Genomic DNA, 140190 nt, shown 5'->3' on the forward strand with positions numbered 1-140190 from the left:
TTTAATAAGTTCCTACTACTGATTGCACTATAAATGGGCTGAGGTGATTATACTGTCATTAGTTCATGAAAATCTCCCATTAGATTTTGCATGAACAGAATAGGCATATATATATATATATATATATATATATATATATATATATATATATGTGTGTGTGTGTGTGTGTGTGTGTGTGTGTGTGTGTGTGTGTGTGTGTGTGTAATTGGTTGTTAGCGATTAATCTTACCTACTGATTTGCTTATTTTCACATTAAAAAAAAAAAGAATGTGGAAGGATGCATTTTTTCCGTGTCGATCTCATTTAAAAAAGAGGGGAAACTGATGACAATCTTAAAGATTTGTATGAGCTCGTGATATCATTACTTTATTTAATTTGCTTGCAATATGTCATTTAAAATTATGATAATAATAAGTAGAACTTTAGAATGATTCCATGACTTGAATCAGGTGTGGAATAATTATTATTGACAGGTCTATAATGGACAGCTGGTCGTCAGACGTCAAGTCATTTAGCGTAAGAGGGCGCTATGAAGAATGGGCTCTGTTGCCAACCAGAGCTGTATAACCGGCTCTGTTGCTTATATGGCAATGACCTGTATGCATTACGAGAAGTTCTATAGCACATAAATTATATCCAATTCTCCAGATCGCCGGTAAAACAAGTGAGTGAATGAAAAAAAAAATGTCGTGATTATCATTCATTTTAAACAACTGAAATATAAACATTGCCTATATAGGATAAGACTCTATTGAGGCTTTTAACTTGCCGTCCCTATTCGAATTCTGCTCCCTGCTTGCGTTGCAGTAAGCATCATAATGTCTTTACCTGCAATGTCTTGTTCCTCATGCTCAAAGTCTGAAAAACTTACTTGGCTATATATGCTAGCTCAAAATCTGAAAATAGTTGGCCTATTATACAGGGCTCTCTGAGAGAACAATGCCAGACGGACTGGTAATAAAATGAAGACAATGACGACGATGATAAATAAATAGTCATAATTATTATCAATTATGTCATTATAAAGATTTTTATCTAAATAACGATTAGAATTATTTTCATCAAAATGAACAGAAATCAAAAGGTAGAAAAAAACTATGTAATGGCACATGAAAAGGAGAAGAAAGTAGGCTCTACAAATCTAATGATAAATAATCTTCACCTCTACGAAAACTATTGTAGGCCTAACATTTCTACAATAATTATTGTTGACAGTAATCGGCATAAGACCAAATAGGGGTATAAACACGTGGGGCCTATATGTGACGGAAAAAACCCCAAAACACGGAACAGAACAAAATCAACATGATGTCGTATTATGTGGATACATGTATCCGTCGTTAATGTAAGGGCTATACGTCATAATCATATGCCACTGTATACATTATAAGGAAATTGAGAGGCGTGGCGTGTGGGGTCAAAAGGAAAGAAGGAGAAGAGAAGAAGCAAACAGAAAAATATGAAGTCGTGATGGCGCCATTATACGTGCATGAAAGGGAATTCAATAGAAAAAGAATGTGGATTGACTCAGCAATATTGATCAAAAACAAAAACATTTGTGAAGCTTGAGAAAAATCGAAAAAAAATTATATATCAAAATTCGTTTTGTTTTTAAATGAAAAGGACACGTTCCGTAATCCGTACACCTTAGAGGTAAGCCAAATATCCCCCCTCCCCCTTTCTGAAGAGGCAGAACATGTAGGCACGAGCTACTCTTCATCATTATGAAATAGTTTATAGATGGCGCTGTTCATCCTGTCGGTCTCGTGGGCCTTCTTTGCCGAATGCCAGGCTCGTGATTTTTTTTTTTCCGTATGTAGTGTCGTACTCATGCCCTGTATACAACTCGTGGGCCTATTTTACTTGATGTCGAACTCGTGGGCTGCATGACTAGTGAGTTGCTGTCTGGCTCGTGGGCCGTAAGGACTTGTGGGCTGTATGACTCGTGGGTGTCGGTCTCGTGACGTGCATCTACAGCCAGAAATTTTGTTCAAAATTTCGTAGGAAGCATAAATCAGTTTTTATCCTAGATCTGTGCTGAATGAGAGCAGACTGCAAAAAGAAAAAAAAATGAATAAACATTGACCTAAACCTTGACTATGATGGTCCTCTTTTATAATATACAGTATCTCAGATTTTCCACCTCCCTCCTTCCTTTTCCCATTTATTTTATCTTTTCTAATATATGTATTCAATTATTCACGTTTTCATCAAATCGTTCATTATATTATTTAGCTGTTTATTCGTTTTGAATTTTTGAAGGGACTTATCATCAATGAAATGTCCAGAAGTAGATACAGTAGTCCATTCTGCCTTGTGTTGGCTGACTCTATTGTATATAGGCTGGCTTCATCAAAGACTGTAGTCTTTGGCTTCATGCACGGCGAAAGGATTGCATTTCTATAGCGTTGCTTAGAGTCCCTTAAAGAGGAATCCATCCAAACAATAAATAAACCTCTAAAGAAAGAGAGAAACAAAATCGCTATAGAACCTTCCAAAATGACAAAAATCGGATGATAAATAAAGAAGTTATAGCATTTTAAAATTGCATAAAATGTATTACTATAAGAGTTTGTTTGCAAAAACCGATAAGTCCATTTTGCCAAATGGAGATATTTGCGATTAAAGGTCAAGAAAAATAAAGAGAATAACAAAAAATTTTTTGCTTCTTTTGACCATAACTTCAAAAGTGTACCTTTATATTATGTAGTGACCAATATGTCATTTAAAAGGTATTATTTTGTACTTTATGACAGAGAGCTACTTCAAAATCTCCAAAAATGGACTTATCGGTTTTTGCGAACAAACTCTTATATATATATGAAGAGCTTGTTTGCAAAAACCGATAAGTCCATTTTTGAAGATTTTGAAGTACGGTCTCTGTCATAGAGTACAAAATAATACCTTTTACACGATATATTGGTCATACATATAAAGGTATATTTTTGACGTTATGGTCAAAAGAAGCCAGAATTTTCTCATTATTCTCATTATTTTTCTTGACCTTTAATCGCAAATATCTCCATTTGACAAATATGGACTTATTGGTTTTTGCAAACAAACTCTTCATATATATATACAGGGCTCGACACTAACTTTATTTTTCGGTGGCCCAATGGGGCCACCAAAATCATCAATTTCAAATTTTTGGTGGCCCGAGAGAAAAATTTGGTGGCCCGAAAAAAAAAAACATTGATAAAAGTCCATTTTTTTTTTTTTTGATAAGTCGCACACTCACTGCATGCATTTATGCATTTCCGGCGCAAAAAGTTACGAATTTATTGACACACTTTAAAAAAAAAATTGGTGGTCCGAGGTGGGCCACCAAATTTGCCCTTTTCTGAAATTTGGTGGCCCGACTTTCATTTTTGGTGGCCCCGGGCCACCGGGCCACCGTTAGTGTCGAGCCCTGATATATATATATATATATATATATATTGACAAAACCTTCATTAACTTGACCAGTCCTTATGAACATTCAAATGAGCGAGTTGATTCATGTCCTCACAATTTGGCAGGTATGTTATATATGGAATTTGGAAAAAATGGTTGTTTTTAGCTATAATACAGGTAAAAATACATTCCCATACCAAAATATATCAGAAATAATACAGTATATGTTCTTTGTATTCTTGGTGGTTTTAAGGCAAGTTTTCTATTCATGCAGCGGAAATAATATTGGGTCGTATGAGATTTTTGTAATTTCTGTAAATGAAAATGAATAAGAAATTGTGAGAGCATAACGTCATCAACTTGCTGATTTGAATATACATCACGACTGGTCAAGAAGTGTCTTCCGAAAATGTTGAAATTTCAGAATGTCATAACTTCTTTATTACTTATCCGATTTTGATCATTTTTGCACTATGATGAAATCGTTGAGGGCTTCCGTGGCGATGGGAATACATGTAATCATATAATTATACTGGTATATCTCTCGACTTGAAAACGGCAAGAACATGCTTGCCGATACTTCGGTAGGGAGTAGGTCCTTTTCAGGGCCACATACTGAGATACATACCCAAGAAAAATACGTGGTGTACTGTTAAGCCCTCTTCCATCCAACATTTTCTGCAGGGATTTAAAAAAAAATCTTTCTTATGAATTTGACAAAATTTTGGAGTGGATTTCTTTATAATGCTAAGGAGCGTCCCTGCAAGGACACTGTCAGGTCTGGAATGCTAAGAAGCTGCAGAGCCTTCTTCTATTACAAGGGTTAGTAAGTTTGATTACAAGGCTCTGCTAAGAAGAAAATGTAAGCGCCCTCTATAGTTTGACTGTGACCTAAGGTTCATGCGCTTTTCGCTGCTCTTGCCTCCGGCTGGTTTTGCATGTTCCCCACAATATAAGAAGTGCATTAGTATGTGGTTAGCGAATGGTCTCTAATGGTATTCGGCGTGAAACCGGCGAGATATCGAAGTGCCGGTGAGAGGGGTAAGAAAAGAGCTTGTTTCTTATTTGATGTGTAATGTAAGTGTGTGTAACAAACATTGAATGAGTTTTCAGATTCTCAAGAAGGTGCAAATCCTAATTTTGATTGCATAGGAAGCTTAGAAGTATGGTAAAAGGTAGTGGTAAAAGGTAAGTAGTCTGGCTGCGGACTGTCGACTGTACAGTGCAGTATGCAGGCTATGCATGCCCAGTTGAAGTGACCATGTCCATGTTTTTACATTGTTAGAGTCAAAACTCCCAGTTTTCGGTCAGCCTCCAGAATCCGGACACTTATCCTTACTTGACTATATAGATGGTCTATCGCAAGCCAGCAAATTCTGCTGTCACAACACATGCATATCGCATAATTTCACATGATTTACTTTACAGGCACTCTCATTCACAACAGGAAAGTGCCAGAGTCACCTCCAAAATTAAAAATCCATCTAACGTCAATTGAATTTACCGATAGGGAATTGCCACTTGCGCGTAACGTTAAGAACTCTATTTCCTATTTATACACACACTTCAATGTAGGATGCATTGTGCATCATCGCGTTTGAAAAACTTTGTTGATCTGCCACGTGAAATCCATTCAAAATTTTAAAAAAATTCTTGCATTGAAAATGGTTTTTTGTCACCTGTTACATGTAACCCTGCTAAAGTTAGGCCTAACGACAACGTTACGTGGTAAAATACATTTGGATTACAATTATTTGTGTTTTTAAAATTTATGGAGGAAAAAGGTGAATTAGGAATGTCTTTTGAGAGCGATGAAAATCCGTCGCCCCAGCTGATCTCTGATACTGATAGTGGCGCGCGTTACATGCGATGTGAATGTCTGGCGACGTTTAGGTAGTGGTGACTTACATTTGTAATGGTAATCGATGTTAAAATCCTGAATTTTGCCGTCAAAAACGCAGAATCAGCGCAATTTTTCCAGAGTGCGTGCGAATTAGCTTGCATGTTAAGAATCTGGGTCGTCGAAAAAGCGCTAAAAATTGAAAAATAACGCCATTCTGCAGGGCTGCCAACCTTGAGTGAGAGTTTGGCGTGAGACACTACGAGGGAGCGGAGCGACCTCGCTGGCTAGCACCTGGCGGCCTGCTGTGCCGCCGTACGTACGTACGTACGTACTACGTACACAGTCAGTGTATGTAAAGCGATGTAAAGCACACGTCATAGCCATACAATATGTACTGTAATTTGCCAAAAGTACACGCTACGCTCACGTGGTATAGGTAGAAGCCAATCGTAATCCAATAGCTCGTCTTTGCGCGCGAACCGAAAACGATTATTATTGGTTAAGCTTTACACCCGCGCTGGAAAATCTCGACATTTTGGGCTTGGGCATATCGATATTTGGAATATCAGAGAATTTAGAGATATATTTATTTTTGTAGTCATGTACAGTCCATTTAGGGGGTTTAGCGTGAGATTTCGTTTATCAGAGTGAGACAGTCAAAATTGGTTGAATTGCGTGAGTCTCGCGCTCAATGCGTGAGAGTTGGCAGCCCTGATTCTGTTGCGAGATTTTTTGCTTATCGCAAGCTCAGAGTGTGATGGTATCCTCAAAAACACAAAAGAAAAAACAAAATCTCCGTACTTGCCAAGCGAAGCAGTGAATAAATGTCCTACAGACAGGGGCTGAATGCAATTGCCAAGTCACCAGAATTTGGACATGAATGGGCGCTGCAACGTCCCCGATGCAACCATGCGCCAACAAGGTAAGGTGCAGCGCATTTTTCAGCGGCCTTGTACATGCATTGATATTGAACGCGCATGAAAAGTACATTGTTAAAAAGCTAAAATATGATTATGATATTCTATGGCCTGAAATATCACTTTGCATAACCCTTAGTTGTATTTCAAGATCATACCTGTGCATACTGCCGTAGCCCCTTATTAAAAATCCATGTTTTAGTAAGTCGTTCAAGGCTACACTTAAATGCTTTTTGTAAATTACATATTCACTTAATGAAAAAAAGAAGAGTTAAAAAAGAATTGACACTTGTCTGACATGAACCCCTTTTGATACCAAAAAATGTAACATTTTCCTTATTTCTCTTCCCCTCACAGAAAGCAATCAACCATGGCAACCCTCAAACTTTGTAAGTAAAGCTTCATGAAGAGCCTCTTGTTGCCTTTTGTGTGATGGTTACTAGATTTCCATGATCTATTTCTTTGGAGACTAACATGGTAGCTGAACTGTTTTCTGTATCATTAATTCTAATCTACTGAAGTACATGAGCACATTTGTACCCATTTTTATAGTGCTGTACAAGATAATGATCATTATGCAAGCCTTCATGAGAGGTACAGGTGTAATTGTTTTAATTGTTCTTACAAATTGCATTATTGTGACATGATATTTACAAGTGTATATCTGATGATAACTTGCATCCAGTGACTAAAGTACAGCTGTACATCAGAATGGGATTGAAGTAGTCATTTGTCAGCTATTTCCTTGCCAGTCATGTGAAACAAAATTTTAGTTTAGCTGTGTGTCTAGTGTATTTGATAACTTTGAGACACATGTCGGATGGTATGGCTTACATATTGTCTCTTCATGTTCTCTCAATTCAGGTACTTTCATTTTATCACTATATATTGCATTCAGTGACATCACTGATGTGGCGCAATTTCTGTTCCTGGGGTTTGATTTCATTATGTGAGGAAAAAAGGTTAGGAACACATTGTATTTAACGTGTAGGTAGGTAGGTAGGTAGTGTAGACTCACTTTTGTTTGTTGTGTCTAAAAGTAAAGTGTGTATTAACCCATTGAGGATGGACTGATTTTGCTACAATATGCATTTTCCATAGACCCTGCCTGAGTATACTCGGGACTCGTCCTCAACGGGTTAATTTGCTGGAATGGAAAACTTTTTTTCACCATGAAGCCATTGACTTAATCGTAACTTGTCAACATGTTAACTCCACAGTGGCAAACCGACTAAAGTCGGTCAAAAATATCCAGAAGATCACACAGTCCATGAAAATGATTGCGGCAGCTAGGTACACCAAAGCAGAGAGAGAGCTGAAACCTGCAAGGGCGTATGGAATGGGAGCAACCGGTAAGTTTGTAACTTCAATCCTTCTAGCACTTCAGCACAAAATCTCTGGTCAAGAAAGTTTAATATCCCAAGAATCCTGTCTGTATGGGACACTGAAAAGACCTCAATGTTAGTTGAGTGAAATCTACAAGGTATATATATGTTGGAATGAGGCTTCCAATGCAGGGGGAAAGTCCTTTCCATTTGCTTGATGGAAAAACTATTGGAATGATTTTAAAATGACTGGTGTGCATAATCTTGTACACCACATTTTTTAGCAAAAATGTTCCAATAGACGCTAGACCTCAGCACCTTCACCATAATTTGTGCTTTTGAACCACGGCCGTACCTGTAAACCTACAGACATGTACCCATTTCAACCTAGATTTAAAGCGATCTGTAGCTTTCAGCACCTATCTGGTAACCAGGTACATAAACCGGCACTATTCTATCCACAAGCCTGACTTTGGTGTGCGTTTTTGTGTGTGTGTGTGTGTATTTGGAGCAAAGTGCAGTTTATACAGACCATCCCCATAAAGTTACAAAATGAGGACTGGAAAGTTGGATAAATTTTCTACCCTTTGCCTCTCTGGTGTCCACAGCTCTCTACGAGAAGGCAGAGATTGAGCCGGAGGTCGAAAAGGAGAACCACCTGCTGCTTGCTCTCTCAAGTGACAGGGGCCTGTGTGGAGGTATCCACTCTAACGTCACGAAAGCGGTCAAAGCCTACATCGCAGAGAAGGGCGACAATATCAATGTCAAGGTCGTGACAGTAGGGGACAAAGTTCGAATGCAGTTACAGAGGTATGTTTTGTTTTCACGTGAAGGGAGAAAAACAATTACATGCTCTATAAAGTGACACTGAGAAAGATGTACAGTTGAACCTCTATTATCCGGCCTCCCTTTATCCGGATCTCTCTATTATCCGGACGCAATCTCGCCGTTATTTATTTTTTTTTTTTAATAATTACGGGAAGAACGGGGGATTCCCAACTCCTGGAGAACTCCTACCCAAACACACATGAATTACATATTACTTCCAATATGATTAACATACATTGCATCAAATTTCCTTCCAAATTGCTTACCTTCAGACATTTCAACATCCCGAAACATCTCCAAAAGTAACAATGAAAAGGTTGCAGTATACACATTACTACATGTGGCACTACAATGGGCTACATCAGTACATGTGTATGTATATGTACATGTATAAAGCATTGAGTCTCCCGTATGCGGCCAAATCCCTTATCCGGATGAGCCCCGGTCCCGACTTGTCCGGATACGAGAGGTTCAACTGTACTTGTGATGAGGGATAGTATGAAAGAATAATGATCACTGTGGAATGGGAACATCAAGAGTGATTTCTATTTGTGTGTGTGTGTGTGTGTGTGTGTGTGTGTGTGTGTGTGTGTGTGTGTGTGTGTGTGTGTGTGTGTGTGTGTTTGTGTGCACATAGATTTACAGGAATATCTTGAAGACAGTTTTGTGAAAGTAACAGTCATGTTAACTTGTTTTGGGGATTGCACATAGGTCCGTCATTCATGTTACTGACACATTATATATTTATGAAAATGTTCATGTTTATTCCTTTTTTTTTCTCGATTTGGTGAAAGATTGAGACATTTTGCTTATAAAACAGGATGAAATACTTCTTTTAAGTCATAAAGTATGTACTGTAACCGTTATATTCTTTATGACCTCCAAATAATCAAGTCAGTTAAGACAAATCGCCCCCAAAAGTTGTCTACCACATTAGATGTTACGGCATAATCACTAGATGAGTTGCTTCAAGCCACATTGAGCAGGCTTTTTTTTTTCTTTTCCAAAACTAATTATGGTCTTGTTCAAATGATGGCTGCCACCTTTGACGAAACCAGTATTCGAATGCCAACGAGAAATATTTTGCTCATTGTTTCTTTCAGGACTCATGCAGACAACATAGCATTGGCAGTGAACGAGTACGGAAGGAAACCGCCCACATTCACAGAGGCATCGAATATTGCCAGCAGCATCCTAGATCTTGGCTATGAGTTTGACACTGCAGAGATTGTCTTCAACACCTTCAGGTCTGTGGTCTCCTTTATAAGTGCCTTAATGCTAGATTGTCAAGCTATATGTTAAGCAAAAAAGTAACATATAAACAAACTGAACATGCCCTTTGCAACCCCTCCCTCCAAAAAAAGGGACAACCATAAACAAAATATCCAAAATTTGAGAAACAAAATTGACTTTATGTCTTTCGTAGAAGTCATGAAGGCAATGAAAGAAAAGAGAGAAAAAAAAGTGGAAAAAAGAGCCTGAATGTAGTCAATGTAGATAGTTTTCTGGTCAAGAGATTTCAATGTTAGTATGCATCGTGAATATTTTACAGTGTTCACTAGTAAGTATCTATCTTATTCCAGAAGTTGAGGTCACATAATTGTTCCTTGTTAAGGAGCAGTTGCTGAAGTGATTCAACATAATGTTCTATGGTATGTAAAGTATTAGATTGGGTAGTGGCCAGGTGGATGCATTTGTTGGTACATGTAGTGGATCATGAAACCTGTCAAATGTGTGGAAGTAAATAAACTTCTACTATGCACATTAATTTCCCTGTAATGTCAAGACAAATCCGTCACAAGATAAACAATGCTGTAGATTATTTGTTCATGTGATTAGGTGTTCTGATCTAGTACAACTGACTAGGCGTGTAGAAATTGCAGTTGTCGAGACAGGGGTCGCACTTAACTTTTTTTTTAACTAGCCAGGCGGACTACTTAGAATCAATTTTGATACTGAAGCGATTTTTTGGCTAGCCAGACGGACTAGTAACTTCAGAATTTTATGATTTTTAGCTAGTCCGACGTGATTTTGGGTGGCCAATGGCCAGCGGACCATCGCCAATTTCAAACCCTGTCGAGAGCTGATTGATTGGAATGAAAGGATGCATTGTTATGTCATGTTTGACAGTCACAGAAATATTGATTTGTTCTGTGTAAGTGTCAAAAGCTTTGTTCACATTTAGGAAGTTTCTGTCATGTGGTGTTCTTGTATGTACAGGACGGTAGTATCCTACAGGACCACATTGCAGCCAGTGATTCCCTTTGAGACGTTGAATGCATCAGGTGAGTTCTTGGACAGTGATCATCATTGGAGGGTACACTGATGACTCTTGAAGAGAAATGGGTTCACTCTAACTTTAAGTATAAAACGCCACCCACTGCATTAATATTTAATACATCAAGTAATATCAAAAGTGGGTGCATAGACATGGGTAATTATTTTTTTTTCTTCCCCCTTCAGACATGAACATGCAGCCAATTGCTCAAATGGAAAAGGCTAAGCGAATTTACGATCCATTAACACTACAAAAAAAGTATCAGTTGAACATAGAACAATGTCCAAGACATGTACTGTCCACTCAGGATGTCATTACTCTCTGTCTTACTTTCCTTGATCAAGGAAAAAAAGAAACCAATGTGTTGTGTGATCTTGAAAAAATAACTGTGTGATAATTTTTATTTTGTGTAGGTTGTGTGTGGTAGCATGATAGTTAGTGTCAGGGAGTGCTAGTACTGTTTTGCTGGTTTCATTGAGCAAGAATAGATCTTGCCTGAAAGCAAGTCACTTGCTCTCACTTGAAGTCCAAGGCATCACAAATATAATGCACCATGATAAACTTTACATTTATGTGGGTCAGGAATGTATCTTAAAAGACCCTGTAGCATGGGGATTCATTGAGTTGGAGGGCTGGCCTGGTTTGGGTATATTTGAGAATCCTTGTAATGAATTGTGTACACCTTTATCACTGATCCCTGAGTAATTACCCTCATAGCCGCCAAATCTTGACTTGAATCAGCCCTTACCAGTGAGCGTACGGTTTGATGCACCGATGTGCTGACTGGTGCTCTCCGTAGTTTTCATTGTAGCCTGTCGGGCAGGGAATGAAATGGACCATCCATGAACCCCCATGCTACTGGACCTCTAATCTACTGTATATGCAATATATTTAGCGAGTCTAAATTTGCGTGTATCAGGAATTCCCGACAATTTCGCAAGTATTTAGATTTGCGATCGTGGAGTCCTGTACTAAATGGAGAAATGTATACGTGCACGTCACATTAATATCGGGATCAGAGTGAATATTTTCCGCCTGGCTTTAGTTTCGCGAATAGCACCTGACTTGCGAAATTCACAAAAATAAAAACCATGGGAAATATACAGTAAGTTGGGCTCAATTATACATCATGCATATTTCCCATGAAAGCGTAAATCTGATCATGAATGCACATCCTCCTCTCCTGTAATACATCCATTCACAACAGAGAATCTGAGTGTGTATGACGACATTGACGCGGACATCCTGCGCAACTACAGTGAGTTCCAGCTGGCCAGCATCATCTACACCTGCATGATGGAGGGTGCCTGCAGCGAGCAGAGCTCCAGGATGACTGCCATGGACAATGCCACCAAGAACGCTGGTCAGTACAGGCAGATACAGTGAAACCCCGTTATAACGAGTTCGGTTATAACGAGGAACCGCTTATAACGAGGTGACGGCGTCGGTCCTGTTTTCCTTCGCGTGTAAACCTATGGCGGAACTAATCGGTTATAACGAGTTCGGTTATAATGAGATTCCGGTTATAACGAGGACAATTTCGGTGCATCATGATAAAGAAAAACGTAAGCAATTTGATCGGATATAACGAGGTTCCATTTTCTTGACTTGCTGCTTTCAAACACGCGACAAACGAAACATTGAAAACCAAATTCACGCTATCCAAGTCTCTTTCCCGTTTTGCAGAGTACCGTTCAGTCCGTGTTTTCTTCTAAACCACGCAATAAAATACAGAAATACCTTCCGATGTTCCTATTATACTAAGTTATTGAATAAAATAATTCGATTTCCTTTTTCGCGAGATACGCGTCCTGTGGCAGTAGCGTAAAATAATTGAATAACGCTTGTTAATCTACTTTCAATTGCGTCGGTGTTCGGAAAAGAAAAAACGCGTTTAACAGTTCTAGGTTTGTTCATTATCGATAACTCTAGTAACACTGCAATTCACTATGAAGATTTTTCTTTCTTTCAGAATGGTCTATGAGGTACAGATTTGTGTAAAAAGGATCACGACCTTCCAAATTCAATCCTGTCGCGTATTTTTCAAGAACGGATGTACAAAACACGAAGAGATATTCGGAAGAAAATAAAGAATGCATTTTAAATCCCTTCGGGCGCAACGATCATTATTATACTGTATAAGACTACAGCCATGACGGCCGAAATGATTCATGAAATCATGGCATTCCCGCTGGGCACAAACAGGTACAGATTTGTGTAAAAAGGATCACAACCTTTCAAATTCAATCCTGTCAAATATTTTTCAAGAATGGATGTACAAAACGCGAAGAGATTCTCGGAAGAAAGTAAAAGAGGTTCGGGCGCAACGATCATACTACCTATAGGTTTACAGCCGAAATGATTCATGAAATCAGCGCATTCCTGCTGGGCACCAACTGGTACAGATTTGCGTAAAAAGGATCACAACCTTCCACATTTAATCCTGGCCCACATTTTTCAAGAACGGAAGTACAAAACGCGAAGAGATTTTCGGAAGAAAACAAAGAACGTATATTTTTTAATCCCTTCGGGCGCAACGATCATGCAGCCAAAATAACGCATGAAATCATCGCATTTCCGCTGGGCACTAACAGGTACAGCTGTGCGTAAAAAAAGAATCAATTCCAAATTCGATCCCGCCGCATATTTTTCAAGAACGGAAGTACAAAACGCGAAAAGATTTTCGGAAGAAAATAAAGAATGCATTTTTGATCCCTTCGGGCGCAACGATCATACATTGTATATGATTACAGCCGAAATGATTCATGAAATCATCGCATTCCCGTTGGGCACCATCAGCGTAAAATACGTCGCAAGTTACGGTAAACAACGTATGTGTGTTTCTACTGTTTTTGCGCTTGAAAAAACGTAACAAGCGCATTTTATAGAATGTGATTTTTTGTTCATTGTCAGTTCACACTGCATTTCACAAACGAAAAGACATCATTCTTTCAGAATGGTTCAATACAAGAGGAAGAGATAGGTGTAGAAAGAATCATGAATATGATCCTGCCGAGTAGGCCTACTTCTCAAGATGGTATGAACAACTATTATGCAATGAGACATTTGGAAGAAAAATAAAGAATTAACGCATTTCAACCCCTACTTTGTTCGTCTTTTTTTTCAATTCACAAATAATTTCCCTTCAATTCTCTCAATAAAAGTGATCCATAATTGTGTAATAGCAACGCAAAGGACGTTCTTAAGTTTGATTGATGGGCATATGACGTCATGCTTATGTTTTTCTTTGTTTTTGATGCATACGGTTATAACGAGGTACCGGTTATAACGAGGTAATATCGCCGGTCCCACGGACCTCGTTATAACGGGGTTTCACTGTATAAGCCTTAATATAGTGGCATTGATAGGCATAGACATAGTAACCAACAACAAAAGCGACAGAGGATTTTTTTTTTTTTTTGACACAATTTGTGACACTACTATGCTCCTGTTACATTGAACTTGGTTATAATGAAATTTTGTTGCAACAAAGTAAAAATTCAGGTCTGAAAGTCAATGTTGCAAAGTTTCTTTGTTGGTAATAAAATGTTGATATAATGAAACAAAACTGCAGGTCCCGAGGACTGCGATATTTAACAAGAGTCACCTGTATAATGCACGTAACCTTGTAGTGTTACCTTAAAACTCGATCTACTGAACACTCACCACGGAAAGCTGCAGGAATCACAACATCCTGATCCAATGCGTTTCTGAGGTGACATGTAAAGTAAAAGCAGCAATCAGAGATTGGGCACTATTTGAAGTATGCGAATGCCTGAACATCTTCCAGCTTCCTCTGCCGGAGATAAATGCGTAATATTTATAGGGTATATCAAGTGTGACCATGAATACATCATTGTTGTCAACTACCTCACAGGCTTTGATGGGTTTGTTCTTTTGTCCATTGAGCGTATTTATCCTGGAGTGTGAGGCATTTTGCAAAAGACAAGCATTTCTCCACTGCAATTAATTTTCTTATTGCGTGGCTATGCTGTGTAGAATTCATGGTATTCCTTATTGAGTGTTCAAAAGTAGCCCTCTTATGTAAATAATATTTACGTGCATTTGTGTGTGTGTGTTTGGTATTTGTGTCGTGGGGAAGGTCTGCAAAACATGAAAGAGTAACACAGACCAGTGCTTCAAGGAAGTTTGCTGTGAAGAAACAGAAATGACAGGACATCATAAGACTTTTTAGGACTTTAGACTGCATGCTGTTCATTACCTACAGAAGAAGCTACATTGTATAATGTGGTATTATTTGGGCTAGCTCTTACTTGCAGGTCAGATTGTTGATTGATCGTTTGTGTTGAAATTCAACTTAAAATGTGAAATTGATGACTGAAAATTTCTGCAGAATGGTCACATTTTGTTGATTTTTTTTCCTTTTCATGTCCCTGAATTGAATACAGGTGAAATGATTGACAAGCTGACCCTCAAGTACAACCGTACCAGGCAAGCTGTCATCACCAGGGAACTGGTGGAGATTATCTCGGGAGCCGCCGCCATCGAATGATGACTGCCCGCCGTGTAATCTTTGCCCTCCTGTCTACTTCTTAGTCACAGAATATTTGTATAGATGTGTCATCTTCATATCTAGATCTATGTTTGATTTGAAAGAAAAAGATAAAATGTCCATAGTTCTGAGATGCCCGACTTGATATCAGGGTGGATGGATGGATGGAGTATTTGTACAAACATGGGTTTGTCCATCCACAAGTTGTTCCACTAGGATTGAAAAGAAATGATAGGTTAATTTGGTCCCAAAGGGAATTGATGTGTACCTTGCAGGGTATTGCAACAAAGAATGAGTGTTGTGTTCAAAATGGGATTAAGGCATCTGTCATCGAAGAGAATGCTTTGCCCTTTAGAGGGCCTTTGTACAGTCTCAAAATGGCCAAAAGTGGGATCTGCTTATGTCGTAGCAAGAATACAAAATCAATAACTACATACAGAAGTTTGTTTTCTTGTCCGGTTCACTTCCAGAGACTGCCGTATGCCTCAAATATTTCCAAAATTTCCAGAAGTGCAGAACCAATGTTTTTGATGTTGGTGATACTTCTTTTCAGTTGTTCACTTACAACCTGTGGTATTAATATCTGGTTTAGTTTATTTATCCAATGATCCCGATGACATTACTGGATTGCCAACCCGATGGAATTTGATCATCTTGGAAAGAGTCTGTGTTTGTTTCAGGATGAACTGTATTCCTGTTGTCGTGCAGAGACTGAAAAATTGAAATTTTATTAAAACCAGAGGACCTAACTACTACTATAGTTCATCCATGTCATGTCTCGTTCATTGGGTGTCATGTTTGTATGAAAGGTACTGTGCGTAAACTTCAGGGTGGTGAAGATTAGGAAGTTGTGACTATGTGAGCATGAGAAGACATGTAATGTGAGGGAGATGTGTGTAAAAGGGAGGGGGGGGGGGGGGGGGGCAAGAAGGGAGATGAGCTTGAGGGAGTGATAGAATAGAAACAAAGTCATTAGGGCAAAAAATAAAACAGCAACTGTAAAGAAACCCCACCATACCCCAATTAAATATACAGTGCACTCCCGTTATAAGGGGAAATTAAATGAATGAATACTGTTTAACCCGTTGAGGACGGTTTGATTTTGCTACAACACGCATTTCCCATAGACGCTTGCCCGAGTATACTCGGGACTCGTCCTCAACGGGTTAAGTGGAAATTTTTGCAGTGGTGATATTTTTGCACGTTTCGCGCAACCAGAAACTAGAACGAAATTAAAAGCACACGGCTTGCCATGTTCCAGTATTTTGTGTCTTGATACCATAGAATTAAAAAACACACAAAACTTTTCTTGGCTGAGCACAAAAAATTACTCGCGCAAAAGTATCCACGTCGACGGTACACAAAATACAAATATATAAGACTTTATGTATGTATGTTTGTGTATATATGTATATACAATGTATATTATATACATATATATATACACTAACACATACAACATCAATGGCTTATATAAAATATGTGACATTGTCCAGTGATAAACAGGACGCCTAATTTTGATAAACACAAATAAGTTTATTCGTGACTAGAATAAATCGCTATGTACACATCTGTGACAGTACGTACTATGGAAAACAAATTATTCAATAATAATGTACATTATATTACAGCACAACGAGGCATCATAATATACAACTTGCATTTGAATTATTTAGGGTGATGCAATATCATCTCAAGTGTTAAAATTAATTTGACCAGCAGGCCGACATATCTCGGTCGTCTTAAATCAAGACATACCGACTCCTTACTGCACATCCATTGCCAAAGAGAAAATATCTATCGTTTTGCCACTCCAGAACATTGCTGTAGAGTCAAATCTTCTGTTGCTTTGCTCAAACATATCAATATTTGACCGAGAGTATAAGCAAGTAGCATTGGGATATAAACCAAATTCTCGTTCTGGACAAACAAAATGTGTTGTATCACTCGCTTGAAATCTCATCACATGTGTGATGTCTATGTGGACTATACACTGTACTGTAAAATGAGGAATGTTTGCATGCTTTTGAACTTTGCGAATTTGCCGAGAGCCAAGATTAGCAAAATCATAATGCACGCGAAAGTTCTTGTCCACTCTGTATGTGTTGAATTCCAGTGTCAATTGGCAAAAATTTCAAGTGGCAAAAAAGGCTATGGCTCCAATTCGGAAAGATTTCATGCAGCGAAAATATCTTGCTTTACAGAATAGGAAACTGGTACTAGGTTGTTGAAAATCCCCAACATAATAAATTGTATTCTTTTCTTCGAATCCCTTTGATGATTCAGCATTAATCCACATAATTACCATACATACTCCTATATTCATACATATTTGATCGTACGTAATTATCTCATACCACGACAGCACTGAAGAGAGTGGGGCCTACTAGTATTTGCAGCACACAATATTAAAGGCAATCCTGCTACTGTACTCTGTAACTGGTGCCGCCATGCCGACGCCAGCAACACAAGAGTGCACGGTTTTTCCACAGTATATGCAGTGAAACACCGAGATCATACATAGATACATGAACTGACACTTTCTTGTGTGATAATCACAAACCCAGGTCTAGATACACGCATACCTCTACTCCAGTTGTGTTCATATGTGAGGAGTTTCTTGCACAATGTAGTTTTTTTTTTTTTTTTACCTCGCCATGCATTGCAAAACAGTTTCTACATCTACCTGCATCACCAATCAGGCACCTTGGGATCAATATAATTCATATTTTGTGCAAGTACTGGTATTGACAGGTGCCTAGATGGTACTCGAATATATCTGGGTTTGAAGATCGGTATTATGGGTTGGATGAGCTCATCAAAGTATAATGCAATGTACACGTACCACATTGGCTGAAGCTTGGAGTCTGTACAATATGGCTCAAACAGCTACCAATTCATGTGAATCGTAAGCAAAAGATGGATAATGCCCTCGAAAGGAATTAGTATGTGCAAGTATCAGGCTTTCAAGTGGCCCTACTTTTCTTACTTTTTCCTACTTTTTTACTGCTGTCCCTACTTTTCCTACTTTTTCCTACTTTTTTGGTGAAAAACCCCGCAAAAAAAAAAATGTGCAAGGCTACTTGAATAATTTATATTCAGAAATGATGAGTAGACTCTAGTTGCAGATTCTTACTGGTGGGGAGAGCCTCTTCAGCATGAAAGAGGGATCTCACACCAATCAACCACAAGACTGCTGCCAGCCTCAGCTTTTGCTCCAGTGCAGATGTGATTGATCCCACTGATATTGCAGCGTAGAGCTTGAAGCAGTGCTCAACCAGCTCTCATCATCGCTCAAAATTACCAGGCTTGCCCAGGAGCAAAAGTGAGGCTGAGGCAGCAGGGTTGTGAGTACAATAAGATTTACATGTAACATCAAGAGTTCTGGTGAGTATCGACGAAATCTACTACAAAAAGCCTGCACATGTCCTGACTTATTCCTACTTTTTTTTCTTTAATGCCCTACTTTTTCCCTCTTATGTCCTACTTTTTCCTACTTTTTTAGAGATTTTGTTCCTACTTTATTCCTACTTTTTTACATTATCCCGCTTGAAAGCCTGAAGTATGCAATTTAATCATGTCACAATAACTGTTGTGTTTACATTGTGCTTTGTCAGAATGCTTTCTTCTATCATGCATTACTTTGACGGAGAGCTCAAATGTTTTTCAAAGCAAACACAGTTTGACATTTCGCATGAATAATATTGCCAGTGTACGTAATTCAAGAAAACTCTTGATATCTTTGTTCTTCCGCTTCAAGTCAACAATTATCTTTAAGAGACAAAGAACCAATATAATTCTTGTGACAACAGGCACGCAAATACATGCACATACCCACACACATACACACACACATACACGAGCAGACGCTACCACATGTACGGTACTGCTTGTAACCTCATAAGCCAATCTAGACCACAAAAATTTCCTCTTAATATTCAATATCTCATTATATCAGTGTTTCTCGTAACAAAAACCTGTATACCCTCTGTCCCATATCAGATGGGTCAACATAATGTATACGTTCAAAGCTAACAATGGTATTAAACAGAGTTAATCTGGCACAGCAATGTGCAAAGAAGATTTAACATTTCTCCTCCCCATTCCACCCCCCTCCCCCCAAAAAAAGCTGTTATCTTCTCAATGACAATAATACACACTGTCAGGAGTACCACAGCTTTCCAACTGAGAGGTGAACAACAATGTATTGCACATTAAAATCTCTCTCAATGTGGAATACTGGTAGCTCCGTTCTCCTTCAAGGTCCTGACATTGCAATATAACCTCATGTCACACAACTCTTTGGAAAACAAGCAAACACTAGCTGGTTGCAGAGTGAGGCACTATCTTTACCAAGCTTCCACACACCCTCACAATCTTCGGATCACGTCAGATCTGGCTGTCAGATATGTGGACTAAATTCTCTCTCTGACTCAAATGTCTATCAATTACACACCCCCTACTGAATCAGTGTGACTATTTTCAAGTTTATAAAGAGAATGTCTACAAGCATGGAGGAGATTATTGTTATTTCATCAAACATTGGCTCATTTTCCATTGGATATCTCTTTTAAGAGACACAAAGTGGTTTGTATGACATTGTGTTAGTGATACTCATCAGTAGCATATGACATGTCAGTAAGGCATTAAAACACATCACATTACCTTCATATTCAATCTACCTATGCATTCAAGGTGCTGTTACCTAAGATGCTACAGTGCAGGATTAAGACATCAAACAGACGTGTCCACACATGACACATAGATACAAAGACACTCAACTTTTCAGTGCATCCATGAATATCAGGATCAGGCACTGAATTCGGTGGATTCCATACTGGTATCAATATTTCAACAAGATCATGCAGTGTAGTCAATGACTTGCATGAGACCCAGTGACACATTCAGATTCCATATAAGAAAGACAGTATGAAATTATCCTCGACACTTTCATCGATCAATAAATACTAAACTACTATTATGAAATTTTTGAATGTTTGTCAAAGGAAGAATACCTTAGTACATGCTGCTTGGGTCAATTAAATAAGCCCATTACAAAAAAAAAGTAATTGCAGCTATTGAGAAAATTATGGAACTACCAGAAAAATGCATACATATGCGAAACAAATTGGATTTGAAAGTCAACGCCATTCCATCTTTAATTTGACTTTAATAAACAAGGTGAAACCAATCAAATACATATCACAAAATTCAACTGAGTCAAACAAACAATATGAAAATTTGGGAATTTCAAATTCTCATGTTTTCACAAAAAAATTGATATTGGTCGTGACCCGACGGAACAACTGGGATATAATGGTGTTATCACCTCATAAGTCTCTCACAGGTTTGAACACAAGAATATATGGACAATCACGTTTATTGGTCGATAATTCAACAGGATGAACCGATGCCCCCTAAAAATCACCGGTAGCTGAAAATGTTGCCCTGTTATACAACCGACGATATTCTTCTTGATTTAACTTTGACAAAAAGGAAATATACAATTGACAAATTGCCTTTCATCGAATTGAAATAATAAACATGAATTATTCAGTACTTGAGCAATAGTCATGATAAAAATCATGAGCTTACATACCTAGGAGGGATTCGAACCCACAACCTCCTGGTTGCTAGACAAGCATCATATTCACTAGAATATAAAGCTTCTGCACACAGCATGTGATGGTTCTGATCGGAGTCCCCTTATTTATGCCACTCGATGAAGGACAGTTTGTCAATCAGTTGCATTAAAAATAACTTGATGCAAAAATCATTCATTTGAGGAAATTTAGGGTAGATCTGTGTGTAGGTTCATGGGAAACTTGCAAGGCCATGCCATTATCACTTCAGGGAATTTACATATGTGTCTGCGACCACTTTCATTTTTTCATGAAAACAGGTAATATTTCAATATCCCATAACTTTCGTATTTTGCATCTAATCTTAATGAAACCCTCCCAACCTGTATGTTTGATTTCATGCGACTAATTAAAGTTATCTTACAATGTATTCACAGAGTGGCAATGCAAAATAAGTTTTGTATAAAAGTATGATGTTTTCACATCAATTGTCAAACATATCCAGTAGTATACGTACATCTCAATATTTTTCCCTACACAATGACTGTAGTGCGGAGTTATTTTCTGGGATACTAAATCAAGGTGGTAAAATGTCCATTCATGTTCACATGTAATTACCATCAACTCAACCAGCTATTAAAACTTGCACTAAAGTACTGTAATGCACAAGTAGAAGTACTGGTTACTACAAAGTCTCTAAATTCTTTGATAAAGATATTGCGGGGGTGTGTTATACCCAAGTGCCATACACAAAGAGAGTCTGGCGAACTTGGTTTTTGGGCTTATGAGCTTTGAAGCCCTCGATTGATCAATAGCTGGTCTTGTGATCTACATACTGCCATGTGGTTACCAAACAGAGTGCATATGCAATGCCTATTTTTAACTACAATACTCTCCTTTGCCTGCTTTCATTATGACATCTGAGCGTACATGCTAACTCTCCTTTGCGTAATATGCTGAATAACGACACGGCGCACATAGTAAACAGTTGGCCAGGCTCTCTTTATATATACGGAACAGGGGCCCGTTTCATAAAACTTGTCATCAGTGACAAGTTGTCATAGATGTGACAAGCTACTGAAATCCTTACATCTGATTGGCTGAGAGAAAATTTGTCATAGAAATGTGGCAGTTGTCACTGATAAAAAGTTTTATGAAACGGGCTCCTGGTGTACCCTATCAAAGCAGCAACTGGTTTCTCCATCACAATACAGGTGAGGAATAAGCACTTCTGTCTGGTGGTTACATATTTTAGACTTCTTCACCCAATTTTTTTTTTCCTGTATCTTTTTAACAAAGCTGTCAATATCACATGCTCACATACCAATGCACATGTCAACATTTTGTAACATCATACACACTTGAGACACCGACAATTCACAGAAACACACACACACACATGCACATGCACACATATTTGATGCTCTTTCTGCTTCCATTTGCCCCCAGTTTGGGGGGATGCATGTGGCATCCTCCCGCAGTTAGGCCACGGCTGCACCCTACTTCCAGGGCGATTCGTGGGACACAACGTTTGTCATGGAAGTTGCTGATCGGGATGACACGATTTTCGCATTGGGGTCTGGGTTGCGCGGGGTGGCACGGCTCAGTCGACCTTTGTGAGAAACACACAACACAACTTACGCACCATCACTATGATATATATCTAATGCTTTAGTCAATGACGGTCGTCCTTAGTGAAAAAATCTGGACCCAAAATGATAAGTTCTGCTTTAATCTTGATCAATGAGGTCTGCTGAATATCATACTAGAATCTCTATGATGTCATCACTAAAAAAGGAAAAAAAGGTAGAAGAAAAAAGTACAGAACAAAACAAGACTAAGGGAAATATATTATGTTATCATACATGAACTGATCATGTGACATATGTGATGACTGAAGTGTAACAGTTGTTATTGTTTTTTTGGCTTTGTTACACAAGGCGCAGTCAGCAAGGACTGTTCAGTCTTGAGTAACACAAGCATAACAGTAAGATGCTTACATTCATAACTCATTCCATAATTTGAAAATGAAGATGATATTCAATGAAAGGCATAATGAGATAATATAACATGTGTACTCTCCTTATTTCAAGATTCCCCTTACTTAGGTATCTGACTTACTCTAGTAAAAAAAAAAAAGACAAAATAAAACTGTTACATAATCAAGGAAGATTTTTGGCAGTTGGGGTAACCAAAGCATTTTGAACGGCCAAAGACTTTCATGGCCATTACTAAACCAAACTATTTGGTTTTCCTTAACGCTTTTTTCCCCCTTTATGCTATGCCTCATTTTTGTGTTTTCAATGCACATAACCTTCTTGTGTGCATTCACTTGAATTCAACAATTCTTGGTAACATATACAAATGCACTCTGATTTGGCTGTATGGTGATGAAACCTTTTTATGCTCATTCATAATTATATCTACAGTCAAAACAATGATGAAAATGAGCCAGGAGCAAAAAGGTCACTTGAAATACTTACTTCCAGTGTCCTTTGGAACCAAACTCTCATCCAGCTGATGGGACAGCTTTTCAAGATGTAGCGACAGCCAAGAGATATAAAGTCAAGGAGAGTATCGGCATTTTGTGATACAAATCCCCATTCTTGATACTTCTTTTTTTTTATATTAAAGATAACCTTTCTGCTTCTTCCTATGATTATTCCATCTTCACATAGAAATGGCACATGCTTATTACTGAATTTGCCTTTATCAGGTGGTGATTTTTTTTTCTTTTTTTTTTTTGCAGAACCTATCGAATGCCAGGGATATTCAATAGAACAAATAATAATGTTTTCATCCTCCCATTGGCACCTCTAAACTTAACAGCATATCTGATATTGCAGAAAGATTAGAAAGAATTGATTTAATTAAAAAAGAATTGATTTAATTAATTCAGTTTGCACAAACTCAAACGATATAAACAAAATTAGCAAATTGGTTAGAGAAACAGTAACTTTATTCTACTAAGATGAGTTGCCAACTTATTAATCAGTTATAAAGTCAGCAACAAAAAGTCTTTGAAAACCTAAAGGAGTTATGTACTATAAGAAATCTGAAGTAGTTATATAATATATGGAAAATAATGGGGTCAAATGAAAGAGAGTTTACTTAATGAAGCACAATGAGTAGTGAAACTCAAATGACAATATATAGCACAAAACCACAAATACATTGTATATGGCTTCTAGGGCTTAATGGCTCAATGCATCCAAACTTCATATACAAAGTGTATTACAAGTCAACCTCCTGCAAGAAAGATGCTTATCAGGGTTCTCAAGCTCAACAAGTCATGACTTACTCAAAATTTATGTTTGATCTTCAAATTAGTGAAATAGTGTGCGAGTTAAAGGTCCTGTTTACCTTTGGGAACAGATATTTAAAATATTTTTAAGATATCACTTTTGATGAATGTGTAGGTCAGTTGTATCACAAAACATCCTACCATATATTTTTTTTTTTGCAATAAAGCTTGAAATATAAGGAGATATCAATATCATTCCCATCAAACCATAGCTGTAGACAGTTTAGTGTGGGAGCATCTTCATTACAACTATTGTTCACATTTTGTATATTTAACAATACTTAACATTGATTATACGGGTTAAAATTTTTACATCGGTTGTCTCTATCCCTAACTCACATTTTAGAACTATTTTGAAGCACTAAAGCTGGGTTTTTGTTTCATCTGCAAATGGCCTTTAAAGTCTTGTCTTTTGACCCTTGACAAACTGTGCTTGCAGGAGGCCATCATGGGCAGTGGACAGAAGACGGTCTATTAAAAAGGATATCATCACCGGTGAAATCCATCTTGTCTGCAGGCACTTTGGGTGGGGTCTTGATCTTGACCTTCTTGTGTGATGGTGGGGGCGGGGGCCGGCATGCCTTGGGCAGCGTGCCGGTGATGAGACCCCCTGGAAACTTCTCGGCCGCCACCTTCAGACCTGAGAAGATAAATTGGGGAAGAGAGAAAGCGTAAAGGAGCGGGAAGGGAAGGGGGAGAGATGGGGGAACATAACATGAGACAACATGTTCTATATGCATGTATACACATGTATGTCATACAGAAATATGTCTTTCAATGAAACGACTAGAAGTAGATTATCACCTGCATATCGTTGGTTGAGAATGAGAAGGGCGTTTACTTGTCTTGAACACTATGGGTTTAAGAATAGTGGCAACTTAATGCTCTTCTTATTCTCACTCCACGATATGAACATAGCACTAGTATATATATTCAAACAAACATAGATTTACACTAACAGTAAATAGCAGCCCCTAGAAATTTAAATAAAAACAATTCTGCCAGCATCATGGTCTTCTGATATATTGTCAGTTGTCATCCATGATATTTGCAAAATATATATGGGCCGTGAAGCGAGAAAAGGGCCCTTAGGGCATTACACACCGAAAATGAGTTTTCACCTCCATATTATGGAAGAAACTCTGACGAATTTGGATATGCAAACCTTTGTCTGAAATTTCACTCCTAAATGCTCCAATTACGACATTCAAAACAGCATGTTTTGTCCAAATCCTGTCACTTTTTGATGCGTCTATGCATTTCCGCGTAGTTAGCTAGTTGATCTTTTTTGCGCGTATTGCTTTGTTAAACTTCCGCGCCGTTTTCTGGCGTTTGCGCGCAGCGGCGCTAAGGGCCCTTTTCTAGCGTCACGGCCCACGTATAAGAACTAGGTCTGAAAAAAAAAAAATCTATCTTCTTTAGCAGATTTCACACTACAAATCTTCTTTCCCCCTACTTCTAACCATCTCTGAATTACAGACAGAACAAAGATGTTATGCATTCCATAAATGATGACAACCTAATCTGTGCGAAGAGATACACACCACCAGACAGTAGAAAGATATTTTCCACTCCTCGTTCAACAAACGTCCGTGCTGCCGCCGTGGCTATTCTCTCATCCTCATCATAGATGACAATAATCTTGCCGGGTTTGTTGTGCTGACAGCATGTGGGTTAAGGAAACTTCCTAGGCAGGGCTATAGCATTCCAAACATCATGATCTAGATTTGATCTTTCTGAGTCTCTATACTGTACTTTGATCACTCTAACTTTTGAGAAGAGTTTTCATAATGTAGTCCATTTATGTTGATCTTAATCATAGCTGTCCACTTTGTGTATGATATTAAACCAATCTCTATTCAAACATTGCAAGGGCAATGTTGACAATGAGTGTGGTTTGAAGAAAATGTTTTTTTTTTTTTCAAAATATCTTCATTTCCAACTACTACCTCAAGTGAAGAGCTTTGTAATGAATCATTCCATACTGAGCTTCCCAAAGACTTATTTACATCCACAGGTTGTACGCTGAATATCTCCAAAGGCTATTTTCCAGTCTTAAAAAAAAAGAAAGAAGATGATTAAAAAATCAAATATTCCTCAATGACCTTCTTTTTTTTTTTTCCTGGCCATCAAGTAGCGAAAGTGTACAGTCTAGTGGCTGCTTCAGCATCAAGTGTAGTGATAAGAATTGCAAAGGATACATAATCTAGAATGTTCTTGGTGAAGTTGTTGACTGCCCTTGATAGCATTGCTGACGGGTATGACTGGGCTGGAAAGTGAGAAAGAAAATTAAAGATTAAATGAAAATAAAAAACAAAAAAACAACAACAAAGAAACAATATTAGGATATACATTGCATATATCTCATGCAGTCAATAACAGATAAGCCCTAAACAGCATGTCTGCACAGGGAAGTAAAAGAAAGAAGGTACTGGTAAAAATGACACATTGTTTGAAGAAAATCTGAAGTGATTACATTTAAATTATTTATCATATTTTTAACCACATTCTGTGATCTATCAATATATATCGGTGATCTATCAATGACAGGTGCCTGATTTGAAGTAAAAATGCTTTGAACAAACAAACAACTCTTTTATGTGGCTGCCATGGTGGAAACCCCCTGTGTGCCACATTACTCTGAGACACCAATATACTAATGCTTTGAGAAAACATTCTGTTTATTCAAATCTGTGTAACTTTTATAGATTTCTGTGAGATAAAGTCATATCAAAAGTGCCAAGCTTTGCTTGATGTAAATTGTATAACAAATCTATGATTGTTTTACTTTCACAATGATGCCCAGTAGCTACATTACTGCATTTGCACACAGGACAGTGACAGAAACTAAGAATTTACACGCAATTCCAATATAGAACATCGCTTGTTAGTTAATCACCTCACAACATTCAAGCTCTATGTGAGAGGAACAGAATCGCAAATATATGCTTTCATTGTACTGTGGCATTTGGAGATCTGTCAATTGGTTTGGGCTGGTAAGTGTGTTTGAGCAGAATGTGCGTTTGAGCAGAATGTGCGTTTGAGCAGAATATGCGAAGTTGGCACGCTGTCGACAGAGTCGGGAGTGCAAACATATAAAGAGTTAAGAAGTCAAGTAAAAGCACCTGAGGACAGTCTCTCTTCCTAGCCCAGCAAGCAAACTTTTTGCAGAAGCGCAGTGCCAAAAGACGCTGACTCCCACCCACCTGTGATAATATGGCACTCATTGTACAGGTCCGGATCCCTCAGGTCCAGAAGGAGGTATGGGCAGTCTTCTACCGGCTCGGGGGCCTCCAGACTCGGGGTGGGGTCATCTACGTACTCCCCCGACAGGTCAAACTCTCCCACACCCGCAATCACACTACAGGATGGTCAGCGACAGGGACAGAGAAAAACAGCACTACATTAATATTAGGTTGTCAGAAGTCTTGCTACACTGATGTAATAGATATCACAATGGTTATTTCAAATGTGTGTAATTTGTCATATTTGTTTGTTGGTTAATTGCTTCTTCAACTCATCTTAATATTCTATTGTAATTACTATATGTGACCCTGCACCTCAAAACAAACAAAAAGTCGCCAGATATGAATTTTTAGTTAAGACCATATTCTGAAAGAGCAGACTTTAAGCTTTAAAATGATGTATAACTCAAATCAAATGGACTCTCCTAACCTATCAAGATATTGGAAAGAAAACACAAACTCAGGAAAAGTGTGAACTGAGAAAAGAGGCTCTGAAGTACAGTGTCTATTCAAGCACTTAATCTTTACCAAACCGTGCTGGCTGTGCGATGAATGGGACAAAAAACGGGAAGTAAACCACCAGAGTAACAACAATGAAGGGATTATCAGATTGAACTGAAATTAAGCATGCCTCATTAACACATTCTGTCCATAATTAATGCCAACTTTCAAAGCAGTAGCCCTATCCTTTCAAAAGTTATTAGAGTTGAAAGTGAAGAGTGTGGACAAGGTTTTTCAGAAATGAAAAAGGGATTCTAAAGACACACCTAATCACACTATTCTACCAAAAATGTTCGAGATAAACTGCCAAAAAAACACACTTTCTTGCCCGTTTTATGATACCAAATTTTAGCATAATGTAAAAGAAGACCCGCTCTTTCAGAAAATATGAAAAAGTCAAATTCGGCTAGGTTGACCCATTTCATTTATTTTCAGTCCTCACGCAAAATCAGTGTGTGCGACTTTATGTTCCTTTTGAGGTGCACGGTCACATATTATCGCTATTCCTGAAATCTCCACATTATATCAGATATGAGTGTACATGTGTGTGTTTTCCAGTGGACATAAACTGGATATTTGGAATCAGAATGACTATTCAACTCTATGATTCCCCTTGGTATCTCTTTTCTTCTTTCAATATGGAACAGATTTCATCTCAGTTTGAAGCTATCACAACTGCAAATGTACTACGCTCGTGTTCAGGTCACTATAGTATTCACTGTTTAATAGTATAGCCTGCTATAAATCACACATACACATGTACGAACTTCTGTATATAACAATTTCAGGTTTCAATCCGTAGATGTTGCAAGCATAACCAATGGGCACAAAACTGTCACAGATTATACACCACGAGATGGAAAGAACAAAAATGGAAGAGATCAGATTATGTGGCTAATTTAGTTTCCTGGTCAAAATACAGTTTCCATAGCTAAAATGCAATTTTATATGTCTTGAGGAGGAACTATCAGTGAAATGTAAAACAACAGTACTACCAATTTTATATTCCTCTAAAACTTTGCCAGTTTCAGTTAATACACAACAATTGACAGAGAGAATGGTATGGCATGGGGGGGGGGGTAGTATTGAGTGAAGCAAGCTTAGCATTACCTCTGCAGGGTTGACCTCGGGGAAAGAATGGGCTCAGACAGATGGGCCCCAAAGTCCCCTTCTGTCAGGGCCAGGGAGGGGACAGGACTCCTGCCATCCCCATACCCACCATTAATGGGTACATCCGTGGTCTCTGGCCTGCCTGCTTCAGCGATAGACACAAATACGAGAGAAGATGGTCACTCTGCTGAGCTCTTTGAACAAACTCTTTGGAGGATCAAGTTAACTGATCACAAATACTCTTATTTTAAAGGGAGGGTACAGTTTCAGTTTAGATGGGGCTGCAGGTTTCCAACTATTCTTGTGCTTGTCTGTTTGTGAGATGTGAAACCTCTTATGAAATATGCCAGAACACATAATTCTTAGAGAAATTCACAGTTTATTTCATGAAAATAGGTCTTCAAATGGCCAAGATATCCAAAAAAGCGATCGTAATAAAGATGCCACAGGCCACAACTTTTATTAGGTTCTCTTTGTTTTACCTTGTTTTTGGATATTTCAGTCATTTCAAAACCGATTTTCATCAAATATTCTTTCAATTCCCCTTAGAATGGTATGCTCTTTAACATTTCATAGAGAGGTTTCTAAATATCTCGCAAAGAGTTGAAAAGCTGAATCTTTACCTCAACCAAAACTGTACCACCCCTTTAACATGTAAGAAATTATGGGAAATGTTCTGTAGACCTGTGATATATCTGTCTGATATTAGCAATGATCAACTGTTCGTAGGAGCACAATTTTCTGCAAAGAGAAAACTGAGTTGCATGGAATGTCATTGGTAAAAATGGATTGGTGAAAGCTTTGCACCCAATTGGACAAACATTGATAATTCAATAAACATTTGAATGCTGCTATATCATTACAAGGTTGTCTCATTATAGCTCTCATTGTCACATGGTTGTGATTGTAATTGTGAAATTCACTCCTAAAATGTTCTGCGCATGGATTCTCATTTACAGAACATGTGGGTTTGAGGAACATTTTGTTTTTCTTCATGGTTCCCATCACATATTTCTGAAAATCACATCAAATATCATTTTCCATGATGAACATGCTGAAAGGATTTAAAAGAAAAATGAGAAAATTACAGTTGTTCCCTTTTGTGTACGTATGTGGCATGAGAGATATGTTTTGGAAAAGCAAATTTTGTTTTACATGGGAATGAGTGACAGGCCAATGTTTATAATCTATTTTCCTTAAAATTATCATAATCATCACCACCACACTATTAAATCTTCAGTATAATTGATAAGATAATAAAAGAATAGCAGTAGTAAATATAGCAGTAATAATAATAATAATAATAATAATAATAATGATAATACTAATAGTAATAATAATAGTAATAATGATAATAGTAATAAATAATTACTATAATTATTATTATCATTATCACTGCTACCATTATATCATTAGCAATACTACTATCATGATCATTATCATTCTTATATGAATAATTCAAATGAAATTCCCAATATCATCCAGCATTTTCATTGTATGCATCCTAATCATTCTGGAAGTTTGAAAGGGTGTTGTCCATTAATTTGAAAATGAAAAAAAATCTTCTCACCTGATACACTGCGTAATTGCTCTCTTCGCTCTGCTTGCTTCAGTGTGTGCACCTGAATTATCTGGAATAGTGACAGGATATAAAAGGGCGTGCGTGATTAAGTGAAGCAGGCTTGGAAATGCCTGAAACCAACCACAAGCATCACCTAGCAACCGAGCAATGAAGAACTGATCAAAGGGCACGCTGCGGCAGGCTGGCTGGCTGCATCAAAAAAGTTCAATGCCTGACAAATTGATATTGACTTTGAAACAGGCCTGATATCAAGGGAAATTGATGCATTCCCTTTTACAGTACAGCGCTGCATTGTGATAAATGAACAGCAGAACAGACATCATGTGAAGGCAAATATGAAGACGATGTGTATTCAACATTTGATGAATGTACCACTTTCAAGGAGGAAATGCACAACAAGTCTCATAATAGTACACTGGGAGCAAAATAGTAGTTATGCTGAACTTTACAGCATTGTTTACATAAATGTCTCGGGCAACCAAACAATCTTTCATTTCAAACACTCTGACATGAAAGCCAATGCTTCAAGTTGAATTAATGAATGTTTCATCACTATTTCAATTATTAAAACATATCCAAACTTATGAGATAAACAGATAGGAAGTATGGATATCGTCGCTGGAGTGACAAGACCTCGTATCTACAAAATGTCAAATGTTCAGGAGAGCAAAAAACATGGCAGCCAAAGCACTATATCAAATGGGATAGCCTTTCCTTTGACATGCCATGGTGGCCTCATTTTTTAGGTAAGAAAGCTAGGATTTGGACAGATCATTGCTGAACTGATTATCTGGCCATTAATCAAAGAAAGTCATTTTCACCAAAATTTGAGATATATCTGGCAACCCAGTGACGATATGCTGCAATGTTGTGAATGACTCTTTTGACATAATTGAGGATGACTTGCAACAATCTCAAAATTACACCAACCATTCTCACAGGAATATTGTAGGTCACACCTAAAAAGAAGGATAATACAGCAAATATTGTTGGACAAGTTCTTGAATATTTGATGAGGCAATGATAATGTGTGAATTGGACAGTTGTTGTTTTCATGGATATCTGCAGGTCACATACAGGATACACACCTCGTAACAGAAACAACCAAAGCCAAACACCGCACAATTATTCACAGGTACTTGCATCAATGGCAGAGAGGCTGCCATAATTTGTCATCGAGTCAAATTACTTATGGCAGTGGACTGGCAAGTCATTGAATATGATTGATTTATTATGCCCTTGCCGAAGGCCTGATGTTTGGAAGTTGACAAATGAAGTACGATTTTGTAGATATGGTAACCATGCCAACAGAGTCAATTAGGCAAAATGCCCCTGGCACAAGAAACACAAGTACCTCACCATGCTCCTCAACACAAAATCACTGAAGCTCAACAGTACTTGATACAAAATAATAATGCCATCCTTAAGACATGAGTGTGATGTGTTCTTTAATGATCTTGTTTTGTCATAGCATGATTAATACAAACAAGGACAGTGATGGAAGTGGTAGTGGGGGCAAGGGAGTTAAGTAGGGATCCTCATTTCCACCATCTTTTCTTTTAATTACTGACTTCATATCAGAGAATTTAATCACTCTGTAAAAAGGAAAGTGATATGTACAAAAGGAACTTGAAACCTTAGTTGATAATAGCTTTGAACCTTCAGAATTCAAGTACAACCTCATCTAAGCCCTGTACTCCAATCAGATTGGCATGGCCTGGTTTGATGCATTCATGTTCAATGTTGCTAGGAAACCTGTTACAGCAGACAGTTATACAATAAGGGTATCAAAGCATGCTTTTAACATCCTCTGCAACTTCTGCATCCTGAGTTGGTTTCCATGGCGATATCACGAGTATGTGCCTGGATTTGCTCTCAGAGTATTACAGGGAGTTTGAAAGAATACTGTGACAACAATAACATGCTCACTGAGCAGCTGTATGGAAACAAAGGAACATATCCCTCTTTACACAGTTGGGATACAAAATGTGACATATGTACAGATTTGTACCATTCTCTACTTTGAAGGTGATTATGTTAATTTATGGCTATAAAATAGTGATCTGGAGTGATTCAAGTTTGTAATAACACAGTGAGTTACTGGTTGTTGCTGTCGTGAAAGCAAGGTATTACACAGACTTTCTCTTCTATTGATGAAATTTAACTGTCTTTAATGACACTTTCATGTTTAATAAAGGATTATGTGTAAGACATGTTGACAAATCTATCACGGTCTGGTTTGTAAATGACTTTCATTGGCTAAGGCTTTTTCCAATAACGCAGTTCAAATATTTGTGGAGGATTTACCAGCTGAAAGTCTGCACAGTAAATACTGCTAGAACAATGCAAACCCTACTCAGAGAGACTTTCTCTGTATTTACTTTTAAACCGCCGCACCATTTCCAGCAGTCTGCTATACCACACTGCTTGGTCTGCAGCAGCAAAGCTACATCAACATTTTATTTGTTCACAAATGTTTGATGAAGTCTGTTCTGATTTTAGTATTAGAAGTTTGTTGAGGGTCTGCTCACGACAGCCTGGGAAATGCACCAGGTGCTTGAGCACTGCATGCCAATGTGTTGAATTTCCTCTGCGTAATACAAATAATAATGATGACTCACAGAATGATACTAAGTCATAAAAGGTTCATGTGCTGGAAGACATATAGTACTGATGATGTATTATGTGTTCATTTCAAAGTGCCTTTTGCGTGGATTGACCAAAATGTTACACATGCTATAAACAACTTAGTGGCATATTTGCTGTTTACGAGGGAAGGAGATCATCTGATCTTTCAATAGCAATTAACATCTATTCAACAGGACAGGTATTCATTACTCAGGGTTCATACGCTTCCACATTTTCAAAATTCCCTGACTTTCCATGACTTTCCAGAGCAGAAAATGTAAATTTCCATGACCATTTTACACGATGTACACATCTTATTCTAAAGTGTGTAAAAATACATCATCATAATACTAGGAAGCAAAACACAAAACAAGTGTGTATATTCGGTTATACACACTTATGCTTTGTTCTGAAAGAAGCACCTTAAAGGGGAATTTTCCCCAAACAACAACGTGGATTAGGTGAGTAGAAAACAATTTTAGAAACCGAACAGTAAAATGTTGAGCAAATTTTGATAACCTGTTAACAAGAATTATGCAAAATTGTGTATGTTGCCCTCTTTGGACGGAACTATGCCAGAATATGTGATATCACAAGAGGACAACTCTCCTTTGAATTTGTACATAGAATTTCACAATTTTAGTTTTTTTCTTGGATATCGATAATGCAGTTGATCAAGTTCAATAATAAATGTACGCACAATTATCTAAGCCCTAACATCCTCAAGTATAAAGGAGAGGGAAGATGATTATTATTTACATTGAAATGATTGTGTTGTCAATATTCTGTGGCAAAATGCTTTAATTCAAATTCTATATCAAAATCAAAGCACTATCTCAATCCAAAAGTAATCATACATTCGTGTTATTAGACAGGGCGCCACACTAACTTCTATTTTTGGCGGCCCGATCCGGCCACCGAAATCATTGATTTCTATTTTTTGGTGGCCCGAAAGTAAAATCTGGTGGCCCCCCAAAAAAATCAAGAAAAACATAAGAAAAACGAAATCGGTCCTACTAAACATAGAAAAATAAATATTAAGTATTACTGACGTGATACAGGTACCCATGTCTAAAATAAATGAATAGAGTTATCATAAAAGTTGATGCCTATTTACATGTAGGTGGTCAAAACTTACGTTTGAAATGATAAAGTGGGAGCATTTACAGACATTTGTAAACATCCGACATTTGTTTTGGCATTGTAAAGAGTCGAAAGTTACCGTTATTCATTTCTGATTGTGAAAGCAATCATTTAACATTTACTAGTATTTTAACACCTTACGGAGCCGAATGTTACCGTTAATCATTTTCAAAAGTAAAAGCAAACAACTGACATTCATTTTAGCATCTTACGGAGCTGAATGTTATCCTTATTCATTTCCAAACGTGAAAGCAAGCATCCGCTATTTATTCTAGCATCTAACTGAGCCGATTGATACCGTTAATCATTTCCAAATGTAAAAGCAACAATCTGTTATTTATTTTAGCATCGTACGGAGCCGAATGTTATTGCTGCCCACTTCCGAAAGTGAAATGAATCATCTGACAATTATTTTAGCATCGTACGGAGCCGAATGTTACTGTTTTTCATTTTTGAACGTCAAGGCAGACATCAGACATTTACTTTACCATCAAACGCAGATGAAAGTTACTGTTATTAATTTCGAAATATAATAGCAAATATCCGACATTTATTTTAGCATCGTATGAAGCAGAATATTACTGCTATTCACTTCCGAACGTAAAAGCAATCATCTGACAGTTATTTTAGCATCTTCCGGAGCCGAATGTTATTGCTATTTACTTTTGAAAGTAAAAGCAAACATCCGACATTTATTCAATCATCGTATAGGGAGTTGAATATTATTGTTATTCATTTCCGAACGTCAAAGGGATCATTCGACATTTACTTTAGCATCTTCCGGAGCTGAATTCTATTGCTATTTACTTTCGAACGTAAAAGCAAACATCCGACATTTATTTAATCATCGTAGGGAGTTGAATATTATTGTTATTCATTTCCGAACGTCAAAGGGATCATTCGACATTTATTTTAGCATCTTCCGGAACTGAATGTTATTGCTATTTACTTTCGAACATGAAAGCGAACATCCGGCATTTATTTTATCATCGTACGGAGTTGAATATTATTTTAATTCATTTCCGAATGTCAAAGCAAATATCCGACATTTATTTTAGCATCTTCCGGAGCTGAATGTTATTGCTATTTACATTCGAACATTATAAAAGCAAACATCAGACATAATCATCGTACGGAGTTGAATATTATTGTTATTCGTTTCCGAACGTCAAAGGGATCATTCGACATTTACTTTAGCATCTTCCGGAGCTGAATTTTAGTGCTATTTACTTTCGAACGCAAAAGCAAACATCCGGCATTTATTCTATCATCGTACGGAGTTGAATATTATTAGTATTCATTTCCGAACGTCAAAGCAAACATTCGACATTTATTTCAGCATCTTCCGGAGCCGAATGTTATCCTTATCCATTTCCGAACGCAAAATCAAATATCTGACATTAATTTTAGCTCCCCATACGGAGCTGAATATTACCGTTATTCATTTCCAAAAGTATAAGCAGACATCCGACGTTTATTTAAGTATCATACGGAGTCGAATATTACCGTTATTAATTTCCAAAATTAAAAGCAAACAACTGACATTCATTTCAGCATCTTACGGAGATGAATGTTATCCTTATTCATTTCCGAACGTGAGAGCAAGCATCCGCTATTTATTCTAGCATCTAACTGAGCCGATTGATACCGTTAATCATTTCCAAATGTAAAAGCAACAATCTGTTATTTATTTTAGCATCGTACGGAGCAGAATATTACCGTTATTCATTTCCAAATTTGAAAGCAAACATCTGACATTTATTTCATTATCGTACGGAGCCGAATGTTATTGCTGTCCACTTCCGAAAGTGAAATGAATCATCTGACAATTATTTCAGCATCGTACGGAGCCGAATGTTACTGTTTTTCATTTTAGAACGTCAAGGCAGACATCAGACATTTACTTTACCATCAAACGCAGCTGAATATTACTGTTATTAATTTCGAAATATAATAGCAAATATCCGACATTTATTTAATCATCGTATGAAGCAGAATATTACTGCTATTCACCTCCTAACGTAAAAGCAATCATCTGACAGTTATTTTAGCATCTTCCGGAGCCGAATGTTATTGCTATTTACTTTTGAAAGTAAAAGCAAACATCCAACATTTATTTAATCATCGTACGGAGTTGAATATTATTGTTATTCATTTCCGAACGTCAAAGGGATCATTCGACATTTACTTTAGCATCTTCCGGAGCTGAATTCTATTGCTATTTACTTTCGAACGGATAAAAGCAAACATCCGGCATTTATTCTATCATCGTACGGAGTTGAATATTATTAGTATTCATTTCCGAACGTCAAAGCAAACAGTCGACATTTATTTCAGCTTCTTCCGGAGCCGAACGTTATCCGTATTCATTTCCGAACGCAAAATCAAATATCTGACATTAATTTTAGCTCCCTACGGAGCTGAATATTTCCGTTATTCATTTCCAAAAGTGTAAGCAGACATCTGACGTTTATTTAAGTATCATACCGAGTCGAATATTACCGTTATTCATTCCAAAATTAAAAGCAAACATCTGACATTTATTTTAGCATCTTACGGAGCCGATTGTTACCGCTGTCCATTTCCAAAAGTAAAGGCAATCATCCAACTTTTTTTTTGGTGGCCCGACGTGCGTTTTTTGTGGCCACGGGCTACCGGGCCACCGTTAGGGTGGGATTTCACGGAGCACGCGAACGATTTGCGAACGACGCGAATGACAAAATCCAACATTCGGAAAAGTTTTTCTCCGAATGCGTTCCGACAATGAAGCCGAAAACTATTCTTGCGCAATTTGTGCGAAGTTTCCACGACGTTTGTGCGAATGTCGTGTGTATCATTGCTTAAGTACAGCATGTTACGTTGACGAAGAACAACGAAAATTTTTCAATAATCATGGGATAAAATGTACCCAAGGAGAGGTGGAAGCTGTCTTGAGTTGATTTTTTTTCTTTCCTCTATTTCTCCTTTCTTTTTCTCTCATTTTTCTATCCTGTGCTTGCCTACATTTTTTTCCCTAGGACCTATCTCCACTACTAGTAGTAAAGCATTTGATTTTTTTTTTGTGCAATTCCTCCAACACATAATCTCTATAGTTTAAAGGAAATTTTGCATACTTTAGATTAATATTAAGTGTATTCTGCGATTTGTTTTGTATATCAAACATTTCTTTCTCTTTGCTAGTCTTTAATTTCTTTTGTTACTGTAGTTGTTAATAATTGTTTGATGTTTAGATGTATGCTACGACTTTTATTTGTAGAAAACGTATAGGTAATACATCCCCCAAACGTGCGCTAAACGTTCGCGAGAATATCTCAAAAGGTATGCGAACAGTTTGCGATTACGTCGTAAAATGATCGGAAAAACTTCGCAGGCAGATTTGTAGACATTCTCCAAAGTTTCGGAGTCTGTTTGGGGTTTCACGAACATTTTGCGAACATCGCGCGTGTCTTGCGAAGATCTTGCGCATATGACGAGGCTTTAAAGACACTTTCGAGAACAATTCACGAGCAAATCACGACCAAGTGTGTGGAAAAGGTTTGCAAAAAATTTCAAACTTTTTTGAAATTCTCGCCGAAGTAAAAACGACATTCGCGAACAATTGACGACGCTTCCGAACCCTCAAGTTCGTTTGGCGATCTTTTGCAGACTAAAATACGAATGCTGGATTTTGCCATTCGCGTCCTTCGCAAATCGTTCGCGTGCTCCGTGAAATCCCACCCTTAGTGTCGAGCCCTGTATTAGATGACTGACGCTTCGATCATGCACGCAATTTAAAATAATGCCAATCACATCATCAGCAGCGCTCATGTCACGTATGTACATATGTGTACACAAAGGCACCACGGCACCTTACATCACTGCCAGTCGGTAGTCATACACACAAGTACACGTGCACATGCCCATGAAAGACGCAATTAGACACAATCTGCGTGGAGTTTGTTACGAAAACGGTCTTGATACGAGAAACCACAAATTTGACAAACTATTCTTCCTTTGTTGATAAGAGAAATCAAATATCATTTGAACAAATATCTTGAAAAAATGATTTTCCCTGACTTTCCAGAAGAAATAGATGGATTCCCTGACTTTCCCTGACTTTTTGCTTCTGGAAAAAGTATTTTGAAATTCCCTGACTTTCCAGAAATTCCATGACGCGTACGAGCCCTGTTACTGGTCTCCATGTCCTGAAACAATTCTGCGCGCATCTTTCATTATGTAAGAGATTTTCTTGAGTCAAAATGGCAGAAAATCACTGACCATCAATGTACTGATTCTTAAAAACTTTGTGAGGCTTTTTTTTTGCCTTGTCCCAGTTTTCCCTCCTCTATACATTGTCCCATACTACACTCACATGGGTGATCCGTAGAAAAAAAGTTAAGTTTCCTCTCTTGAAAAAGAAGCACAGTCTGCAAACATGGATACAGTGCCACAAAAGATTCTCACTCAGGGCCGATTTGTCTTGATTCTTTTGCAACCTCCAACTGCCCAAGGAAATGCAAACACACACTGGGAGTCTTCCAGCAATCAACTGCTGAGGGGGAGAAACAATGGGCCGTCGCACAGAAAACAACATACTGCTCACTGCAAAACAGGCTTTGGTGTTGATGACGTAAAAAGCTACCGTGAACAGTGCATAAACTGAGCACAAGCAAAGGGGCGAGTATGGATGATGAAGGAACGGCAAGCCAGGGGCTGAATGGTTGCAAGTGCTGAATCACTTGGACTGTCTGTTCAATTTACTGTAACCTTCTGAATGTTTCTCAATGAAATATCCCACATTATTACGGTCTTCCCTCTCGGTTCCACGGTGGTTGCTCAGGGAGTCCACGCAGAAATGTATCAGAGTATGACGAAAAAGCATAACCAGAATGACTGAGCACACACTTAACAGATTGTCCTGAAGTTGTGTGATCTCTCAGATATATTACTCACTAGTTTCTTTGACTTATCAAAGTTACACTCATTTTCTCATTTTGCATATCTTGCCACCCTATGATTATGTATCTATCTATTAGTTATTAGTTATTCATCTACTCATACTTTTTTTGAAGGGGCCCCATCCACTAGTACTACTTCCTATGGGTCCCAAACCTCTCACTGAAAGTATCATATTTATTATTTTACTATATTTTGTCATTATTTTGTATGTTTGATTGACATGAATAAATCTCTAAAACAACAGTGGCAAATATCAACATCCTCCAACATACAATTCCATTTTCACACTCTGATATAACAACTGACTCGGAAGGAAAAGACTAATTCTATTAATTGCTATTACTCTTTCATATAACAGCAGAGGTACTTTGAACTTCATTCCATCACCCCTACACACGTTAGCCACATTCTGCATCACATGTTTAATATTTCTTTGCTTTGTATATTTTTCTCTGTCTACATGGCAAATTTTTGCCTGTAGATAAGAGTGCTACCTATCATACAATGACTTAGGATCAGACTCACCAGTTGGACAAATGTTGTGACTTTCATGCGTTTGAAGATCTCATTGGGCCGGTATCTGTAATCTGAAGAAACAAAAATTGTAAAATGACAGGGTTACTTCCTATAATGATCACAAAACAACTCGGAAATCTTACTCACACTTTGACTTGACTATTCTTGTCTCTGAAAAAAAAAACCAAACAGGTTCATTTTTCCGAAAGGCAAAGGTATTTGATATCATTTGCTATCAAATCCAATTTAGTATTTCCTGACAAGAAGCTGGTTTCCACATTCATTTTCTTCACTGCACCAAGAACCACCACACACAACCATTCACAATCCACCAGAGTGCAGTATAAATCATCTGTGAAGAATAAAAGGAAAGAAATAAAAAAAAGAAGGGAAACAAGCAACAAATCTGTCACTCCACATGATAAATACAATTCACAATTTTATGTCCAGTCACTACTTCCTTCATCAATTCATCTCTAAGTACATACTACCAATATTTCTTTCTTGTTCTGTATAAGTTAGATTCAAACTTCAGCAAAGCCTGAACAGCGAGTTGTAATTGCCCAACCTTCACCAATCAAGCCATTTGTATTGACGTCATTAATCAAGACAAATGACAGCAGGAAGGCTGAATGATCATGGATTCTTTATTTACACACCGCACAATAGAATGTGTAAGTGGCATTTTCCTCTTTCGTGCCAGCGTACACCTGCTATTCATCCCCTTCGCATTGACATGCTGTCAGCTATGAACAATTTTAACATCAAAGGACCATACTACCATTACTACTCTGCATCAATTAAGAACCCGTCATGTGTCACCTGCTTATCTATTCATCACATTTAAATGTCTCCTGTTTCCGCAAACGATGTCTATAACATGGAAACTTTGCGTGCAACAATTGCCACTCAAGCAATTTATAGTGTCCTATTGTGCAGATGAATAGGGCATCATATTGAACAAGCCTGGGTTTGAGTATCATGCTAAATTAATGTACAGTGATGAGGGGAATGGTATAGTCCTGAAGAGATTCCACAGCTAAATGTGATTTTTTTTTTTTTTTTGGCTTGTTCTATGTTTGTCAGAGAGGCTGTATCTATTGTAGAAAGCTGATGTAAGTTGAAGTCAAACATATTACATGTCACCAAAGGTATAAGCAACTTAAATCCCTACCTGATGAAGAACTGCCGCAAGATAATTACTGGAGCACTTTGAATATTTGTTTACAGACTCAGTCAAACCTTACTACAGTGACCACTAAGGGAAAATGTGATGGTCTCTTTAAATGGGTTGCCACAATGCACTGGCTGGCAGTCAAGTGATTTCTTTAACATCTTCAATAGATGTCACAACCATCATAACAAATGCCTCCTACACACATATGCAACAGTCCATTAAAAAAAAAAATCACTGATAACTTATCACCTCACCTAAGAAACATACAGTATATTATGGGTTAAAAAAAATTCCTATTGCAGCATTTCCTCCTCAGTTTTCTCTTCAGAGTGATTATTACAACTTCAACAAAAAAGGTCATTATGTGCAATGCAGAACCTCTAGAAGAAAGGGCAGCTTGCAACTAATTAGTATGATGGTAGATGGGCCACAGTCTGGAGTCTGTGGCTGCAATGTTCAAAGGAGACACATTCATTAGGTGACCACTGGCTGCATTTGACAGGTGGCCACTCTATGCAACTGGGATGCAATTCTCCAAAGAGGAGTTGAAGAGGCCACATATAAAACTGGCAACTGCTGTACACAGCGAACTGCCATGTATACACAGGTGACTGCCACACCCAGGCTTGCCGAGACAGGTTTGACTTTACTGCTGTAAGTGAAATTATGTACATGACGTTGTTTGACCAAATGTCAATGACGGTAGCTTGTTGCACAGGGCTGTTAGATATTTTCTTGTCATACCTCACTTCACACATCATCCCTTCCCTGTGGAAGCTTATGACTGCCATTGAGAAGATGATAAAAATCTTCCCCTTTTAAATCTCTGCTGGTCCAAGGAGGTGTGAGAATGACATCCGAGGTCTCGTCTTCTCAACTTCTAGCACCTGAGAAGACTAGGGGTGGTATTCTGGAAATCTTCCTAAGTTTCTTCCTAAGTCAGAAACTTAGGAAGTGCCTAGGAAAGACAGAATTGGTATTCTGAAATTTCTTCCTAGGCACTTAATGCAAATTAGGCCATCCTTATCCCCGCCCACGTCCTTTCTTAAGCCAATATGGAATGCCGTATCATAAGGAACCAACCATATGACAATCGCATATTACTATGACGTAGGGTCAAATACACGTGTGCGCGGCATGTCCCCTTTCTCATGCTCATTTCGCGCATCAAAGTACATGTGCGCACAGTGAATGACAAGCGCACCTATCACGATGTCTGCAGCTTGCTATTCTTAACAATGTACATAGGACAGGGGTGGAGCTTTCCTAAATATCTTCCTAAACTTCTTTCCTAAGTGCATTCTAGAATACCAACTTCTTCCTAAGTCAGAAATTTGCTTACTCCCGCCCCCACTTCTAAGTTTCCTCCAAAGTTTAGGAAAAAAATGAGGAACAGACTAAGAAGATTTTCAGAATACCACATAGGAAAATATCCTGACTTAGGAAGAAATTTCTTCCTGAAGGATTTCAGAATACCACCCTAGAAGTAGAAAAGATGAACTCTCATATCATCTCACCTTTTTGTCTTCTCTGACCCAGAAACTACAGTGCATCTCATTTTCTCTTTGCCAATCAAAAGCTTCTGTATCCTTCCTAGGAAGGTCATATCATCATGCTGTCCGATTTTCATGAACCCACTACATATCTCTACATTTTGTATTGTGAAAGACATGCATATTGCAGTATAAAACTGATTGAATGGTTTTAAAGTGCAATGTACCAGCACTGCATACTGATCATTTCACCTTGGGCTACAGTGTTGCAGTGAAGCATTGAAACCAAGCCTCTGTGTCACATGAATTTATCCATGGCAAAAAAGACCTGAATTACGCAGGATCTGCACATTGCGCATCATCATTCCGTTTGCGACAGAAAACTGTCTGTGAATATTGTGCATTTGCCACAATCTCAGGAGATATATATTGCTGTAGTGGCATCATTATAGCAAATGTTGGCATCTTTCAAGCATGTGCTTGATATTTTCCCTATGAACCTGGTGAAAAATTCTTTACAACATGCCTTTATGAATTTAAAAACCTATCTCATCATCATTAAAGTCTGTGTCACATACACCAACATTTGCAACAGGCCACTGCTTCTATTCAAGTTTGTGTCACTTTAGCTAGTTAATGAGTACTGCCAACAGGAAAACACTTGTTCCACCAATATTTCCTTTGACTACCTTGTTTGCGTTCTACCTCGCTTTAACAACATGACAGACAACAAAAGCATCACTCATGACATCCTCAGCTACAATGGACAAGATTCTGGTCACTTTTCCTCCATGTTTTATTTTGTTCTTGTTGTATACTTTTCCTTAATTAGAGTTTGCCAGCATTTGAACACGGTTTCTCCATCCCATCCCAAAATATTGATCCAACGTGGCTCCAGTGGGCAACTTGTGTCCCCATTAAAAAGTGCAAAATAACCACCCCCCCCCAAAAAAAAAGAACTCCACTACACACAGCCAACTACAACAGAATCATGCACAATAATACACAATAGCAATACCATTTTGAGACAGTGGTTGTGAAAAGATTAAGGGTAAGCTATCAATCCTGCCCATCACTGAGGTTACTACTCACCTGGTTTGTTACCGAAAATGATTTTCAATCTGAGTCTGGTATTTTCCTTTCTTGTTTTGACATCCTTCTGCACCAAGGGATGCGTCAGGTCTCCAGCACCAATGTAGTATCCCCTTGGACTCCTTGGACTTATCATTGACATGGTGTGATCTTTAATACGTGTTCTCTTCCGCGACTGAAAAATATGTTTTTTATCCACGTAATCCACTCATGGATATTCATGCGCTCAGTGTTTTGGCAATGTCCTCAAAATAGCAAATTCTACAAGCAATGAGCAGATGAAATGTCTTGCAGATAACCCTGGTATAACTTGTCCAAATGCCGATCAAAATGATATTTGAATTTCATTGAATTTGAAAAAATGGCATTGATTAAGAACTGATGGTTTGCAGCTTTTGCTTCATTCCTCTTGAAGCCGTTCAGACCATGATGAAGTGCTACATCAGAAACAATACAATAATCCACCACTCAAAATCAAAACAATCTAAAATCCACCATAATCAATATCATCGAGGTAATATTCACTCCTCAAAATAAGAAATAATTCAAGCTGAAGCACTGCAATTAAAAAACCATCGATGAAAAAGAGCAACTCTCTATGGTCAAGCAGCTTGTGTAAATGGAGTGTCTGTTCCCGAGAGATCCCGTAGATGACAAAGTGATAATGACAGTGATAACGGTGACTCAGGTGTGAAAAAAAAAAATATTCCTCATGAAGAATCCACTGACAGTATCAAATGAATGGTTTTTCTTTCTGTGGAGTGTCAAAGATTTCCTGCTGAATGGGCTGCACGACAGCACCTGGATGTGGCAAGCAGGGGGAAAAAAAATCAATGACGAGGCTTTGTTCACTCCGACTGCCGCAGCCAACAAACCAACCCTGCCTAATAGTGCGCTTAAAGTAGAACGACGCCTATGGATCTCTCTGCCTCGTATCCAAGTGGCGTTAGAGCGTGACCACCGTACACACGCCAAACAGTGACGAGTATTTGCGAGAGCAAGTGAAGATGGGATTGAAAGCAGGGAAAAAAAAAAGACAGTCTGTGGTTAAGAGGACTTTCAATAAACTTAGGTTCTCTTCTATTTTCTTTTTTCCAGGAGAGTAAACACTGCCTTGGGACCAGGGGAATCCAACTGCAAACAGCCAAACTTGCTTGCCTACACTATAGAGTGCCATGGAGGCTGTTACCATGGATACATGAAGCCAGAGAGAAGAGCACAGACCTGACACAAACAGACAATGGAAAGTGTGCTGCTGAGGCAAATATTGGCTGAGTGTGCATATTAATTTGATTACCAGTGTTTATTGCCTCTCAGTGAGGGGATAATTGCAAATGAGCAAGACACACTACATGTGTGCACAACACCGCGCACTCTTAACTGTAGTGTGTAAAATGAAATCTCAACGAAATGCTACATGTCACTGACATCTCGTTTTTGCGTTCTGGAATAACATTTGATTTATCATGTGAAGAGGATTTGGATGTAGTTAATTAAGTAAACCCTCTAAAAGATAGTATTGATGCATCCTAACACTAATGACCCCTAAGCCAAAAAAAAAAAAAAATCATAACTTTTTAAATGCTGTTTTTCCTGATGACAAAATCTTGACATTTTGAAAACAATCAGAATTTAAAAAAAAATCTACTGGGCTGGACATCAATTGGTAGTATTCATACATGCTTGATATTAACAAATTGTGAAAACTATACTTTGTTAATGCAATGCAAAACTCATTAATTTTTGAGTGAGGACACAATTTTTTTGTTAACTCTTGTGATGCACATTTCTGTGTAAAAATCAGTTCAGCTCAATATTTTTTTTGTTTGAGTCACACAATAATTTTTCCCTATTGAGGCATGTTTAAAATGGTGGCAAATAAAATCCATTTTTGCATTGCACTGGGAAAAACAATAACTTCTGTAAGTATCTGTGGCTTATGCATGTGATCATAATTATTATTATTATTATTTTATTTATTTATTTATTTTTTTATTTTTTTATTTTTTTTAATTTTTTTTTTTGGGGGGGGGGGGGAGGGCAACATTCTTTCCTCTAAAAGTAGCAGCACACTGTGTGTATTCTCTATGCATGTACATCTATTTTGGAAAATTGACAGTGTGCCTCAAACAAAAAGATGGAACACATTGTATGTCGCAGCAGAAATTTGAGCATATATGATGAAACTTAGTACCTAAAAGATAGTGACAGAGGCTTGGAAATTTGATCCAGTCGTCAATTCTAATCTTAGCCGACCACATGTAATTCATTATGACACAAAGAACACAGACAGGCTCATCAAATATTTTTTTTCTTTCTCTCTCTCCACTGATAAATGAAACCAGATGATGGAAAGAAGAACCAAATCAGTCTCTTCTCATCAAATAAACTGAATGTTTTGAGGGATACCAGGAAACCACTAATTCAAAACCATTAAAAACAACCTGACTGGCTTTAAAAGAGGTCATAATCTCCACTATTACATTCATCGCTATCAGTTAAAGCATAATGTCACCTAGGATGCATGTTGAAAAGACTACAGAATCAAATAACAGGAGAAACAGGAAAATGAGCATGCATAGAAATACAAAAAAACACCCCCAAAACAACAACAACAACAACAACAACAACAAACAAACAAACAAACAGATAAAAGCAGTTGATATACACAGCTAGAAAACTTGTTTGGAAATTAGAAGTCATTTGTATCCTCCTGCCTGCAAGCCCTCTATCTCATGCACACTGCCCTCTGTGTTTAAATACCATTTTGGCTAATGCAGGTCATAGCATGTAATGTCTGCTCAAAGTGAAGTACAGAACTTTGTAAATCATTTACTGCACGAGAAATTCCCCCAATCTTATCTTTCTTGCTTCTTGCTTTAAATACCAGAAATAATATGAACAGATATCCTTCAACTACACTGTACATGCGTGACTTTAACATTAACATTTAAACATTGGTCCAGGTATTTCTCAATTATGTTATGAAGAATCACTGAGACCAGAATCACTCTGTCTGTAAATATTTTTGGTGTTGATCAGCAAATCATTGCCCTGCAACATAATCAGCAATTCTCACAAACCTTTGAAAGTACATTTTTTTTTCAACCTTATATATTGTGTATCTTTCCTGCTCTCCCCATCCCTCTACCCCTTTCTCCCTCTCTCTCTTTCTCACTCTCTGTCTGTGTTTTTGTCTCTATTTGCTTCTTTCAGAGGCTGGGGTGGGGGAGGTATGCAATATGCACATCAAAGACGGTGAGATCTGCTTAACAAAATCTTGAAATCAATACCCTTTCTCTGCAAAGGGCGATGTAAGTGGATTGTTTTGGATCACTGGCTTTGTCAGAGCCTTCTATCTTTCCTCTTTTTTCGGGGGGGGGGGGGGGGGCATGAAGGCCATTCTACTATGAAGATACTATTCATAATGGTTACCGTGAAGCCCCTAGATAGTTTTGCCATCAAAAATGTACTTGATGAGCTGTCTCGTATATTGTACATTTGTTCTGAATGACAGACTCATGTTCTACAATGTATGTTCTGAAGTTTACTGCTGAGATTACACAGGTGTAGGTTGACAAGACTACAACAACAAGGAATAATGTCTTAACCATGCACTTTTTGCATTCACTCCTATCCTAGAAAGCCTTGAATCAATTCAGCAGGATATCTCAATACAAAATCTGTTGTTTCATTGAGAGCAATTTATTCTAAACATTATATACCGTAATCTATAATGTGAAGTGATTAAATCTTCTGCTTTCCACTGACTGTGAAGGACAAGGGAAGCCACGCAGTTTCAGACTTTCTCTCTTCTGACTGGTTTGCATGTACATTATACTAATGATGCACAGGATAGAGTAATCCTGTGCATCATTTGTTTTATAAAATGGGTCGAAAACTAACAGCATTATTCACGTACCTTTGTGGGTCAATACCAGTCAGCTACATGTAGCACTCGCTCAAAAGTCAAGATGTCCGAAGATGTTCGTCCCAAACATTTACGCACGTCGCACTCGGAAATCCCGCACATAAGTACTGTACGTACGTATACTCTTATACGTACGCCACGTACTGTTATGCACAAGAAAGGCCGCCGGCTGTTGTGGCAGCCCGCGGCCCGAACTAGAAGTTGTTTACCGGATTGACAGCGCGTATAGTAGCGCGTGACGCACTTGTAACAACTGATTGAGTGCGCACTGCTAGTGTAAACATTGTGACGTACGTCAGGCCAGGGAGGTGGAAGAGAGACTCTTCTTAGTGCATACTTGAAGAAAATAATGCACGCACATGTGACTCATTTCAGCGCTTCCAATTGGCTACATTCTTGAACCCATTTTATAATGCTACATAACAACTTCAAATACGCTGAGAATTGATCCTATATAATGAGTTTGTGGAAGCACATGAGCACAAATATAACACTTTTACAACTTAGAACAGGGCAAGTCCAAGATATCGCGCACCTTACATATGGGACATTCAGAGATTTCAAACCTCTGAAAAGTAATGAAGGAGCACTTGGATTTTACTGTTTATCATCAGGAGGACTGGTAGCCCTGAGAAGAATATTGTGTTTAAGTTTGATGTCATTTGACCTTGGGTTTATTATTTTATTAAGAAAAATATGGCAACTTATGTATGGGACTAGAGAAAAACTGGATTTTTCAAAATAAAGTTTGAATTGAAAATTCTCTGAAAGTACCTTACTGATCAAGTTCTGTTTAGAAGTGAAGAAAGGTACAGTACTGAAGTATCTTTCAGCAAAGTTTCACTGCAAAAGAATGGCGCATATTTTCATGAAGTTGATTCAATTAACGAATGTACACCTTACGTATGGGACATGGCTCAACTTACGTATGGGACATTTGTCTTTAGTGCACAAGTGTATTCATGGGAATGACTTTAAATTTCCCCATAGTGTCATATTCAGTTCCACAAATCATACTACAACATGTAACAAATGAAATAGACTTCTAAGTGGGTACTTTCCTGGTTCAGATACCTAACAAAAACTAAAATAAGACAAATAAAAGTAATTACCAATTTACAATTAAATGTCTTAATTTGGATTCCGTCACGCATTAAAACTGTCCTCATGATGTCTACACATACAGATACAGTATATACTGACACTCTATTTCAAGCCCATTTGTGATACTCTGGTCAATATTTTTTATCAAATGAAAAAAAAAATGTGCGAATTCTAGCTTGTGACCTTGATGTAGCATACATGCACATGTACTATGACTAATTTGTAGTCTTGATAATTTCAACTGTAAAATCAAATGTCATGTACAGTGTAATTTGCAAATACAGTTTGAAGTGGGTACTTTCAGTAGTTCTAGGCTTACCTTGCAAGTTGTCTAAGTTTTTATAGAGCTTTGTAATTGTTTGAAATGCAACACAAAATACCACAACAACAAGAGTAATTCATTTTGTTCTGTAATCATCATGTTTTGCCATGTGAATTTTAGCTTCTGCAAAATCAATCAAATTTTAATGAAACTTGTAGATTTTAAAAGCCGTGGTAGAACAAAGAGATAGAAGAATGTATGTGCCAATGCTGGCTTTTTTTTTTTTCAAATTGCTTGGCTTCAGGTCCATGAAACCAAAGAAGACAAAATTTGTGTTTATACTTTGTACATTATACATGCATGCTTGTATAGTGATACAGGAAAGATTATCATTTGTACATTCAAATCTTAAGAGAAAATGTAATTCTAGATTTGAAACACTTAAGTAACTCACTGATCTGAAACTTACAATTTTGATAAATTCTAATAACCTAATTTGATCATACACTACCAGATTGCAATGCATGTTGATAACTATGTAGATGTGGGGTACAGAGTAAGTATGGGTTGATGAAGGTGTCTCAGAGCACACCTGTCTCTTCAAACACAATATAGAAAAGAAAATTGAATTCCCTATTTGTTTGTGTAATTTGTGTTTATAGCACTCCAACCACTGAACCAGTATTGATATTGTGCTTCATGGCAAATGTAAACTACGTATAGTCTTCATTTTACAGGATTTTCAGAAATCATGTTCATGACCTTGATAAGTCATGACATATTCTGAGGGTGTGCAGTTGAAATATTAAACATCATATCAAAATAAAAAGTATTCTCGTAGGGTTTTTCCTTTGCTATCAGCTCGAGTAATGACAAAGTTACCTGCTGTCACCTCAAGTGATTTTTCTTTTCAGTAAGACCTGTAATGTTGTCATTGATGAGCACCACAAGCACAATTGTTTTGATTTCCCTTTTGAGGCTGTACAGCCTGTAGTACATGCTGAACAGTGTACTGCACCTAAAATGACACTCAGAGAATCCTATTCTCTAGGACAAAGTCATTTTATAGAGAAGTAAAGTTGAAAATGATAACTGAATTAAAGAAAATGTCCAATATCAAAATGTTAAAAGGAGGAATGTTAATTGAAGACCAGCTGCACAGCCTGTAATGAAAATAAGTAAATACAAGTATTTTATAAATGAATATTCTTTATTTTCCTTTCTTAATCATAGAATGACTCATTAACATTCTTACACTCTCCCTGAGGTCAACTAAGTAGGAGAGGTAGATATATAGACATATCCTTCAGAGTAGGTGCAAAGATAACCATTAACCAAAAAATGTAAGGACATTTATAGTATCCATGTCAAAAGGCGGTTTTCCCATTCACTTTGCATGTAATGTCCCATACGTAAGGCATTTGTCCCATACGTAAGCAAACTTTAATTAGTTATAAGATGAAGGACTAATTAAATTTCCACATTTAGTTTTGCTAATCTGGAGTTAAAATGAATAAATTAGAACTTCCTAAAGTATGATTGGTCAATGTTAGAAATCTTCAGAAAAAACTTAAAAAAACATACTCAAATCCTTACGTATGGGACACTTCGTTCTGGGAAACAGCATAATTTGCATAATTAATGTGCTGACCTTGTCTTACCAATTGGAAATTACACTAGCTCATACAGGGGTCATGTCCATAAAGGAACTAGGTCAAGGACAAATTCAACTGATTTTAGATGAATATTTGTAATTTGTCCCATACGTAAGGTTTGTTTTTAATTTATGCAAATTAAGGCCATGCTTCTTGCATAAATTTGCATAATTAAATATTTTCTTTGCTGGAAATATATAATTTAACTCTTTGGCTACAACGTGATATAAATAACTTTTTGATTAAATCGAGATGAATTTTGAGTATCTGAGGGGACATTATCTTGGACTTGCCCAACAACATAAAATGCTGAAATATTGGAAAGTTGCAGAGTTCTTAATGATTTCAACATATCAAAAGTGCTTTGACCATCAATTTCATTCACTGTAGATGATGTAAACTAACAGTGTGATGACCAGGATGACATGGTGGAAACATTCACTTCCAAAGAACAACATCAAGAAAATACAAAATGTATAACACAGTGTTATTATAGCAATATGTAATTTGTTATCAAATCTTGCTTGGTTTGCAACAATTAATCTCTTTTGATATGTGACTTGTAAAAGGCAATTTCATGCGGATATGAAAGAATTAAAATGATACTCCTTGAGTGAAAATTTGAGCATTTTCAAACACTCTAATTCCACATTATTTACTGTCAGTGAATGGTTAATATGCACATTTCTGTAAAATTGTATTCTCAACTACAACATACTTGTAATACCTTTGATGCTACAAATCAATAAATAACAATATTTGCAATAACCAATAAGACAATGTTTCTTGTGCTATTTCTTCCAAAACATACAATCGGAGAAATTCTTAATTAAGAAATTAGAACTCCATCACATACAATATGTAACACAGCAGTGGTGCAACTGACACCAACACTTAAATTCATAAAACCATGAGCCTTATTGAGTGAGTACAATTGCCCTTGCTTTGAACATTGCAGGTCATCAGAGGCAAAGCCTGTACATACAGTTCAACTTGCATTCAATAGTCGAGCCTTGTTTGTATGATAACGCACACTTTCGCTGCACACAAACACTTCTGCCATGCTTATTCACCATAATAGCATCATCTGACCACAACATAATGGGAATACAAAAGGTGGCTACTCTTGTATTCTTCACTTAATCAATCAAATGCCGAGATCAATTGAATGGGGCTTCGCCTGACAACCTATCCAAGGACTTCTGACGCCCAAAACATATCATTACTTCATCCAAATTGAAGGGGTGAATGTTGTACTGGGAAACGGAATATCAATTCAAGAATAGAATTTAAGGATTTGATATGATTACAGAGACAGGGAGAAAGAGATCTTCATAAAATCTCATTGGTTACAAATAACACCGATTTTCAGGCATCTACATCAGTAGCAGGAATACAGTATGCACAAGTCATTTACAATCTCGGAAAACTTCTTTTCTGTATAACTGTGTATTCTTACAGATTTACATGGTATAACAGTTCCATTGTATATTCATCTCAGTGTGAGTTTGGGATTCATTTAAATTATTATCATCTTTATTGTGCAGTGCAGAATAAATCTGATTTAAAAACAAAACAAAACAAAACTCTGATGCATAAGACAGATGGGAAACTGACTTATCTCTCATCGATAATTAAGTTTAAAAAATCAGTTTTGTTATCCATGGTTTGGCACTGTATGTTATTACAATTATAATCTCTACCCTTTGTTGATGGTTCATAAGATTGAGTATAAAGAAACATCTTCTCTTTTGTTTGAACCTTATGTTGTTCATATTATACTAGTTGTTTATTATGATTTCAGAATTATCATTTTTTTTAATTACTGAATTTGTAAATATTTATGATTCTCAAAAGAAAAAAAAAAGACAAGACGATAAAAAACTGAATATTTCTGCTACAATTCAGAGATTGTTTAGGATTTTCTCTTCTAGTTTTGTGCAGATTTAATCAATTTAACCACAAATCAGTAACCTGATGGGCTATAAATAGTAGTCTGATACCGTACTGTCTTGTCACAATAACTTGACTCACCAAGCACTGCTATTCATTCAAACTACGGTTGAGACACCTGTACAACCTTGTTGTACATTTTGATTAATTTTTCTATGACCTTGAGTTGTGGCGATATACCATACAATGCAGTCTCCTGTTTGAGAACAGTGAGATGCAAACTGGTCGCGAAGGTAAAATTGTATAATTATGTAGTTTGAAAATATACAGTATGTCTACTTTATATAAGGATGCGCGATACTCTGCAAGAATTGAATCTTCAATGTTAACAATGAGTTAAGTGAGGGCTATGTCTGTATCTGCATTATTTAACACATCACACAAACTCCAATATCATTTCAACAGCATTGACTGAAACCATCATGGCTCGCGTATTATACTTGCGTATAATTTGCACGTTTGTATGACCTTCACATACCACCACTAGTCCTCCATCTGCATTATAATTGGATCACTTTGGGTGCCCATGCATGCCATAACCGATATATATTGCTTTTTGATAGTGATGATTTCATCAAAGTTGCTAATGAAATGATCATGGAGCTGGCAATAAAAAATGCAACCATTTGCATCATATCATACAATGTACAGTTGTACATGTAGGTCTACACTTGTATGTACAATTCAACCAATGGCATACTCCAATCCTTCCACAGTGGAATATGTTCATATAGTAATATCTATGTAACAATGGTCCAGGCACTGCGAGAAGGAACAACTGAAAAATTATTCCAATGACCTTGATCTAATGGGATTCCTCTGCACTATCCTTAACCTGTTGAGGACAGATTGATTTTGCTACAACATGCATTTCCCATAGACACCTGCCCGAGTATACTCGGGCCTTGTCCTCAACGGGTTAAGATCAAGATTACCGGTACAATACCTCGTTGTGTTTATATTCTCAATCCAGACAGCATAGTGTGGCTGTGGTGACAAGACCTTTTTCGGTGACAATGATTTTTCACCAAATTTTGGTGAAAATGATTTTTTCTGTCATTGGCACCCAGGTAGTACATAATATCAGAGAGCATAAAGAATGGAAACATGTTGTATGAAAACATACAGCACGTATCAGATACAAAAACACAAACATAAAAACCATGTGTACCATTTCTGTTTATTCACACTGTTGCAAAATGGTTCTCATGTTTACAGACACACAATTCGAAGAGGAAACACACAATTCCAAAAGCACACACACAATTACAATATAAGTATACACACATAAATTCAACAACAAAGAAAACAGATCTTGACCTCAACATCTTTGGACTCCTTTATGCAATTTGTTATACCCATCAAACATAATTGTCCAGTACATCAATGATTCTGCATTTTTATGATAAATTTCTCCTTTTTAAAAATGTTTAATAGACAAGTACCTGGTAGATCAACATGAACACAAGCCAAGATATTTGTGTATTACTTGTATGTCATTTATTATTAAGGGACTACTGCCCTTTAACAGACTTTGTGTTTTACCTGGTACATTACGCAGAATAGTCAAACTGAGAGAGACTATAACTCATGGTACTTAATTCTAATACAAGTCATTCAAATGGTGCATAAACTCACTTTTCCTGATTTCTTCAATTTTAGCCATCTGCTTGGATAAGCTGGCCCCTGTCGAAAGATAAAAAACATATGATCCAAGATATCAGTTACACATTGCAATGTACATGTATGTACTTACAGAGCAAAAGAGACAGAGAGAGAGAGAAAAAGAAATAGAATACAATAAATTTCTGAGTTAGAGGCCTGTTATGAGGCCATATTCTGAAAAATCAACATGGCCAAAAACTTGCATGGATTCCTTCGATCAGGAATGTTTCAACAATTTCAAAGAAATTTTGGCCAATTTCACAGAATGTGTCTAATGTGTATCTGTAAAGATACCGGTATTCCTTTTGCCGTCATTAACCAGTGACATGCATGCCTGTAGATGTTTTTTAGACATTTCTTATCATTTACCGTACACACAGCATGCATAGTATATTCCCCAAAGAGGTGTGTGTGTGGGTACCTGTGTATGTGTGTGGGAAACAAAGAATGTGCATCCAGTATATGAACTATCCAAGTTTGATAAATAATTATGTACCTTGTTCTACTGTATTTAATCTTAATGGGCTATACAATACTATTTGGTACTTTTTGTCTTACATTCTGCATTCCCTTAATCATTATCTCGTCCCGCTTCTTCTTCTTCTTCTTCTTCTTCTTCTTCTTCTTCTTCTTCTTCTTCACAGGTACTGTCCAAGAACCCTATGCAGGGGCCAACTGGACCCATCTTCAACTTGGTGTTTTACTAGAGATTGTCTTTATCACATCCATTACATTCATGCAATATGCACTGTTGCTGACCATGAATGGCTACTGCCCTTTACTTTCCAAAATAAAGCAAAAATTTTGACTATCACTTTCAGCTGTTTGCTGTACTTACATCCTTTCAGGATGCCAATATGACGGGCATATGGAATACATACAAATTTGCCATGGAAGCTAGGCAGAGTTTGAAGCATGCACTGACTTCAAATCAAATTAATGTGTATTTTCAGGAATACTTTCAGCCTTTTGGTATTCCATTCTTCTCTGTCTTTTAAAGGACAAGTCCACCTTCATAAGGATTGAGAGAATGCAGCAATATTAGTAGAACACATCAGTGAAAGTTTGAGGAAAATTGGACAATCCGTTCAATAGTTATGAATATTTTAAGTATCTGCACAGTCACTGCTGGAAGAGAAGACTACTACAAAGTTGAATGATGTCACATGCATACAACTATATAGTGGGGTGGCTTAGGGACAAATATACTGATAATCGTGACACGCCGGACAAAAGTGTAATTTTTTCCTCAGACATTTGTATATATATAAGGATCAAAATTAGGGGGTGCTCCAAGAAATCTGCCAACAGTAATAATGAGAAAATACCCTTAATTTGCACATTTTTTAAAATTTTACATATGAAGCAATGATGTCTGAATTCATAGACTAGTACAACAGTGCATTCACCTAATTTCTCAATGCTCGCATCAGGGGGGCGTTTCATCAACGAGTTCGTCGGGGGTTTTCACCGACGAATTTGCTATCAGCCAATCAGACGCAAGGATTTACACTGACAACTGTTAAAAGCTAATGAAATCCTTGGTCTGATTGGCTGATAGCAAATTCGTCGGTGAAAACTCCGACGAACTCGTTGATGAAACGCCCCCCTGATTGGTCTAAAGTTCTGAAAGGCCAGCTAGCTAGCTAGGCAAGACAGCTAGCTGGCTACAGGCTAGGCCTACATGTAATGTACAGTGTACTGTGCGTGAGCACACCGCACAGTGCAGGAAGGCCTACACGTACATATTATGTGTATGTAGCTGCATCGCAGCTAGCTGCAGCAATTTGAGCATGAGAGAAACAGCTGTGTCCAGCCAATGCAGTGACTAAAAAACTCCATTCATCTTGGCCTTTGTTGGCTTTGGCCACTTTTGGGGATCGGATCTACATGTATGTTTCCTCATTACAAAGGTAAGTCACTTTTTACTCTTATAGCATTTACTGGAATAGACCTCCAATGTTATTCAAAAGATGAGATTTAACTTTGTCGTCAGGCCTAGAGGGTTTTCTACTCAAGGTCAAGCTAAATATGAAAGTAATATAGAATGACAATGTCAATTCTAACGTTAAGGGTAGTCAATAACAATAACTGAATTATTACCTGAATTACCTACGATGACGCCCAGTAAATTGAAAACTTGTAGAGGGCCACAAATTAATTGACTGATAATTCCGTGGATACAGTACCAGGTACTTCACATGGATCTCCTCAGCCCCAGGCTCAGGATTGAATCCTTTGAACGGCCCTCTTACAATAGTCCAAACAATACGACCAAGCGTTGTGGGACCGGACGCGTACATATATAACTGTTATAGAGTTGTACTTGTACTTTGAAGGGGAAATGTAACGATTTAGCAGGTTAATTCTCACGCCGTTTTCAGAGTACGTTGTCTAGCATTTAAAATGAGGAGTCTATATCTAGTCTTTGAGGGAAAGGGTGCAATTTAGTTTTCACGCGCAAACATAAGTTTAAGTGTCCAGAAACACAACCCCCATCATACAACTCAAGTTTTCAACTTACTGTCTGTATACTGCCTCTGGGTGTCATCGTAGGTAATTCGGGTAGGCCTAGGCCTACTGAGTAATTGTTTAATAAGACAAACGGTTGGAGACTAACTTAGTTAATAGAGTGAGTCCAACCCGTTGTTTAAGTTACACCAAAATTTGAAAAAAGATATAGAACTAGAACCTATCTAGTCTAAGCTTTGGCAATTAGGCCCCTAACTGGTGAGAATGATATTGATAGTTTCATTTATTGAGTCTAAGACTGGTGAGAGTGAGACTGATGTGTGTGACAGGAAAGGTTAGATCTAGACACTAACCACTTGACTTATAGGTATACTGTCTCTAGACTCTAGTATGCAATGTAGGGACCCTAACAACGTTAATGACATTCTTTGTTTTGGGTCAGAAAATTACAAATTAAGCTTAACGTTAGACTATAAGAGTTAGACTGTGGTGTATTAGTGTAACGTTAGACTCATCCATGTAGCCGTTTGTTAGGCCTAACGTAGGTCGTTAGGCCTAACTGTTAATTGGTTTGTTTCAGACCCTCTATGTAAACTATTGTAATTGTAACGTAACAAATTAGGAGCAAGCAACCTGTAACTTTATCAAAGATCGTGATCTTTAACACACTTAGGGGTTCTAGGTTTAAGCCGACAAGACACCGTGCAGAACCTTTTGATTCAGCGACTGGGCTGTCTATGCAGTCTAGACCAACCTGTGTAGGCCTAACGTTATATGCCTAGGCCTAGGCCTACTGTAGTGTTGGTTAAATTAGGCTAGGCCTAGGCTGTAACGTTAGGCCTTTAGCGTTAGATTGGAATGCATGACAGATTCCATTTGTTTGGGGGCAGTGGATAAAAAATTAAGCTCGTTAGGCCTAGGTCCTAACGTGTGTCGTTAGAACTAGATCTAGGCACCCTAAACAGAGAATCTGGAGGTGACACCTGACTGCTAGACAGGTTTCTAGCGTTAACCATTAATTCTTACTGTTAGATCAAGGTCTAGACCGCTAGACTGAAGAATCAGGCGTATAAACGACGGTTATTTATTAGATCTAATGTTAGCTTTAGAATCTAGATCTAACGTTAGATCTAGAATCTAATGTTACATCTAGGTTCTAACACTTAGGAGCCGTTCTTTGTTATAGATCTAACAGTTAGACGAAATTCTAGACATAGGACCTAGATCTAAATAGATCTAGGGATCCTAGAGGTCTAGTTCTAGATCTAGCACCTAACATTAACAATGTAATAGAGAGTCTAAGAACGTTTCTAAATTCTAGACCTCTTCGATCGTTGATTAGGCGTAGGCCCTAATCATTTTTAATTTTAGAAGATTTTTCATTTACATCATGTGAGCCAGTGATTTCATGATTTAGCATTTTAGGTGTGCTAAGCCTGAGGATATTGCATTTACTTTTTAAAGACCTTCTAGACCTAGACCTCTATGGCCTGTATATAAACAGTAGGCCCCTGGCCTAGCAGTTCTAAGTACCGGTAACACTAGGTGTCTAGAAAAGGTTCTAACCTAACGTTAGTTAGGTCTAGGCCTAAGCATATACTGCACGTTGCCAGATGTAGACCTTACTAAGGTTAGAAGTAGGCCTAGAACAATCTAGTTGGGTCAAATTCTTTAAAGCGGAAGTAGGACCCTAGGCCTAGATTCTAAACTTTCAATCAGTTGTAGACTATCTAGACCGTTTTATATGGAACATAATATGTTACTGTTAGACCCTACAGGGGTAGATATCTAGACCCTCTAACAATTACATTTGACCATCAATGTCAGTTGCTGAGTTAGTCTAGCGTTAGACCTCTAACATTAAGCCTTCAAGTTCTGTTCTCAAACAGTCATGACAGTAGATAAACCGAATCTCCAGTGTGGAGCACCTTTAGGCCTACTATAAAGAATGAGAAAATTCCCTCCTTCAATTTAAGCCTATAATATTTAATTTCATGTATCACAGACAATTGACTGTACAGATATTTTTTTCAAATAAAAATTAGATCAAGAAATCCTCGGATTGAGGTTTTAAATGATTACAAATCCACTAACTGTTATTTCTCATGCAAATTTCAAATGTTCAACTAAATAATTTATTAGATAATGTGTTTTTTTTCCTCAGGGATTTATTCCTACTATAAAATAAACTGCACTTTTTAGATACTTCAGATGACATACATACATTTCATCATGTCTCAGTCTAGTCACATTGATCTGCAGTCTGTTTACAGACTTTGTGAGGAGGTCTGCACACTGTACCGTACAACATGGGCAATTGCAATACAACTATGTACGTAGGCAATGCAATGTACTAGTATTAGGTTGCTAGTCTTGGAATTCAGACCCACATCACTACATGTGCATGTTTACAATAATGCACTACTTTATACTGGTTTTCCTATGGTAGCAGGTGGTTAGTCTGTGTTGCAGACCTGAGGGGGGATTGTTGGAACAGTCCAGTATTCTTAAGCACCTTTTTACTAAATTATTTGATATTACTGATAAAGGATTATCAAAGCAGTATCTACCTCTTGAAGAGAAATAGCAAAGCGTGGCATCACACCGGTTCAGATAAATGTTGGACAATGACAGAACCAGGTGTGTTGCAGCTAATATTTTTTTTTCTACCAAAACCACTAGTCTACCAGCAGGAGAGCTGCATTTATTGCATTGAAAACTTTGTTTTGGGTATTGCCCCACATATTTCCAAACAAATGTAACCTGTTTCCTTTGAGATTGTCCGAGTCCCATAGGTTTAACACAGGGACTGCTCAGTTTCTGTAAGCACTTATGTATTGTTTTCCCTTCTGCTCTCTATGTGTTTACTTCTTATGGAGGTTATTCAAAGGTTTAAAAAGGGTAAATGTTTATTGTTTCCAGAGTTGAAGTAAAATTGAGACATTTTGAATTCTTCTTATAATATCTTTACATTTGTAATTTCACTGATAAAGACTCCAAGTGGTTTGAATATTTTGGGTCTGATAGCTATAGACATGCTATTCAAAAGTAATGTTTGGTTGGTTCACATTTGTAATTGTAATTGGCTGGTGAACAAAGTCTAGGGGGAAGTTTACAAAGGCGTAAAAAAATGGCTTAGAGTGGAATATTCCCGACCACAGAGGCGGTTTATTCAAATATTTATGATGCTTCATGTCAAAATGCATTCCATCCCAAATCCATGTGATTAATAGGAGGAAAAAGTGTACTACATTAAAAACAACAATAGTTCAACTAACCTCATGCGTCCAGCAGCAAAATGAAATGATTGCTAAGTTCTAGTGTCTTGTCAATCAAAGATGATGTTACATAATGACATTTATTCAAGTCAGCTACAACTGTATATCTATAAGCCAAAGTGAAGGGGTGGAGGTGGGGAGAGAAGAATGAAGTAAGTTACTGGTACCGGTATCTGTAGTATTGATTTTAATTATATTCATTTTAATTTTCTTAATTCTCTTTAGGTCACCATGGATTGGAGCATTTGTGTAATCTGCCAGGAACAAACACAAGAAAAACTTCACTGTCCAAAAAAAGGGGGACTCAATGCTGAAAAGGTTTATGCTTCATTTTTGAAAAATGTTGAGGAGTTCAGGAAAATAAATGCCTTGCCAATTGATGTGGACTTTGGATCTGAAGGAACAGTTGAGGCATTTGTGAGAAACAATGCCTTGTGGCACCGTTGTTGTCATCAACAATTTAATAATGACAAACTCAAACGCAAATTGAAAGGGGAAAGAAAAGATGAAGAAGAAGGAGATGCACAATGTGACATGAGACGGTCAAAGCGCCAGAAGTCGGGATTTGAATACAGGAGTTTGTGTCTCTTCTGTGAACAAATTGGCAATGACAAACTGCATAGTTTTCAAACATTTGAAGCTGATCAGTCTCTCAGGAAAATGGCAAGTGATATGCAAGATGAAGAACTCATGCACAAAATAGCAGGAAGTGACATCATTGCTCTAGAAGCGAAGTATCACATAGATTGTTTGACTAAATTTAGGAACAATTATAGGGGCCATCAGCGCAAAGTTGGTTCTTCCAGTACAGAAACGACAGAGGGCGAACGAGCACATGCTCGAGCATTTGTTGAGCTGGTTTCTTATGTTGAGCTTGCAATAGAAGATGGGCAGTACATCTTCAAGCTATCCGATCTCCACGAGAAGTATGAACAGCGTCTCGAAAGTCTTGGACATCATGTATCTGTGAACAAGGGCCGGTTGAAAATGAAGCTTGTGGATCACTTCTTCGAAACAGGCGTACAAGAACAATCAGATGGCAAGAATGTTGTTCTCATATTCCCTGAAGGTATGCAACAAATGCTGAAGGATGCTCTAAAGGACAAAGACTACCAAACTGAAGCTTTCCTGTTCGCCAAAGTTGCGAAAATCTGCAGAGAAGAAATGTTCAGGAAAACACATTTTGAATTTTCCGGCAGCTTCCCCCCGAATTGTCAGAAGATGCTTCCAAGTCTTACACTCCTGTCATCAATGATCCTTTACGGACCAGACTTAAAACACAATGAGGATGGTGATGACTCACAGGCATGTTGCACAATGGCCCAGATGTTCCTCCATAATTCAAAGAAGAAGAGCAGAAATCCGACCCCGCATAAACGCCAGTCTCAGGATAGAGAACCACCACTTCCAATCTACATTGGCCTGAACATCCATACCACGACAAGGAACAAGCAGCTGATAAATCAACTGGCCAGGCTTGGTTTAAGCATCTCATATGAGAGAGTTCTACAGTTAGAGAAGAAATTATCAGTTGCAATGTGCAAGCAGTTCACAGCTGAAAACATTGTGTGTCCATCCATTCTGAGGAAAGGCATTTTTACAGTTGGGGCACTAGACAACATTGATCATAACCCATCGTCAACTACAGCTAGAGGATCGTTTCATGGAAGTGGCATAAGTGTCATCCAATTTCCTACACAATACCATCCTGGACGGAGGCGGGTATCACAGTGGTTTCTTCCTGCAAATCCAAATGAGAGACCTCAACTGCTTGATTCGTATAGCATAGTCGAATCAGTCCATCTCAAAGCATCATCTACTAGTGTTCCCAAGGTTACTATGACGGCTGTAGATGGAAAGCTTCAAGACGCACAAGAAGAAGAGGGAAAATGGATTCAGCATGCCTCTGAACTACTCGACAGACAAACACTTAAGAAAGGAGAAGTGATCTCATGGGCTGCATATCATGCATCTAAGCAATCACCTCCTCTTGATCCTCCTGCTGTCATCGCACTTCTCCCTCTCTTCCAAGAGAAGGCAGACTCGCCTGCCATGATAAAGCATGCTATGAATGTCCTTGCAACTGTCACTAACTTCCTTAATCCAGGCCAAATCCCTGTGTTGGCGTGTGACTGTCCAATATTCGCTAACTGCAAGCACATACAATGGACCTGGCCTTCAACCCATGGTGAGGATAAGTTTGTGATCATGTTTGGTGGATTTCATTTGGAGAAAGCCTTGTGGACAGCATTTGGTGATTTCCTTGACAAAAGCGGATGGACGGAAGCTCTTACCGACTCAGGTGTTGCATCATCAGGTACAGCTAACTCCTTCATTAAAGCTGCTCATGTTACAAGGACCCGACATGCTCACCAGGTAACTGCCCTAGCTCTTTCGAAGTTACAACATCAGGCATTTGAACAGGTTGCAGCAACAAGTGGGAACCGAACATTTGAGGATTGGAGACATTCTATGTCTAGTAAAAGCCCTACCTTCCAGTACTGGGACTTGGTTTTGCGAACTCAGATTTTGATCCTGATATTCATCAGAGCTCATCGAGAGAGGGACTTCCTCCTCTTTGTGGAGTCACTGCAAAGCCTGATGTTCTTGTTTTTTGCACTGGACCACTACAATTACTGCCGTTGGGTTTCTGTCCATCTGCGAGACATGCAGTCCTTACCAGACGCTGTATCAGAGGGGCTCCAGAAGAACTGGGTTGTAAGCAAAACACAGAAGAGGTTTTCTGCACTTCCAATTGATCAAGTCCATGAACAGGAAAATGCAAAAGTCAAAGGTAAAGGTGGAGCCGTGGGCTTAACCGAAAATCCTGATGCTTTCCAACGATGGATGCTTGCAGGTCCCGAGCAAGCCAGACTGTTGACAGAGTTTGAACGTGAATACTTACCTGAAGAAGATCCAGAGGAAAACTGCAAACATCATGAAGAGACTCAATCAGATCAACAATCTTTCAGTAGTCAAACAGCAAAACTGATTGAGACAATCAGTGAATATGGCAACCCTTTCCTTGAGGACCATTCTGAATTGTTGGTCTTGCACTCTCGGGTATGTGCTGATAAATCAGTGGTAGAGACAGTACAGCATATCGAAGAACTTGGTTCCAGTCAGTATCAAGCGTACAATCGGGAAGTGTTCATTGAAAAAACCAAATCCATCCATGCACCAATCAAAAAGAATTCTCTTCCGCTCTTCAAGACATCAGTGAAGACACAAAGGAATCGCAAAACTGCAAAAATTACATCTCTTCAGAATGATGTGAGCCTCTTTGGTTGCATGTACATCGCAAACCAGCTGCGTGATGGTGACCCAACAGTATTCTTCAGCCACGAGAATCAGGTACACCCACCATCTCTATCAATTGGCGGGAAACTGCGCTTGACATCAAGCAAGTCCAAATTACTAACATGTCTGGACACAAATGGACAAGGAGAGCCGCCTGCACACATAGACTGTAAGATTTTTGATGGTGCAGCTCTAGTTCATGGGTTGCCAACATCATCCGTGTCTACATTTGAAGACTATGCAAGAACAGTGTTCAAGCCCATTCTGGACCGTGAATTGACAGGAATCAAACGACTAGACTTGGTGTGGGACCGATATTTAGCCTGCAGCATCAAGGAATCTACTCGACAGAAGCGTGGAAGTGGATTGCGCAGAAAGGTAGCACCCACGACCAAAATGCCAGCCAACTGGAAAGACTTCCTCCAAGACAGTACTAACAAAGAAGAGCTGTTCGCATTCCTGACACAGAGAGTGGCTGAACTAGAGTGTCCCAAAGAAAAGGAGCTGTATGTAACCTCAGGTACGTTATTCTTTATGTACTTCTGATTTAGACAATACTATCTCTAATAATTATAAGATTAAGATACATTTTGTGTAATTACAACCAATGCATAACAAAAGCTTGATGAGTGGGAATTAGTTTGGGAAGAGCTTCATATGATCTCACTAATCTTGAAGTATTATCCATGTAACTTTAGAACACATGTATCTATGGGTCCATAGGCAGAGAAGAAAATTCAAAGTCTTTCTCTTTTTCTCTTTTATGACTTTTCAGGTACTTCGGTGATTGCAAGGGGTGATTGTGAACCCATGGCAGACTGCACACATGAAGAAGCAGATACAAGAATCACAGTTCATCTTCAGCATGCAGTGGAGAGAGGGTCAAGGAAGATTGTAATCCGAACAGTGGACACAGACGTTCTTGTTATTCTCATCGGACAGTTTCCATCATTGTTCATTGAACATCCTGACATTGACATTTGGGTGGCGTTCGGTGTGGGGAAGAACTTCTGTCACTACAACATCAATAACATTTGCAAACATCTTGGAGATGACAAGTCACGAGCGCTGCCCCTGTTTCATGCTTACACAGGTTGTGATACCACGTCTTGCTTCCTTGGAAAAGGGAAGAAAAGTGCATGGAGGGTCTGGAAATCTTATCCTGAAGTGACACAAGCATTCCTTCATTTTGTGGATCATCCATTCCAAGCAGTAGATGTTTCATCTGAACATATCAGTTGTCTTGAGCGATTTACAGTCCTGATGTATGATGTGACAAGCAATCTCGTCTCTGTGAATGAAGCGCGCCGAGAGCTCTTCTGCAAGAGGAAAAGAAACCTGGAGAACATACCCCCAACTCAGGTACGTTCATTTGCACATTCACAGTCACTTTCCTTACCCCAAGGGATAGGACATACACGGAACAAGAAATTAAATTGCAAATACTTTTGAAAAAAACATGATTAATGTCCTGAAAAATCAATGAAAATAACATAATGATACCAACATCAGTGTTCATAGTTTAAATAATCATTTCCTATAATGCAAATGGAGTTAATCATTCTGTTGGGCAATGCGATACTCAAGTTCTTGTTTGTACAACCTTCAAAGCCTGGTGGCTTGTTTTGAAACTTGCTATTATGAAAATAGTATTTAAGTACTGGTATTAAAAAGAAACAGATATGATAGGAATTTGTCACCATCTCAACCAAACAGTTCTTTTTTATGTTAAGGTAACATGTTATTATTTGTTGAAACAGTTGATTAACTATACAATATATCTGGTGTGGTTTTTTTTCCAAACTATATTAGGATGCACTGCTCCAGCATATCAAGAGGGTATTATACCAAAGTGGCATTTGGACAACATGTCGCCAGGCACAATCTGCAGTTCCTTCTCCAGAGGGATGGGGATGGACAATGGAGGATGGTCACTGGGCACCAGTTTGGTTGACCATTCCTGAAGCAGCTAAAGCCTGTAAGGAGCTCATCAAGTGTGGCTGCAGGGCAGAAGCTGGATGTGTTTCTCGCTGCAAGTGCTCGAAAGCTGGATTACCATGCACAGAACTCTGCTCTTGCTGCTGTCAGAAATAAGCTTGCCCACATGTCAGGTATAATTACAAAATTGTATGCTAACCGGGTGCCAGAGAAGCCCACAATGATGAAAACACAATAATTAACCAGAGCTGGAGCCAACTTGTTTTATTAATTATTTATTTTTGAATGAAATTCACCTGGTGGTAAGCTACAAAGTATATGTGACATGTATATTGTACACGTTTACAGCTCTAGTTCTGTTCCAGATCTTGTCAAAGTATACACATGATAAGACGATATATCATACTAGTATTGGTTACAGTAAGCAAAGCATGAGTATACAACAGGAGCATTGTTTATTTTCATGATTAGATTATGAAGCCTAAGTCGCACAGAAATAGTAAATTCAATGACATACCAGAAGTGAAACCACGGAAATAAAGCAGAAATACATTTTTTTTTCGAGATTCATTGCTTATAAAAATTCTGCTATACCGGTACATTATATTGATCAATCATACCAACCCTGGTGGGAGTCTCTTCAAAGTCATGGAAGTTCTAACAGGGATGCCAAGTGCAAAAGAATTTTATTAGTGAGATTTTCATGGCTCAGCATCTCGGCGCATGAGTGAGGGTGGGAGGTTTTTTTTACCCCTCCCTCGGTATCGCGGTAGGGAGCTTTTTCAATTTTTAGCTCTTAATGATGCAATCAGGTTCATACTTAAGTGACTGTTTTTTACCTATTTTGAATGACAAAAGGGAAATATACCTTCAATTGCAACTATCACATTAATCCTTTGGGCTATGCTCATTATTATAGGCCCGAGTTGCAGACTTCGCTCGATGTGTGAGAAAGATGGGTGCCATGCGTGAGATTGTGAGATGGCCCCTAAATGCTCGAGTCTCACTCAGAATGCGTGAGACTTGGTAGCTCTGTTCTAAAGTCTCCTATGAATTTAACCAAAATCTAAATGTGTAGTTGCCATGGCAACATATACCACTTAACATTCAGAAAAAAGTATTACAAATACCTCCAATCGTCCAGTCGATCAGTTGCACCTATTCAAATGAAATCTCTTCAGAACTGGAAGTTATACTGTATAGCTTCCTGTAATCAACTTCAACTTAAAACCTTTGTATTGGGTTGCCATGGCAACGTAAAAATCAACGATCATATTCCTCCCCTACTATATTTGCTTTGTACCTTCTTTCATATCAAGCTTGTGAAAATTTCATCTTTCCTACCTGGAGAAATAGGTAAGAAACCTGATTTTTTAGAAAAAAAGTTCATTGACCTTTGACCTTTGACCTTTGACCTTTGGCAAATTCACTCCAAATTAGGTTGAAATATTTTAATTGTTCTCATTATTCTTCCAGCCAGGTTTTATCCAGATTTGACATTCCTGACTCGAGAAATAGCCAAAAAACCAATTTCATAAACAAAGGTCGTTGACCTTTGACCTTTGACCTCCTTCCCAGCATCAGTTTCTTTGGAGCACCCTTTTTTTTGAAAAGGCATATCATGAGGTACCTTTGGTGAAAAAATCATGCTTTTGTCCACCGTGTCACGATAATTTCACTAAGCCACCCCACTACTTCAATATTAAGGAAACTAAAAAGGGAATTTCACAAAACTTTACTTTTTGAATAAAGTGCACATTTCTTCGACTTGATACTGACATAATGTTAAGGGTAATATTAATCCCCCTGCCTTCTGAAAGAGAGAAGTCAAGTGTTCTCTTGTTATGCAAGAAAAATGGAAATATGTTGAATTTTCTTTATTCTTTCTTTATATCGTTGTACTCATGTGACATCACAAGCTATAGTAGTCTTTTCATCCAGCCGTGACTGAGCAGAAACTTCAAATATTCATAACTTTTGAACTGATTGTCCGATTTTGTTCAAACTCTCACTGATGTGTTTGCTGCATTCACTCAACCCACATGTCTATGAAGGTGAACTTGTCCTTTAAGTTCAAGCACACAGCATAGCAGCCTTCATTGCTTTTGTATATTGGCAATCTGCTAAGTACACGTTTGTATATTGCCGCATTGATAAGTTTCGGCAAATGAAGGACTTTCTTGTTGTTAAATGCATGTTCTTTGACCATAAATAAAATAATGTATTTATAATCACATATCGTATTTCATTATTACAATTACACTTAAGTGAAATATTCAGACATGGTTTGTAGATGCCTGTGAGTCACTGGGACATATTAGGCAAATTAGAGAGTGGTTAAATTCCGGATTCAGAGGCACAGCAAGAGAGTGGGAAATAAGTGTGGACCCTTGTAAAAAGCAATGTTTAGGCAAGCGATTCCCAGCCTTTATGAGACAATATACAATGTACACTGCTCTTTATATTCTGGCATGTTGCTGATGTGTTGCAAATAGTGTTAAAGAGGAATATGTACTCAAACATATGGTATATATGTGGGTCCAATGTACATTGTATACAATATTAGTAAAACTCATCAGTAAAGTTTGAGAAAAAGTGTACAATCCATGGAGAAGTTAGATTATTTGATGACACTCTGTCAGAGTTGTTAAAGTTTTGGTTAAAATGATGTGCTGTCATTGCTGGATTAGAAGGCTACAAAACTACAGATGTTACAGTATGGGGGAAGATATAAGAAGAAAAAAGACAATTCCAAATATTTTTAATTTTCTAGCATAATGAAAGAGCTCCTGACTCACCTCCTTCAGAAAGCAAGGAATACGTAATATCACAATACATAGGTCAGTAAAAAGTTGAGGGAAAGTGCAATTTTCATTTAAAAAAATGAAATTTTGTATTATTCTCTTCATAAGATATCAGGCAGTGCAAAAAATTGGTATTGTGACTCAAGTTCCATTTAAAATTTCAGCGTACTCCTCCCTAAAAAGTGGTGGAGGACGGATATCTCAAAATTACCCATCTATTTTTATACTCTAATTTTATGCTGATGGTAGGGTATAGGGCAAGGCCAAGGGTACCAGTATGGTCTAGAATCTCAAATCTCAACTTTCAGGACAAGTTAAAAAAATTAATTTAGGGTCATCTAATAAATACAACATTTAATATGATATGGTTCTACTGGATCAGAATGTAATCTTATCAAGTTGCAATGCAATCAATACACAGGGTCCTTAACAACAACAGGGTCAGGGCTTCTCTCTAGCTCGGGGGGGGGGGGGGGGGGGGATTTTTCTGTGGCCGCTAAGGCAGGTTTGACTTTACTACTACTCTTCTAAATTAACTGTTTACTAGATCTTTCTAGTTACATATCACTACTGTCACTACCGGTACTACTACTACAGTATACCCAGTCATTGGGTGTCCGGACAGGTTGTGGGACCGGATGCGTACTGTAAAGTGCGTCTGGTTTGACAGTGACGCGCCTACGTAAACAGTTGTTTACATTTGTCAGTGAGGAGCTGTGCGTAAATGTGTATTCAAAGTAAAATAAGCAAGTCAATACTCGAGAGTCTTAAGTGGAAGAACACACCCCCCCCCCCCATCCTACTACTACTAGATTGTGTTGTTTGTGTGGAATGTTTTGCTGAACTATCCAAGGAAGGGTAAATTTACACCAGCCAGGCCCCAGCCAGGCACCAGGTCATGATTCCAGAGACTCCAACTCTCCCGTTTTCGACGGGAGATCTCCCGCCGAAAACCCATTTTTGCAAAATCTCCCGTTCTCCCGTTTGAGATTTAATTTCTCCCGCCCTGGCTCTTTGTCTCCGTTGGAAAGGATTTCTTACTTTATTTCTATCGTGTGTTGAAAAAATAAGCCTTAACGTTGTTAGATAGCACAAGAGAGCATCTAGAACCCTAGGAACTTCGCGCTTCGCACACATCAAGTTGGAGTCTCCCGTTTGCTAGGGGTTTCAGGCGGGAGAATCTCCAGATCAGGGGGGTGTTTCACAAAGCCGTTCTTAAAGTTAAGGACTTAAGTGCGACTGGTAATCAGTTCTTGTGTGCTATACATATTAGAATCTCAATAATTCAGCACAAGAACTGATCACCAGTCGCACTTAAGTCCTTCTTAACTTAAGAACGGCTTTGTGAAACACCCCCCAGAAGTTGCTTTGGGTTGGAGTCTCTGTGATTCCCACAAATTACTTTACGGATTTATTCACAGAACTCTCAAGAATGTTTGGTAATGGTAGTTTGATATCCTGTAGATATAGATGTGACTCATGATGAACAATATTTCCCACAGTTTGACGGCAGAGTCAAATCCCGTTGTTAATTGAGTGTATTTGTGTTTTGGGACTGAGTATGCCAGGCCATGCGATGCCCCCCATCGACAAGCCGCTTCGACAGCGCCCGATCCGAACGGGCGGGGTAGTTACGGCACCCGTGGAAGCAAGTGCCTGAAGCTGCTTGAGTTGTGCTTACCTGTGTCAATGACAGACTTGACATCTTTGTATCTTGGATTCCCTGGAATCCTTTTGTTAAGAATCTGCAGAAGAAAATATACGATAAGAGAGAATATTTCGTCACCTATCTCACCAACAGAACCATAATGTGAAATATCATTCGACTCAGTCGTAATCCGCTACTTACATCAACTTTGGTTCCTGTTCGCGTGGTTCTCGATCGGGCGGACATGTTGGCTTGACAACACTATCATCGCATTTATTCTCTCCGCGAAGAATTCAAACGGGTAACCTCGGGTCAGAGGTGAGTGACGGCATCGCCGGCGCACGTGTATTGATTGTGTAGTGCATCAACATTCACACAGTTGCGAGGCTTCCCTAGACATCAAAGGAGGCGGAGTCCTTAGGGATCGGTGTTTTTGCTTGTTTTTTGCTCGAGTTGAACTTGAATAACGGTACGAGGAAAGGTTGCTGAACAGGATGATGTTTCACAAAGTTTAGCCTCATTTAATTGGCACTTTACCTTGCATTTTATTTCACCTAGCGCACAGCGAAGTGAAAACAACTTCTCCACTGAAGAACGGTGAAGGGGAAAAGTTCAGCCAAAAGTTCATAGTGGAAAAAGCAAGGTTTGCTTTGTTTTTCAATCGCGATCTCGTGATCTTGTTCTAAAACTAAGCTTAGATTTCTATGATTTAGATTTTGGATGCCTTTACTCTTACTGATTTTTCATTTGTAAATTAGATCTAACGTTATGTCTCTTGTAAATCTTGTAAGTAATAATGTGTTTACTGATTGCTGATGATAACTACACACAACCCTGGGGGCGGGGGGGGGGGGGGGGTGTTTCACAAAGCAGGGGTGGTATTCTGAGGTAGTAATTAAGTCTGTAATTAACTTCGTGATTAAGTCGTGAAGTTAATAGGCCCTTAATCATGAGCAAAATCGGTATTCTGAGGACGTAATTAAGGTATGATTAAGTCCCCTGTAATTATCTTAGGTCCCTCCCATCTAATTGTTATTCCATCCAATCAGACGCGTTGTTAGAAGCCAAAATGATGATTACACGCGCAAATATGCCCTCAATGCGCGCTCCTCCACGCCCCCTGTAATTACAACCCAAGAGCTCTGTGCGCACACTCCGGTATTTGATTACAACCCCTCACCTACACAAGCAAAGATCTCGACCTCTTTGCTCACATAAAATGACAAAATTCCTCGAAGATCGGCTTTATTTCTTTTTTTCTCTGAATTCTATGGATACCATGATAACAAGATTCAACCGCTCCTCGGTTACCGAAGACGGTAAGCATCGTTGTGGCAGAGAAAATGCGATGTAATGCTTGATATCGGAGTAGTTAATGACACTCTTTGGTATCATTAAGTTTTTCATTAACTTTCATACTTAATTACACCCTCAGAATACCGATTCGTAATTAACTCTGTGATTAAGTCCTCTCAGAGGTGCGCGCGCATTGATACGCGCAAACACGTAGGTCCTTCCCGCCAAAACGCTTGTTGCTATGGTAGTTAATATAACCCCTACTTAATCATGCTCAGAATACCAATTCGGTAATTAAGTGCTAGCTTAATCAGACACTTAATAAGCTCTCAGAATACGGCCCCTGTTCTTTAAGTTAAGAAGGACTTAAGCTTACATGTAAGTGTATAAGTGCGACTGGTGATCAGTTCTTGTACTGAATTATTGAGATTCTGACATAGAGCTGCATACGTATAATACAGCTCTATGGATTCTGATAAGTATAGCACACAAGAACTGATCACCAGTCGCACGGTACTTTAATCCTTCTTAACTTTAAGAACAGCTTTGTGAAACACCCCCCAGACGCAGTCGCGACTGGGCTGTGTAGTGTGTATATATACTGACTGCATGATGTGTGATAAAATGAGGATTGATTTGTAAATTACATCTAACGTTACTGACCTCCTACTGTAATTTATACATCTTGCTGGTCATGAGAGATCTATAATTTAAATTTACAGTCTCCAACTGCAACTCTCACCTACCCAGGTCGAAAAAACAGTTGGCTAACTGGTACTGGTACCAGTTGATTCCAGTTAAGGCAACTGGTTTCAATATGAAAATTGGAACCTGGAATCAACTGGTATCAACTGGTATTCGTCCAAATGGAATCAACTGGTACCAGTTGGAATCAACTTGGAATCAACTGGGATCCAGTTGACAAAATTAATTATGTGTTGAATTATTTGATGTATGGGTATAAATACATGTACCAGAACATGTGTATGTCACGACATTGTTAATATCTAACCTATCATAATCCTACAGCTAGACTTAAAGCCTATACCTACAAGTACATCTAGGCTTAACCTACGTTCTAGACCTAGTTAGTGCAAGGGATATTTCATACATATATATAGGGCCATCTATAGTTTCAATACTTTAAGACATGGTTACCAAGTAGATTACATTTTTATTATAAAAATATGAAAATACCTCATCAAAGGTACAAGTTGAAATTGTGAATATCACGGCAATAATATTAGGTAAATTTCTAATTACATTTCAGACATTTAAGAGTTTATTGAAGTCATAAAAACAATAAATTTAACAATATTTTATCTTTTTCACATAGAGAATTGGAATAGCTTATGAATATTCATGTGCAATAAAACCAGTAGAAACCAATAGAAACCAACTGGTATCAAGTGGTATCAACATTTCAATGTTTTAGTTACTGGGTTTTAATCTAGGATGAAGTGGTGAGCAAGTCCATGCAGTCAGGATGTCGGGTACATGGGTTTGAAATTGTGTCAACTATTTGCGCACAAACCGACACAAACACGCACACACAAACACCAAGGAGCTTTGTTTGAAGCTCCTTGCAAACACACACACACAAACTCACACAAACTGGTCGAAATACAGTCTGTCAGTTTAAGTGTCAACTGATCTAAATTGGTTCCATTTGAATTAAGTTGAAGTCATTAAGAGTCCAAGTTCAATCATGTCAAATGTTTTGCTTTATTTTGTTTTGTTTACTTTTTAATTTGATGTTTTAAAACAAGTTTGATTTACATTTTAATTCAGTTTGATGAACTGATCGAATTCAAAAAGTAGACTCCAGGTAAGACTCAAACTGGCATCAGCCGCAGGTACCATTGCGCATTACCTTAAGATATCAACTGGTACACAATGAGACTTCAACTGGTATCAACTTGTACCAGTAGATTACAATTGGTATCAAGTGGCACCGTGGTACACATTGAGACTTGAACTGGTATCAACTCATAGACCAGTAGAGTAGACTTTCAATTGATATCATCTGGTACACAGTGAGACTTGAACTGGTATCAACTGGTATCAGTAAAATTTCAACTGGCAGGAACTAGCTGTTACCAACTGGTATACCACAAAATGATATTTGAACTGGTATCAACTGGCAACCAGTTGACTTAATGGCTCCAACTTGACTGGTAAGCAGTGCAACTTCAACTGGGATAAACTGGTACCAGTAAGACTTCAACTGGTATAAACTGGTACAAAATGACACTTGAACTGGTATCAACTGGTACCATAAGACTTCAACCGACAGAAACTGTTACCAACTGGTACAGTGATACTTGAACTGGTATTACAACTGGCCATCAGTAGACTTTTACTGGTTTCAACTGGTAAGCAGTGCAACTTCAACTGGTATAAACTCGTACCAGTATGATTAAACTGGTATCAACTGGTACCAGTATGTCTTCAACTGGTATCAACTGGTTTCAATTAGAATTGCTCATTTTTTTTACTGGAAAGTTGGAGTTACCTTGCTGGTTTCAACTGGTACCAGTTGAAACCATTTAAGACCAGTTAAGACCAGTTAAAACCAGTAACGACCAGTTGAAAATGCTTACTGGTTTCTACTGGTTTTTTGACCTGGGTAATCATGTCATTGTTGTCTAGACTAGATCTGCAGGGCTGCCAACACTGGAGTAAGTGGAAACTAGTTGAGAGTGAGACTCCCATTTTTTATCAACATTAGGCCAATAATGCTATAATTTAGGAGTCAAAATGAGTGAGATCAATAGAAATGCATGCAAATGAAATAGTTTTAGAGTGAGAAAGGGCCAAAATGGGTGAGTCTCACACTCAATGCGTGAGAGTTGGCAGCCCTGCGTGTCTGTAGTGTTAGAAACGACTGCCTGATAGTGGCCTAATTTACATGTAGGGATCTAGATCTATATCTTCATAATGGAGGAGTTGGGGGAGTGGGGATGTGATCATATGGAGAAACTAATGATTCTGGTAAATCTAAATTTACTTTTTTTTTTTTTTTTTTTAAACTATGCACAGCAAACATGCAAAAATATTTAAAACTCTGATCCTCACATGAATGTGAAAAGCAGGCATACATTTCTCCATTCAGCACTTAACTTTGCAAATCTCGTTTTTAAACAAAATTGTCAAGAAGTCCCTATTCAGGAAAAATTAGACTTGCCAGATATTTACTGTAAAATATACAGTATTGCATGGCATCAAAACTATGATCAGGACTTGAGTGAAGTTTATACATATTGTTTGTATTTTTAGTTAATTGTAAAAGCTGTTCACTGTGCAGTCATCACCACGCACCACAACCACCATCTGTCTGATCTTGTAGTCGAATCTACAATCAAGAATGTCTTGGACCTCGTACGTGGTCCTTTCCATACTGGTCGTTTCCATTGCCGTATTCCTCAACTACCCTGCTCCCGAACTCTCCGATCGAGTGAAAGCATGGAAGGAATCTGGAAAGGTCTTCAAATTCAAAGGACACAACATATTTTACAAAGGTGATGATTGACAGTTAGAATGTGAGAGATAATGTATATTTATGGCCAAGAAATCCAAAATATTTATGAATTCTGCTCAACATCACTGCAGATATGAATCAAGCAATGAATCAATCAAAATATGAATCAATCAAACAATTTATTCCTGGAAGAGAGTAGTGCTGGAAACTTTACTGAGTTACATTGTGAAATTCACTGAGTTGAATAAATGGGTGTATTTAGTGAGCACAGATGTTGATTGTTACAATGTAGGGCCTACAAAGTGTACAGTGTACTAGTATGTTCGTGCTGATAATTATTATGTGCTTGTGCTCCTTTGCTGACAAATTGTATGTTTTTGTACTTCGTTATCTCTTCAAATCATGTCAATGAAATGAAAAGTAGTTACCATGGTAATGGATCAAAAGTATAATTTGTGAGGGTACTTGCTTAAGTGACTGGAATTTCTCTGAGTGGGAAGTTCACTGCATATTGCACCAAATTTTCAGGTTGCATACAGAAGCTATGAACTTTAGTGTATATCTGAAGAAGAATCACTCTAGCTGCTGTAAGAGTTTACCAAGATTAGACACTGCTCAGAAATCAGTTCAGTAGGGCCAGGTGATGGGTAGATTTCAAACTTTTCAATCATTACCCATTGATGCAGATGAGGGCACAAATGACAATGATGACGTCCTGGTCATATTCCACGGATTTCCAACCTGCGGTTACGATTTCCACAAGGTAAGGGCTGATGTTTTGGTATAACATGTACGGAGTAGATCATTACACTGTCAAAGAAACATAGAAAATCATACCATGGTATATGAAATTGGGCAACATGTTTAACTTCTCTCTCTCCCTCCCACTGCTTAGATTGCTAATGATCACATTTATTACTTAGTCTTATCTTGAGCCCTGCCCTTCACTTCCAGTTTAATAGGCATAAAGATGACAAAGAAAAAAAAAACAAACACCTCAACACACTGTTGAGTTGCACCTTTATTTGACAGTTTTCATTCATAAGTAGGACAACGAAATATAATGAATGTACTGCAAGTATGCTGCTGGTATTAGTTCCAATATAAAGAGTTTAAATCAGCATACAAGACATTCCAAAAATTATGAAACGGGCTAATGCAATATAGGGTGTACATGCAAGACTCGAACATTTTTTTTTCTTTTTTATTGGCTAACTGTTTAGATCAAGCTAATAGATATACATGGTAGAACTAATCACCTATTGTATCGTATTACACATCTCTCACTTTTCCTTGTATCAGATTTGGCCTGAGCTGACCAAGAACTTTGGACGGGTCATCTTGCCAGATTTCCTGGGTTATGGATTGAGTGATAAGCCTGTGAGTATGTTAGTGGGGCAGATATGTGCAAAAAATGCTCACATCCGGCAGAAAGTATGAAATTTTGCATATAGGGGTATTTTGAGGCACTGATTTCAAAAATTGCCGGATCCAAGAGATCTGATCACGGGGTCGGCCGCCATTTTGAATTCCAAAATGGCTGCCGTCAAAGATCCCTATCTTCAGTTCTGAATGACATTAGCCATTGGAATTTGATATATAAAAGCATGAAGATATGATGACTTCAATAACAGACTTATTTGATATGTCTGACAAACTGCACGGCAGCCAATTTGAATTTAATACATATTTGCCATGTTGGAGTGTTGAAAATCTCTATCTCGGGTTTGTAGATTAGGCTACCTGATTGAGCGCGCGTTTGTAACTGATAGAGTGCGCGCTGATGTATTTACATTGTGACGTCAGTGAAAGGTGCATTATGCTTCCTTTTTGCTGCACTTTTTGACATGCCCGTGAATGTTAGTCGTGATGTTTGTCTTCGTAGCCACATTGGAATTCAAAAAGCAGGCATTGCGTTTGTCAGACACATCACATCAGTTAATAGTTTAACTCAGTATGATAAATACTTGTTTCCACCTAATTTCAGAGTCACTCACCACTTAGAAATCGAGATAGAGATTTTGAATATTTCGTCGAGGCGGCCATATTGGAATTCAAAATGGCGGCCATTCGATGTTTGTCAGACACTCCGAATCAATCTGTCATCAAATTCAATGTGTCAAAACGCTCATGTGTACCAAATTTTGGTGCCACAGGTCATTCAGAACTGAAGATAGGGATCTTTGAATTTGTTTTGTGATGGCGGCCATATTGGAATTCAAAATGGCGGCCGACCCCGTGGTCAAATCTCTTGGATCCGGCAATATTTGAAATCAGCGCCCCAAAATACCCCTATATGCAAAATTTCATACTTTCCGCTGGATGTGAGCATTTCGACCAATTTTTGTTACATATCTGCCCTACTATGTGGTTTATGTGCCAAGGGGCAAGTGGACTCTGTAGTCACTGAAGAGCAGTGGTGATAGATTGTCCTTCACATTTCACATTTCTTGGCAGTAGTACTGTCTGTTGTATGGATGCAGTTTACATATCTTCAAGCAGTGGTGTCTGTTACCAATACAAACAGTACCTCCGCAGTACTTTAGACTCTGACAAGATATGAATTGAAAAGAAAAAGAATCAGGTAAAGAAAAATACAATATTTCAATGGCTGCAAATATACTTATGCCAGATAACAAACTTGTTATACTTTTGTAGTGTAATGTTGGCTTATAATGATCATGACCATATAGGCTAGCAGAAGCTGTCTTTGCACCCAAAACCAAATTCCTACCAGAAATCTCACTTTTCATACCCCGCAATGCAAAATTGTGCAAACATGTCTTGTGTCTCCCCACAGACTGACCATGTCTACAGCCTCTTTGACAAGGCGGACATGATTGAAGCTCTTATGAAGGAGTTGGGAGTCTCCAAGGTTCACGTCTTGACCCATGACATGGGCAGCACTGTGGCACAGGAACTCATCCACAGGTAAACCCCTTTTACACCCTGGGGTGGTCCAGCTGTGCCAATCACTGTAGCTAATACACGAGAATGACCACACTTTTCAGTACACAGGTGATACTACAATATACACTGATGTTACTACACTTTACACTAGAAACCCTACATTCTACACTAGAGTTACTGTAGTTTTGTGACCCTTTACTTTCCCCATATCTATTTTATGTTCATTTTTTTACCTATGGTACAATGTTTTGTGTAATTTTCCTTACGTACAGATTTGCAATATTCAATCTTTGAGTGGTTTTGATTGGATCTTCAGGTTTGTTTGTTTGTTTGTCTGTTTTTGTCTTTTTGGTTTCCTCGTCAAGTTTTGCAATATCTTGACATTAGACAGATTGTGATTCTGACAGTTAAATTGGTCTACTCTTTGTTTAGTGCCTTCATCCCAGGATAGTACCAATCGGCTGAAACTCATATATTCATTGTATTATAGATTTTTTTGATAAGTAGCAGTTTCAGTATCTGATTACATAGTATGTTGGCCTCTTTTCATGGAGTTTGGGTGGAGTAAAGTTGGTAAGATGGGAGTTGTCTAATTGATAAGCCCATTATTTCATTATATGCAACTGACTACTGGTTTTGGGAAGAAGAGACATGTTCACCAGCAATTGACATATTCATAACAAATTTAATGTAGTCCACAGCTCCCATGGGATGCAAAATTGATGAAGATGTGTGTCAAAGTAATAAACAACATGTAAATTATATAATTTATGTGTGCTGTGTTGGTGGGTGTGTTTCCCAGACAACAGACTTTTAGTAAAAGCAATGAAGTAAGTGACTAGTAGGTAGTATCAGTGGTGGATCCAGAGGGGGGCGCAAGAGGCGCACGCCCCCCCCCTTTATTCATCGTTAAAAACAAAAGAAATAAAAAGAAAAAAAATGAAATGAAACCCGGAAGTGGCACCAAAAATAATAATTACGCCCCGCCTTTACAGAATTCCTGGATCTGCCCCTGAGTATCAATACAAATAGTGCATCCAGATTAATATTCAACTATCCCCTTATAAGAGATACACATGATAAGATTCATTATGGTGTTCTTTGTGGCCTGTATTCAAGCTTTAGTCAGCATGTCCTCGATAAGTTTTGAAGGGCATGAGTTTCATTATAATTCTCTAAGGACCTCTGTCTCAAAACTGTATTTGTGTTGCACAGGTTAATCTATTCTTTGGCTATGAAAGTGTTATAGATGTATAGGCAGGCCATTGCAGGTCCTCAACTGTACTCTTTTTCAAGCTAACAATTTCAGCTGTGTCCCATTTTCTCACAGTTTTAATTTGCTTCATTTATCTTACATCCAGACAGAATCAGCGAGCCAAGTCAGGGGCCAAGTCAGACAGCGAACTCCACATCATTAGTGTCTGCCTGTCTAATGGAGGTCAGTGACCTTATGGAATCTTTAATCGCTTCTAAACTTTAGACCAGGGCAACTTCATCAAATTGATACAGTAAAATCCAAAAGTAAACCACATTGAACTATATACTGTTTTACTTATTAAAGGTAAGAACAGCAGATGCTATTACTAATGGAGCAAAATTGTTGGGGGAGGGGAAGGAAACTTCAATGTATCCGAGTTGAATTCTTAAAATTTTATTGGTTGCAACCCTCATCTCAAGTCCTTCCGATTTCTGCAAAATGCTGACATTCAGATTTAGATAAACGTCTCGATATGGGGTAAGCATGAGTAGAATATTAGCTGAAATTCTGAGCAGGTGTTGCAGAAAATCGAAAAGTAAATGTTCATTGAATATCCATTGGTTTGCTTCAGTACATAACTTTGTTTTCTGAACTTCATAAAATGAGCATTTTACGTTAATGAAAGTTATTTAGAATAAAAAGGATATACTACATGGGCTGGAAATATTTTCAACAAATTGCTCCTATGTATTCTACATCTCGTGTTGTGAAGGGCAAATGTTGACTTTTACCTTTAATGTTTTACTACCACTAAAATGTATGAATTTGCTGAATTCCCAGGAATAATCCCAGAGACAATTCAACAGAGGACAATGCAGAAGGTTGGTGGAATGTCAGTTGATCATTTTTGTTTCGTAGACTTCTGTAGTGCTGAGCTAGCCTCTGTTTTAACTCTTCTGAACCTTCCTCCAACTGGGTATGGTCTTACATGGAGGTGTCATAAGTCGTTGCTTGTCGCTAGGTTCCAACAAACTTGACATGAACAAGTGACATCATCTATTCTGCTTGGTCATTAATACCAGCTAAAATCATGCTAGCAGACATAACACTTCAATCTACTGGTGTGATGGTATTTTTTTGCTCTCTGAGTATTCTCAGCATCACATGCATGATGTCTGGTTAATACAGATAACATTGATATCATGAAGAGACTGATATATCATACCTATTTAAAGTGTTGATTACTTAATATTTGTTCTTTTTGAATTCAAAATAATGCATGATCAGTGGTCTGTGAGTTAAAGTGACAAGTAGAGTATGGCATTTTGTACTTGCATCCAGGATCAAGTTAAATTACAAAATATAATGCCTGAATATTAGGAAGTTGCTGAAAAAACTTTTGTTGCTTCCATTAAGGAGAATATGTTTTTGCTAGCATTGGTTTGTTTATCTGTTTGCAAAATAACTCTAAAAGTTATGAACGGATGTGGATGAAATTTACGTGTATAATATCACAAGGGATGGATGATTAAATTTTAGTAGTGATCCCAACTGTCATCTGGATCCAGGAACTTTCTTTATTATTATTTTTTTAATGGATTCTTTATCATAGGCAAATGGGGCATATAGACCAAGGAATTTAAGTTGCTTGTGTTTGAGGTGCACAAACCCGCACCGATAAGCGCAGGAAGGTTAGGTGGAGACACTAGAAATGATTCTTTATCACTGGGAAATAGGGCCATTTTTAGCATATTGTGTGGAAATTAGCTGCTTGGTGCAGGTTGGGGATCTCCGAATGCTTTTCTAGTTACAAATGTTTCTTTTAGTAGATTTAATCTTTTACGTGCCTAATTCACATTACAGGTTCTGCTTCTACCATACATCGGAGCTCTGGCACCAAAGTTTTCCAACTGGTTTCTCTTTAAAAGAAGGTGAGAAGTGTGAAAATCTTTTCTTTGAGTTATAAATGAGTCTTTAACCTGTTGAAAAGTGTACTCGGGCAGATGTCTATAGGAAATGCGTGTTGTAACAAAATTAGCCCGACCTCAATGTGTTAAAGATCCCACTTCACCTGTCCTCACTTGAAGAGAGTAGGGTGCAAACGTGGTGAAAAGGTCCATCCTACACATGCATACATACAAACATATACCAGGAGATAGGTGAATGATACTGACCCACACATTGTGGTTCGCCACAGGGAACTATCAATAGTCGGCTATAAAGAGTATCAAAATTAGCCTTGCACACTGTGCTATTTGAAAGGTGAATGAATGAATGAATGATGTATGAATGAATGGATGGATGGATGGATTAATGGATTGATGGATGGATGAATGAATGATTGAATGTATGAGTGTATGAATGAATGAATGAATGAATGGTTGGATGGATGGATGGATGGATGGATGGATGGATGTGGTGTGGAGTTCAGGCTACTCACCATGTCTACACAGTTGTTTGAACAGAGCTACAGAAATGATATCAATTTTTCTTTTCACCTTGACAGCCTATCAGAGGTTTTTGGCAAGAAGACCCAGCCAACTGAGGAAGAGTTCATGGACCACTGGGCACTCATGAGGTACAACGACGGTCATCGTGTCACACATCTGTAAGCAACTGCCTTGATTGAATTTCAGTTCAAGTGAAGTCGTGGCTGCAAGACTGTGTTAACACTTCTGGTCTATTTTGCATGCTATCTGTAGGTAAAGACCAATGTTGGTCTGTGGCAAAAGCAGTTGAGAAGCTTTGCTCTTTATAAGATATGTTTGCATGTCATATACTTTAAAAACCAGAAGACCGCATGGCTTGCATGTCATTGATAAGTGTCTAAATTTACAGAAGTATGAAGATAAATGCTAATTATGAATTTGATGTCGTAATCTACATTATGCCTGGATTGGTGATGACGTGAGAAAATACAGTCAAAATTATTTGCATTTCATTTAAATATTTTGTTCTGTTGATTATACAAAGTTCATAGGATGATATTTATGTAATTGCTGTACAGCATTCAACAGGGACTCTGAACATGTTGTCTGTGCTTTGTAGGTTGATCAACTACCTTCGTCAGAGGTATGCCAATAGAGATCGATGGGTGCATGCTCTCTCAGAGACTGCTATTCCATGTGAGTATATTCACACATCACTTTCAGAACCAGATTCTCAATGCGTTCACCTTGTGGAGGATTAAAACATCTTGGAGGAGAAAACAAATTGCAAACATAAGAGAGGTTATGAATTGTGAAAGTTTTGGAGAGTGAGACAAATGGGGGACTCTGTGATCTAGGTGTTGAGTTGTTTTCCATTTGTTTTGTATATAAAATATTTCACTAATTTTCAATTTTCTCAAATAATTGGGCATAGACTTGAACAAAATTCTGAACAGAGTAGAGGCTGCAGACTGCAACTGACTACTATGGTATAGAGATGCCAACTGATACTTAAAAAAAAGTATTTTATACTGTTTCTTTCCCAGAAATATTGCTGGTTTAATAGAAAGTTATGTTTTTCCAATATTGGATTAGTACACATGTCAACTTTTTACATTATGAAGGAAAGGTAAAAATACCAAAAATGTGTCGTTACATCCCTCAGAATGCTACAATGCTTTTTACAAGGTTGGCATCCTTGCATGGTATGCCATTTTCAATCACAGTTATGCAGTATTATCTATCCAGACTCCACAATATGCTTTTCTTAATCTTTTTCTTATTACTGTCAAAATCACTCTCTGTCATGAACTGTAGGTGATTGGGGATTTTATTATTTTTGTCTCACTTGTCTTGTCACAGTACACATTATATTTGGACCAGCAGATCCAGTGAATCCATATGATCCATTTTATCTCACATACACGTAAGTATTAGACAGATTCCACTCATTAGCACACCAAAAAAAAAAAAAAGAGATAGAAAAGAAAAAGAATCTTCTCTTCCACAGTCTCTTTTAGTGGTAGATAGGATAGGGGATGTATTAGACATGACCCAAGAAAACAAGATTACCTGAAGATCTTTATATACTTCTATATCACATGGAATTGTTTATATTTGTTTAGATCATATTCATTCGTGAATTTGATACCAATTGGTTTTCTCTATGAAGGAATAAATGAATGTGGGCATAAATGTCTGTATAAACTTTACCACATTGATGTTATCTTTCCATTTAATTTGAATCCTTCACATATAAAGAAGCACCAGTATCAATGGCAGCGGTAATGGTTGCAACACAAAATATTTGATGATTGAAAATACATGTATCTTATGCTCAGAGTCAACTTGAACAATGGTAAAGAATTTTTGTGTTGTCAATTCATTTCCATATGTCCTGTATTTCTATCAATTTTGACCATTTCTCCCAGTCTTGCTGTTCACTGAAAATTCGGTGTCATTAGTTACATGCAAATATCATTCTATCATGAGAAATTTACCTTTGTAAACGACAGTAATGAGGAAATCAGAGAATAAGTAGACATTGTCCTCAAAACTCTTTTGTCTTCATTTTACAGGCTGATCTGTCATGACAAACCTGGGTTTCAGCAAGTATAGTATGACACTCTGATGATTAGAAGAAAGTTTTCAAATTAGAATTCATTTATACTCAATATAAATCTAGCATGATTTATGTTTTAATATTTATTTATTTATCATTGTACAGAAAACTGGTTCCAAACTCTGGAGTGAGCTTGTTGGATTCACACATCAGCCACTATCCCCACCTAGAAGTGCCAGAAGTCTACGTTGCAGAGTATTTCAAGTTCTTCAGATCCGTCCAGGGTGGTACAAAATAGTCACATGCATACATGAATGTGCGCATGTATGTCAATAGATAAACGAACAGATGTGGGAAGACAATCAGATTATAACTTAAGAGAAAGAAGAGATAATGTCGATGTGATTCTCACATGTGAAAAAAGAGAAATATATATATACAGCAATATATTCAGGGAGGCAATCATGACGTAAGAATCTATTAAATGAAGTACTACTACTATTAGATAAGAATTAATTCTGGCATTGGAGTATCCTGGGCATGAAACTCCAGGATTACCGTACTACAATGGGGTATATCATTAGGACAAGGATATGTCGCTGCAGTCTTTCAATTCCTCAAATTTGTTTATGTGCAAATTCAATCATTGTATGTACAAGTTGACTTTAAAATGAGTAGAGTAAAATCAGTTATACACAAAGTGGTAGAAGCTTCATCAAAGTTGGATATGAAATAAGAGAGGGCAATATTGGTCACAGACACTAATATACAAATTAATGCAAATTAGATGAGGTGATGATGTCATGCCCTTACATGCCAATGCCTGCATTTACAAAGATATGCACTTTACTTCCTCTTGTTGGTAGCTATTAAAAAAAAAATATATATATATATATATATATAAATATAAATATATATATATATATATATATATATATATATATATTCCCACCGATATATTTTTTTGTGGAAATATATATTCCCACCGAATTATTATTATGTTGAAATAAGCTAACGATCACCACTCATATGGATAAGGGTTTGTTGTTACTAAGTTATTGACCAAAAACATGGTTTTTGTATTTTTTTTAAACAACTAGTTGGGAAAGTTGCAAGTTGTTGACATCATCAGTGCATCTTATTCTGCATACCAACAACATACCAATACCTTGGTGTCAACAATATCTCTGCCCTGTGAAAACATTTGGCTCTTTCAATATCTGTAACTTTTTATTTTGTGTGTGATTTAAATGAAACCTCTGCAGATCTGTTTCACTTTATCTGAGTTAAATTTTGCAACCAGTTTGCCACTGCATTGTACTCTTTTGAGTAAATCATCTGTTAATTTCATCTTTAAAATTTTGGAGCCGTGGTATACATCAAGCACAAACGTGTTGGTAGGAGGACTAAGTTCTACTGTCCATAATGATTGACTTGCTTGTGTATTTCAGAGTATTCCATCCACAGAAAGTTAACCTGAAGCCTTTTGAGCTCATTACAAGGGAAACTACAAAATCAGAAAAATCTATGGCTGTGGCAATTAGTCCACAAACTCTACTCCAATAATAACTCATTTGCAATACTGCACTGTAGACACTGACAGATTTGAAGTCGTCAGTATAAATCATGTACCCGTATTTGACTTCCACCCATATCTATCTAGCGGTCATGTAATGCAGTTTAAAGGCTGTTGCTGCCGGAGGCTGTTTCACATTCATTCACTAAACTGTGCCATCTCAAATTCAAGGTGATGTCACCCACACTTATGAAAAGAAAACTATGGAAAACTATATATCAATTGAAAGAGAAAGAAATGACCTTTCATATATGATGTAAATCAGCGTCATGTCAGGATTTATGTATCGTCATATGATTTTAGTATTTTTGTATGATTTACATACATGTATTTATGAACAATCACATCACTTATTCAAAAGAAACCACTGATGTAAAATATCCATAGCCTTTATACAGAAAAACAACTATCAATTTTGAAGTCTTCGTAATGTAAGCTTTCCGATGGTATACAACTCATAGGGTATAATGCTTACAAAAATGAAGAAATATTGAAGAGTAGATCGGCATTCGCAGCGTTTGTGCGAACTACGGGATATCCCGTAGAGCGGCAGATATGGGTTAAGTATAATTTTTTTAATGTGTATATTATATTCTGTAGACACAGGCCAAAATGAAGTCTTCAGTATAAATCATGTGTGTGAATTTTAGTGTAATTTTTGAATTTGTATATATTTGCTGACAGAGATGCCTTAATTTGTGTAAACATGGTTTGAATGTCTCCATAAAATAATTTGCGGGAGAACAGTCTGTCGTGTGTGTGCATCAATTTACTTCACCCCACCGTCTTCCCAGATCACTGAAGTTGTATGACTGGATGGTAATATTGATGCAGTTGAATGCATGGTGAGAACCCAGAGAAAAATTTCTTCAATCATAAGAACATAAGGTATTAACCCGTTGAGGACGAGTCCTTAGAATACTTGGGCAGGTGTCTATGGGAAATGCGTCTTATAGCAAAATCAGTCCGTCCTCGACGGGTCAAGCTTTGGGAAATGAACTACTCATATGCGATGATGCAGGGCTAAAGTAATGCAGCAATACAATGTGAGGCACAGTGGTCTTTCAATCAGATTAGGTCCAAAATGGAGATGACATCCACTCCATCAAGGAACAAACTGTTTTCTTTCTTACTTTTTAAACTGTTTGCAACAGATTGTATTATGTATAGGGCCTATACAGTAATACATGTAATTAGTATCCTACTAGTTTCAGTATACAAATGTAGTACTGCATGTGCAGTTACCACAGCAGCAGCAAGGCAGTTATGAATCATCTCCGCAGTGAGCATTCCATATGTGGAAATTATGACAATTGCAAAGATTGCTGCTTGCAGTGTCGACATATTGTTATTCGAAACGGGTCTCTAGATCTGCTCTTATGTTTTACCACAATGGATATGAATACAAGTGTATATCTAAATTTCAGGTGTAAGATGTCCGTGTTGATTACACGTGAGAATTTATCATACCAGATCATTCCAGGTAATGTGGTACCCATGTATAGGTGTATTGCATCTATTTTGATCTGTTGAATAGATGGATCCCAAATGCTGAATTTCCATTGTACATGGTTTTACATAGTTTTCATTTTTATCACAGGAGTTAACCCAAATTAATGGAAAGACAAGATCAATGAAGCTGTTTTATGGAATATACAAGTATCAAAAATGTGATAGGAGCACTTACCATTAAGTTCAGGTGTATGGTACACCCAGATCTGTGCCTTCTTGTGGAAATCAACATATTAATCTGTGAGATAGTCATATTCAGTACTACTGTAAAACACAATATTTTTGTGGCATGAAATTTTTGCGAATGGGAGCTGACGGCCTTATTTGCAGCATGAAATTTTCACGAGTTGCCTCTTACATTCAATGCATAAAGTGTAGACAAGATCGTTAGCATGCATTTTAATTTCACGAAACTCGGCTCTGGCGAAATTCGTGAAATTAAAATGCACGTGAACATTCCTCGTTTTACAGTGTATGAATTGATCATTGTCTCTGATATTCCATGCTCTGTCCTTACGTAATGAATCAAGAGTCTATGTAGATCTAAGTATACACTGCCCATTCATGTTAATGATCACATTGTTTGAAATGCATCTCTTATCTACTGTGATGATACATCACAACTGATTTTGTAGGAAAATTTGATATCCAAATACATGTATCACTCGGATACAGTTCATGATTTTCAGGTTTGGTGTGTACATGTAGTACCTCTTGCAGTGCTTCTGTTTTGTTATGACTCATATTTTCTTCCTTTTCAACTCATCGCTATACAATAATAAACAACAAAACAGAACAAAGTTTCTAATCTATGTCTATTATTACTGCCTGCTTTAATACTCTCTATTGTGACAAAAGAAAGGTATAAATAACAATCCAATTGAGTTTGCTGCATGATTTATTGACAATCTGAAGGAAAGTAATGTCGGGTAGGATACAGGGAGTGTGAGGGAGTAAGAAAACAATCCAGTTCCTGCTTCAAAACATCTCATCACCTCACTAAAAAATTTCTGCAGCCTTCTGGCAAGTCCCACATGCTACTTTACAATGAAGCAATCAAAGGCAGTTAAATTCTTATCTATGCTACACCTGTTCAAATTAACACGGGAAATGACAACTCTTCAAAATGTGAAAAAAAAAAATATAGAAAAATATAATCGCTGTATTCATTGCATGATGAATTTTTATATAAATACATTTTATATGCTCATGTACAAAGGAAAATTGAACAAAAGTACACAATACCAGTACTTGGATATGAAAATGTCATTTGTCTTAATGGTCATTACAGGCACACATGGACTCAATTGAAGTATTTAGTGGCGTGGAAATTGCTTTGCAGATTTTGCACCTCGCTAAGCTACTGCTAGAGTGACGATACATAAATATCTTTCAAAAAATATGAAAATATTCTCAAATGTGAAATTATGAAGACTTGCTGCTCACTGGCCATATGTTGTAAAAACAAAGAATGATTTTCGTGCAAAGGTTTCAACACTTACATTATTGAAAAAACTCGCCTATGGCTGGCCATGTGGCCACCTTGAAACAACACTTCATGAATAGCAGAACCCACCTTGAAGTATGTGTGGCTCAAAGTGCCTCAAAGTGACTCAAAATTCACATGCAAACTGTTCATGAGGTGCCCCAAAGCCATGCTTATGCTTAACAGGTGTCATAGACGCTTTGATTCATAATTGTAGACAAAATATCACATTCATGTTTATGACAAACCTCTGTAAAGACTATCACCAATCACAGAATTACAAGTATTCCTAAAATGTGTCCCCAAATTTTGCATATATCTTTTAAAAAAATAACCATATCAGAAGAGTGTATAAAAAAAAAAATAGTTATATTGATGTCCTCATCAATTTCAGGGTACATTTATTTGGGTTTATCTTCCAACAAAGGGCGCCACACATCTGGACAAGACATTCCCAGTTATTAATCTGTACATTCATATTTCCTTTACATTGGTCTAACCCAGGGCCCCATTTCATAAAGAGTTTATTTGATGACAACTCTTTGCTGGAATGACTATTGTCATGGTAACGACAAGAATACAGCTTCCTGATTGGCTGTTTGCTGTGGAAAGTGGTCATTCCAGCAAGAGTTGTCATCCTAACATCTTTTATGAAATGGGGCCCAGGTTCAGCCTGATAGATGTCATATTATTACAGGTGCAAAAACATTGTACATACAATTTGTATATGATGTGTACATACAACTACCACAAATATATTTTCTAAAATGTTTAAATTTCTCTCATGATTACAAATATACCAGAAGCCATATAGATAGAAAGACCACAATATATGTCAAATAAATTTACATGGTGACTAATAAACCCTCCTCGGCAATTATGCCTGCATAATCATTGAGACATGGGGGGCATTTCATGAAGCATTTTTGTCCGACAACTTGTCGGACAAATTTGCTCTTAGCCAATCAGATGCAAGGATTTCAGTAGCTTTTAACATTTTGTCAGACGAAATATCTGACAAAACGCTTCATGAAACGCCCCCCCTGATGTTTTTGTGGCTCCCTGGGGGAGTAATTTTTACTCACCCTGTAGAGCTATGTCATCATGAAACACTACTGATTTCCTCCATTTTACGATTTACATAGAGGAGCACTGAACAAAACAAGAAGTACCATTGCAAAGCTTATTATTCCACATCACGACAGAATATGATACTATAATGCATATATACAAACATTAACAGGATGTTACATGAAGTTACAATTGTAATAGTAAAAATGATGTTAAAAACCTCTTGATTTCTCGATTTTGTTCATCCTCAGTTCTTACAATGGCTATATTACTTTCACATGATATATACATCCCTGTATCACACATGCAACTTTACATCATCACTTGCATTGTCAGCATTTTGAACAAAATGTTTTTTGCTGACATGAAATCGTGAAAAATTGTACTGTTACATTTGATTCTTCTCCCTGGGTGATGACATCAACAAATCTAGTCTTTCTTGTAAGCAAATATGTAGGCCTACTTTGATCCTAAAAAACCCTTTGGTCCTTTTTTGGTTATTGTTTGTTTTCACAGAAGTTGTCCCTTTTTGTATGATTCCCTCCTTCCAATAAAAATTCTCCATGTTCTTCCCATAAAGGAGTCCACAGGACTATGAAGTGTAATGTAAACACATGAATTTTCACGGTACATTACTAATTTTCGTGTACTTTGCGCCACTTCTGGCTAGCGCAAATTTCTAAAACCCGCGAATATGTCTTCACAATTTTCTCTGCACTTCCTGAATGGGTTGACAATTGCACAGCGAATTCAAGAACCTACGAATATGTTTTTGAGCCGCTCAGTGCAAAAAAATTAATCACACGAATATATTGACGTTTACAGTTTGGATTAAACACTTTTTTTCCAGTTTCCCCCATCCTCATTGGTAGAAGTGTAAAGTGATATTGAGGCATACATAGGTGATCAATCTACTCCGTCAAGCTGCACCTGAATAAAGAAATGAAACCAAAGCTTATGTTACTTCAATGACAGTATGGTTGGAGTGGGGAATTGCCGGTAGTTCCCACTACATAATGATAGTGAAGGCAGCGTAAAAGCCCATTGGATCACCTTAGACTACAGTGCGCTCCCGTTATAGCAAACACGGTTATAACGAAATTCCGGTTACAATGAAGTACAACATTGTCCACTCTATGTATTTTTATTGTCTGTTTGTCCAGTTATTAAACAATTTCGACACAACGAAAGAAAACTGCGGGTCCTGAGGACTTCGTACTGTACATTCGTACCGTACTGTACATGGAGCATAGTCTCTGGTCATCCAAGAAAAAAAGAACAAAAAATCTTGCCCCCCCCTTGCTATTTTAAGCCTATCCAGTTACATATGCACAGTGACATAAAATTCACCAGTAGTCACAGGAAAAATATGGATACATTACACAACCGTTTCTCATACTTTTCTAGTTTATTCCTCATTGTCACTTTTTGCTGAGGCCAGGTTTTAGTAACCATTTTCTTTATAGAAACTTGCATTCTGCCTTGGAGCTGATGAAGAACTGGAGACCATTCCTCCACACTGAAGACAGGACCTGAGGCTGCCACTTCTCAATGCCTTGTGTCTTTTCCGACGGTCAGACACCCTCTTTGGTGGCCTCCAGTTTTCTACATAACTTTATTTAGGAAATAAAGCCAAATAAAACAAAACAAACAAACCAAAAACCAAGGATGAAAAATGAATTTAAGATCCATCACAGTTCAAGAATTTGTCATCCTTTCTCATTTATAAAGAATGCAATACCGTAAAAGTGGATATTTTCACAAGTAACTTTTCGCGCTCGGTCAGGTAAGATAAATTTCACATTTTTAAAATTCTGCAGAATCAAGACATCAATTACTGGAACATATGGCATGCAGAAAAATTTGCATGCTTTTATTTTAGCGCTAGTTTCCAGTTGCACGAAACTAGGCGCAAAGATTTCCACTTCTACAGTAGTCTAATATTCAGAGCAAATGAAGCTTTATAGAAAGGAAAACTTTTGCTGTCAAGTTGTCACTGTATGTAGTCCTCTAGAGTTAGACATTAACATTGACACAGGAATCAAATCTTTCTATTCTTATGCACTTGGAAGCTGCTGTTTTGTACACTAGCACATAATGTTTGAAAATTCAGTGAACAAATTTAGATCTTGTGGTCATACACGACAAAAGGTGGATTTTATATTTTTTTACCACTTTTGAGACCAGATACCATATACAATCTACAATGTACCAATGAAATTTGCTGCTTGAGAGGACTTGCCCACTTGTGCATACACATTTCATCATCTTTTTTTTTTCCATACCATATAATGCAAGCCAGAACATTACTTGTTGGTGTGAGAAATCTTGCACAAGTATTTGCACTTCAATTCTCATGGTCGGACATCCGGGTATTTTGCGTGTCACGGGGTCATGGATAGCGTTGGAGTGAAAACAAACCACTCGCGTGAGCCTGGAGTGAACGCTGTACGTGTTTTCTGCCGGGGCGCCCCGCGAGCATAGCGCTAGCGCAAGCTGGTACTGTAGCTGTGCGGGCGGCAGGATTAGGCCCTAGGCCTACTCTAAATTAGGCCCTACCCTAAGTACTACAGTACTAACGTTAGACCTACCTGAAGTTTCTATGAGGTACTAAGTAAGCGTAGATATCGGGGTAGGGCCTACTCAAAGAGGTTCTACTGCACATCTGGCCATTTTGTCGGGTCGTTGATCCAGAGTCCTGCCGCGATTTCATACGGGCACAGGTCCAGTCCGGCCGCCTTAAACTTGGCAAAATACCGGGACCGATCGATCGACAGGATCCAGATTTTTAGAATATTGCTGGCAAGACATGATGCATGTATCTCATTAATGATGGCACAAATGACAAAATGAATAATGAAAAACAGTCCCCATGTCTGAGCTGCGTAGAGTTGCACATAAATTATACGCGTCGCACATGCACAGCATGCAGTATGCGCATTATGCAGGCTTAGCGCTTGCAAGCTGTTTGTTTTCACTCCAGTCGACCGGAAGTGACGTGTAGCCGACCGCAAGAATATAAAAAAGTTTTTCATAGGAATCTCTGCCAGATGTGAAGTAATGCCATGATAACTTAAAAGAGAAGTTCACCTTTGTGTATGTGGATTGAGTGAATGCAGCAAAATTAGCAGAACATAATTTTTATAGTGAAAGTTTGAGGAAAATCAAACAATCTTTTCAAAATTTACTGATTTTTTTTAAGTTTCAGTGCCACCATCGCTAGATGCAAAGATTACTACAGTTTGTGATGTCACATGCATGGAACAATGTAAAGAAAATATAAAGAGAACTCCACAAAATTTCTTTTTTGTGTGTGTGGAAAAGTACACATTCCCTTGACTTGTTACAGAAGTATATGGGGTAACATTATTCCCCCTGCCTTCTGCAAGAGGCAAGTTGAAGTGCTATTCTATTATGCTAGGAAAGTGCAAAAAGTGAAAATATGTAAAATTTTCTTTATATTTTCTTTTTATTGTTCTACACATGTGACATCGCAAACTGTAGCAGTCTTTGCATCCAGCAATGCCGACACTAATACTTAAAAAATTCATGACTTTTGAACGGATTGTTTGATTTTTCTCAAACTTTCAAAAATATGTTTTGCTAATGTTGTTGCATTCATTGAATCCACACTTAAATGAAGGTGAAAAGGACCCGCTCAAACTTGACAAGACTATCTTCGAAGAAGTCTTATAAGGAACCCCATAAAGCTTAACAGCTTAAAGTTCAGTTACATAGGCCTTCACCTATATCTGAGCTCATCTTCTTCCTAAACACACTCACACACACCACACAAACCAACAAAAAGGATGACGCATCATATTGTATGTCACACAGATTAACTCACATTGGTAAGAGCTCTCAAAGGAGTACTGTATACGCCATGTATTTTGTAAAGATTCAATTTTTGCAAATTTTTCGAGTTGGGTGCCATTTTTGAATTTACTCTGATCTCGACATGAATGCGATGCGCACACATACACTTCTTCATTTATTACTGTACTCCGAGATCGTGAGGAAGTCCCAATTCGAGAAAAATTGGACTCACTAAATATATGGTGTAAACAGTAATTGAACCAAACACACAGGCACACACACACACACACACTTGCAAAACTAGCAAGCAGCCATGGCAGCTGACCTCTGAGATGGTTGGTCGTCGCCGTGGTTTCTGATCCGTGCAATCCATGGCCAGGTCGTACATGACCACAGCAGACTCCTTATTCCAGTCGTTGGCCAAGGGGTCAATGAGCTTGACCTTGTCCTCCCCACACTCTTCCATCCGGCTGTCCACTACGGAGAGGATGAAGGCCTCATGGCGGTTCAGCATTCCCGTCAAGAGTTCCAACAGAACCTGCGTACAAAATGAAAGAATGTTCATCTCTGAGCAAAATATTCACATGCCCATATGAAAGAGAACATATTGACCCTCTTTGGACCATCATACTTTAAAATGTCATCACTAATTCATGCAGTAAACATGTTATGGTACATGTGTATTAGCAGCTCACTCAGCTTGGTGGGTCCTAGAAACCTTATGTTTTTTGTGTCTTTTTATCATAATTTTTGGGTATGCCTCTTCAATATTTCATACATGCATGGTAGAATAGATTTTCCTTTCATTTGAGCCCTATTCTCATCATACATTTAACCTTTTATTTTCAGGTGCAGGACTATCAAAGGCTCCTAATGCTCTACATTAACAACTGATCCTGACAAAAGAAAAGCACTTTGGAGGATTAAAGTTAGTATTTTGTTCTCAAATATTCATTATTTTGTATTATTTTTCTTTTCCTCAACCCAGATCCATCCAGTCCTTCTCCAATGTAGGATATGGATTGGGGGGGGGGGGGGGGGGGTTGAACATACATACTTTGTTATTGCCTCTCTAGACCTCAAATCATCCCCTACCCCTCCCCCAAACTCTGGAGACTTGTCTATGCAACTGCACAGGTATGAGAATGATATTGTTGTTTGCTTTTATCATGCATAATAGATAGATAGATAGATAGATAGATAGATAGATAGATAGATAGATAGATAAATTGATAGATAGATAAATAGATAGATAGATAGATAGATAGAAAGACTGATAGATAGATAGAAAGACAAGTACATGGATAAATGAATAGAATACACACATGTATACTTTGTATATTAGACAAGTAGACAGTATTGCCTGCTTACCAAACCAAAGCTGTACACATCAGTTCGGTATGAGTACTCGCCACTTGCAGCCTCAGGGGCCATGTAGAGGGTGCTACCTATGGTGACCTGTGTGTTGAAATGGGTTGCGTCTGTTCCCAGAGATTCTGAGCGGTCTCGTACAAGTCCAAAATCACACACCTTGGCAGTGAGCTGGCCGTCAAGCAAGATATTAGCACTAGGGTGGGAGCAGACATATTGGCAGACACCACATATATTACTAATCATGATAAAGTTCCCTGGTTTTAACTCTTTCTAAGTTCCAAGGCCATTTTTATCTAGAATGACTACTACAATCAACATGATCCTTATGATGACTGCATGAGCAGTCATATGACAGTGTCTATATGCATCACAAATGAAACAAGTACTTCTGAATACGCAAATATAAAAGACGCATACTCTTATCAATGAAAACAGCTGAACATAGCATGAAATGCAATGCTACTTTACAAGTTGAGCAACTATAGATTTTGATTGAATACAAATTGAGAGGCAACAGATCACTGGGTCCTCATCAATCAGACAAATATACAGTGCATTGGAACATCCATGAAAATGCCTTGCAAGATAAGTGCAAACATATTGCCCTCCCTTTCAGATTTCAGCTTTTGCTGGCATTATCAATAATAATTATTTCATTTGGCAGAAAATATACAACATAAAACAATGCAGTGTTTCACTCCTCTGTCTTATCATCCATTGAGTGTGTCAAGCACAGATCAGACTACAGGTGGATTTCCTTTTGCTGGAAGTCCAATTATTGTTTTCATAACTCGTACGATTAAAGGGGTTGTGCTTGCAATGATGAGCCATTCATACCTCTTGATGTCACGATGTATGAAGCCACTGTCATGGAGAAACTTCAGCCCCGATGCGGCGCCCCGAGCAATCGACATTCTCTCTTGCCAAGTGAGTGGCTCCCTCCACTGCCCTGTGAGTGCCAGACGATCCTTCAAGGAACCCCCTGACATCAGCTCATAGACCAGACAAAGGTTTGGGGGCTCACAGCAGTAACCAAACAAGACAACAAGGTTTCTATGCCTCAGTCTTAAAAGGGTTAAGATAGTGTGGGGGTGGGGTGGGAAGAAAATGTAAAAATGGAACAAATACAACTTGCTGAGCTAAAGCACTCTCCATTAGTAAAAACCAATGGCCTTATTCATGAAACTTAACGTCTTATATGTCCTCAAAATCGAAATAGCCATAAAATCAAAATGGGATACTGATTGAAAGATGCATATTGGTTCAGGATATGAAAGTCATCTCACCCCATTTTTTATTGCAAACATCAAGTACAATGACTGATAACGAAGTCCATGTAACATACTATACTGTATACTGAATTGTACAATGTAAACCAGTGGTTGGGACAAAATTGTTTGATGTTGAATGTTAAGAAAACTCAGTTCATGGTGATAGGAACATCAAGAAAACTGCTATATGCAGATCGGCTGAAACTTGAAATTGATGGTAACGAATTAGAAAGAGTGAGGGAATACAAGTATCTAGGAATTTGGATTGATGAATCAATGAGATGGCAAAAGCAAGTTGAACAATGTTGTAAAAAAATTGCCACACGACTAGCATTGCTGAGACCTCTGCAGAAGCATCTAACAGAAAGTAGTGCTAAAATTCTGGCAAACTCATTAATCCTACCGTATTTTGATGATTGTTCTTGTGCATGGTCACACTGCTCACAAACCCTTAAAGATGTACTTATCAAACAACACAAGAAAATGGCCAGAGTGGTAAGGAGAGTGGATCACACAGTGCCAACCAACCAGGTGCTTGGAAGGTTACGTTGGACGAAGCTTGAAGAGAGGTGGCGTTTGAACACTTGTAAAGCAGTCTTTAAGACACTTCATGGCAACATGCCTGAATATGTGTGAGAACTCATTACGCCCCTTGGTAACACACACTCATATAGTACACGAAACGCAAGTAATAATGGTCTAATAATTCCACAAGTTAAAACTCAAGCAGGAGAAAAATCGTTTTCACACTATGCATTATGTATTTGGAATCAGCTCCCCACTGAAGTCCAAAACGCCACCTCCCTTCAAGCATTCCTAACAGCATACATATCTCACTTGGGGTAGAATTCGGTTATTTTTTATATTTTTGTATAATGTTAAGGTATTTTTTTTTCAAACAATGTGAGTTTGTGTATTATTATCGCCAAAGATTAATTTTGCATTATTTTTACATTTACTGTATATAGAGTATTGATATTGTGTTGATGTCACCATGTAAAAAGGAATGTCCTTGATTTGTTATTTTGTGTTTGTTGAACTGTTATATTTTGTCATTCTGTTGCAGGGCCCCCTAGGATAACAGTGTGTAAACCACTGATGGGGCTACCCTGGGTAAAGAAGACTGAATATCAAATAAATAAATAAATAAATAAATGAATGAATAAATAAATAAATAAATAGATAAATAAATAAATACATAAATAAATAAATAAATAAATAAATAAATAAATAAATAAATAAATAACAAACAAATAAATGAATAAATAAATACTACACTGAAAACTTGAAATTTAGTTTCTATTCCATATCAAAGTTGAGACTATTTAAAACATGCATCAGTGTATATGTGGTGAATAAATGAAATGAACTTTCTTTGATTTTATTTCAGCAGACTAGTAAATGATCAAATGAACAGAAGCTTTCCCAACACAATTGATAAAATATCCTATTGCTCTCATTTTTTTCCTTCTATGTCAATCACTCTATCTAAATCATATGTCTGTCTAGATGTATTCATCTATGCGAGTATAAACCTATCAAATTATATATTAATTTATCCATCCATTATACATACATCCATTAATTTATCCATCCATCTACAAACGTGTATCTTACTATCCATCTATTCATATCTAATTTCTATCTATCTATCTATCTATCTATCTATCTATCTATCCATCCATCTATCTATCTATCTATCTATTTATCCATCTATCTATCTATCTACATGTATCTATCTATCTATCTATCTATCTATCCATCTATCTATCTATCTACATGTATCTATATATCTATCTATCTATCTATCTATCTATCTATCTATCTATCTATCTATCTATCTACATTCATTGAAAGCTTCTTTGCATTTGAAAATGCCATTACTCACTTGCAGAGGGCACTCAATTCATCATCAAACTGCTGCTTGACATTGATATCTCCTGACGTCACCTGCCAAAATATGTATATTGATGAGTTAAATATGTCAAAAAACATAAACAAAAAGACAATGATGAAAAGATTAGAATACAACACATTTTCCCACATCAACTTACAAAAGCAAGTAAGCACAAAGTCAAACAAAACTTGACATGTTAACAAAACATGTTACTACTGTACACAGAAAATGGGCAGATAATGCCGCTACACAGTATCTTATCTCAAAATATACTCATTTTCATCATTTTTCTACAGCTTCATGCCAGCCTATTTATCATAAGCATTTCATACTGTGTAATATTAATTTTGAGAAAACTACTCTGACAAAAAACAAAAACAAAAAATCCTTCAGTATACCTGCGATGCTTGCCATATGCTCAAGTAGGATAATTAGTAAAATGGGTGGCAAAGGTGTGACAAATAAAATGAAAAGATTGTGTTGATAAGCGCCCTGTCCAAAGATGGACATCGCATCTTCTTTGTCCACACTCTTGTAGAAATGGTTATCTTCTGGAAGTGAATAAAAAACCATCCTGTCCAGATCCTACTCACATCTTTGAGCTTCTTCACAGCGCATGGTTCATTGTCAGCAAACCGACCCTTGAAGACCGTTCCAAAGCCACCTTCAGCTATCCTACAGCCCCCGTCTGCCATATCACGCTGGTCAAAGCGATTCGTCATACGACAGAGCTCTTCGTAGGAAAACCGCTGAACTGTGCAGAAACACAATGACAACATCGCCAAGAAGTGGATGAAATGGATGAAAATTAGTAAATGATTGTTTAAAAACAAGATCTATTCTTTACAGCTCACATGATTCAGGAATCAATGTTTACTCTTCCCAAAATGGAGTGGATGAGGCATGATGGAGATTGATAAAGTATAGTCACTTGAGAACATCTACCACCAATATGAGGAAAAGGAGCAGAGCAAAAGCAATCTTGAGCAAAAACATGAATAAAACTTTGCAAATTCAATCAATCAATTACTCCATGTACCTCATCATATTTTTGAGACTGAAAACACAATGCATCATGAAAAACATGAATAATGGGTTTTAGTATCACTGGACAAAGATACGGTGGATATTTTTGTGAAAATAATTATGTGATGCTTGTGGATGGATTTCTTTTTTTCAACAGACATTTTGACCTTTACTGATGCAACAGTGAAATGAATAGTAGGCAGTGCTGTGCTGACCTTTATTGGGTTCAAAGATTGGAGGTAGAGATGGTTCATCAGGGACTGGTGCAGAGGGCTGGTGGGGATCTGGTGCTAGGGGCTGGTGGGGTTCTGGTGCAACGGGCGCCGGGCGTTCTGGTACCACTGGATTGTGGGGAATTTCTTGGGCTGGTCCCTCATCTAGGTATTCTTCACTCGAGCCTGTATAGGGTATGGTGGCAGAGTGGCAACACAAATCAACAGCAAGAATACAGTTACACATACATGTAGACATACTAGTACATTATAGCACAAAATACACACATACATGCTATATCAACTGTGACTTCTTTGCAGGCAAAGTCCACAAGACAAGGATAGAGAAAGTCCTTCAGGTTAATCCAACATCAATTGAATCTTAAATGGAAAAATTCTGAACTTTTTTTTTGTTCCTTGACTAAAGCCATTTCTGGCAGATGCAACTCTTGACTCATTTGGAATTTACCTTTAATATATGGACATAAAAATGTAAAGAGCTCACAAGAACTGTAATACACTGAATATTAATAAACTTTCAGGACCAGGAAAAATATTCATGAAGTTTGACATAAAAAATGCAACATAACTGTTAGACAAGAGTTTAATAATACACAAGGAAAATACTCAAGTTTTCTGCCTTAATGTGAAATAGGATGCATGCCTGCAGTTTGACACACACCACAAACCAAACTTCTCTACTGCAAGAAAAGCGTGTTGGGGGTAAAAGGTTTAACAAATCCAAGATGGCTGTTCCACAAACCTGGTAGAAGTGCCTCCATGCATGCATCATGTTTCATCTTTGCCAGCACAGCAAGGAGGTCAGACACGCGGACGTTGGTGGTCCCCCAGTCATCCAAAATAGCCAGAGTGGGGCTTCCATTGGGGCGCTGTGCGACCCGTTCAAAAAGACTGCCAATGGAAGGAGAACAGAAAATAACCCACCAAGATGACAAGCTAAAAGACAGACATTCATTATGAGCTCTAGGTTTCACACCTCAAATGAATGTGGATCCCTGAAATCTTATCATATGGGATTTCAAATATGCTAGCTAGCTTTCATTTAGAGAGGGCTTTCTGTTGTAGAATATCATCTAGATACACTTGTTTACAAAATATCCTATTTTTTGACAAAATACCCACGATTACTTCTAAAACTGTACACCTTTGGTGACAAAGCTACAGTGGTCCTCCACTACATTGCCAACTCAGAAAATGATTTAGTCATAACTATAGATTGACATTGCTTGCATTTCTTTGAAACTACACATCTCAGGCCAAGAAAGCATTCATTAATTACAGTATTTTAATCAGGAAAATTCAGGAAAGCACTCATTAATTACTATGATCAGAAAAATTCAGCTTCCTCTTATCAAAATTCATTACAAAATTTCCTTTTTGGGGGGGGCAAAATACTACCTTTCATGTCTTGCTGTGTATTTAAGTTCATTCGATCCAGGTCGCCGTGGTAACAATGCCATCATCCCCCGCCAGTCCAGATAGGTTGGAGAAGTGCTATCCAGAAACAATGCCAACTCTCTCCGCACACTGAGGGGTAAATTTCTGACCAAAGTGTCTGCGGTCACTGCTGCCATTCTTAGTATTTTCTGTGTGCACCTTTACGGCATTAAAGGTTGTTGAGACCTGTAGTAAAATGTTGGTGCAAACAAAAATGTGAAGATGAGATGGTTCAACATTGACTCCTTTGGTGTTTATTTTTCAGTTTTACTTCAAATGGATGAGAAGTTTTGAGATTTGGAAAGACTTTCTTATGTCCTTCCCCACATGTTTTGTTTACTTTTTGGGCCATCACTCCACACTACCCCACCCTTGCCAGCTTATGTATGGATGAACGCTGTCTCCACCTGGCCACAACTTGCCAAATGTGCATGCATGAGCTTTAAAAGGACTGTACACTTCTGGTTGAGGTGAGGATTTAGCTTTCAACATTTAGCGAGGTATTCAGAAACCACTCTATGAGATGTCAAAGAGCATGCAATTCTAAGGGGAATCAAAAGTTTATTTGATGAAAATTGGTTTTGAAATGGCTGAGATATCCAAAAGCAAGGTGAATCAAAGAGATCCTAATAAAAGGTGTGGCCTGTTGCCTTTTATTATTATTATCACTTTTTTGGGATATCTCAGCCATTTCAAAACCAATTTTCATCAAATAAATGTTGAATCCTTCTCAAAATTACATGCTCTTTCATGTTTCATAAGTGGTTTCTCATTATCTCACTTAGAAATGTTATAAACCTGAATCCTTACCTCAACCAGTACTGTACAGTCCCTTTAACCGGCCACATTAAACCCCGGGACGCTCCTTCACACAGTGAAGGCTTCGTGTTCGGGCTGCTCGCAATTATATAACTGCATCATTGTGTTGAGGCCGCCAGCGAGGTTATATGAGCTTAAGGTCAAGGATGCTTTAAATAAATCTACAACAAAAACAATGTCATTAAACTGAAATTTCTAGTAATAATCCATTTAGGTTATCAAAATAGGTACATTTAAATTGACTGCAATTAAATGGGACCATTTGCCTTACTGTCATGCACATTGCCATTGGCAAATTGTCCTCTAAACAAACATTTAAAAATCTTGGGGCTAAAGTTAAACATCAAAGACTTTTATATAACATAACAACATAGCACTATTAGCAGTGATACTGATAGCCGTGATAGGAATGAAAGTTCCGGGGTCTGTTCTACTTTCTAGTAGTAGTACAATGTACTATTTACATGTAAGTTTATCCAGTGGCAATGACAGCCCACTCACATACCCCTTCGCCCTTGTTACCGGCAATGGCACAATTTCAATGCTCCGGGTTGCAGGTTGTGGACACGCGGAATTGGGCAAGTGGAATACGAATAGTTTCACTCCTGTAAAATTAGTGTAATACAACCAGTCAGTCCGACCATGGCATGAGAAGCACCATTTCTCCACATAAAAACATGTCTTGAACTAGGGGAGAGCCGAGCCGAGTGTATGTAATCCACCTTCCTCCCTGATGGAAACCTGTAACGTGAGACACGATGCAGGCACTCACCTATACGTCATGTGTGTGAGATCCGGTACGCGACAGAGTGCAGCTGCTAGTCGTAGCTAAAATTAAAGGACGTCAAAATATGTGTTTTCCCCCCGTTTTGGTGAACAAGTACACACTGACTCCAGAGGTATTAGTTAAGGTGCAGTGTTCTTAACTTGAAAGAAATATATGTATATCTGATAAAAATGTACAGTAATCTAAAAAGTATTCAAGAAATAAATACTGATTAACATACGCAAACGTACCGCGTATTTGGAATGTAAAGGCTAAAATGTTAGGGGAAATCCCGTTTCCTTTTGAGCTGTTAGAAATCTTTACAGTCGTTTTATTTTTTTGTTGTGAAAATTGTTGGAAAGATACTGGAGTTTGAATAAATATCCAATATCGTTTATCTACTTGTAATATAATAAATATTCATAAACTTTTAAATTTACGACAACTAGGAAATAGAACTAAATTACAGTTGTTTTGTTATCAACAAATAATTAGTGACTTCTTTAATTGAGACTAGTTCAGGGCTTCTGCGATCCACACGGAGTGTGGTCGACATTTCTTTGATCTTCACTTGTGAGTCTGGGGGTGGTGGCAGTGTGTGTGTAGATAAACAAACGACACAGCTCCATCGCATTAAACCACTGGCATATTTATTTGAAAGGGTACTGCCTGGCATGGTGGAAGTGTCGGGTGGGTATGAGCCTCGAGGGAATATGATGAGGCCTGAGGTTAGCTGCAGGTACCTACTTGTACTAGACTGATCTGGGATGGGCGTATCACTCCTAGTCCTAACTGTTAGCTCTCCTTCTGAAAGGATCGACTGCGGCGTTTAGCGTTTCTCAGCATCACCAGTGATTGTGTTCGCAGGTTTCTGTAAGTTTTACCAAGAATCTGATGCGTATTCTTGTCTAGTCTTGAGCCGAGTTGAAGTTTGCTGACTGTGCTGTGCTGCGTCTGTGTGTTGATGCCATCCATGAGATCGCATGATGCTGATGGCATGCTGATGTCGCCCGCTTGATTAGCAAGTGCTGAAGCTGATAGACGTGATACTTCGTTACTGCCTGAGGAGTTCGACTCTAGAGCAGAACCACCAGATGTCCACACAATCTATTATTAAATCTACTGACTATTCTAGCTCATCAAGTGGGTTTAAATACAAGCAATCATTTGGTGAGCAGTTTTCAGGTGTGAGAGATGCTGTACTGTAGTCGAAGTGATTTAAGCAGATGTGGAATGCAGAGATGAGATTGGAAGATGGAAGTCTGTATCTTTTTATTTGTTTTGTTTGCTTTTCCACAAGCACTGCCACAGTACAGAAACAGTTTAATAGTTGTGTCAATTCCATCATCATCATCACCATCATCATCACCATCACCATCACCATCACCGCCATACCGCCACCACCTTCATCACCATCATCACTATCATCAGTATTCGTCACCATCATCATATTCATAATGATGCTTCTCTTTATTCCCTTATTCCCAATATTCTTCTTTCTCCCTTTTCTTTTAGTTTCAGTCATCTGGCTTCTTCTTGTGATAATCCTTCTCCTCGGTTCCTCCACCTCTTTTCTACTCATCTGCTGCTGTACCGTCTTTGCCCTTTCCCTCTTAGTCTCAATGCGTGCTACACCTCTTAGCTTTTTTACCCATATGAAAAAGTTTCACCCTAAAATGCGCAGAAAGTATAACGCGTAGGCTAAGTGCATTTGTGCGCGCACAGATCAAAACGATACATTTTCTATGATCCATCCATATGCTACACACTCGCCCTAGCTACATGCACAAGACAGCGCCCAGCTAGGGTACGTACTACAGAGTGTACTGCTAGCGTAGCCCGACCAGACGCCGTGCAACAGCGTTAGCGACTGGGCTGATACATAGTACTCAGTACGTATGGCTACGGCTACGTAATGACTGCTCGGAAAAAAACACACTTTGTTGATAATTGGTAGACCCTGTACTCTAACACTGAACGTTTTGATACTATAAACATTATTCGTACGTCTATTTTATTCATACTGACGAAACAAATACATAAGCTATCTAACTTGATGAGCTCCTTCCACTAGGCCTGTCATGTCGTGTCGTTCCCATTCTCAAGGAATCGGTGTGTGTCGCTCAGCAAACACGGCAGCACGCAACTATGCAGCGCACTGCGAGCACTGGCGCGCTGCGGTGTTAACAGGGATAGGAAGATATGCACTTGGTGCAGAGTACGTACAGACCCAGCGCTGTAAAATATCTTAACAAACCGCAACTTTTGATAAAACTATACCTGGAAAGATCAAAAAAAGTCTATCGTTTCCTATTGACGAGTAGGAACAATCGTAACATGAATCTCAAGCTAAAATCTTCTAGTTTCAGGATCCGCCCGAAGAAAATTAATACCATACTCCAGTAAAATTTGACGAGCCTTCAACTGTACACCGAGCCCTCGAAATCGAGAAATTTAGCGAAATCTCCATAGGGAAGACGAAAACATGGATATATATCTCATACAATAATTGCAAATCTGGTATCATTATACGCAAGACATTTTAAAGTTTCAAAATCCGCCCGAAGGTTTTCGGAAAAAGTGACTTGCTTCGCGTAATTACAGTCAATTCATCAAAAAGCGCTAATTTCAATGTTCACTTCCCGTGTTAAACGAGTTCACGCGGGGCGTGCGGAGCAGATGCGCGCAACTTTTCCATATGATTTAACTTCTTATACAGTATATATAGCCAGAAATTGCATGCCCTGGGTTCTTGGGTGTGATTTCTGAATCAGATGACAGTGGAGCCATCCTCTGACAATGAAGCTCCATCTTGAACAAGATGTTTTCACCCATGAATGCCCCCTTTGACCGAGGTGTGAAAAAAAAATGATTAGACCCCTTTATGTATTTATATGTGGTGATGATGCAAGGGTAGGGTAAATTGAAATCACAGGCCTTCAGATAAATAAATTGATAACAAGACAGTAAAACTTAGCTGTTTTGTGTGATGAGATCTCATCATGGACTTTTATCTTCATAGATTTTCAGTCTCTGCAGTGAAGAGCCACCGAGCTCCAACCAGATTATGAGCAGAGTTTGAGGGGATTTGAAAAAAAAAGAATCGTTTTGATCCGATGAAATATAGATCAAACATTTCTTGCTGGAAATTATAAATGTTGCCTCAAGCAGCTTTATGATTAACATTTGAGTTTGAGGTAAATCAGACAATTCATTGTCTTTACCCAGCCAGAAATTTGTAAAGTTTCAGTGCCATCATTCACTGATAGGAGACTTACTATACTTCATGATGTCATTTTGGACTTCAATATTAAGAAAATAAAGAAAATGCAGCATAGTTTCACTTTCTAGCAAAGAGTATTGATATCATCAATATTCAGAAAGCAGGGAGAATGATATTACCCATTTGACATATGCCAGCAGCAAGTCGATGGAATGTCCACTTTTTATGAAAAAAAGAAGTGGAATTCTCGAAGTGTTTTCTTTATTATTTAATAAAAAATGACGTCATGAAGTGTAGTAATATCTTTGGCTTGCGATGATGATACCAAAATTTTAGCATTCATAACTTTTGAATCAATTCTCTGACTTTCCTCTTCAATGTTCAGTGATGTTTCAGGTATTGCTGCTTGTACTCAATCCTTTTTATGACATGGGCTTAGATGTCTGAAATACACTGCTACTAGGGCTGTCAGTATCTAATTCTATTTAATGTATTTGTTTTAATTTTGAGCAAACAATATGGGGGATACACAATGATATGCAAAAAAAAAAAAATAACTAGCAAAACTGTATTCTAAAATACAAGTGTGTGAAAATAGGTTGTAAAGCAAAGATTTACTCAATAATGTTACAAAACATAAATCATTCACACGTCAACAGAGCAATGCAATACATAGGAAAGTCATTGATTTGTGTTACATCAGCTATTTCAGTAGACACTCATAGATTTTATTGAATTGGGATTTTTTTGTCTCGTTTAGACAAAATGAAATATTGAAGCTTTCAGGAAACTTTTAAACAGCAGAATCAAGGAGACTTAGGAAAAGGAGCAGTGACCTTTGACCCAACCAACAAAGAGTACTACCCCCCCCCCCCCACTAGTTTGCCCTCCCCATCACAATGCATTACTCCAAGACCCCTGTATTAAGTGATGAAATGTATTGCTTCTTGCTGACCAATTTTGATTCTTTGGCTCTTTTAATTTGTAGTGTTTTGTAAATTATGAATTCATGAAAATGCAGTGTCATAATCATTAATCATCGGTAAATACATGAACTGTAATTCTTAGATGGTTTATTTGTTTTATATTTCTGAACCTAGTTTAAGTAATATCATGTGTGAAACATAAAGTTCTGTGCTTCCAAATCATTTATCTGTCTCTGTCTCTGTGTCTCTCTCTTGTTCTCTGTTCATGTACCCCCCCCCCCCAGTAATGCGGTGGTCATGTTTATTGGAGTCCAGATCACGTGCGTCCTTCTACAATATTGACTTGTAACAGGATTATTCTTAGTACTTTTGTTGTTGCAATGTCATGGCAGAAGCAGTCTTTGTGAACTGCACTGTAAAACTGGGTCAGAGTCCACTTGTTATTGCAGTCTGATCAGGTTTTAGCTCACACTCATTGCCTCTCGCTGTAGATGACCTACTAACTGTTGGCAGAGCATGCTTGTAACTTCGCAAAGATAAGCTTGTTTGGATTTTCATGACACCGTTTTAACCAAAAGGGCACGTAAAGCTGGCCTCACTGCACAGTGGTCAAGTCCATTTGAAAGTGACACAGTGGTCTACTAGTATTCGTTGGCTAGATACAGTTTCGCAGGGATCAAATTGGACACAACCAGGGAAGGGTTTGGCTGGAGAACTTAAGTATCCTTCTTATGAGAGCTGATTTTTGAAGTTGATGAACCTGTGTTCGTATTATGCAGGATGTAAGTTCTTGAATGGAATATTTTCCTTGAAGTTGGTGCTGCATGTGTTTGAAGAGGGAGGGAAGTGAATGAGTTCCAATAAAGGTGTTGTGAAACAGCGCAGGAGTGCGTTGGAGTAAAAGATGCACTCTGCATGCATCATTGATGCGGGAATGGTGTATACTGAATTGTCCTAGCTCTTATGTAGATGTATAGTGTATGTGTTTTATATGCTTGCTATTGTATTTTTTTTTCCTTTCTCATTTCTGTGCCAATGGATTCCGATAGAATCCCATTTTTTTTGCTCATTTTTCAACTAATATTAGATAATTTTTGTATTAGGCTTATTGCATGTTGTGATGCAGATTTATTTCCACTTAAGATTTTATTTTCATGGAATACAAAAGTTTAGCTTTCAGTGGGTACAAGTGCCATTTTGCTAACTTGTGCCAACTTTGTGTTATGTGTGCTTCACCACCCCCCCCCCCATGACATTCTTAGATTTATGCAGTCCTTAAACATGAATGCCATACTGTGCAGTGGAATCTTACCAGTTAACAGCAATAGCTCTTTGTGTCTTTGACTTTGTTTTGAGTGGCATCTGAAATATTTGAATGAAGAGTACTAATCAACTTTTAGTATCTTAAGAGTGTATAGCATTTGATTATTGGGTTTTTTTTTTTGGGGGGGGGGGGGTCGGGAGAGGAGCAAAGCAAAAAATGCCAAAATTCCTTATATGACATGACTATAACAATGACCAGTTTGTGATAAACTTAAAGTTTAGCACTTGCTTTACAGTATTTCTTGAGGAGGGGGAGAAAGGGGAAGCAATGGATGCCATAATCGTTCTGGATTTGAGACATGAGTATTATAGTGATTACAACTGTGATAGATTTATCTATTCAGTCATTCCGTCGTGATTCTGAACAGATAGACTTTAATCCTTGCCCTGGGAAAGGTGCACCAACGTCTGTATACGGTATCAGAAGTACTCTAGCACAGCATTTAAATATTTATCTGCACTCACCCCCCCCCCCCCCCCGTTTCGTTTGTGTTATGATCAGAGCAAACATGGGTAGACATGTTTGCATTTAAGCCTTGCATGTTTGTGAAGATTTCCTTTAATCAATCAAGCAGTGTAAATGTCATACTTTGTAGATCACACATAATAGTGTCATACAAGTAGTATTTTGTACAAATATTTTGTCCTCATTGTAGTACTGATGGCTTCTGTTGTCCCTGTACCAAAATTTAGTATTGAGATGAATACCCATTTCTAATTTGGTTTTGCTCTAGTGACAACCTGACTGATCTGATTTAAGAATGTCATGATATGAACTGGGAATTGGTATTATTGTTTTTGATTTGTTTGGTTAAGTTTTTTTTCTCAATAACTGTAATAAGTGACGCAAAACCATCAAAAAGTATAATGACATTTATCGAGGTAACATGGGGATTATGACAGTTGAATTGTTGTCAAAATATTGTAGATTTAGATACATATTTGTCCTTTCAATATTCTTCTTTCATAATGTACCTGGTACCAAGATGGTGTAAATGTCTTTAGTGTTTAATTTTGAGAAGGGTTTCAGCCTTATATGAGGCTTGATTTTCAAAACATTGGTCTACATAAACTTAGATAAAAGCCATGGAATTTGATCAAACTTTCTCATGCAAGTTTGTAATATTTTATTTTCTGTTATTTAACTGTTGTTGTCATAAGAATGTATCATTCTTATATCCATTTTATCATATACAGTAGTACTCTGATTTTTTCAATGTAAAGATCATGATTTTTGAAATCAAGCTGTCATAATGAGTCAAATGAAGTACGGTACATACACTCACTAATGATGGAATGGAATGAATAAAGAAGAAACGACAAGGGGGATGGTCTACTATAATGATGTTGATGTACACTTTTGTCGAACAGATTGTTTTTTATTGTTTCAGAAAATGTTGTTATGAAAGAAGTATCTTTGGCCCAGTCAAAAATAGTTTGCTCCTGTGAGTATTGATATCAAAATCAAACTACTGTAAAACACAATATTTTCGTGGCTTGAAATTTTCGTGAATTGGAGCCGAAGGCCTTATTCGCGGCATGAAATTTTCGTGAGTTGCCATTAACATCCTATGCATAATAGTATAGCGTAGACAAGAACTTCCACGTGCATTCTAATTTCGAGAATCCTGGCTCTCGCGAAATTCACGAAATTAAAATGCATGCGAACCTTCCTCGTTTTACAGTGTGATATCATAATACAGTAGTATCATGTATAATGCTAGTAAACTAATCAAATTATTATTGTTATTTAAACCTATGCAGATGATGTGGAGAGCTCTTATAAAGTTGATGTGGTAGGAGGTAGCCTGGATGCTGTGAGGATCATTGTACCCCAATCGCACTGCCATTGAACCCTTTCAGACTGCGTCTGGCTGAAAAAATAAGAAAAGATAAAAAATGGATTTTGAATGCACCTTTGACATCACAAAAGACATCCTGCCCTTTGTTCTCAGTCAGAGGGACGAGGCAATAAAAGAAGGTAAGCTTGGCATGATCATCTTCTTGGCATGATCGTCTCAATCATTCAAAGACCGTTTGAACTGCCTTCCTCCCTTCATATCTCTCATTACCCCTGATCCTCCTTTCTCTTGTCCAGTTTTGATTTTGTGGGCTTTGTGTGTAGTCAGCTTATTTTGGTGAATATATTATTATTGTTGATTCTTTTTTTTCACTGGTCACATAATGTCTGTGTAACTGAGGTATGTTCAAGTGGAAGTGTGAAGATATGAAGGATTTTTTTTTTTTAATGAAATACAACTCCTGTCACTGACACAGAATATTGTGTCTGCGTCTTGTGTAAGAAGATAACTCTTGTTATGAAAGTTGAAGTAGTGACAAAGATCTCAGACATCACTCTTCACTTGTCTGTAATTTATCAGACTTAAGATTGTATCCGCATTATGTCACCTCAAATTTCCCTGCGTTATAGTATTTGTCTCAAATGCAAAATCTTTGCAGGGAAAATATGCATCATCACAAAGTGTTCAAAATGAGATATTCTCACAAAGAGAGATGTAATGTCAAGAGCCATAACTATCAATGAGCAAAGAAGTAATATGAAAAATGTTATCATATTAGATTTTGTATTTTTTTGGCTACATATTTGATACAAAATGATCCCTAACACCACAGAATGACCACGAGATATATTCACTCATAACGAAAAAATTAAATGAGACAAATACCGGTAAACCCTTGTCTAATGATAATCTTATACAAGTCATTTTCAACTTATTGCCCTTTCCATGACATCCTGTTACAGTATTAGTGTCGTTTCCTTTGCTAGCAGTTTGATATCTTATCTAATGATAGACAATGTGTCAGTCACAAGAATTTCTTTATATTTTTTAGCCATAAACTGGACTAATCATTGTGATCTATCTCAGGTTCAATTTCAACATGTCATTCCTGAGTACATCAAGTTCTACATGTCACGCTTATTTCACATGGTTTCCCTATCATGTGACTTGGATGGTATATAATGATTTGGCCAGAAGCCCGTAAAGCATGATCGCAATAGGGAAATGAAAGCACAAGAGTCACTGTAATTGAATTGAAAAATGATACGGTTATGGAAAAGAGAACTGAAACTTGATAAAATATGGAGCAGAAACGCATGATCCGTGCCCTGTTGTTACAGTTATAACTTTCTGACATTCATGCAGTCATAAAAACTTACATGGTATATACATTGTATGGAGATCATCAGAGGCTCCTTACATGTTTAACATGATCTCTGGTTCATTTTCTCATGAACCTATTTATGACAAAAAGGTGAAAGATACATAAGTTTCCAATTAGAGGTGACAAAGCCCTGTGACATAATCAGTGTATATAATATACATAAATCAAAGTCCTTTAACTTTTCTTCGTGAAACGGGGGCTCCTGCTCTTAAAATCAACTTATTACTAATATTTTTTTTTATTGCAAATCCAACTCTCAAATTCCAAGTCTTAAAGGAAAATGGTTATTGTGATAATAACAGTAGAAATAACAATAGAAATACGTGTAGAATATCTAATGCTGTAAAATGCATTGAACGCCAACACTGTGGGACTGTGCAACATCAAAACAACTCATATTGTTACTATTGAAGAGCATTAGCAACATTTTGGAATCACTAGGTACAGTCATTTTTGTGATGAGAAATTAATGTTATTTCGTATTCTATTCTCTTTGGCATCATTGCAATGTCCAGCTGGTCAAGATATTGATGTGGCAGAAACCCTGCGGGTTGTTGGACAGGAGAGAAATGGGGCAATCCTTTACACGTGGGACGACCTGGCTCAAGTTGGTGACAATCACGTAGAGGTCACGCATGTTGGCATCTACGAACCAGCAGAACAGAAAAACAGAGTGAGTTCTTCATACAAACTGCACTTGTCTGATAGATATATAGTATGGATTTAAAACATTTTCAAACATGTTTTCATTTAGCATTCATGGCCGTTCACAAATCTGGGCACTTTTTCTGTCCTTTCACCATTTGCGTGTTTTGCATGTATCTATTAAAAGAGGAAGTCGAATGGCTCTGATATCCTGTTTTTTCAATCACAAAAACCAGATCAGCTGTAAAACAGAATAAATGAAGGTCATCAGATTGTAAAGAACAGTGCAGACACTTCCCTGGATACTGGATATCTGCCAGGGGAAAGTCACCTTCTCTCTTCAGGATATATGAACTGCAAAATTCATTATGATTGTGGTTTAAACAGATAATGAGCAACATGTGCCACTCTCATGCTGTTTTTGGTCCTTGGTACCAACATTTTTTGTTTGTTTGTTTTTCAAGTTTGTAGGGCAAAACTGATTGGTAGGGCTCTTCTTGGCTTTGATATGATGCAAGTTAAGTTTCTCTTCTTTCATCTTCTCCCAGTGCCTGTTTGTGCATGACTGCAAGATTCCTCTGGTGAGCTGCTCCATCAACTGGGAGCACAGTGTGCTGGCGTACGTCTCCAAGGAAACAAGGCCCGCCCCTGCCCGCACTGGTGATGATGCGCTGTCTATCACGTCAGTCAGTGAGCAACAAGGTACCGATTGCTCAGCGTGCTTCCGTCTCCCTTCAAAGTCTTTGTCAATCATTATTCTCATCTAGAAAAAAAACCCCTTTCCAACTCTTTTGCCTTGTCCACGTCAAGTGAGCTGTACTGTAGATAGACTGGCACCCTCCGTCCAGTCCTGATTTTGTATCAAAAGTTTTGATTGCCATGCTACAGTAAAGTCAGACACAAATCTCACAGTGAATACTTTCCATTCCCTCTTTAACACTCACTGTGCTTTATTCACCGATTGGCACACAGTCTGGAATGCTTTCTTTGCTGACAAAGACAGATGCGAGCTGGAAACTATTATTGTCAATAAATAGAAATTACCTTATCCCTTTAGTCCCCATTGTGTCACCTTGGCCTTCCTGTGGGACTAAGGCACATTGCTTCACCCTAATTCAACAACTAGGTCAAGTTTTGATGGATTTCTGAATGCTGATTAAAAAAAAATAATAATAAAAAAAATTTTAAAAAAAGTGTCTGGGCACATAAAAGATTGAAGCCAAGTAACATGTGAATTTCATAACCTACAGTCAGTGAATGTGCTTTGTGTGATGAAGTTCTTGACTATAATGGTAGGATGTCAGTATTAGATATCATGCAGAGTTGACAGTACTGATGTAGATTTGTCACAACAGGTTTTCACAATCTGTTATCTGTGTTGGTAGATGTGTACAGAGCCTTTCTTGCCGAAATCCAGCCCCAGCACGCCATCTTTGACCTGAACCTAGAAAGGACGTCCCTCCTCCATGTCCAGTTCCTCTGGCCGCGGTCCGGTCAGGGTCCAACAGACGTGACAGCCACAACCAGCAAGGACAGCAGACTCCTGGTCTTTCTGCACAGTGAATGTAAGTTGGCATGGGTTGAACCGTCTGGAGGATCTAAAGCATGCCACACATCAAAGTACCAAGAAATTTTATCACAAAAAAGACATGTTTAACTACATCCATATAATCAACTTCTAACATGTGTTATCAGGAAATAATTTTCCTGGTATCGCATTGCAATTTGCTATGCATTTTTACACCACTGCTACACAAACTAACTTTTGTGTAGCAGTTTTCTTACATAGAAGTGTACAGGATATCATTGAAGATATTTTTCATCAACTGAAATTGCTATTAAATTTGACTTTGAAAATTATTCCCTGGTTATATTCATGTGTATTGTCATACTAAAGGGTTGTACTACTGATTGAGCCGTTATTTATCACATGGGCAGCTGTTCCTTCCAGCAAATGTGATAGGATTTATTAGTTTATGAAATTCAGATCAATACTTTGATTTTCATTCATTATACTAGTATACGGGTTAACAGTGATTAAAACCTTTAGATAAGAAACCAACACTCACACACAAAAAAAAAAATGTTGAAAGTAAATATATGTGAAAAGAGGTAAGTTTTAAAAGTCTCATGTAACTCTTAACAACTCCCCAACCAGTGGCATGCACCTGGAATCACCACAATCTTTGTATAATGTAATATGATTTTCTGTTTGTATTCTATTTCCGCTTGTATTGTATGTTGAATTGCCGGATGAATAATAATGATAATAATAATAATAATAATAATAATAATAATAATAATAATAATAATAATAATAATAATAATAATAATAATAATAATAATAATAATAATAATAATAATAATAATAATAATGATAATAATAATAACAACAACAACAACAACAATAATAATAACAATAATAATAATAATAATAATAATAATAATGATAATAATAACAACAACAACAACAATAATAATAATAACAACAATAATAATAATAATAATAATAATAATAACAATAATAATAATAATAATGATAATTATAATGATGATAATAATAATAATAATGATAATGATAATTATGATAATAATGATGATGATAAAAATATCATTTATGTAATCCTGTGTACAGCATAGTGCAATTTTATAATAAAACAGTCATTATGACTTGACATTCAAGCCTCGGTCAGAATCCACCATACATGTTTGTAGTCAATACGTTTTTGGCGGAGGCCATGGCATTCACATTTTTTTTTCTGGAAAATCGTTTGGAAGGAGTGGCTAGAGCAGGGAGGGAGTATATCAACACATGTCACTCGCACGTCACGCGCATGGTTGCACAAGGTGTAAGTACGTGGCCCACATGCCACACCAGGCCATGAGGGGTTCCGTGCAAATGGTAAGTGAGTTGCACGTGCTTACAACGTACAATCTCCATTCGATTGCCACGTTATCTTGCAGAGATCTTAATTACACATGCTGCTCACATATATGGTGTCCCTGCGCTCTGGCATGTTGTAAGTGCGTGCGGGTGTGATGATTTTTCTGTCCAATGTCGGGGGTACAAGTATGTATCAGATGACCTTTCAAGGTTCTTCAGAAGTCTCAGCTGCTGCCGCCTCAAGATGCCGCCCATTCCACCGTAGAGACTCCAGGTTCTGTCGAAGAACTTGATAAGAATGTCGTTGATGTTTGACTTCTTACTGGCCAAAGGCTTAATGGTCTTGCAGACAGCCGTGGAGATGCTGGCCCAGTGGGATTAAGTGTTGTAGCTCCTCAGCTTGGCTTTGTTATCCTGTCTCCTCCAGCTGGAGGTGAAAATAAACGCATAAATGTACTTTCAATTAACATATCCTAAAATTTAGAAATGAATGATTTCATGTTTGTACCATTAAGTATTACAAGTAAAATGTACAACTGTGTTTGTTGTCATGTTTAAAAATTACAAATGTCTATTCATGCAATAACTCTAGAAAATCTTACCGGTGTTGTTTTCAAAGTTTACGTCCCCGGAAAGATATGTGCTCATAGGAAGACGAAGCTGTTCGGTTGCCACTTCTTCCTGGCTGTCAGGGGTTGGGACGCCTGGCCTGACTTTGTCTTGTACAATTTGCCAACTGACGTTCGCATACAGTTTGTATGTTCTTAAAACCAGCCCTGGATCTGTCTTCCTGTGGAACAGAAAAAGAAAGTTCCAAGATATTGACAATGCCAGTAGCTCAAATAATTCATGGTACATTATATAGTGCAATCCTACTTGGACAAGTGAAAGAGGTAATGCATGAAAGCACGCAGGTTTCTTCTGAAACAAAACATATGAAAGAGCACGTGGAAAATCAGGATACTTACTGGTTGTCTGGAGATCCTTGACCAGCTCGTCCAGGAGTTTATCTTTCTTTTGCTGGCTATGGTATTTTGGATTTGATTTATCGTACGAGGCCAGGTTGTCCCTGAAAAACTTTACCGGACGCTCCTACTTTTTCGGTTGAAACGAACAGTTGGCCTTCTCCTTTGTCACAGCACCCAATCCTTCATAGTCTGACTCTTCTTCACTCCTCTCAGGCTCCCCTTCCTCTCTGGCCCTCCCATCTTCAGCGACTCGTTTCTGTCGGGCCTCTCAGGCCGTATCCGCTGCCTTTTGAGCTGCAGCTGGCCCCTTCTTCACTTGCTTTTTGGGCATCTTGGAGACGAAATGATGACACTCGTCCATCGACTTGACGGTGTTAAAATTTTAAAAGACTCACAGAGTTAGTGCATTGTGCGCACATTGATTGAAGAGGGCACTCATGTCATCCGTACTTAGGGTGAATCTGTAGCCCGAATGCAGCAAAATTTTCTTGGGTTTCCTAAAAGTGCCACGACATGTCTGCATGCTCCAAAATCTGTAATGAGGCGGTACTTACTACGCATTTATCCCTATATTTTGCCCACGTTTTTGCAAGTAGACAGCACGCACTTGCAAGTACAGCAGGTTGTGACGGAGGATTCAACAATCTGACAGAATTCTGTGTATGAAAGTATGTAGTCTAGATTTATGATATCCTACAACTTACGAATGCTTTAGTTGCATTATGAGTCAGGCCTTGCTTTGCCCAGTTTAAGCAACTTGTGATGATTACAATTGATTTGATGATGTCTTATATAAAGTTTGGAAATACTATGTAGATTGATTTGGAAAAGGATTTGCATTCTGGACCTTGATCTAGCCATATTTGTTTCTGCAGCATCTTGAAATCAACTTTAGGGATTTGAGACTTGAGAGTTTTGTTTTTTTTATTTGTTTTTTTTCATATTTTGGTTTTAATTCTCTCTTGGTTTTTACAGCTATTGGACTCTATAGAGTTCCTCTTGCCAGAATCGGGAATAATAGAATGGTAAGTATTTGCCACATCCCCACTCTTAATGCTATTGATGCTAGATAAAAACACTTTTACACAATGGCATCTTGCCTTTCTATTTATCTGATAGCTGGAATTTTTTTTACATCTTTTTCAAATCCTCCATGTCATAGAAACAGCAGATTTTATCATGAATGCTTGTATGCAGGATGGTAAATGATGGGTGTACAAAATTAAGAAGGTGGAATTATTAAAATGCTCCAGTTTTATTTTAAATCATCTAATGGCTCATAGTAAGAACTTTTGATTGTGGAAGCTGTTGGGTTGTTTGTTTCTTTGTTTCTTCCATTTTTTTCAAAATAGGAAATCACTGAGTGATGTGAGCTAGGGATAATGTTTTGAAGTCAAGTATTGCCCTGCAATGTTTCACAGAATGTATATGGCAAGCAACTTTTGAAAGTATTTTACTCTAGCCAAATAATAACAGATTTCAGCCATAGTTTAGTGTAAGTGGGAGAGGGAGGGGAAATCAATTTGATGCATGGCAGTGAGTTGCTCCATTTATGTGTGTACTGTGAATGTCTTCCTGATATGAAGCATACCTACAATGTATGTATGCAGCTTATTTAGTTTTTATCAAGCTGAGACAGAGAAACAGTCTCTGAGAATTCCTCTACTAAAGGGAAAATGAAAGTCATACTTTGTAGAAACGAGCAACTGGCATCATCAAATTATGCTGCCTGGCAACTCGGGGGTGGGGGGGGGGGGGAATGCTACAGATGCAGGGGATGAAACTCATGAGTGTACCTCAGTCTGTACCTGTTCCCAGTGACATAGCAGATGATTGTTTGGGGATGCCGTTTCAATTATAGAGTACGGAGATGACGATGTCACAGTCTTTTGTATAGCTATATGGTTCTAAACAAGATATACAAGCACAAGGCTTCAGGCAGTAGGTTAGATCCAACCAGATACGAGCATTGTTAGCAGTTGTTGTGTTAACCGATACTTGGGCCAGTTTCCATTGCCATATGAATGGCTATGACATTACACCTTCATACTCTGCAGCAAGTAGACAGGGATTTGTTTGCCCGTATATTTCTACAGTGCATATGGAAGTAGTCAGACCTACGGGGTAAGTGTTTTCCCAATTCTGTGCAGTTACTTCATTGATAACATTTATACAGGAATATATTTTATACTGTACAGAATCTTACATAGCATTCTGGTGTAACCTCCTTTAGATGGATTTCCAATGAAATACTCCAAAATTTACTCGGGCTTAGTCTCTATGGATCATTACCATTTTGACTTTTCTTTTTCCAGATATTAGAGTATGCTGTGAAATTTGAAGATGACCAATTTGATGAAGTAAAGATGATCAATTCTTTCTGAAGAAATATTCCCATAGGACCTGAAGGTTTGACCTTTGACTCTGCGTTTTTCAGATCAGTGGCCCTCCTGATGCCCAACCAGTAGTCAGCCGATTCCTCTGGGCCCAGTGGGACGCCCCCACGCAGCGGCTCTTTGTCGTACTTCCACGGACTCGCACTGCCAACGAGCCAGAACTACCCGCCGTCTTTCGGTGCTTTGAGTTCTTAGGTCAAGGGTCACAGACCACATTTACAAAAATGGTGAGGAAGGGAGTTGCAGCCTTCTTGCTTTGATAAGCTAAATAAGCTAACATGAGAAGCTTGTAACAGTTGTGCTTTTAGGATATGGAAACAGAATTTTTGTTCGATACATCTGAAAATAAACCCTTCCTTGTCAGAATAATTTTCATGACGTGGTTGTAAAGAGACTGATCCGTATGTTCTCTGCATCTTTATATCAAAGTATTTTGTTTTTTTCATCATAAGGAGTGATACGTGAAGGAGAATCGAACTTACAATTGAACATTGACAGCAGTGGCACAAGAGACTTGACTATTCACTTAACTTGTTTTTTTTTTTATCCGTGACTTTGTTATCTTGTTATCTCTGTTTCATTGGGGAAGGGGCAGAAAACTTAGAATATTGCCATTGATCTTGTAGACTTCACGTTATCAATTTGACTGCAAATGCTTTATGAGGCAGATTTGCCCAGTTTCTTTTTTCTTATTACTTTATATCTCATTGGAATTGATAATGTTTTATGTTCCTGTGTAGATGGAAATGGATCTTCCTCCAGACATCAAATGGCCATCCAGCAGGTGTGTAGTAATTTTCACTTCATCTATTTTTTTCCATTATTTGTAGCATTTTTCATATCGCATGTGTCATTTCTCATTGTTTGTAGCATTGGTTGCATAACAGTATTCATAAGTGACAGATTCGTATCTTAGCATTATTTACAAAAATCACCTTTAGAACTGCATCTTCCACATTATTATTATTATTTTTTTCTATATGTGTGTATATTTGTTTGTTTGTTTGTTTTTGATGGGCCAATCAATCCTTATGCATACTTGCATATGGTATGGTACAGTATATAAGCTGGCTCATGCAAATTTATACCAAATGTAGAAAAACTTGTATGGGGGATGTGTTACTGTAATATTTCATGGTCACGGCTTTACCCATATTGCATATTGTGATAGGGTATCATGATTCATTAAGTATGCCTCAAAACGTGATGTGGTGACTTAAAAGAGGAAAGTATATCTTGAATTTGCCTAAAATTTCTTCACATGCCAGGGGCATTTTCCTTAAGTGCTTTAAGATAAAGGAGTAATACTGTAATCTAATTATGACTTTAAGTGATCATGTCAAAAACTGGTGATTATGGGTTAAAAAAACAAACAAATCTGGTAATTACTACACGAGCAGTCATTCAATAACACAGAAATTGTTTATTTGGTACAGTGACCATCAGACTTTATTGGCAATGTATTTCTATAACTTAGATTTCAACTATAACATCAGTGATTCTAGTGCCTCTGAGATTCGTTGAATAATGATGAAGTTTACATGTGGTTGACGTGGTTTACATAAGCAATGTGTGAAGATGACTCTGTTTGATTAAAATTGGAAAGGTTTGCAGAAAGATGGCTGCTTACTGCATGGCAAGGGAATCGGATTGTTTGGTCCACAGTGTGGTCCAATCAATTTTAAGATCTGTCACAGAAGAGTATGTGTGTAAATGAAATGATGCACATTGTGAAGAAAGTGTGGGAAGACTCGTATTTCAGCAGTTTTCACTTATGCATTTCCATGTATTAAAGTTGGCAGTCATGTCCTTGTAATTAAACTATTTAAGGGTTCCTATAGCCCATGACAGTCTTCAAATTTGAATTCAGTATGCAAGGGAATGTGGACCAGATATGTCAGATTCATAGATGTGTGTGAGTTTGAATTTACCTACATCATACCTCTAACCCAATAGTAGCAAATCCTTACTTTCTTATTTTGTCATTATCTGTGAACAGGAGTACTTCATATGAACTGCCATCTTTGAGAAATACTGTCTCAGGTATTGCACCCCTTTAAACTTCCAGTTTTGAAATATTCAGTTTTTATTCCACACAAGAATGATGATGTCACTTTAGTGTTTTCAATGTATTAAATGAATAAATAAGAACATAAATATATAGATATACAGCTGTATATGTACATATATTTTTTTCTATGCAAATCATTGGAACATGATTCTAACCCTTGTTATATGATAGACCGTGCAACCTTTTAATAGGTTTCACCTTTGTTTTGTTTTTTAAACCATGACAAAAAACAGAAATTTGTCCTTACCACACTATAGAAATTTTGATGAGGTCAATAATATGCATTGTAATATACTAACTTGTAGAAAATGTTATATCCTGGTAGATGTGAAAAGAATAGAAAGATATTTGTGTGATATCACTTATTGCAGATAAAAGAGTTTCATTGACATCAGATGACCATATACTGTGCATGTCATGTTTCTATTTATGTCTGTAGATCCGTTTATTTCACAGTTCCACATTTTTATGTATATTAAAGCTATGTAGCAGAAATATAATTACAACACCTGCAGTGATTTGGGATTTTGTCAATTAAGATAAGCATTTTGAAGGATGATGTCTGTTGAAATGTGAGAAAACAAAAACAATCAAACAGCATTGCAAATTAGGTACCAACATCATTGTAAAGTAACAGATTTTAATGGTCATAAAATGTGGGACTACTGTAAAAACATAATATATTCGCAGCATGAAATTTTTGTGAATTGGAGTCGACAGCCTCTTTTGTGGCATAAAATTTTTGTGAATTGCCACTGGCTTGCAATGCATACAGTGTAGACAAGAACTTTCGTGTGCATTTTATTTTTGTGAATCTTGGTGCTCGCGAAATTAGCAAAATTAGAATGCACACGAACATTCCTTGTTTTACAGTATATCCTACGTTGATTATTAAATTGATGGGATCAGTATAGCTTATTAAGTGGTGCTTGGCTAATAATCCTTGAAATGTGCAAACTGTACTATTTTAGAATGTAATAATGTGGATTGTAATTAGTGACAGTTCTGGAGGAATGAGCAAGAGCTAGTATCTGACAGTTGTCTTTTTTATCTATTTCAGTGAGAGCCATCAATATGTACGTAGTATGCCAGCCTGGTGGCTCAGTGTGTCTCTGCTATCAACTGCCCGTGAAGCGACTTGCCAATTCCAAACCCAGCTCGCGCCGCCAAAGTCGGGGCAAACTGATGCCCCAGCACTCCGGCCAGTCAGACCCTGGCGGAGTCAGCCGCGGTAGGGGTGATGAGGAGTGGGGGAGGCGGCCACAGAATTTGAACCTGAATAGTCGAGAGTCCTCGGCCACCTCCCTCTCCCCAGAGGGCCCCACCGCAGGTAAGCTCCTTACCCCGACAAGCCCTGCCACCGACTCATCCCTTAACCTGAGCCAGGACTCCAGCACGGGTCCGCTGACCAGCCCCGCCTACTGGTCCGCCCTGAGCTCTCCGGCCACGCCCGACTTCCCTGGCGGTATGAGGAGGAGCCTCACTGACCAGCTGGATGCGGCTGTGTTGAGGTCCCTGGTGGGCGACATGCCCGGCAGGTCTCGCAGTGGTGAGCAGCATGTTGACGTCCACTATGTGGTGCTGGTGTTACATCATCGGATCATTCTCCAGTGCAGCGTGCCCCATGTTCCCAGGACCATAGCCAAGAGAATGCTGATTCACTTTGCTCCTCTGAGTGAGTTTGCTGAGACAGGGTGTAGAAATTTTATGTATTAGACATAAACACACTGGTAATGACAAAGGTCCCTGTTGATTACAATTCTTGCATTTTTTAATATCAATTTATATCAACTCACCAGTTTCCAGTGTATATGTTTGAGTAACTTCAGAAGAGATGTAAATTAAACTTAATATGCTGTACATGATGTTTTTTAAGCTAAAAGGCTAGAAAGCATGGGAAATGGAAAAAGAAATTAATCTTGGAGTGGGTTTGTCCTTAGTGCAAGCTGATTGTATAATCAGTGTTCGATGTCCAAGTAAGAAAGAGCATTCCAGCTCACATAGAGGGCAGAAGTTGTATGTTCTGTGGGATATATGAAAATCAGATTTTGCAGCTTTCATCAAACCAGAGTTTAAATTAAACCAAGGGTTTAAAGGGAGTGATCAAAGTTTCCTCTGATATCACTCACACACATATTTGTTGCACTGTATTTGTGTAGGTATGGCAATTTGTACTGAATGCTAAGCTTCAGGATGTGTAATTACATAATACCAGTAATATGAGTCAGCAGCAATGTGGGCAAACTTTAATGTCATTGGTCATTTTATTGCCATAAGTGTATAAAAAGAAGTTGTGTATCCACTTAAAAAATGAGCTGATTTTGTGGGAATTCTGTCCAATGGCTCCACATCTGACAGATGGCTACATTATGGCCTACTATCCTGGCACCATGCTGCACCTCCTCAACGTGGGCCCCGAGGTGGAGCCCTGCCTCCATCTTGCCTTTGAGCAGCAGGACGTGCCCTGGATCCCACAGGCCGGGGCGGAAGATTGGGAAGTGGAGAACGGGGAGAACGGGGAGCTGTTCCTTGGCTCCAGAGAAGAGCAGCTACGCACCTGTCGCCCTCTACTGTCTCACTGTCTCAGGGACAGGACAGCCAGCAAGTATGGTGAGACAGTCTCTTCTTTTATTTCTTTTCCTTTTGTTTCTTTTCTTCCTTCTCCTTCTACTTCTTCTTTTGTTTTTCCCTTTTTCTTCTCCTTTTTTCTGCTTCCTCCTCTTTTTCTCCTTCATTAGCTTCTCTTTCTTCTACTTCTTTCTTCTTCTCTTTTGTCATCTTCTACTTCTTCCTCTTTTCTTTTTTCTTCTTCTTCTTCTTCTTCTCCATCATCTTCTTCTGTTTTCTCTCCTTCGCTTTATCTTTCTTCATCTTTCACAAGGTTGCCATGGTAACTTAACCGTCATCTGTCCAAGAAGTCACTGGCAATTATTAATAAATCTCTTCAAATGATTTTTTTTTCCCATCTGTGGATGCACACAAGCAATGCGCTTTTGATACTGGGGTATAGCTTCGCATCATGAGAAGAGCATAAAAACACCAAATGCTTTGTGACGACAGTATTCACACACCATGTATCTCCCACTACTTTAACTCTTTATGTGCCATGGTGGAAACCCCCTGTGTGCCACGTTATTCTGAGACACGAAGGTAGTCATGCTCCGAGAAAGAATTCTGTTTTTTCCAATTTGTATAACTTCTACAAATTTCTGTTAAGATGAGCATAATAGTAGGCAAAGTTAAAGAGGAATGCCAAGCTTTGTTTCGATATACATTGTATGATGACTCTATTTTCAATTTTTCTTTTGAATGACCAATTGCTACATTACTGTAAAGGCATGACTTTTACACATAAAATCGTGACGGAAACTTAGAATATACGAGCAAATCTAGTTGGGAACATCACTTGATAGTCGATCACCACATAGAATGCAAACCGTATAATTATGAGAGGAACAAAAGCACGAGAAACGCTTTCATTTTGCCGCGGGATTAGCAGTAATTAGCGGTTTATTGATCGGCCTTGGCGGCTTTGTTTGTTGAGCAGAATATGCGAAGTTGGCACGCCGTCGACTGAGTCGGACGTGCGAACGTGGCACATAAAGAGTTAATGGGACTTTTATGCATATTTCAATACCAATTTTTCAGGTAGAGTGAAGTTCATTATAGGCTATCATTGGACTGCATGGTAGTGAAATACTTTTCATAAGTATTTTAATAATATATCAAATATACTTCCCTTCTTTATACCAGAACCAGTGAAACAGTGACATTTTGTTGGTTTGCTGGAATAATTTGACATTGGAGTTGAAGTATCTAAGTCTTAGATTTCATTACCCTTTTTTCCCCAAGATGATGTACTTTTTGACAGCCGGACTGGTCGATGCTACAACCCCTTCATCAGCAAGGACAAGCTTCCGTCACTGCTCGTTAGGGACAGTCTAATTCCCTTCAAACTTGGACTGCTGCACCTGGCAATCATCAACCTGAAAGATGCAGCTCTGAACAAGAAGGCAAGTCTCATCTTTGCTCTAATAAACACTGACATCTATCTGCATTGTGTTCAGTGCCACTAGACTCTTCCCCTATGTACACATGTGTTGTAGCAGCGATGGTGCATTCTACAGGCCTTTTTGTCCGGAACTTGCGGTCTAATAACAAATCACTTTTAATACCTCCTCCTGTCAATACACAATCTTATGGTTCTAGAGCTTTTCAGTCAGCATCACCTCAACTCTGGAACAGTTTACCTGAATGCTTGAAACAAACAGACTCAGTAGACAAATTTAAATCCATGTTAAAAACGTATTTGTTTATTGAATAGTATTATGACTGTGTTTCATGTCTTATACCGTTACTGAAACTGTACCTTCTTCTTCTTTCTTTCTTTCTTTACTTTCCTCTTCTTCCCTTTCTATTGTTTTCTTTTTCCCATAGCGCTTAGAGACATTTTATGTAATAACGCGCTATATAAATGTTGTGAATTATTATAATTATTATTATTACAGGGGGACTCAACTCCACACATGTATATCAAGTTGACTTGTATGTAAGTCAACAAAAAGAACAACAGAATTTTAATTCAGAAAAAGTAATGAAAGCTGCAGAATTTAATGGTTCACTGTATTTTTTCAGTGCAGTGGTTTGACCACTTTCACTCACTCATGTTAGATGAGGTGGTATTCAAATTCTCGCTATCCCATAGAAATGTACGCATTTTGTCAGTAGGGGTCGGGTCCGTATGCTGACTGAATGCTACATGCAAATGAATGGGATAATCTTACGCACCCAAGCGCAACATTCGGAGGTCAAGCGGGGTTTCACTTTTTTGTTGACTCGTGTACTTTTGGTTACGCAAGTTTCTGTTCAAGCAGGCATGGGCAGAGTGCATATGCGGTAATCACGTCTAATATTTCCCATTATGTCATTACTAAAACATTGTTGCTATGCAATAGAAATGCATTTTCAAAGCTAATAACTTCATATTTCTTTTCTCAACATGTAAGAATTACTGACAATGGTAGTTTGGTGATAGAGAAAATGCTCCATGTTTTTCATATATGATCAAATAGAACTTTCGCTGTGTATCAGCATGGCATTGTTGACACATTGTCACAGAAATCAAAATTGCTCCTGCTGTTTGAGTTTTTACAGTCATATAAAATAGGGAGAATTGCCTTAATTTCTATATTGGCTTGTAATCGTATATAATGAATATGATGAAGAATATTTCTGTTTATGATATAGCATGTTTATGATATAGCCGGTCAGTGTGTCCTGACAAGCTACCATTACATAAATTTCCATGATGTCTTTTGTGTACTCTAAAGAAGACAGGTTAGTCAATATGCTGTAAAGTCCAATGTAATTGTTATAATGTGGTGCTCATGTATGATGAAAAGTAAACTTTGGGCAACCCCCATCCAGATCATTGAGTGCATCACCAAGGACCCCTTTCAGCTGGAAATGGAGGACATCCTAGCTGAGTGCCTCCTGGCCAGCACCTTTGGCTCCGTCAGACTCAAGCTGGAGAGGAACATCCTACTCTACTTCCCCTTCACCAAGACTGACACCAGCAAAACATTTGTCATCGAGGTAAGAGAGAGAAAAGATAGATAGATAGGTAGATAGACAGGCAGACAGATAGATAGATGTAGATAGATAGATAGATAGATAGATAGATAGATAGATGATAGATAGATAGATAGATAGATAGATAGATAGATAGATAGATAGATAGATAGATAGATAGATAGATAGATAGATAGACAGATAGATACAATGTAGATAGATAGATAGAGAGATAGATAAATAGATATATGTAGATAGGTAGATAGATAGGTAGATAGAAGATAGATGTATGTAGATAGATAGATAGATAGATAGATAGGTACATAGGTAGGTAGATACATGTAGATAGATAGATGGATGGATAGATAGATAGATAGACAGATAGATAGATGTAGATAGATAGAGATAGATGGATAGATAGATAGATAGGTGTAGATAGATAGATAGATACATACATACATAGATAGATAGAAAAAAGAGGAGGGGGGAGGAAGAGGGAGTAAGTTTGCAAGGGGATGGTGAGGGTAACATGCAGTGGGATGGATGGAACAAAAGACAAGTAAAAATAGATTAGAGTGTGTGCCCTGACAAAGGTTGTGAACTTGTTCCCTTCCCACGGTTACACAATTCTCAATGAGTTTGTGCAGAACTCACAAGTCTTTGGTAGGCATAAGGCTAATGTTGCCAATGTCTGTGAGTGAAGCAAGTCAAAGCTGACAGGGATTGTGCAGAGGGGAGGCAGAGGAGGTTTGGATGAGGATTGCGTGAAAGAGAATCAAAATAATGAGAGGAGAAGAAGGTGACATTTGTACTCAAGCAAAGGATGTTGATGTAGCTGGTGCCATTAAATATGAGAAGGGTAGGGGAAGGGATGAGATGACATAAAAAAAACAGCAACTTTAGAATACGGCGAAAACAGCCTTTCAAACTAGGATCTACACAAAATATTTTGATGTTGTTGATGCAGCTTCAAGAGTAGATGGTCATTGAAAGGGGAGGGATAGATGGATTGAATATGATAAAGTGAGATAGATAAGAAGGAAAACCTACACTCTGACCAAAGCAAAATATGTTATTGATACCATTACACACTTTGAGCATAGCATGCTGGGACCTCCAAAACAGGGAGATAGTAATTAGATGTATTTGACTGAAATTGCAAAAGAAATTAGGAAGATAGAGACAATGATAGAATATGAGAGTAGGGTGCGTGGATTTAGGAGTGACCAATCTCTTTCACAGCTAACTTCAGTGGTTTTAAAAAGAAAGCAGTTTATGCATTGCTCAGGAAAACATGTTTTTGCATGCTATAACCAACAAGTTTTGTATGTCCTTGTGTTTTAAGATTTCATGATTGAGATACATGCATGTCATGCTCCTTGCTCATTTCTTCTTCTTTTTAGACTCTGGATGGACGCAGACTAGCTTGCTTCAAGGCCGTACAGAACAGACACATTCCAAAGATATTTCTCACCAAGGTGTGTGTTCATTGCAATGTTGATATCGCATTCAACCCACCCTGGTCACATGACTCGTTATCAGTTTGGATAGTATGTGTGTGCTTGTACGTATAGATGCATTTAACAGAACCAAGCCATGCCCTTAGCTGTTGTTAGAAGCAGCTGCAAGCCATTATCAGGTCCTTGTTGGATTTTCAGACATTTACCCGTGTGTGACATGAGATTCTATTTGTGCCATGTAGCATGGCAACTTTGTTGTCATTCTTGTGATATGTGACAACAAAACAATTTTTCTTCCGCAAGTTTGTAAGTGCAAGTGTCACATTACTTTTTTTTAAAAGTAACACTGCAAGATTTCATGTAGCATTGCTAGGCCACATTTTCAGTTTCAGTTAACAACAAGCAGGGATACATTTCACAAAAAATAAGAAAAAATCAGGAGACATACCTCTATAACAAATCATGAGAATATCTTCTTATTATTCACGGCAGTGCCTAACATGCTTCATGACTAATTTTACCTGTTTTGTGTGAGAGTAATAGTTATGTCTGATCTGTAGTGTTATTAAATTCAGTTGTGATTACATTCCTACTCTGTTAAGGTATTTTTACAGTAAAATCATCATTGTATTCATCATTATGATCACAATCACTGTTGTTTTAATCCTCATTGTCATTATTTTCATCATCCTCATCATATCACTATCATGTTACCATAAAGATTACCATTGCAATCGCTGCCACCACCACCACCACCAACACTATTACTATTGCCAACACCATCACCATCACTATCACCATCACCACTACCATCAATACGACCAACACAACCACCACCATCTCAATAACTACCACCGCCATCACCACCAACCACCACTACCATCACCATCACCACCAACATTATCACCGCCACCATTTCAAAAACCTCTACCACCACCACCACTGCCAACCACCATCACCTTCACCACCAACTTCATCTTCACCGTCATCTCCACTATTCACCACCATCATCTCCATCACTGCCACCACCACCAGCATCATCATCACCATCAATATCATTGTCTCTATGCTCATTTTTGATATCGTTATCTATCATCACATCACCGTTATCATATGATGTGATTGTACCTGTCACACTTGATCGTTTCAGAGGGGGCGGCGAGAGAAACGCTTTGGCAGTGACCCTGCCAGCTACCTCTGGGAGGCCCTTGATGCTCACGTCAAGAAAAGTCAGGAGCTGGTCCGATCGCCCATCAAGAGGTTTGATACAAGATCCATACTCCAGAAGCTGAGAGAGCAGGATACTGGGAACCAGGTCACAAAGGTCAGACCCTGGGTCATCGCCATGATCACTCTGTTATTAATGTTTGCCAGAAAAAATGTCAAGTTCAAATTTGCTGCATATTTTTGAGCTTTTTTCAGGCTTGCCAAACTGGTTTGACAGCTGTTCGTTCTGGATTTCCAAAACTGTATCCCAAAGCATTTATTAGCGTGTATATGTATGTACACTTGAGTATATTATGTAGGTTCTTGCTAATCACTATGGCATGTTGATCACTATTTCTATGTTGGTGTTTTCTTTGTGTGTCTTCTCTTTTGGTCTCTGATACTTATTTGTGAGAAGTAAGTGAACTGCAGGCACAGATTTCTTGGTCAAGTGGTCATTTTAGGTATTTCAGATACATAAAAAACACAGTGACCTTTGAACAGAAGGTGGAATTGTTAAGGAGTTTGATCTAAGAAAGATATAACAATGGCCACAGCAAAGCACTTGAATACTGTTAGCAACTTACCTTTTGGACATACAAGTTTATATTCTGTCTGAGGAACTAGGCATTGAGGAGAAGGTCCTTTGCATTGCCTATTGGCAATGCAAAGCACTATTGGCATTGCCACTGCTGCCCACAGATTTTAACCCGGTATCTCAGGATTGAGATCCCTCAATGATAACCACTGAGCCACCACAGGTTAGTGAAATATGTAGTGGTTATTTACACCATAACTGAATGACACTGTGTCTTCCCACTGTCAGATTGATGAGAAGGAAACCCTACCATTGCATCCCCCGGCCACGAGGTCATCTCTCCTCAAGAAGGTAGCGGCCTTCTCCAAGAGGGCGCTATCACCCAGCAAGGACCCTCGGCAGGCGAAGTCCAGGGACCCCCTTGCCGCGGTCATGATGGAGGAGGATGCGAGACAGGCCTCTGGGATGGACACAAACCAGAACAAACATCTAGAGATGGTGGGCTGATGTGTATTCAATGCTTTTTGTCTTGCCTTAAAGTTATCATGCATTTTGTCTCCCTGTGTTGTCAATATCAGTGGCAGAGCAAGATATTTACTTATAAACCATGGATTCGTGTACAGATTGATGGGTTATGACTCATAGGAGCAGGAATATTTGTACGAATGTAATCAATGACAGTAGCAGAGAAGTGAATATGGCAATACAAGGTAAATGGAAGTGTGGGAGTTTTAAGGAAGATATGGCATGTTGTCTTTGGGAGGATATTTGGTTGTCATGGCAATGGAGGATGACGATGATGCAGAAGAGAAATTTGCTTGGTAGGGACAAGTCGAGAAGAATATGCTGAAATTGTCAGGAGAATGACTAAAAACTAATTGATATTTGAAAGAAAAAAAAAATTGAGTTCCTGTGTCTTCTTTGGCATGATTCACAGATCCTGAGTGACCTAGTGTCCTTCCTCCGCTCAAACATGCCGTTCCACACCCAAGAGAGGCTGGTGAACTATGCCTCTGAGTACGTGGGCTGCCAGCTGCAACAGATGAAGCATATGATTACCCTCCTGATGGCAGCAAACGGCTTCACCGAAGACATGGATGAGTTGGCAAAGGTGTCCCTGTAAGTCCAGAACTTGTCTGTGTTGCCAAATCAGAGATGAAATTTTTTTACCATGTTTGATATAGCTTTTGTTTTCTTCATTAAAGATAATATTGTGGGGTTGTTGGTTTTTTGGTTTTTTTTCCAGATAAATTTTTTTTTCTTCATTTTACATTTAGCATGCCTTATGTGTTCCATTTTCCCATTTCCCATCCCAAAAATGATGAATGTAGAATACAGCAATTTCAACGCAATGAATCCAGAACTGAATTCACATATTTGGTTTTCAAATGAAGAAACAAGAAGGGAAAACTGAGAAGTCAGCCATGAATTTTGCCCTTTAGCGCTCTAGGTTCAAAGCCGTCATTATCCAACGCTGCACACTTGCACTGGTTTGACGGTCCCTGACCAGTAAAAATCACTGTCAGACCAGTAACTTTTTCAAGAATTGACCGTAAAAAAGGGAAACACTGGGTACTGGGTAATGGGTTAGTGTGCAGCCCTGCGTTATCATGCCAATATGCCCAGTCTTCATGCAGTCTGTTTTAGTATATTGCATCTTTGTCCCCCTAGTCATGCAGTCGTCTTATTGCCAATTATCTTTCATGTGACATAGAAACCAACCAGCATCTGAGAAGGAGCAGAGTCTCTTCTCCGTGATCGAGAGGCTCTTCTCGGCAGCACAGCACCTCTGCTTTCCGCAGCCTCCAGGTGAGTTTGTTTCCATCATAGTGTGAGGGGAGGGGCTGGGGGCACAATGCATCAAAGCACAATCTGAGGATCACACAATTTCGTCATTTGATGGTTCACAAATAAGGCTTGCAGTTGGAAAGTGAGGTTTGTTCGTATTTTGTTGATGTCAATGCTATTGCCCTTGTAGTGTTGTTATTGTTTTTTTTTGTGTGTGTTTTTTTTGCCAGTGATTACTTTTGACTTTTCTTACCATGAAAAGGTCTTGAATGACTGGACTTGTCATCTGTGAGATATCAAATTCCCATCGATTCTATACAAGAGGCATCTACCAGTAGTGTCTGTAAGCAGTTGGTGAATTGATGTTTCTTTAAATATATCTTTCAAAACTTTTTGTACATACTATTGTTGAGTGTAGAGTGAAAATAAATGCAGTTAAAGTGTAGTACTAATGTATAGTCTTTCTTTTATGAAAATTGGGAGGTTTTATTTTCGCTTTTTATCATCCCCCCATATTCTTCCCGACCCCACCCAATGGTTTTCTGCTGGTTTTGTGTTTCCCAAGGATTCAAGAACTTCTTCCTGTCCCTGGCCTTCCGCTGCCTGGACCGGACCATGTTCCTACAGTACGTCAGCCAAGGTGTGCTGGAGCTCAACGAGGCGTTCCTCATCCAGTTGATAGAGGAGATGACCGATGAGGACCGGGCAAACGTTGACCTCAAGTTCAAGCTGCTGCACAAAATACCCAAGGTAGAGATACAGTCTTGGGTGTCAAGGAGATAACACACCTTGCTTTCAATGGGAAGATCTGGGCTAGGACCCTGTTTCATAAAGCTGTTTATAAAGTTACACACGACTTTTCGAATGACTTAAATATGGCAAGCCAAGTGGGTTTCCCAATCATTGTTAAGTTTAATAGCTATAAAAGAATTGAAATTTGCAGATGATAATGATTGTTCTTACATGTTAACACATTTTTAGTTGAAAGTGTATTTTTGTTCCAATGTAGTGAAATATTGACATACAGTCGTACTTTGTTGAAACCTAAGAGAAAAAAAAACGGGCACAGATATTGGCACCTATAAATTCCAGTAGTTTGTAAAGTCATGCGTAACTTCATGAACAGCTTCGTGAAACAGGGCCCAGTATTCAGTTCAATACCTGACTTAAGAAGCAGAGTTGTAAGCAAGGGAAATTATGACAGGGACACTGCTGAAGATCCTCTCGTACTAGCAATATTTTGTTAGATGGTTCTGAAATTAGCTTGCCATATTGAGGAATTTGTTCTTCATAGCCATGCAAGTTTTAAAAAAAAAAAAAATCTTTATCAGGAAAATCCTCTGTCTTGCAATGATCACTTGTATGGTATGGTATCTTCTTGTATGTAGTATTTGTTACAGCAGGATTTGCCTGGTATATTGAAATTTATTTTAATGTTCAATGTTCATCGTTCAGTGTACATGTAACTTCAACGTTTGTAAGTCCAAAATTAGATATTGGATTTGATGCAGGTTGGGTCTTCACTGTGCTGCTCAGGGAGTGCCTCTCGGAAGGGAGGACAAATAATCACAGAGGTGTATTGTACTGGATTAGTGCCATATCAACAGAGTGCAATTGATGCTGAGTTTAACTTATGGCAAGAGTTGCAGACATTATGAATAAACAACAAAATATGTGTGTGTGTGTGTGTGTGTGTGTGTGTGCATTTGAAAAGACTATTATGAAATGTAAGAAAAAAAAACGTCGTGCATTTCAGCAATGTCGCCAATCAAATGTTGTTGTTTTTTTCTCTTCCTTGAAGGCATCTGCAGAAAGAGTTTTGCTGCAGTGGGATCATCCAAAGAGTAACTTGATTAAAGCCCAGCATTACACTTCATCATGCCTACAGGAAGGTATAACAATCATCTTACACCAAAAGATTGTGTCACATTATTTATGTAAATTTATGTTATTATTGGTTCATAGTGAGTTCTGTTGCTTTTGGATGAATTTGTCCAAAGTACCTCATCTTCTTATTTGCAATTTCACTACTCACAAACCAGTTGTCAAAATTCCAGATTTAAGAATATCTACGAAGGGAAATGATGGGGTGATCAAAGGGTGATGCAGTTAAACCCATAAATTCCCCAACCCACATTTCTGAGATTTGATGCCGTATCGTTATATCTTTAATTCTTACTGTTCGTTGGTATTGTTTTATAAGAATGGTTAAAAGAATGTTTTCAATTTAGTCCTTTGTTGTTCACATTTATTTGTTTGCTCCAAATCAAAAATATTAAAAGTCTCTTCATTGCTAAATCTATTACTTGTCCTCAAATTGGCAACACCTTTTAGAAAGTTTATGTTCCTGGTGTATTGAATTTACAAGACTGTAAGTACTGTAAAGTGAGGAATGTTTGCGTGCATTTAAATTTCATGTATTTTTGCGAGAGCCAATATTTGCAAAATTAAAATGCCACTAAAGTTCTTGTCTACACTAAATGCATTGAATGCCAGCGGCAATTCCTGAAAATTTCATGATGCTGAAAAGGCCATAGCCTCCAATTTGCGAAAATTTCATGCCATGAATTTATCATGTTTTACAGTAGTTCCCAAGATCTTCTTCCAAGGTAGGATACACAGTATCAGTCAGAGTTGCCTGTTTGCTAAAGGCAAGATGGTATTTTATGCAGCAAACTTTCTCCACGACTTGACAGGTTTAAAGTATGCCTTCAACATTCTGTGGTCTTGCAGGTGCCGAGTCTCGCCAGAAAAATCTGACTGCCAGTGCAGTGACACAGACTCGTTCTCACAGGTCCCGAAAGAAGAGCAGTGAAGCAGGTAAGCAATCACGATGTGTAGTCATTTGAAAAGAGAAGGCAGAAATGTCATGACTAAAGTGTCAAAACTCAACACATTATTTTGTTGTAATACTGTATGGACTCAGCAGTGATGACTCTAAGGGGAAGGATTGTAATTCCTGAATTCCCGACGAAAAAAATGATTTTTTGATCAATGGGAGTGTTGTGAGAGGATGACATTATTGCCTGGGCTATTATGCATTTCTGATTACAATTGATATAATTATTATATATTTTTGTAAAAATATGTAAAACTTTGAATTTCGCAGCTCTCGTATTTCAAGTCTGATTTCGATGAATTTTCTACCATGCCGTTCGTCTGATCTTACTCTATTCAGTATAGTCCACATGAACATGATGTGTGGAATTGAACCGAGATATTTCCTCCATGCATTCAGACTGGTTTCATCCGCAGTACCGCTAATTTTCTTTTTGTCTCCGCAGCCATTGTAGGTCAGGAGGTGTATGAGGACTTCTTTCAAGCCATCCCAGATTTTCCTCCCCTCACTTACTTCATGAAAGTCATCGAGGGAGCAGGTGAGAGACAAAAACCCTTTGGAACAAAATGATGGACAATTAACCCTTTGTGTGCTTGGAGCAGTTGTTGGCAACAGAAAAATCCCGTAGCATTGTACACACTGTCCAAATACCCCATCACGGAAAGGGTTAATCATTTTTTTCCTTCCTTTTTTTGTGTGTGTTTGTTTGTGTGAATGAACTTTAGGATTTGATAGATTTGACTCCATATCTGTGAAACATGAATGTCACTCTGATGGTCATGTGCACATTTTGGTTGCTCGTAGCATACAATATACATCTTTGGGATGCGGCGATCACTTACATGTTGTACCAGCCCTCAACAACTGATGCTGATACACAGCATAATATATTCAATTTGCCTGTGCAACAGAAGGATGGTTTGTTGTAACCATCATTTACCCTGTGATAGTGGAGTGACGAGATGCTGTACCACAACAGCATTCTCTTGCCGAAGACCATGATGAAGTACAAACACTGTGACGAGGATGATTGCATTCCTGAACAATATAGTTTTGCCTCCAGTAATGAAATTATATGAATTGACATTGATCATAGTCGAGGTCGAGTTGACTTTCACCATATTCACTGTGGGATACACTGGTAAAAATGAGACTACATGTAGACCCCAGATTTTACCCAGAAATCATAGTTTATCCATCTTCCCTCCCATTCTCACTTCCAGACCAAGCCTGGCAGACTCCGGCGAAGGGAAGATCGGAGCTCCAGCAAGCCCTCAACTCTCAGTTTGTGGGGCGCGTGGCACTGCAGTCTTCTGTCAAGGAGCACGGTTTGGACTTGGGAGGGATAGCTTTCTGAGACTAGTCACTTTAGACTCATTTTTGCTTGTGGCCATTCGACCATGTATTTCCTTGACAATCATTGAATCACAAAGAATGTGGGCTCAGATTCAGGAGGTAGTTAAAGGGCAAGTCCACCTTCATATACATAAAAATTGAGAGAATGCAGCAATATCAGTAGAACACATCAGTGAAAGTTTGAGGAAAATTGGACAGCTAGTCTGTTCAAAAGTTATGAATTTTTGAAATCTCAAGGCTATCATCGCTGGATTAGAAGACTACTAGAACTTGTGATGTCACGTGCATAGAACAAAGTATGAAGAAAATTCAACGTATTTTCACTTTTCTCGCATAATAGTAGAGCACGTGACTTGTCTCTTTCAGAAAGCAGGGGGAGTAATATTACCCTTCACATATGTCATTAGCGAGTTGAGGGAATGTGTACTTTTTTCAAAAAAATGAAACTTTGTCAAATTCTCTTTATATTTTCCTTATATCGTTCTACGCATGTGACATCATACACTGTAGTAGTCTTCTCATCCAGCAGTGAATGTGCAGAAATTAAAAAATTTATATAACTTTTGAACGGATTGTCTGGTTTTCCTCATACTTTCACTGATGTGTTCTACTAATATTGCTGCATTCACTCGATCCTTATGTATATGAAGGTGAACTTGTCCTTTAATACATGTAGGCATTGCACATTGCATGTTTGTCTTCATAGAATATGATCATGTTTCCAGCCAGGGTGAAAAATTTTGTCCCAGATAATTCTTCATTCACTCTGGAGTTCCTGGTTGTACAACACATCTTTGTCTGTACAGAGTGGTATCAAGGTTCCCAGTTTTGTTTTTTAATGTTTTGGGATAATGAGTGCATAGGAAACAGAGGTATCAAGAACTGGTATATTCTACTGCTCTTTGAGTTATTTTGCAGGTTTGGGGCGAGACAGTGGTAAGATATAGAGTACAAAAAGAGACTTGTCCTTTTTGTAGGCAGTACTGATATTTGTTATCTGCAAGAAATGCTCTAATCATTCCATCTGAAATCACAAGCTGCAGAAGGGCCCTTTTTCTTGTAAGCCATCAAGTATTCATGGAGTTGGGCAGTGTCATTAGTCCACATTGCACATCATTAGCATACTTGTTGTAGTAGTAGAGATGATGACACATATCTAATAGAACACCCTACTACATGTATGTTTATCGTCGAGCGTGCTCTGATGCTCGTGCAGTTAAAAAATACACACACACAAATGAAATTTAAAGCACATGTGAATAAATCGATGGCTCCATTTTTTAAATATATTTGTTCATTGATAATTCGAGTCATACACATGCTCCACCTCATGAAGGTTGCCATGACAACTGCAACATCATGGCTGACTCATGGCATTTCTTTCCTACACTTGCCCAACCTAGTCACAGCTGAATAATGCTCTTTGTATTCCGCCTGTTGGAAGGTCCTCACATACCTGAAAGCCAGTGATTACTTGTCAGTGTGTTGTGCATTTAAGAATTTTTATAGCCCGAGAAATTAGCTTGTATCGATAACTGTGCATCCTCATTGCAAATATATCCATCACCACCAGTGTGTGGTATTTATAGTGCAATATGCATGTAGTGTTTGTTGTAGGAAACGTGGACACGTTACATGTATGTGATGTTGGAAATATTTTTTCATGTTGGAAGAACAATCATTCCCATTGATTCATGTGTAAAAACTGACAACCAGGAGAAAATACCTGTAGTAAGATCATGCATGCTGTGCGTGGTAAGTGGGAAATATATAATTCAGTGATATATTACGCCCTTGTAGAATGTGCAATATACCCTAGCTGTACTCTCTGTAAACTGCTAAATACAGCCATACATTCACACAAACATGCACATCCAAACACATGCATCACTGAAACATGCTATTTTGCTGACAGTGGTAATGGATTAAATTGCCAGTGTTGAGAACGGAGAAGTGGGAACAATAGGGACCATCAAGTTTTATTCATCGACAAGTTTTGTCATCCAGTTTCATATGAAATATATATTTATGTACACTAGAAATGTGTAAAATTTAATCTTGACATCTCTTTACCAGTGAAACCCATCCTGGTTGAGGGAATGATCTAACATACATGTAACACATACCGAAGAGCACAAATAGAGCACAGCTTATTACAGAAACTCATTAGAAAGTGTATCAGAAGTGATCAGATATAATCTTGGACTTTGTATATCTTTCGGTGTTACAGTTGTTTCTCAAATTCTGTATTCTGCTGTTACAGCAAGCTATTTAGTATGTCTTCAACTAGCTCCACAGATTTTGAACAGTGTTCAGGACCTTTTGGTTCTCAATTGCTGATGTGATGTGCAAGCTAGTCTAATCTCAATGTCTTCGTTCCCGTAACGATACAGAGAGACATTTACCAATTCTACATGTCGTCATTGTGTACCCATTACTTAATCAGTTTGACATACAGTAGTGGCCAAGAAATAAATGCTATGTATTTATGTGGATCCATTTGAGCTGCTCTTCATGATCAAGAGAAATTTTGCAGTGTCTAGAGCATATAGTCTTGGATGTTGAGTGCGCCAAAACTGTGAGATATTCAGATATGTGATATTGTGTTCAGTCAAGATGCAGAATGATTGACAGATTGTCAAATTCCTGCATCTCTTGCAAGACTGATGGACGGAGGATAAATCACACACTACATTCACAGCGCAAAACTTCAGTTCAAGTAATATCAGCTAGTTGAATACCACTACTAAGTAGTGCGGCAGAGTAGCTTTGCCCTTCTGTGAAATGCACCAATACATGTAAATCAATTCAAGGCCACTCTAAGAATACATGTATGAACAGTTTGAATTCTATGCTGCTAGGGCATTAGTATACACTAGGGTGATTTCGCTGCTTGAAACGTGCATACGTGGTATGGTTCTTGTACATCATTCATTTCAATCCACTATTTAATATCAAGTGCTGTGTACAAAGTAGATTCTCTTGAGGATTTGTTTCCAAACACTCTTCGCTGCCTTTTTCATTCAACATACATGTACAATTCATTTGCAAATGCTCCCTATTCTTCTGGCCATATCTTGGATTGTATCCAATGTTGACAATGAGTTCAGTACTACACATACAATGTATGCTGCTGAAATCATGCTATTCTTCATACATGTAGATGGCATGGTCCCAGCCAAAGAAAGGTGGGTGCAGGACACCTTTTGAGAAAAACCACAGATGATAATTTCATGTGTGAGGTGCCTCATAAGACATTACTTCATTTCTAAGAATGACCTTTTTTTTTTACTTTCTACCCACCCCCCCCCCCCCAAAAGAAAACAAGTTATACCTAAAGCTGCCTATATTTGCGTGAGACCAAAATGTGACTTTATGCAACTATTGAAAAACATTGTTTTGAGATTTCAATTTGTGATAGATTGTGATGTTTTTTGCATTTGCGTGCTTGAATGAAGCTAAATTGTGATTCTTGTTCTGTTACTTTTGTTCAATGATTAATCATTTGTGTTCTAGTCCTGTACTGGCTCACTTTGGACATGTATGGCAGAATAAATGCAATATACATCTCTCTTCAGCATCTCCTTTTCCAGTGTATAGCCTTTGTCATTGATATGATTCTTTTTACATGGTTATTGTCATATTCATGTCGATATAATTATAATTATGTATAATTGTTCTACCTATATACAATTTTTACATCATCAGGTTTACAAATATACATACAAGGTACACAAGAATAGTAAAAATAAGAGTAGTACAATTTGACATGCTCAAGAAGATGATGTACATCCTGTTATTTTGGTTGGTAATTTCAAGACCTGAATCAATGTGACGTTACATTAGTTTTCATTTAACCTCAGTGACTGCAATGCTCACTATCACAAGATATACATTGGTCAGTATAGCATCGCAGGCAGCTATGCAAGGAATTCACCATGGCGAGGTAATTACAGCACTGACACTGCATACAAATTGAAATGCAAATTTATAGTAAAGATTGGTCAGACACGACTGTCCTGTTGACGAGTCAGATGTTGACAAGAGAAAAGGAAATACAAGCTTGTACATTTTCATCTGGTATGAATTATTGTTAATTCGTGCGGAAGTGCAAACCTAAGTTTCACAAAGTTTGAACCTTGGCATGGGATGCATGAATTAATTTTTTAGAGGTCACTGAGGTCTTAACAAACACCATTTACTGCTTGAACTGCCATATTCCTGGATTTTATGACAATGTCAACATTGCTATACTAAACACCTGTAATAATTAATGCACCACATATATAATGTAATTATGCTTCAGAAAAGCTAGCCTGCGACTACATGTACATATCACATGACTAATGATCATGGCATAAACATTAGCTACAACACTTGTACAACATTAAATGAGTATAAATTGGCTATAGAGAAGACCCTATTTAAGCCCTAGGATCTTGTGGTTGCAAAGGTGGTTTGGAAGGAACATCTGGAAGTGCACAACATGCCTCGGAGTGTGTACAATAACATTATCACAGTGTAACTAAATCAAGACACTAAATGTAGCACCGAGCTAGCACAGTAGGACAGTCTTAAACAAACTCAAGTGATGTTAGTTCAGTGTTGAACTGTGGAATACAAACTGAGTTTTACACAATTAAGTCACATCCTTGTTTTGGAGGAGGTGGTATGTGATCAGAATAATAAACTTGGAAAATGCCATGGCAGCAACCGCTGTACTGTGAGCAGTTGTAGCCACTGCTGTGGTATTCAAAAATACTGCAGAGACTCCAACTCTCCCGCTTTCGACGGGAGATCTCCCGCCGAAAGCCCATTTTTTCAATATCTCCCGTTCTCCCGCTTGAGATTTGATTTCTCCCGCCCTGGCTGTGTCTCCCGCTTGAAATGATTTCTTACTTATTGCCATCGTATGTTGAAAAATAAGCCTTATATAACATGAGAAAGCATCAAGAACCCTAGAACTTCCAGGGCCCTGGACCCTGGCCGCAAGGAACTTCAGGCTTCGCGCACATCAAGTTGGAGTCTCCCGTTTTCCAAGGGTTACAGGCGGGAGAATCTCCAGATCAGAAGGTGCTTTGGGTTGGAGTCTCTGATACTGTGCAGTTAAGTTTCCACTGTTAACACAAAACAGGACCTTTGACTGTCTTTAACAAGTATCAAAAAGACCAATGGCACTGATAAAAAAAAGAAGGAAAAAAAATAATGCACCAGATGCATTCTACACATTCTTCAAAAGTGTAACACATGACACAATACAAATAAAATCATGAGTTCACTCACATTTTGTAATGCAAAAAAAAAAAAAAAATGCACCCACTAGTAAACTGTAATTGTAAGTCATATACACTGTATAACTCTTAGTCTTATTCAAAACATGAATATAAATTTGATATAGATATACTAACAAACACTGGTAGCTTTGGTGTGAGGTTAGATGGAAGAATGTTATGTCATTCATCTGATTTGTAATTGACAACTATTTACTGGCAGTAAATAATTGTGCACCTGAAATGTTTACATACAGAAATATATTTTTTTTTCTTGTGCAAGTTACTACGTAATAATAGATCTGTCTATACAGATTTGAACCCTGGTGACACTCTTTGGTTGAATTCTGGAGCGTGCCAATTAGGTGGACGGATGAACAGTGTATAAAGCATAATATATCTAAATAGAGTGAAACATCTCTGTCACTGTAAAGGCTGGAGAATATTCTCTTTTCCTGCCTGAATGTTTAAGACTCATACTGCCATCAGAAATAACAAACCAAACAAAGTAAAACAACTGATGGGTTGTACACTGTATTGTGGATTGTAGCAACAGCACCTACAAATTGTAAATGGAAGTCACTGAAAACAGAACAAGCTTTGCTCTCCCGAGCTGCAGTTATGTCATTGGTTTGAAACAGATGCAACTGTGGCGTGATTGGCTTCTTAAAAGCTGCTCCCTAAGATGTAGCACCTACATGGATAAAGCAGGCATATCCACCCACATCCAAAGAACTAAAACTATTGGCCCATGACAGAGCTTCAAGCACCTACAGTTTGAGGCATTGTAGCAGTTGCCAGGAGAGCCACCGTGGCTCATTTTATCCTCATTGCCTTGTCTTTCAGAACTGATGTCAAGCTGTTGGTCCCACAGTAACTTGCTCATAAGCATGTAAGTGCATTTTTAGTGGCCATGCGAAATAAATTCAAATTTACATGAATGCACAAACACGTAGAATATGTCATAGGAAATTACAAGCAAAATGATGTAGGAAAATGTGCAGCTGGTTTTACCTGCTGAATAAATGATCGCAATGTCTCCACTTGAGAAAGTTGTTTTAATTGCAATCATTCTTTTGTAGCTCTCATCCTAGCTAAACACATAGATTATCGCACTTATAGACTACTGGTATGTCATATTTTCAATCACTGCCCTTTGGAATAACTGTGTTGTCATTTAAATCACATGAGCAGGAGCAGCTTTCACTGCAAAAGTGGAAATCAAGTTCACAATCTTGAAAGCCACAGAGGGAGTAGCCATTCCTTTGACAAACATGGGGGGAAAGGTAAAAACAAACAAACAAACAAACAAATGGGCCTGTCGCTGGAGATGAAATTTCACTTCGTAGCCAGGACAACAACATTCAATTCATGGTAAAAATATACCACATTCCTGACAAATGAGACTTTATTCTTAATCTCATGGCAGAAGGACAATGCCTCAATGATTCACAGAGAAATG

The 140190-nt window shown here is 38.0% G+C and overlaps 6 protein-coding genes across 6 annotated transcripts; 4 read left to right on the forward strand and 2 right to left on the reverse strand.

Moving 5' to 3' along the window:
* The first annotated feature begins 4362 nt into the window (after positions 1 to 4362).
* LOC139719869 (ATP synthase subunit gamma, mitochondrial-like) lies at positions 4363 to 15511 on the forward strand. The gene is made up of 8 exons (XM_071631254.1): positions 4363 to 4434; positions 6511 to 6542; positions 7374 to 7505; positions 8087 to 8288; positions 9410 to 9553; positions 10527 to 10591; positions 11792 to 11947; positions 14994 to 15511. Exons 2-8 carry the CDS (start codon positions 6524 to 6526, stop codon positions 15095 to 15097), a joined length of 822 nt encoding a protein of 273 aa, XP_071487355.1. The 5' UTR covers positions 4363 to 4434; positions 6511 to 6523; the 3' UTR covers positions 15098 to 15511.
* Positions 15512 to 22107: 6596 nt separating this feature from the next.
* Positions 22108 to 69673, reverse strand: LOC139719871 (centrosomal protein of 41 kDa B-like). Its single transcript, XM_071631256.1, has 12 exons — positions 69620 to 69673; positions 69452 to 69515; positions 53952 to 53999; positions 39656 to 39717; positions 30418 to 30470; positions 28840 to 28998; positions 27190 to 27344; positions 26185 to 26252; positions 25528 to 25642; positions 24471 to 24623; positions 23163 to 23219; positions 22108 to 22291 (listed from the first exon to the last, which is right to left on the reverse strand). Exons 1-12 carry the CDS (start codon positions 69662 to 69664, stop codon positions 22179 to 22181), a joined length of 1092 nt encoding a protein of 363 aa, XP_071487357.1. The 5' UTR covers positions 69665 to 69673; the 3' UTR covers positions 22108 to 22178.
* On the forward strand, positions 63020 to 65406 carry LOC139719870 (uncharacterized). The gene is made up of 3 exons (XM_071631255.1): positions 63020 to 63548; positions 63804 to 64390; positions 64841 to 65406. The coding sequence occupies exons 1-3, from the start codon at positions 63020 to 63022 to the stop codon at positions 65120 to 65122; spliced, it is 1398 nt and encodes a 465-aa protein (XP_071487356.1). The 3' UTR covers positions 65123 to 65406.
* A 4395-nt stretch (positions 69674 to 74068) lies between the features above and the next one.
* LOC139719872 (mesoderm-specific transcript protein-like) lies at positions 74069 to 83161 on the forward strand. The gene is made up of 11 exons (XM_071631257.1): positions 74069 to 74235; positions 74882 to 74958; positions 75498 to 75575; positions 76996 to 77126; positions 78467 to 78543; positions 79144 to 79184; positions 80167 to 80234; positions 80810 to 80911; positions 81352 to 81428; positions 82095 to 82158; positions 82960 to 83161. Exons 1-11 carry the CDS (start codon positions 74082 to 74084, stop codon positions 83090 to 83092), a joined length of 1002 nt encoding a protein of 333 aa, XP_071487358.1. The 5' UTR covers positions 74069 to 74081; the 3' UTR covers positions 83093 to 83161.
* Positions 83162 to 89920: 6759 nt separating this feature from the next.
* Positions 89921 to 101320, reverse strand: LOC139719892 (interleukin-1 receptor-associated kinase 4-like). Its single transcript, XM_071631277.1, has 10 exons — positions 101085 to 101320; positions 99455 to 99679; positions 98799 to 98947; positions 98039 to 98221; positions 97391 to 97551; positions 96789 to 96850; positions 94467 to 94694; positions 93627 to 93822; positions 92581 to 92793; positions 89921 to 90052 (listed from the first exon to the last, which is right to left on the reverse strand). Exons 2-10 carry the CDS (start codon positions 99628 to 99630, stop codon positions 90014 to 90016), a joined length of 1407 nt encoding a protein of 468 aa, XP_071487378.1. The 5' UTR covers positions 99631 to 99679; positions 101085 to 101320; the 3' UTR covers positions 89921 to 90013.
* A 554-nt stretch (positions 101321 to 101874) lies between these two features.
* LOC139719873 (gamma-secretase-activating protein-like) lies at positions 101875 to 133459 on the forward strand. Its single transcript, XM_071631258.1, has 23 exons — positions 101875 to 101951; positions 108315 to 108531; positions 110252 to 110409; positions 110930 to 111083; positions 111767 to 111946; positions 115209 to 115258; positions 116671 to 116856; positions 117370 to 117413; positions 118629 to 118672; positions 119761 to 120375; positions 121059 to 121310; positions 122553 to 122713; positions 124128 to 124295; positions 125675 to 125749; positions 126882 to 127055; positions 127764 to 127973; positions 128413 to 128594; positions 129190 to 129284; positions 129829 to 130013; positions 131065 to 131155; positions 131997 to 132083; positions 132548 to 132640; positions 133326 to 133459. Exons 2-23 carry the CDS (start codon positions 108450 to 108452, stop codon positions 133457 to 133459), a joined length of 3420 nt encoding a protein of 1139 aa, XP_071487359.1. The 5' UTR covers positions 101875 to 101951; positions 108315 to 108449.
* The last annotated feature ends 6731 nt before the right edge of the window (positions 133460 to 140190 follow it).

This window comes from Diadema antillarum, unplaced genomic scaffold (assembly GCF_040938485.1).
Source record: "Diadema antillarum isolate AM-2024a unplaced genomic scaffold, OU_Dant_1.0 scf00000116, whole genome shotgun sequence".
Classification (NCBI taxonomy): Eukaryota; Metazoa; Echinodermata; class Echinoidea; order Diadematoida; family Diadematidae; genus Diadema; species Diadema antillarum.

Bases quoted from the DNA above. Each gene is read 5' to 3' on its own strand.
- LOC139719872 (XM_071631257.1), top strand. From the start codon at position 74,082: ATGTCTTGGACCTCGTACGTGGTCCTTTCCATACTGGTCGTTTCCATT. The intron at 80,235-80,809 runs GTGAGAAGTGTG...TCACCTTGACAG, and splicing joins TGGTTTCTCTTTAAAAGAAG to CCTATCAGAGGTTTTTGGCA. The intron at 82,159-82,959 runs GTAAGTATTAGA...ATCATTGTACAG, and splicing joins CCATTTTATCTCACATACAC to AAAACTGGTTCCAAACTCTG.
- LOC139719873 (XM_071631258.1), top strand. From the start codon at position 108,450: ATGGATTTTGAATGCACCTTTGACATCACAAAAGACATCCTGCCCTTT. The intron at 122,714-124,127 runs GCAAGTCTCATC...ACCCCCATCCAG, and splicing joins ATGCAGCTCTGAACAAGAAG to ATCATTGAGTGCATCACCAA. The intron at 132,641-133,325 runs GTGAGAGACAAA...TCTCACTTCCAG, and splicing joins GAAAGTCATCGAGGGAGCAG to ACCAAGCCTGGCAGACTCCG.
- LOC139719892 (XM_071631277.1), bottom strand. From the start codon at position 99,630: ATGGCAGCAGTGACCGCAGACACTTTGGTCAGAAATTTACCCCTCAGT. The intron at 98,948-99,454 runs GTAGTATTTTGC...TTCCATTGGCAG, and splicing joins TACACAGCAAGACATGAAAG to TCTTTTTGAACGGGTCGCAC. The intron at 94,695-96,788 runs GTGAGTAATGGC...AACCCTTTTAAG, and splicing joins GAATTGAGTGCCCTCTGCAA to ACTGAGGCATAGAAACCTTG.
- LOC139719870 (XM_071631255.1), top strand. From the start codon at position 63,020: ATGTACATCGCAAACCAGCTGCGTGATGGTGACCCAACAGTATTCTTC. The intron at 63,549-63,803 runs GTACGTTATTCT...ATGACTTTTCAG, and splicing joins GGAGCTGTATGTAACCTCAG to GTACTTCGGTGATTGCAAGG. The intron at 64,391-64,840 runs GTACGTTCATTT...AAACTATATTAG, and splicing joins AGAACATACCCCCAACTCAG to GATGCACTGCTCCAGCATAT.
- LOC139719871 (XM_071631256.1), bottom strand. From the start codon at position 69,664: ATGTCCGCCCGATCGAGAACCACGCGAACAGGAACCAAAGTTGAT. The intron at 28,999-30,417 runs TGTATCAGGTGA...TCTCGTATTTGT, and splicing joins CGAAGAGAGCAATTACGCAG to GTCTATCGCTGAAGCAGGCA. The intron at 27,345-28,839 runs GTAATGCTAAGC...ACCATCCTGTAG, and splicing joins CCGAGGTCAACCCTGCAGAG to TGTGATTGCGGGTGTGGGAG.
- LOC139719869 (XM_071631254.1), top strand. The intron at 9,554-10,526 runs GTCTGTGGTCTC...TTGTATGTACAG, and splicing joins ATTGTCTTCAACACCTTCAG to GACGGTAGTATCCTACAGGA. The intron at 11,948-14,993 runs GTCAGTACAGGC...AATTGAATACAG, and splicing joins CAATGCCACCAAGAACGCTG to GTGAAATGATTGACAAGCTG.